Raw genomic sequence first — 139,096 nt, 5'->3', positions numbered from 1 at the left:
CAGAAATGGCTAAGCGCTTTGCTTTTGGCATCTGGCAGACAGGAGTTCTAGTTCCCAGTGCAACCCCTCCTTTCGAGCAGTGGGGCCTGGGCAAGTTACTTAACCTATGCAGACCTCAGTTTTCTTATCTGTAAAATGAGGACAATAATGGCATTAATGTAGCATGTGATGAGGATTCAAGGAGATAATGCTGAGCATTGAGATTCAAGAAGATCCTGCTGAGCCCAGCACACAGGAAACACTTAATAAATGTCAGCGCTTTTTTTAAATAAAGATTTTATTTGTCAGAGAGAGAGAGAGAGAACACAAGCAGGGGGAGCGTCAGGCTCCCTGCTGAGCAAGGAGCCCAATGGGGGGATTGATCCCAAGAGCCTGGGATAATGACCTCAGCTGAAGACAGGTGCTTAACGACTGAGCCACCCAGGTGCCCCAATAAATGTTAGCTTTTTTTTTTTTTTTAAAAGATTGTATTTATTTGTCAGAAGGAGAGAGAGATACAGAGCACAAGCAGGGGTAGTGGCAGGCAGAGGGAGAAGCAGGCTCCCCGCTGAGCAGGGAGCCCGATGTGGGACTCGATTCTAGGACCCTGGAATCATGACCTGAGCTGAAGGCAGACACTCAACTGACTGAACCACCCAGGCATCCCTAAATATAAGCTTTAGCTTTTACCGTCCAAATGATCAGTTAGGAGATCACTACAGGGCTTGAAGGAAGGCAAGAGCACAATGGGAATGCTGAGGAGAACAGGAGAGGGGCTTGAGAAAGATTTGGGACACGTTATTTCCAAGACCTTATTTGTTGGCTGATTGTATTTTCATGTGAATGATTTTTAGTTGGCATGATTTCTCCAGAGAATCTGCATTTTCACTCTAACTGTAGAATGAAAGGCTTTGTCTCTTGAAGGGAAGCTGGAGGGAAGATGGAAAGGGCCAGGAGGACACTGCTGGAAAACAAAGTGTGCCTTTGAGATCCCTAAGGTTAAGGCAGAGAAATGGTGGCAGTTTCAAAAGTTGATCTTGATTTAAGGGTTGGGAGTGTAGGTTTGTTTGTTTGTTTGTTTTACTTTTTTAAAAACAGTCCCTATGTCCAATGTGAGGTTCGAAGTCACAACCTCGAGATCAAGTCACATGCTCTACTGACTGAGCCAGCCAGCCAGGAGATCCTTTTTAAATGTTATTCTGTTTTTTTTAAGAGACTTTTTTTTAAAATTCATTTATTTGGGAGAGAACAGAAATGAAAGAGATCACAGAGGCAGAGGGAGAAGCCGACTTGCCGCTGAGCAGGGAGCCCGACAAGGGACTCAATCACAAGACCCTAAGATCATGACCTGAGCCGAAAGCATATGCTTAAGGACCGAGTCACCCAGGTGCCCCTTAATTGTTTATTCTATTCTATTTTATTTTATTTATTTTTAAAGATTTTATTTATTTATTTGACAGAGAGACACAGCGAGAGAGGGAACACAAGCAGGGGGAGTGGGAGAGGGAGGAGCAGGCTTCCTGCTGAGCAGGGAGCCCAATGTGGGTTCGATCCCAGGACCCCAAGATCATGACCTGAGCCGAAGACAGACACTTAAGGACTGAGCCGCCCAGGTGCCCCTATTCTATTTTATTTTATTCAGGTAGGGGTTCTGAATAACTGTTTCTTGCCGTCTTCCCTGCACTCTTCAAAGTACCTTGCTTCCTGCTGATGGACAATTTCTGAACCCTGCTCTAGGCGGAGATCCCTGAAAAAAACTCCCTCTCCCTCCAGACTGCCCTTCCCTGTCTGAGCACAGGACAGCCTCTTCCTCAGCCTTCACCATTTCCCTTTCTAACCTTAGGGATCCCCCAATGCACATTTCATTTCCTAGCAGGTTAACATTTAGAGCTACCTTTATATCAAACTAAGGTCCTCCCACCCACCCCTGTATCCTGAAACACTTCCTAAGGCAAAACAGAAGGGTTACTTTGTTACAGAGGAGACAGAACAGATTCTGGATCAGAATAGACCCCTTTTCATTCTTGTTTTGCAGTTTTCACTTGCACAACCTTTAGACTTACCCTCTCTGAGGCTCCATTTCATATGTACAAGGAGAGAGGTACCACAGTAGCTGTCTTGCTGTTACTGAAATTATGTATGCTTAATGTAGTTCCAAATCTGGTCCTCCCTAGGTGCTCCATAAACACAGCCTTTTGAACTGCTTACATTCTTTTTTTAAAAGATTTTATTTATTTATTTGACAGAGAGAGAGAAAGAGAGCATGAGCAGGGGGAGGGAGCAGGGGAGGGAGAAGCAGGCTTCCCGCTGAGCAGGGAGCCCAATGTGGAGGCTCCATCCCAGGAGCCTGGGATCATGACCTGAGCTGAAGGCAGACGCTTAACCGACTGAGCCACCCAGGTGCCCCAATCTGCTTGCTTGCTTTCCCTTCCTCCCCTCCCTCCTTCCTTTCTTCCTTCCAAGTAGGCAACATGCCCAGTGTGGGGCTTGAATTCATGACCCCGAGATCAAGAATCACATGCTCTACCAGCTGAGCCAGCCAGGTGCCCCTACTTACATTACTTCTAAGTCTGGTAATAAAGTTTAAAGTGTCAGACTATGAATGAGACACATCCTTTTCATCGAAGCGACATTAAGAATTGAGACACTCCCCTCACAGCCACCCTCCCACATATATGTAAATATGGTCATGTGTAGTGTGACATATGTATGAAAACATATAGATTTCCTTACTGAAGCACATGCACATGGCTATTGACAACTAGCCAGTCAAGAAAGTATGTTCTTGCTTTCTTTGAGTAAATAACCTGTAGCGGAATTACTGGATCATATGGTAATTCTGTTTTTATTTTTTTAGGAACCTCCATAGTGTTTTTCACAGTGGCTGTACCAATTGATATTACCACCAACAGTGCATGAAGGTTCCCTTTTCTCCACATCCTCCCCCAAGACGTGTTATTTCTTGTGTTTTTGATTTTGCCCATATATTTTCCTGAGGATCAGTGATGTTGAACATCTTTTCACGTGTCTGTTGGCCATCTGTATGTCTTCTTTGGAAAGATGTCCATTTCGGTCCCCTGCCCATTTTTACCCAGATTATTTGGAGTTTTCCTGGTTTGAGGTTTTATAAGTTCTTTATATATTTTAGATATTAAGCCCTTATTGGATATATCATTTCCAAAAGATATATGCACTCCTATGCTTATTACAGCATTATTTATAATAGTCAAGATATAGAAGCAATCCAAATGTCCACCAAAAGATGAATGGATAAAGACGTCACACACACACACACACACACACACACACACACACAAGAATATTACTCAACCATAAAGAAAACCCTGAGATCTTGCATTTGTGACAGCACAGACAGACCTAGAAGGTATAATGTGAAATTATATGTCAGTCAGAGAAAGATGAATACCTTACGATTTCACTTGCATGTTGAATTTAAGAAAGAAAACAAATAAACAAAGACAAAGGAAACAAGCATAAAAATAGACTCAAATATAGAGAAGAAACTGGTGGTTGCCAGAAGAGAGGTGTGTGGGAGGGTGGCAGATGTAGAAACAGATAAAGGGGATTAAGAGTACATTATCTTTAAAAAAAAAAAAAGATTTATTTATTTATTTATTTATTTGAGAAAGAGTACATGCATGAGGAGGGGAAGAGGGAGAAGCAGGCTTCCCACTGAGCAAGGAGCCCAATATGGGACTCGACCCCAGGATCCTGAGATCATGACCTGAGCCGAAGGCAGACGCTTAACCTGACTGAGCTCCCCACGTGTCCCAAATAAACACACGTGCGCGCACACACACACACACCCCAGTGGGGGGAAATAATAAAGTTGAATGTAAAAGTAAAAAAAAATGAAGCATGTTACTTTGGTGAGACAGAGTTTAGCTCAGTATCTGAGAGTGTGAGTGAATACACTTGACCCTTGAACAGCACAGGTCTGAGCTGCATGCATGGGTCTACTTATATGTGGATTTTAAAAAATAAATACAGCATAGTACTATAATGTATTTTCTCTTCCTCATGATTTTCTTAACAACATTCTCTTTTCTCTAGCTTACTTTATTGTAAGAATGCAGTATATAGGGACACCTGGGTGGCTCAGTGGATTAAGTGTCTGCCTTTGGCTCAGATCATGATCCCAGGGTCCTGGGATCGAGCCCCGCATCGGGCTCTCTGCTCAGCAGGGAGCCTGCTTCCCTCCCACTGCCTACCTCTCTGCCTACTTGTGATCTCTCTGTCAAATAAGTAAAATCTTAAAAAAAAGATCTGTCAAATTTGAACAATTGAATGTATGTAATGAAAACTTCAAATGAAAAATAGAAAGAATAAATATAGCTTAAAAAATAATGCAGTATATAATATAATATGTGTTAATCCACTATGTTATGGTAAGGTCTCCAGTTCACAGTAGGCTATTAGTAGTTAAGTTTTGGGGGAGTCAAAAGTTATACATGGATGTTCGACTGTGCAGGAGATCAGTGTCTCTACTCGCGTCCTTCAGGAGTCAACTGTATAGTTGAAGGATGGCACAGGTAGTGAGAGGAAATAACAATGTTACACACTTGTATAGAACTTACAGTTGGGCACCTGGGTGGCTCAGTTGGTTAAGTGTCCGACTCTTGGTTTCACCTCAGGTCATGATCTCAGGGTTGTGGGATCGAGCCCCATGTAGTGTTGTGCATTCAGCGTGGAGCCTGCTTGTCCCTCTCCCTCCTTTCTTCCCCTACTCATACTCACCTCTGTCTCTCTTTCTCTCTTACTCAAATAAATACATTCTTTTTTTTTCAAAAAAGAACTTACTATCAACTAGGCGCTGTTCTAAGTGCTTCACATACAATTATTACATCTAATTCCCACTCCAGCCCTTTGATACAGGTACTATTACTATTACTGTTTTATCAGTGAGGAAACCTAGCTACAGAGAGGCCAAGTAACTTGGTTAAAGTTACACATGTAAGGAGTGGAGCATGCTTTTAAGTCACTGTGCTATACTCACTTTATACTGTACTACACTGATGGTTGAGATGGTGGGCCATGCTGGAGCATCTGGCTGGTTCAGTTGGAGGAGCACGTGACTCTTATTCTTGGGGTGGTGGGTTCAATCCCCATGTTGGGTGCAGAGACTACTTAAAATAAACTTAAAAAAAAAAAAAAGTGGAGAACCATCCTGTGTAAATTACCCTTTCTCCATGAGGTCCATAGTCTGATCATTCTGCTCTTTCTTCCATAGGTCATCATTGCCCTTAAGGCGTCTATTTGTGCCAAGGGCTGCCCTGACCTGGATCTCCTCGATATCCTCATAGTCTGTCTACATGAGTACCAAATTGCCAGTCAGTCGAAGTTAAGGAACCTAAGTTAAGGTTCCAACATGTGATAGCACAGAGTCTAAACACCTGTGCACACTTCTAGGCGTGAACATGCTAGCCCTCATGGGCTGGCCCCAACCTACTTTGCCAGTCTCACCTCCTGCTACGACCCCCCCCACCCCATCCCATGTATTCTCTGCTCTAGTCACACTGAACACACCCTACTTTTTCTAGACTCCAAACATTTGCTCATGCCTGTCTCCACTTCCCTACTGCCCTTAATTCAACAGGCTAAGCAACTACTACGTGTTAAGGTTACATAAGCAATTTTCATACAATCCGAGAAATACTCTTATCAATATGCAATGCAACATACGCCAGGAATTCAGAATGAGGGGAGGTCTTACTCCCTCTAGGGGATTCGGTGGGGGACACTGGAAGGGGAGAAGAGAGATGAAGCCTTCATACAGGAGATGACACTGGAGCTGAGTCTTGAATGATTAGGAGTCTGGCAGTCAAGGAAGGAGAAGGAAACCTCCAAGTCATCTCTGTTCCTCCATCTTCCCACGCTCAGACATTAAGTCATATGTAGATTCTGCGCCCAAAGTGTGTCTCACGTCTGTCTCCTCTCATTCCTTCTGCCACTGTCCTAGTCGCACAGGCCCCATTTGGGCCATTGCAACAGCTCCGTAACTGGCCATTCTGCCTCTCGTCTTTCCCATCCCCAGTCGGCTCTCCGTCTGGCTGCCAGAGTCAGCTCCCAAGCCACAAATCTGAAGCCAGCACTCTTCTACTCAAAACCCTTAGTGCTTTCCACCTCTGGTAGGAGTCTCAGCCTTTTACAGGGAGACCCAAAGCCCGTCACAAGCTGCTCATAGTTTCTCTTTCCCATCTCCCCTCTAGCCGTTCCACTCCTCCAGCCCTCCACAGTAAATTATCCGTCTCACTGTCTCACTCAAGACAGCATCTCACCCTTTCAGCTATCCTACCTGTGTGTCCTGTGCCCACCTTATTCCCCCCTGCCTAGAAAGCCACGATCCTTTCCCCCACCTGACGGGTTCGGCCTGGCTTCGTCCAGGAAACAAAGGGGGTCCACAGTGGTGGGCCTTTATGGCCCCTTGTGTACCATAGGTCATGTCTGACGTTTGCATATTGTGAACTCAGGAAAGGGAGCAAGCACTCCCTTCTAGACACAACCGCGTGCACCCAGGCAATCTGATTGGGCATCTGAATCAGTTCGCGGTTGCCATGCCAATTCTCTGTGGAGGCTGCTGCCTGCACTGAAATCCCAATCCGGTTTCGGTTTCGGGGCCTTGACTATTCAAGGGAGCCACTCCCCTCACCCAAGAGCTGCCTCTTCTCCTTGCCCCCAGCTCCTAGTATCTCTACACACAGATGCCTCTAAAAGACCACAAATGTCCCTAAAAGCACCAGGACCCAGAGATAGAGTGCATAAGAAGCTCCTGTTACTCAGCCTTTCCGGGCCCCCATCAAATCCCTTGAATATGCAACATCTCTCTGACCTTGCTCTTTGGGCTGCTGTCTGCTCCCCGGGGCAACCAACCCTATTATCCCCAAGTTCAGCCCCACGTGCCTCTGTCTCAAGGCACCAGCCTCACTCCTTTCTGGCTCACTGCGAGTTCTAGCAGGCCTTCAGGCTGTGGCCTCTGTGCTTCTGAGGGTGTCTTACCTTACTTTGCAGTTTCTAACCAGCTTTGGAATGCATCTGAGTTGCTTCTCACAAAAGCTCTGGGAAAGGAGAGGTAGAGAGAGGGCATTAACCACCTTATACTGCAGATGAAGAAACCGAGACTCGGGGTAGGTAGGTTATCATGTGTCCCAGGGGGATAGAGGTCATCAAGGGCAACCCCGGTCTTTGTATCGCAAAGCCTTCTTGGCCACCACCACCAAGGTCATTCCATAGTTGGACTGTCTGGGTGGCAAGCCCTATGTGCGTTTGCCTCCTGCTTCTCCCTTATAAACTACACTCTTGTGACAAGCCTCAGATCAAAGAACCAGTCCTGGGTTAGCCAGACAGACCCTCCTCCCTCCCTGCAACACTGTGCACTCCAGCTCCCCCAGGGTCCTTTGGCTTGCTCCCATCTGGTTCCCAGGACACAAGGGTAAGTGTCCTCTCTTTGGCTGTAGAGCCGGCTGGTGGCTTTATTGTCCCACCACTGCCCCCTTGAGAGGAAAGCCTTGATCTGGAGTTGGAGCCTCTTTCCAAAGGGAGGTTCTCACAGAATCATTTGAAGAGAAACTAGGTAGTTGAGGTGGTGATGGATTGCCTGGTTCTCCACGTGGGGAGGGCAGGAGGCTCTTGTGTGGAATCAGCAGGACATTTTTAAAGAGAAAATCTTTTTCCTGGTGGCCTTCTGGACAGAGAAGAGATGCTCTGTGTTCCTTGTGCTCTGGTGTGAGTGGGGCGGGGTGTAGGATTTTGATAAGAAAAGGAATCTCTCCCACCATGGGAGACCTGGGGGTGGGGAACCTCTCTTCTCACAGGATATGGTGTCGCTTTCTAAAGAGAAAGGATTTTTTTTTCTTTTTCAGAAAAGCAATCTCTCTTAAGAAAAGGGGAAGCTGTCTCTCAGGAATTGCCGAGGGTGGGGGGAAAGGCTTACTCTCTCCTTTCTTTACTAAAGGAGAAACCTCCTCAAATCAGGAAACATTCCCTGCTTTCTGTCTGAAGGGGAAAGACTGTTTCTAGAGGAGAACGATTCTGATAAGAGAAAATGCCCGATTCTCTCTTCCTTTCTGCTGTACTTGTCGCATAGAGTCATGGTACTCTGACAGGGAGTGGCAAACCATTTTTTTTCTGTTAAAAGGCAGGGGAACTGAGGCAAGAAACTTGCTGGAGGTGGGGGTGGGGAATCTTTTACTCTGATGGCTCCCTGGTGAGGGCAATGACTCTGAGATGGGGAAACCCCTGTGAGTCTGGGGAAGCCTCTTAGGAATCCCAGAAGCCCAGAGTGCTAAAGGGAACTCAACGGAGTAATGGGCCTGCCTTTTTTTGCTCACAGGGAAACTGAGGCTTGGGAAAGCGAATGTCTTACTCCTAAGTGATGGAACTAGGACTTGAACCCAGCTTGGTCAAGTCCCAGCTTGGGGCTTTTCCCATTATAGCTGCCAGAGGGTGGGGAGGCTACCTGCTACTTGGGAGTGAGGAGAGATGCCCCCCCATCATGAAAGGTCTGACCTGCGTTTGGAGACATCTCTGGGATGGGAGGCATTGATACCTGAGGGAAGGCAACTGGGGACGAGAGTAGAATTGGGGGCCGTGTCCAATCCAGGTAGAGGGGTCAGAGTCCCAGTGCAGTCCAGCAGGTGGTTTATGGCGGCAGTGAGCACCTGAGTTTCAAGGGAGGAAGAGGGCTATTTCTCCCAAGAGCTCCGGAGAGGGGCCCTCACCCAGGGAACACATGCTACCTTCTCCGACTTCCAAAATCTCTCTATCATTTCCTGTCTGTCCAGATGGAGTTGCCATTTTAATGTTTTTCAAATCATAGGAAGGGGCCCAAGGAAACCTCTTGAGGTGATGTAAATGTTTTATAATATATTGCGGCCGTGTTTACAAAACTGCACGCACTTATGAACACTCCATAAACTATACTTAGAATGAATGAAAAAAAATAAGAGAAAAGGAAGGGGGTCAGGGCACCTGGTCCCCATAAAGCTGTGAGTAAAAAAAATTTAAGCCCCCCACAAACCAAAAGCCAAACCCAAACCAAACCAAACCCCCAACCCCCAGCAAAAAAAAAAAAAAGAGGCAAGAACAGCTCAGGGTCTCACTACTTCTGTTGCCCATTGCTTTCTAGATCAGCAAAAATCCAAGGCCAGCTCATCCAGGGAGAGGTCAGAGGTTGCAGGAGAAAGAACTTGACAAACACACAAGCCACCTCTTCGTTTACTGTAAAATCCTGTTTAATGTGTAACATTTCAGGCACAGAGAGGCCTTGGGAACGAGAGGCAAAGGCGGTCCTAACCAACCCCCACTCCAATTTATCTGCCTGCTCCTCCCTCCCTAATTCCTCCATCCAAGACATGTCCTCCTCCTCCTTGTGGCCAGCAAAGTGCTGTTCCTCCTTTTCTCGCCTTGACTACCCTCCCTTCTCCACCCACATGTCCAGAGAACCCTCCTTCCATTCTACTTGCCCACGTCCCTCCCTGCTGATGTGACTCCAGAAATAGGGTATCTGACAACACGGGGTTAAGATTAGTTTCATAATTGGAGATGCTGTCAGAGCATCATATCTCTTGTCCCCCAGTGGCCCCAGGAAGAGGGAGAGGGAAGCAGAAAGGGAGTACAGACAAGAAGAGCCGCCCCCTGCCCCCTCACCCCACCCTTGAGCACTGGCCTGGCCAGCCTTGGGCTCCCCACCCCTCTGGCCCCCCAAGACAGAAGGCAGGGGTGGGGGTGGGGGGGGGAGGAAGGGAAACCAGGGAAAAAAGGGAGATTTCCATTGATCTTGGTCTGCAGTCCCTAGCAGGCAGAGGCCTGCACCCTGCAGGGGAGAAGGAGGGCAGGGCCAGGGGCAGGGGGATGGGGGACAGGGGGAGGGGTGCAGGAGGGGAGGTTGCCTTGTGTGCGGCATCAGCAGGCAGAGCAGCGGTCGCTCTTCTCAGCCAGCCCAGCCCCACTGCCCGGGCTGCGGCGCAGTATGTCTTTCAGGGAGCCATCCTGCTCGCTCAGCAGCTTGTTGATCTCATTCTGCTTGTACTCAGGTGAGAGGCGGTGGCCGAAGCCCGAGCCCTTGCGAGAGGGCGGATTGGAGCGGCGCTGGGCTCGGCGGGCACAGGCCCGGATGATGAGGTACACCACCTCGGCCACGTTGAGGATGATGCAGATGCCCGAGGCGGCCAGCATGAAGACCGTGAAGACGGTTTTCTCGGTGGGCCGGGACACGAAGCAGTCCACCGTGTTGGGGCAGGGGTAGGCCTCACACTTGACCAGCCGCACCATGGCATAGCCGGGGTAGAGCAGGTAGAAGACATACATGAAGGCGGCCTCAAACAGCAGCCGGAAGACCACGCTGATGACATAGGTCCACCACAGCGTCCCTGAGATGTGGACCTTGTGCCTCTTGACCTCCTCCAGGTGCAGGGGGTCCGCGTGACCCTCAAGTCGCAGCATCTTCTTTTCTATGTGCTGCTGGTGAGCTACGTGCATCGCCACGAGGAGAGCTGGGGTGGACACCAAGATCAGCTGCAGGGACCACAGGCGCACGTGGGAAATGGGGAAGAAGTGGTCGTAGCAGACGCTGTTGCAGCCGGGCTGCAGGGTGTTGCAGATGAAGGAGGACTTCTCGTCACCCCACACGCTCTCGGCGGCCACCACCAGCACCATGATCCTGAAGATGAAGATGACCGACAGCCATACGCGACCAATGGCAGTAGAATGCCGGTTCACGCCACTGAGCAATGTGTACAAACCGGTCCAGTTCATCCTGCCTCATTCACACCTGCAAAAGATGAGCCACAAAGCGAGCTGGCAGAAATCTGGGGAATAAAGCTGGGCAGCGTGACATGGCTTGACACACAGACCCACCCCCGCCACCCCTGTCACCCCTTCCAAGAGCCAGTGACAGGAAGGGAAGAAGGATGGTCAGTGCTTTCCTCATCACCCCACATCCCTTGCCAGCCTCTCCTCTTCCTCTTCCTCCTCTTCCTCTTCTTCCTCCTCCTCCTCACTTGACTTGACCTCCCTGAAGCCCATCTCCCTTCTTTGCTTTCGTCCAACATTCTTTCCTCTCCAGAGCCCCTTTCTTTACCAGGTCCATTTTGTTCGCCCTTGGCCAGTTTCTTCAGCTCCCTATCCCCCAGCTCCTTAGCTCCGGACCTGGGGCGAGCCCAACAAAGCCCATTACCTTGGGGAGCGCCTATCCCTGAGGCCACCCAGACAGGTCCCCTATGGTCTCATGTCTGTGCAGCGGGAGTGGTCCCTGCATCCGCGCCTGCGTTCCAATTCATCGCCGCCCGGTGCTGGGGAGTCATATGCTGCTTTATACCCAGTGTCTGCACAATGGGACCTTTGTGGGGCTCTGAACAACGCCCTTTAGAATTCAGATCAAACGCCCTGACTTCCGCCCACCCTACACACAGAGCACTTGTGTCCCAGCGCCGGACACCCAGCCTGCACCCACCTGTTCTGTGCCCGCCCGGTCCATCGCCGCACCCGCCCCACAGCCCCACCAGAAGAATGGCCACGGTGGGGGGTGGGGGCGAGATGGAACAAAGACAGGTGCGTGTAAGAGGGGACACAAGGGGACCAGGAGGCTCTGGGCCGAGGCCGTCGCCCATGACTCTACTAGAAACATAGGGTCAGCGGGATTTTTCCTTGGTTGAAATCCCTTGCACAGTGTGTATGGGTGAGCTCACTCATATGTCTCAAGCCAGAAACTGTGTTAAGCTTTTTCCCATACATTCTTCCTTTGGACCCACTCAGCAAGCCTCCAAGGACTTTACCCCAGTCTTTCCAGCTGAGGAGGCCGAAGCTCAGATACATTAAGTAACTTACTCAAGGTCACAAAGCTAAGAAGTGTTAGAGGAGGATGAAACAGACAAGCATCTGAAGCCGAGGTTTAGGCTCTTTCCCTGGCTAGCCCTTCATCCTTTTCGCAGCCAGTGTCACCCAAGCCAGCCGTTAGGAGCAAAGACAACTGGATATTATACGAGAACAACGAATCATGGAACACTACATCACTACATGATGTACGGTGACTAACATAACATAAAAAAAAAAAAAAAAAGAACGACAACAACAAGAGCAAGGGTTAATGCTCCCCACGAGAGCACAAGAAACATGGCAGCTGCAGACCCCTGAGTACTTTCCAGCTCCAGTGTCACGGAGCAAACCCTCACCATCTCTCCTTGAGCTTCAGGTGGCAGGTGGGCACACGATGAGGACAAACCAGAGTGAGAAAGCAAAAGTTAACAAGCAAACAGAAGGTTGGGAGATGGGACAGGGGAGAGTCATATGCTTTTGGGTTTGAATCTGGGTTGTTCGCCTAACACGACCGCGGGCTAGCTCCTGCCCTCCTCTGAGCCTGCTCCCTCATCTATAAATGGGTTGTTAATACCCAGGGTTAGGGGCGCCTGGGTGGCTCAGTGGTTAAGCGTCTGCCTTCGGCTCAGGCCATGATCCCGGAGTCCTGGGATTGAGCCCTGCATTGGGCTTCCTGCTCAACAGGGAGACTGCTTCTCCCTCTCCCATTCACCCTGTTTGTGTTCCTTCTCTTGCTGTCTTTCTCTCTGTCTGTCTCTCTGTCAAATAAATAAATAAATAATCTTTAATACCCAGGGTCATTATGAGCTTAGTGAAGCCCCCTGCAACAAGTTCCCAACTCAGCTCCAGTTTCATAGATGATGATCAAGGGAGATAAGCACCTAATCAGGAAGAGAAAACATGTTGTTTCGGGGGACTGGGTGGTCTGCCAAACCCAATGTCCCACTTTTTGTTTCCCAGTGCTGCCCTTGACGTAGGCATCTGTCCAGAGGTAGAACAGGCTGTTCCGCCCTGCCCCGCCCCCCCATCAAATGTACATTGTAACCTCCTGGTTTCCTGAGCCTGCCAGTAGCTCTAGGGAAGAAACTCCCCTCCAAGCAGCACAGGTAAAGAAGGCCTCCTCCTGTCCCCCACCTTCTACTGCTTCTGCCACTAAGTTGAGCCGAGTAGATGATGCTGGAAGCAGGGAACTGGGTGTGAGGAGAGCACACAGGCCTGGACCTAAGGGAAATGTGGGGCATTTCCTGGCCCCGTACAGGGGCAGTGGGGTGGCAGAAGCCCTGCATCAAGACTGGGGTGCTTCTCTCTGTTGTAGGGGGTGATATTAGCCATGGAAAAGTTGGGGAATGGGATGAAAGAACCTGCCTTCAGAACCCGGGGGATGAAGCGATGGTCCACGGGACACAGAGTACTTTTCTGAACAAGGTCTTCTTTTCTCATTTAACTTAAAATAATAATTTTTTTTTTTAAAAACCTCACTGACTTCATGCTGGGGCCTAAACCAGCATGGAGAGGTAGGAACATGGGTGCCCTTTCTGCTCAGCCCCGGGTTCTGAAGGCAGGGCTGCTGCAGGAGGCCCAGTGGTTGACGGTAAAGAAATGCCTCATCTGGTGACACACGTTGGATTCACAAACCAGTGTTCAAGGAACATTATGAAGAGTAACCATTTACTGAGCACCTGTGAGGCCAGGCCTTGCACGTGCATGACCTCCTGTGAAGCTCAGAACAACCCCATGAGGTGGGTGTTGCTTTTAATCCTTGCGTCACCCAAGAGGAAACTGAGGTAAAGAAAGGTGAAGGGACTCGTCCAAGGGTCACACGGATCAATGCAGTTAGTGTGTGATGGAGGTGGGACTGGAGTCGGGCCGAACTGACTCCAGAGCCCATGCTTTTGCCCATAAGCTTGACCACCTTGGCTAGAATTATAATCTTTCTTTCTATGAGTGTTTGTATTTTTTTATTCGTTTTTTGAGAGAGAGAGAGTGGGCCAGAGGGTGGCATGCTAGACAGAGGGAGAGGGAGAGAGAGAGAATCTGAAGCAGGCTCCACCCCCAGCACAAAGCCTGACGTGGGACTTGATCTCACAACCCCGAGATCATGACCTGAGCCGAAACCGAGTTCGGCGCTTCACCAGCTGAGCTACCCAGTCGCCCATCTGTGAGTATTTTTTAGAAACAAAGAGATTCAAAACTGGTCTGGCTTGTATTCTCTTCTAGCCCCTTCTCCTCTTTCCTGTGGACTGGTAACTCTTCCTCTTCTTCCCTCCCAGGGCTTTCCACTGCCTCCTGATCTGTTCCGATTTCCCTGCCTTACCTTTCTGCAGCAGCTTCCTCAGACTCCAGAGCACACTCGAGCTGTTCTCTCTGCAGCGCAGGGGTGCTCCTCGTTTGGCCTGGCCACTGCTAAATTTCTAAGATCTTGGAGCTCTTCACTCCCATTTTGCGCCCTCTGGGACGTAACCAGTAAGCTCCCTTTGGGGTCCCTAAGCACCCTCGTGTGGGCACTGGGATCTCGGTTTTTGCTCTCTCCTTGGGATGGAGAGTTTATCCCTATGTCAACATCAGCACCTCAAGGGTTTCATTCTAAAAACATCCAGGGGGAGGGACCTGATTTTGAAATCCAAACCGCCTTTGTGACTTTGGGTTAAAGTCCAAGTATTGGTATGCTCTGCATTGCTCCAGACCTGTTTTTGCTCTCATGCTCTCATGTTTAATTAGACAAGACTCCCCTGGCTCTGTCAGGCACTGACCTCGTCCTTGGATTCTGAATTGCCCAGGCACCCAAGGATAGCTCAAGATCTGGAGATCGCACCTAGTCCACACAACCATCCTGTAATGGTATCCCCATTTTTCAGACAAGGAAGTTGAGGCTCAGAGGCGTTAAATAACTTGATTCAATGGCAACTCTGCGAAATGGTAGAGTCAGGTTTCCGATTTCTTTTCTTCTCACCTCAAAGCCTTTGTACCTCGCACCACCTTGGACAGCCTCCTTTAGTCTGCATTCTCACCGAGACCTGGCCTAGAGCTTAGACCTTCGACCCCTTTCCATGTATGCTCACATGCGTGGGCATGTGCACACACACGCACACACAAGAAGATGTGTGCCCATACCCATTCATCAGCTCGCTCGCTCTCTCTCTTTCTGCCCCCACCTCTTCCCTGTCCCTCCTTCCAACTACAGGAAATCCTGGTGTTTTTTTGGGTTTGGGAGGAAGGCCCTAGTTGGACTGGATGAGGTTCTGTTCAGCCTCGCATTCTACGCTTCCTCCCCCTGGCTTCACAAGCAGGCTCTGGCCAGGAAAGGACAAAGGGCTTTCTTTGGGATTCCTTCTGGAATTTCAGGCTGCCTTCCTCATCAGTTTGGTGTGGCCAAGGCCAAACTTCTCCAGCCCTCCCCCTCTTCCCCCACCTTGCCTCCACCCTGTGGGCCCAGGACACCTCAGGCACTTTGTTCGTCCTCTCTGCCCTGCCACATATACTGTAACCAGGCTAGGGTCAGGGTCACTCTAGCTCTTTTTCCACTTTTTCCACTTTTCTCTTTCCCTCCCTTGGGCATGGTCTTTTCCTAGGAACTGGTAACTGACAAGCTCTCTTACTGCAGACTACACCCTCTTGTTCCTCCTCAACTATCTGACTTCCTGTTGCTCCCTACTTGGGCTTTATTATAACCTAACAGCCACCATTTGTGGAATGCCCATAGTGTTCCAGGACTGGATGTTCATTAACTCCCATCCTCACAACAAGCCTGTGAGCTATGCCTTGTTGTCTCCAGTTCCCAGATGGGGCCATGGAGGCTCAGAGTAACTTATGACACAGCTGGCCAGCAAGTCCTGGAGCCCAACTTAGGGGCTCCCTGCCAATGCGTGGGTCCCTTGCCCATTGCTCTGCTGTGTCTTCAAATGGAAGTCTCTCCATCTGAACCCTTCTTGTCTAAAGCCTCCTCTTCCCACCACCTTTTCTAAGTCTGTGTGCACTGCCATGCTGTCCCCAACAGCTGGAACAACTTCCAAACAGCTGTGAGGCCTCCCTTCCTTTAGATCTCCAGATCACTCGTTACTCATGGCTTAGCTTGAGTCTGCCTACCTCCCTCAAGAAAATGGAAAGCCACGCTCCCAAATCCCAGCCCCATCAGCCTTCCCTCTGCCCCTGCTGAGTGCGTTGTGTTCACGGTCCACAATCCCAGGCTGGTTGCGTGCCTGGTTTACCTTCCAGTCAGGGAAGGAGCACAGCACCTGGCAGTGCCCAACGGTCCACCGAGAACCCTAACCATCTCTGGCAGGAAGCGTCTTAAAGAGATGATCTTGGCCACCCTGGGTCTGGGGGGAGGGGGGCTCAAGTCTTCCTGGGAATTCAGCCCTGTGAGGATGAAGGAAATCCACAGCTGGGGGAAAAAGGGCGGGGAGAAGAGAAGCCACTCTGAGCTCAGAAAGAGAGTAACAGTTGAAGGCTCCAGAGAGAGGCTGAGTAAGTCTGGCACTCGGGAGGAGGGGTCTCACTCTACCCAGAGGGAAGTGCAGAAGGGACCTAAGTGGCTTAATGCTGAGGCCAAGGGAAGGCAAAACCCAGGCTCTCCCAGCCCTCATTTCTGCCCCCTGCGCACCCCCCATGCCACACCAGCTCCCCCTCCCCAGCCTCCCTCCCCCTGTCCCCAGCTTCCTCACCTGGCTGCCGCTGCCCTTTCCCGGGGAATGTCTGCAGGCGTGTCTGCACTGTGCCACTAGGTACTGTCAGTCCAGTCCAGGGGAGGGACAAAGAGCCCAGGGCCCGAGCCAGATATGGCCCACAGCCCAAGAGGAACCAGACAAACATTAACCAGCCCCGCCTTCCTCCCACACACAATCATTAAATAGGATTGATCCCCTGAACTCCCAATGCATTTCTCGAGGCAGATCACAGAGACTGGAATTACTGCCCCATCCCAGAGGCATCACTGTCACCCACGTGGCCACGTTCAGGCCATCTGGGATGCTAACCTGGACCTGGGCTCCTTAACAGCCCTCAGGCTTCCCCCATTCCCTGGCTACAGGTAGATCCAGTGTGTGGGCAAGTTGCAGAGAGGGCTGCTGCCCTGGGTGCCATCCCTTCCAGGTTCCAGCCTCTAGAACGATAACGACTATGGAGAGAGAAGAAGACGTGGACGGTGCCTCCTGGCACCTTGGAGTCAAGGCGAAGGGGAAGGGACTGCTTCCCCCAGACGGCAGGACCACGATGCTCTGTGTCCCGAGTAGCTGGGGATGGAACAATGCATTTCCAACCCTATGCCACCACCCATTGCCTTCTACCCTTAGGGCCAAGGCAGTTGAGCCACAAAGCATATGAGGTGTGGCAATAGTTCTTGGCAATCATTAAGGTAAACAGAGAGTGTCAACCATTAACTGAAGGGTCAGTCCAGTTTGAAGGAGGGTTTACCTGAAGACCCTGCGAATTCTGTGGCCTGAGTGGCCATGGAAAAAGAAGTGAAGTCAATAGAAACTGGTCCCCTGGCTTCTGCCCTTCACCGCAGCCCAAGTTCACTGCTGGGAAGAGCGCTGGGGCCTTGGCTTCCCTTGGCCAGCCCAGGGTACACGGAGGCATTGGCCAATAAGTCTTACTGGACACCCACTGGATACCCAGGACGAGAAAGGTAAGGTTGGTGGCAGAAGAGGGGGAAAACCTCCCACCTGGTTTTAAATAAGTCATCAACTTCCCGAGGAGACAAAACCAAGACACAAGAAGTCACCCTGAAAACTCTCCATGTATGTTCGGTTATGTGGTTCTGACGTTTGCTGCCAAGGAATTTTGGAAGCAGGGGGACGAGGAACGTCAACTGATGTTACTGGGGAAGCTTTCTCGAAGAGGTGAGGCTTGAGTGGAGCGAGAAAGGCCGGGTGGGAGTCTGAAAGGGGAAGGGCAGGCCCAGCACTGCAGGGAGGAGGAAGATTGTGAGCAAAGGCACAGTGGTAGGAATGGGCAAGGGTGTGTCTGGGAACAGAACGGGGGCAGGGCCGTGGAAGATGCCATGGGTCAGCTGAGGGATTGGAGTAGGAAGTAGGAAGGACAGTTAAAGCCAGGTAGGGAATTCCTTTTGGGAGCGCCTGGTAAACTTGGAATAAGGCGAAACTGAGCTTGACACCAGGGTGGGTGGTTTGAGGCTGCCTGCCATCCTTGGCACCCGAAGATTCCTGCTGAGTATACAGTTGTGCCGAGTGGATAAAGAGTAGCACTTCCTGAGTACGCCATGCGTGAAAGGCAACATGCAAAGTGCTTTGCAAGTATTACTTTGATTCTCAAAGTAACCCCATGGGCCAGGCATTATTAATATTCCCACGTTTCAGGGGCTTGAGGTACACAGATGTTAGGTGACATAACTGAGGTCATATGAGCTATCAACAAGGCTGGATTTAAACCCAGGTAGTCTGTCTCTGGAACGTGTTCGTTTAGCCACTACATTGCAGTTCGAGGAGCTAGCTCTACCGGTCCCACTGTGAATCAGAGTGAGGACTGGTTCCTGATTCTAGAAGGTTTTTGGCTAGCAGGAGAGAGGTACCTATGACAATGGAGTATGTCCTAAATGCCATATGTAGATATGAGGTGCCAGAAGGCATTTCAAGGTAGGAGAAGAGGGTAAGGTTTAGTGGAAGAGGCAGAGTTGAACTTGGGTCATAAAGGAGATGGAGAGTCCAAGCATTCCAGGGGACAGCAAGCAGTGAGATGTGTTTAGGGAATGGTGGGCAGACCTGTTTGACCAGAAGAGAGAGCACCTTTAGCAGAGCTCCTAGGAAGGGAAACTGTGGGTCAATATCAGTGTGTACTCACTGTTCCTTGGAGTTCTGGCAGGATTTCTCTAGGGTGAGTCTTGTTCTGTGTGTAGTTCTAGGCTACAGGAAGTCTATTTGAATAGTCTATAGCTGTATTGTAAAAATGCTTGCTAGGGCCGACTTGTCCTCTTCCTATTTACTGTGACTTACGCACGTCTTCTGGATGGGGTCCTGCCGCTGCCAGAGAGAAAAAGAGAGAGGAAAAGCGAGGGGCAAGAAGGGAGAGCATGGGTGGGAGGTGGGCAGGAGGAAAACTGTACTACAGTGAGCAATGTAAATCCATTTGCTCCTGGGAAGCAGCTAAAATCAGCTTCTGCCTTGAATCCTAAGCACACTTTCTTCCTACAATGGGTGTTTGGGGGAGAATGTTTTAAAATTTTACAGCTGCCTGCTTATTTCCTCAGATTCACTCAGGGAGAGCTTCTTTAGGTCTCAAAACATGCTGTCTCTGGGATGGCTCAAACATCAGCCCAAAAGAGGGCTTTCCCCATTCCTGTTCCCGCCAGGGCCAGGACAGACAACAGAGGGAACCAATCCCCATTATCTAGGAGTACTTCTCACCAGCCACATCGTCTAAGTTCAGAGCTTCAGACCCCATCGACAGAATTGCGGGCTTGGGGAGGCTCTGATCATTCCATCATGGAGTGGGGCTTCTTGCCTCGGAGTGGGAATCCTGAGACTTCCTCCATTGCCTCACATGTGGAGTCCATCAGCCAGCCCATCCTTGGGCCTCATTACCGAACAAAATGTGGCATTTTGTATGGCTTTGATCAATGAGACAGCATTGCTGTATGGCTCGGAAATCAAAGGGACCAGCTTCCAACACAAATGTTGCTTAAGACACACCGGTCAAAACCCTTCCCAAATGGGTCCATAGGATTGAGGAAACAGCTAACCCTGAAAATCTGAAGACCATTTCCAAAGTCCCCACCCCACGGCTCAATCTGGGGAAGGCTTATGCAAACTCTTTCCAGTAAGGGCTGCTAGGGAAAGATGCAAGTGGTCCTGTATTCCTAATTGGTGTTGGTTTTCACAAATCCTTTTTTAAAAAGACACATAATTATCTGTATGAGTCTGTATTCCCCCCAGGATTCATATTCTAAAAGAGGTCAACCTGGAGCTCCCAGATGACTTGGCCAGTTGGTTAAGTGTCTGCCTTTGGCTCAGGTCCTAGTCTCGGGGTCCTGGGATCGAGCCCCGCATTGGGCTCCCTGCTCAGTGGGGAGTCTGCTTCTTCCACTGCTCATGCTCTCTCTCTTTCTCAAATAAATAAATAAATAAATAAATAAAAATTTTAAAGAAATAAAAAAAGAGGTCAACTCGGCGGAGTTATCCATATTTTCTCGAGGGGGTTTCTGAAGAACTATACCCACATAGGGCATCAATTCACTTGACAGGTGTATACGTTCAGCTCTAAAGACAGTTTAGAGTGTGGAGAAAAGCAAAATTGTTTCACACCCCCCCCACCAAAAAAAGACCTAATTGTATGAAATCTCCTACAACCAGCTCCACATAGGATGGCACACTCATTCTACCAAGAGTAAGGCCTGAAGGTGAGAGGGTTCTTCTTGGAGCTCATAGATTTCCTGGGAACGGAGCCTGAACCAACACCATATCTACTCCCTGCAATTTGGAATTCATCTTTTTGTGTTTTATGAAGACCCTAATTCCTGGGGTTTGAGGGATGGTACTTGGCTCATTGATGTCTGATCAGTGCACCAACAGAAGGTATGCTTGCAAAAGATTCCAGAAAGTTCCATGTCCTTTCACCAGACCAGGTAGCCAAGTGAAGAAACTGAAACAGAAAGTTGGAACTTTGGGCCTCCTGTGCTTATGTTGCTTGTTTCAGACACTACAACTTGATGTCTATTTCTTTCTTTCTTTTTTTTTGTTAATATTTTATTTATTTATTTAGCAGACAGAGATCACAAGTAGGCAGAGAGGCAGACAGAGAGAGAGGGGCAAGCAGGATCCCACTGAGCAGAGAGCCTGATGCGGGACTCGATCCCAGGACCCTGAGATCATGACCTGAGCCGAAGGCAGAGGCTTTAACCCGCTGAGCCACCCAGGTGCCCCTTGATATCCGTTTCTTTATCCTTCTGCTCTTGGGGGGAGAGTGTGAACTTCAGGACTCAGGGAGTTCTGGAGGAGTAGAAAGTTCCCAGGTTGAATCCTGTCTTGGATTTTGACCCAAGGAGACTAGAGGTAATGTGGTATGGGTGAAGAATCAGAGAGAAGTCCAGGTCCCAGCCAGAAACATAGGGCCAAGTGTCAACTTTGAAGGGAGAAGTGGAAAGGTCGCAGAAGAATTTAGCTCCCTCTGCTAATTATCCAAGTTTGGGCAGTCAACCTCATGAGCCGATGGCCCTGCCCATTAAGTGGTTAGTGGCTTAGTCCTTTCCTTCCAGTTTTCTTTCTTTATATACACACATGCCCATCATTGAAATCATATTGTATATACAGGAGATCTTGCATTTTTATAGGAACCATTCCCAGGTCTTCTGAACAGGAATCTACTGATCTCTCACCCATAGCCTCAAAATGATGATCTAATAAAACATGTAAACCTAGCCCCCAATAGAAGCCCTGGTGTTCACCATTTATGCTTACTCTTTGGACTCCTCTGCCCGTCCCTCCTTGGACCTCAGCCAAGTTTTCCAACAGTAACACCACGAATGCCTACCTCATCCAGAATCCCCCTGCCTCAGCCATCACAACCACGATCCCTGCTACTTCCCTGAACCACCCAGCACCTCGCAGTCAATACCTAGGGAAGTGCCAGGCTGCGGACGACACCCTAGACGCCCAGGCTTCTGCTGAGAAGCGCTGCTCATAGAAGGGGTGGTGTGCTGGCCAGGTGGGAAAATCCAAGTGGTCTTGTTCCTACTCCACCCGCCCACACTGACCCTGCTACAAATTAGAGGACTGACTCCTAGATACATCCAGATCTCTGAAATCCCTTGCCTTTGGCCTGAAGTCCCCCACCTCCTTGGCCACAGACATCCAACATTCCTGTGGGGGATAGGGAGCCATAGTATGTGTTAGAGGGATTCTTGGACCGCTCTCCACCAGTGTGGATTCTAGCACCTGGTTCAGGGAGAAAACTGTGAGCCCGAGGGGCATCCATAAGAGCTTGAGTCCAAGGCTGACTCCCATAATGCTTTGTGTCTCACAAGGAGCCAACTCAGCTCCAGCCTCAGCCAATTCAGGGCAGGGTGGGGGTGGGGGGACATCTCAAGGGGGAAGATAGGATCTAGTCCTGTACACTTGCTTTAAGAGAACCATATAAAACAGTAAGCTCTAATACATTTTCATCTTGAACATGCTCTGTTCTAACTCACCTACTATCCTTTATCTGTTCGTTGCACCTGAACAGAACCATCCCACTCCCAAGGCTCCCAAGCCAAGATTTTTGTCCTACTTCGATTTCCAATCCCTCCTTGCCTTTCGTTCAGGGCTTATGGTTCTTCTCCAAGACATCGCTGCCAGCGCCTCCTTGAGCGAAACCCTCTTCTAGTTGGATGTCCCTAGGATTCTCCTCCCTTGGCTTCAGAAGCAGAACAATCCAGAGTCGAGATTCTATAATCTGTGGGGTATCCGCTTCAGATGTAGAGCCAGAGGTTCGGATCCTCTGCCTAGGCCTCTATTTTGGCTGTTTTCTTCCTACAGAAGAGAAGGATGATTGAGCGACTTCGTTGTCTCCTAGGAAATCAGTGCTCAGTGGCACTGGATTTGCTAGTATAAGGGTGCTTTTCAGAATGTCAAGCAGTTATTGATTTCTGAATCTGAGCTAGTGCTTTACAATAAACACCAACTGCTCTTTCTCACTGCTGACATCTCATCTCACAGATCCGGGGCTAGATCGAGCCCTAGAATGCGCTGAGGTCTGACATTATTCCTACAGAACCGAGCTCCACACCTTGCTGAAGAAGCCCTGACACTTTTTTTTTTTTTTGAAGAAGAATTTTATTCATTTTTTCGACAGAGAGAGAGAGAGAGAGAGAGAGAGAGAGATCACAAGTAGGCAGAGAGGCAGGTGGAGTTGGGGGGGCAGCAGGCTCCCTGCCAAACAGAAAGCCCGACGCAGGACTTGATTACAGGACTCTGGGATCATGACCTGAGCCAAAGGCAGAGGCTTAACCCACTGAGCCACCCAGGTACCCCATCCCTTGAAGCCCTGGCTCTTAACACATGGGTCACGAGAACTTCCCACGATTATTTCATACTCATCCCAAGGTTTTTTTTGTGGAGGCGGAAATCAACTCACATTCTCAATTACCTAGCCACATAAGTCTCCCTGGAGAGTTCTGCTCAGTTGAAGTGACAAAAAGTTTGCCTCTCAGCCATTAAGAGCAATTTCTGATGTTGATTCCCTGAGGGGCTGCTGCTTCCAATTCCACTCTCAGTTATCCACCCTCCCGCCCCACTGGAAATCTGAATGTCAGAAGACCTTCGCAACCTACCTCTCTTCAGGGCGCTTAAAGCCACCAAACGGTGTGGGATTCTCAAACTGGATGGTACCTTCAACTGGGCTCTTGCCCTATCTCTTTCCTTCTTTACCAAGTCTTTTGAAAGACGCTTCTGTACTTGCTGTCTACACTTCACTTACCATTTGTGGTTCGGTTCCACTCCCATTTGGCTTCTGTCCCCACTCCCTACTCCACTGAAACAGTCTTCACCACGGGCACTTTGTGGCTAAATCCAATGGCCCGCCCTCAGAACAAGTCTTACTGCCTCTGATGTGTTTGATTCAGTTGACCACTCCCACCTTGACATTTTCTTCTCCTTTGAGTTTTTTCCCTTTTTATATTTTTATCTTTGCCAATTACACATGGAACACATGTCCTGTATGGAAAAACTGGAAAAAAAATCGCAAGGATGAAAATTACAATAGTCCGTAACAATCACCAGAGATAACAACCTTCACCAACAGGTGTGAAACCTTAGAGTCATTTTCTTTCTTTTTTCTTTTTTTAAAGGATTTAATTTAATTTTATTTTTTTCAGAGAGAGAGAGAAAGCAAGAGAGAGCACAAGCTGGCAAAGGGGCAGAGGGAGAGGAAGGAGCAGACTCCCTGCTGAGCAGAGAGCCTATGTGGGACTCAATCTCAGGACCCTGGGATCATGACCTGAGCCGAAGGCAGATGCTTAACCCACTGAGCCACCAGGTGCCCCCTTACATGTACTCTCTCTTTTTTTTTTAAGATTTTATTTATTTATTTGACAGAGAGAGATCACAAGTAGGCAGAGAGGCAGGCAGAGAGGGAGAGAGAGAGGGAAGCAGGCTCCCTGCTGAGCAGAGAGCCTGATGCGGGGCTCGATCCCAGGACCCTGAGATCACGACCTGAGCCGAAGGCGGCAGCTTAACCCACTGAGCCATCCAGGCGCCCCCCCCTTACATGTACTCTTAAAATGCAATTGTCATCAGATGATACATATTTTTATTGAGATATAATTGACATATAACATTATATTAGTTTCAGGTGTATGAGATAATGATTTGATATTTGTGTATACTGAGAAGTGATCACCATGATAAGTCTAGTTAACATCTGTCACCATAGATAGTTAGAAAAACATTTTTCTTGTGATGAGAAATTTTAATATCTACTCTATTATTTTTTAAAGATTTTATTTATTTGACAGAGAGAGGGGGAGAGAGAGAGAGAGAGCACAAGTAGGCAGAGCAGCAGGCAGAGGAAGAGGGAGAAGCAGGCTCCCCACTGAGCAGAGAGCCTGATGCAGGGCACGATCCCCCAACCCTGAGATCATGACCAGAGCCAAAGGCAGATGCTTAACTGACTGAGCCACCCTTAAAATCTGCTCTTGTAGCAACTTTCAGATATGTAATTGGCTACAGTTACTATGTTGTACATTACATCTCCATGACTTATTTTATTTTATTTTACAATCCCCTCCACCCATTTCATCCACCCTCCATCTCTTCACCTCTGGCAACCACCAGTCTCTTTTTTGCAACACATATTATTTATATTCTCTCTCATTTGCCATTACAACATGACCATTTAAAAATGTCATTAAAGGGGCGCCTGGGTGGCTCAGTGGGTTAAAGCCTCTGCCTTTGGCTCAGGTCATGATCTCAGGGTCCTGGGATCGAACCCCGCATTGGGCTTTCTGCTTGGTGGGGAGCCTGCTTCCTCCTCTCTCTGGGCCTGCCTCTCTGACTACTTGTAATCTCTGTCTATCAAATAAATAAATAAAATCTTTAAAAGAATAAAAAATAAAAATGTCATTAAAGGTAGCTCTTTCTGCCCATGTGTCCTGTCCCCATGTCTTAATAAAAACACCTTAGGGGGCCCTGGGTGGCTCAGTGGGTTAAGCCTCTGCCTTCAGCTCAGGTCATGATCTCAAGGTCCTGGGATCGAGTCCCGCTTTGGGCTCTGCTCGACAGGGAGCCTGCTTCCTCCTCTCTCTCTCTCTGCTTGCCTCTCTGCCTACTTGTGATCTCCTTCTGTCAAATAAATAAATAAATAAAATCTTTAAAAAAACACACACACACCTTAGGATGCCTGGGTGGCTCAGGTGGTTGGACGACCACCTTCGGCTCAGGTCATGATCCCGGAGTCCCAGGATCGAGTCCCGCATCAGGCTCCCAGCTCCATGGGGAGTCTGCTTCTCCCTCTGACCTTCCCCTCGCTCATGCTCTCTCTCACTCTCTCTCTCTCAAATAAATAAATAAAATCTTAAAAAAAAACCCTTAAAAGACAAAATAAATAAAATAAAAATGTCATTAAAGGGATGCCTTGCTGGCTCAGTCAGTGGAGCGTGCTACTCTTGACCTCAGGGTTGTGAGTTCAAGTACCACGTAGGTGTAGATATAACCTAAAAATACATTCTTTTAAAAAATAAAAATAAAAATGCCATTAAATATTTCTCTAAAACCTGGTTTATGGCCACATAATGCCCTTTGACTTTTGTCACACTTTATTGATCTCTCTCCTACCTCTGACTGCTTCATGCTTTGTTCTTACTCCACTCCATAAAAAATTTTTTTAAAGATTTATTTACTTGAGAGAGAGAGAGAATAAGGCAGGGAGCGGCAGAGGGAGAAGAAGAAGCAGACTGCCCGCTGAACAAGGAGCCTGACACAGGGCTCGAACCCAGGACCCCATGATCATGACCTGAGCTGAAGGCAGATGCTAAACCAACTGAGCCATCCAGGCACCCTCCACCAAAATGTTTTTTAAGTCAACCCAAAGTAGAGCTTGAACTTACAACCCCAAGATCAAGAGCCACATTCTCTACCAACTGAGCCAGCAAGTGCCCATTATTCCCCTCCTTAAATGTTGGGCTAGTCCTCAGGGTTCTTGTCTCTGTTCTCATCACTCTTGAACCTTTCCCTGAGCAGTCTCATCCACTCCCATGGCTTCAGTTACTAACAATTGCAAATCTGTATCTTCAGGCCACACCTCATTTCTGGTCTCCAAATACATGTATACTGAATGTAAATCTCACCTCTCCTGCTTTCAAACCTGCTGCTCCTCTAGTGTTTCCTTATCCCATTGAATCCTGTTGTATCCACTCCCTGCCCAAGCCAAGCATCTGGGGAGAAGGTGAGTGTCCCCTTCCTGTTCACTCTCCTATACTCCATATTCAATAAATAACTAAACCTTGTAGGTTTTACCTCCTCATATCTTTTGACTTCTTATCTTCCTTTTTATTTCACTTCCATTACCCTAGTACAGACTCTGGGATAATGTTACAATCTGATTGGCAAACCAATTTTCTGTCTCCCGACCTCCATTCGTGGCCTCTTCCAATCCATTCTCCAAACATTCTTCAGAGTGAGTGGTCTTTCTGAAATAGATACCTAATCATGTCACTTCCCTGTTTAAAACCCTCCATTGGTTTTGGGTGCAATTGTAAATGGGATTGACTCCTTAATTTCCCTTTCTTCTGTCTTGCTGTTGGTGTAGAGAAATGCAACTGATTTCTGTGCATTGATTTTATATCCTGACACTTTACTGAATTCCTGTATAAGTTCTAGCAGTTTTGGAGTGGAGTCTTTTGGGTTTTCCACATATAGTATCATATCATCTGCGAAGAGTGATAATTTGACTTCTTCTTTGCCGATTTGGATGCCTTTAATTTCCTTTTGTTGTCTGATTGCTGAGGCTAGGACCTCTAGTACTATGTTGAATAGCAGTGGTGATAATGGACATCCCTGCCGTGTTCCTGACCTTAGCGGAAAAGCTTTCAGTTTTTCTCCATTGAGAATGATATTTGCGGTGGGTTTTTCATAGATGGCTTTGATGATATTGAGGTATGTGCCCTCTATCCCTACACTTTGAAGAGTTTTGATCAGGAAGGGATGCTGTACTTTGTCAAATGCTTTTTCAGCATCTATTGAGAGTATCATATGGTTCTTGTTCTTTCTTTTATTGATGTGTTGTATCACATTGACTGATTTGCGGATGTTGAACCAACCTTGCAGCCCTGGAATAAATCCCACTTGGTCGTGGTGAATAATCTTTTTAATGTACTGTTGAATCCTATTGGCTAGTATTTTGTTGAGTATTTTCGCATCTGTGTTCATCAAGGATATTGGTTTATAGCTCTCTTTTTTGGTGGGATCCTTGTCTGGTTTGGGGATCAAGGTGATGCTGGCCTCATAAAATGAGTTTGGAAGTTTTCCTTCCATTTCTATTTTTTGGAACAGTTTTAGGAGAATAGGAATTAGTTCTTCTTTAAATGTTTGGTAGAATTCCCCTGGGAAGCCGTCTGGCCCTGGGCTTTTGTTTGTTTGGAGATTTTTAATGACTGTTTCAATCTCCTTACTGGTTATGGGTCTGTTCAGGCTTTCTATTTCTTCCTGGTTCAGTTGTGGTAGTTTATATGTTTCTAGGAATGCATCCATTTCTTCCAGATTAACCAAAGAGACACAGAATCTATACTCAGAAAACTATAAAGTACTCATGAAAGAAATTGAGGAAGACACAAAGAAATGGAAAAATGTTCCATGCTCCTGGATTGGAAGAATAAATATTGTGAAAATGTCTATGCTACCTAAAGCAATCTACACATTTAATGCAATTCCTATCAAAGTACCATCCATCTTTTTCAAAGAAATGGAACAAATAATTCTAAAATTTATATGGAACCAGAAAAGACCTCGAATAGCTAAAGGGATATTGAAAAAGAAAGCCAACGTTGGTGGCATCACAATCCCGGACTTCAAGCTCTATTACAAAGCTGTCATCATCAAGACAGCATGGTATTGGCACAAAAACAGACCCATAGATCAATGGAACAGAATAGAGAGCCCAGAAATAGACTCTCAACTCTATGGTCAACTAATCTTCGACAAAGCAGGAAAGAATGTCCAATGGAAAAAAGACAGCCTCTTCAATAAATGGTGCTGGGAAAATTGGACAGCCACATGCAGAAAAATGAAATTGGACCATTTCCTTACACCACACACAAAAATAGACTCAAAATGGATGAAGGACCTCAATGTGCGAAAGGAATCCATCAAAATCCTTGAGGAGAACACAGGCAGCAACCTCTTCGACCTCAGCCGCAGCAACATCTTCCTAGGAACAACTCCAAAGGCAAGGGAAGCAAGGGCAAAAATGAACTATTGGGATTTCATCAAGATCAAAAGCTTTTGCACAGCAAAGGAAACAGTTCACAAAATCAAAAGACAACTGACAGAATGGGAGAAGATATTTGCAAATGACATATCAGATAAAGGACTAGTGTCCAGAATCTATAAAGAACTTAGCAAACTCAACACCCAAAGAACAAATAATCCAATCAAGAAATGGGCAGAGGACATGAGCAGACATTTCTGCAAAGAAGACATCCAGATGGCCAACAGACATATGAAAAAGTGCTCCATATCACTCGGCATCAGGGAAATACAAATCAAAACCACAATGCGATATCACCTCACACCAGTCAGAATGGCTAAAATCAACAAGTCAGGAAATGACAGATGCTGGCGAGGATGCGGAGAAAGGGGAGCCCTCCTACACTGTTGGTGGGAATGCAAGCTGGTGCAACCTCTCTGGAAAACAGCATGGAGGTTCCTCAAAATGTTGAAAATAGAACTGCCCTATGACCCAGCAATTGCACTATTGGGCATTTACCCTAAAGATACAAACGTAGTGATCCAAAGGGGCACGTGTACTCGAATGTTTATAGCAGCAATGTCCACAATAGCCAAACTATGGAAAGAACCTAGATGTCCATCAACAGATGAATGGATCAAGAAGATGTGGTATATATACACAATGGAATACTATGCAGCCATCAAAAGAAATGAAATCTTGCCATTTGCGACAACATGGATGGAACTAGAGCGTATCATGCTTAGCCAAATAAGTCAAGCGGAGAAAGACAACTATCATATGATCTCCCTGATATGAGGAAGTGGTGATGCAACATGGGGGCTTAAGTGGGTACGAGAAGAATAAATGAAAGAAGATGGGATTGGGAGGGAGACAAACCATAAGTGACTCTTAATCTCACAAAACAAACTGAGGGTTGCTGGGGGGAGGGGGGTTGGGAGAAGGGGGTGGTATTATGGACATTGGGGAGGGTATGTGTTTTGGTGAGTGCTGTGAAGTGTGTAAACCTGGTGATTCATAGACCTGTACCCCTGGGGATAAAAATATATGTTTATAAAAAATAAAAAATTATATTAAAAAAAATAAAATAAAATTCTTAAAGTTTTATTTTGGACATCAAAAAAAAAAAAAAAAAACCCTCCATTGGCTCCTTACTGCCTTGGGAAGAAAATCTGCCCATAACACCTTTTTTTTTCTTTCTTTCTTTCTTTCTTTCTTTTTTTTTTTTAAAGATTTTATTTATTTATTTGACAGAGAGAAATCACAAGTAGATGGAGAGGCAGAGGCAGGCAGAGAGAGAGAGAGAAGCAGGCTCCCTGCTGAGCAGAGAGCCCGATGCGGGACTCGATCCCAGGACCCTGAGATCATGACCTGAGCCGAAGGCAGCGGCTTAACCCACTGAGCCACCCAGGCGCCCAGCTTTTCCCTGTTTCTTTACAAACTCTTCCTCATTCTCTGAAACTTAGCTCAGATAGCTAATACAATGTGTATGTGTATCTCTGCACATACAAAGACTGAGGAGTGGTGAGAGGTAGCTAGCAGGTTTTTGTGCTACATTCAGGAGTTTAGGTTTTATTCCCTCCACTTTCTCTATCCCCCTGTTTCTCCTCTGCACTGTATTTCTCTGAGATGGCACTTATAAGAGTCCCCCATATTGTCCATTTCCCTGTCTGTCTTCTCCATTAGAATAATACTTGTTTAAGGGCAGGGGCCATTCATCTCTGTATCAAAACCTATGTTCCTGGCACACAGTAGGTGTCTGATAAATGACAACTGAATGAATGAATGGAGGTGGCCAACAAGGGAGTGAACTTGAGGCCTGTCTTGAAGCTCCTCTCATGTAATGCAGCCATCTTTCATCTTGGCCATTCCCCAGGCATCACTTCCAGAAATGGAATGAGCTGCACAGCAGCCTTAGCTAAAAGCTGTGTCCAGAATGGCCTGGAGAAGATCCCACCACTGAGAGACAATAAAGGCCTGTCACACATGCCAGGCTACTTGGCCTGCATCATCCATCATGGTTACCCATTCTTCCGAGGGGAATGATGTGACGACCTCAGTCAAGATTCCCTTTCCAGGGAATGGATGATGGTAGCCCCCTTTTATAAATGGCTCCAAAGAGCTCCTGCTTTCACCTCTTCAGCACTGGTCAAGGCTTTTCACTTAATGGTAATCCACTCACTGCCTCGGGCTGGGGGGTGGGAGGGTGAGGGTCCTGCACAAACTTCAGCTCACCTTAAAGAATGTAGGGATAAGAAACTTACCTGTCAAGTTGAAAGTTACTGAGACTGTTTCAAAGCACACTGTTGGAGACTTACCAACAAGCTCTCCCAGAATTCTCTTCTCTCAATGTGTCTCTCCATGTTGAGCAACAGGAATTGGTCTTGCTGAATTATTCATGAGGGGGCAGTTCAAGACTTGGCTCCAAGGTTTTTGCTTCATTTCATTAAATATTTGTTGTGTCCCAGGAGCTCTGTTAGGGGCTATTCCCAAAGGCGAATGAGAGGAGTCTCACTATTGTTTAAATAACCAGGTCTAATATAAGGTAAGCAGAGGTATAAGCAGTATGTTGTGAGAACACAAGTGAAAAAAAGGAAGAGGGAGATGGGAACTCACGTTTTCTACAAGCCGAATCTATGATGGCAACCCCTGTCACATATATTACCATAGATGTTCATTCGGACTAGGGACCTGAAAAGTCTTCATGCCCTAGGATATTTGAGTTGGCTCTTGAGTAAGAATTTGACAGGAGAAAAATCAAAGTGAGGACACTCAAAGTTCAGAGAACAGTATGTAAAAAGGCAACAGGGCATGAAGGTACATGAGCTGCTCAAGGAACACAGAGTTTGGGCATGGCTGGGCCTTGGGGTATAAAAGATAGTGTGGGTAATGAAGCATGAACAGGTGGGCTGACACCAGATTTTGGAAGAGTTATGATGCCTCGCTTGGACATTTGGATTTTATCTAGTAGGCAACGAGGAACCCCTAAAAGCTCTACAGCGAGGAGAATGACCAGATGGAAATGATGCCAATTAACTTGGCAGGATGAATGGGGGATGGGGTAGATGAGAGGTTGCAAGAGTAGGTAGAGGGGACTGTGTCAATAATCCAAGCACAAGGTGATAAATATCTTATTCGGGAGGTGGCAGTGGTGACAGATCCAATAGAGTAGCGAGAGGCAATACTGGTGTAGAACATTGCAGTCCTGACCCCTTTTTGCAGGCTATAGGGATTTACTTTTCAGGGATGCACATTTCTTTTCTGAAAAAGGTGAAATTTGAAGAAATGTATATATATATATTTTTTTTCTTTAAAGATTTTATTTATTTATTTGACAGACAGAGCTCACAAGTAGGCAGAGAAGCAGGCAGAGAGAGAGGTGGAAGCAGGCTCCCTGCTGAGCAGACAGCCCAACGTGGGGCTCAACCCCAGGACCCCGGGGTCATGCCCGAGCCGAAGGCAGAGGCTTTAACCCACTGAGCCACCCAGGTGCCCCAAGTATGTATATTTTTGAAAAAGATTTTATTTATTGGGGCACCTAGGTGGCTCAGTCAGTTAAGCATCTGCCTTTGGCTCAGGTCATGATCCCAGGGACTTGGGATCGAGTCCCGAATCAGGCTTCTTGCTCAGCGGGGAGCCTGCTTCTCCCTCTCCCTCTGCTGTGCCCCCAGCTTGTGCTCTCTCTCTCTCCATCTCCATTTAAAAAGATTATTTTTAAAATCTTTAAAAAATAAATAAAATCTTTTATTGATTATCTTTTAGAAAAAGATTTTATTGATTTATTTATTTGAGAGAGAGGGCGGGGGGGGGGGAGAGAGTAGGGGGAGGGGCAAAGGCAGAGGGAGAAACAGAATCCCGAGCAGACTTTACGTTGAGCACAGAGCCTGACTTGGGGCTCAATCTCGTGAGCCTGGGATCATGACCTGAGTCAAAATCGAGTCGATGCCTAAACAACAGAGCCACCCAGGCATTCCCAGAAATATATATCTTTAAGGTCTCTCCTGGTTCTAATGGCCTCTGATTCAGACTAAGTCACTTACCCAAGGCCACAGAGCCAGGATTTGGTCCCAGGCAGTTCTGTCCCTTAATGGCAGTGTGCTTAACCCCTGCACTACGTGGACATTTATATAGGACTAACCTGTCATATCTGGTAAGGGATTAGCTGGCTAGGAGAATGGAGGTGCCATTAATAGGATGGTGGAGTCAAAGAAGGAAGCTAGCTTCCTTATCTGGAATGATTATGTTTCATATAGCCGAGTGCAAGGTGTTCAGGGAACATCTAGCTAGCTCTTGGAAGGGTGGGAGAGCAGCTCTGGAGAGAGGCAAGGTAGGAGAGTTCAGTTTGGCAACCTAAGACCTGAAAGCTATGGAAACAGATGAGAGGAAAGAGGAAGTGAGTACAGGAGAGCAGAGTGCAAAGGACTGTGGGAAGTGAGAAAAAGGGGGAAAAAACAGACAAGGAAGGAACAATTGAGGAAGGAACAACCTCGAATAAGCTACTTCCATTTTCTGGCTCTTTAGTCTCTTCCTTTGTACAATGAAGGGGTTGGAACCAGTAAGCTACACGGCTTGCGGCGGAGAATTTCTAACCGTTATCAGAGAAGGTAGAAGAGAACAGAATGCCATGGAAACTGAACAAGAGAGTTTCCAAAAGAAGGGTTTAAGAGGTCACTTGCGTCCAATGCTGCAGAGGTGTCAGGGACTGAGGACTTGGGTGAAGCTGCTGGGTCTGGCAATTTGCAGATCCTTTCTACGGTAAGGACCTCTCCCTCCCTCTTGTGCCTCTAATTTTCTGACCCCTTTCTTTTATCACTTCTCAATGCAAAAGTTCTGCAAAATTCCATTCTCTGCCCTTCACAGAGGCTCAGTCACTCTCTGAGATCCACTATTATCTCCACAAGGTGAATCAGAAACCTCTGGTTTAATTTTCCTTTTGCACTTTGGTTCACATTTCCAACTGCCTCTTGGATATTTCTATCAGTTACTGAGACTTAGCGTGCTGTATAAACAGTAATACTAAAAATGATAGCTGACATTTTGTGAGTGCTTACTCCGCTTAGTCCTTCCTATATGGTAGGTATTTTCTGAGCCCACTTTGTGGATGAAGAAGCTGAGGCTCGGAGGTGTTAAATAATGTGTCACACAGCTGGGATGTTGCAGAACCAAGATTCTTCCTGGTTTCAGAGCTCAAGAGCTTAATAATTTCACCATGATCAGGCTAAAATCAAGACATCATCCTTATTTCCTAAATTAGCTCAGCTGCCTTACTTCCCTATTTCCGCCTCACTATCCTCCAACATCTTGCTTCTCCCTTAGCATGGGTTCTTATCCCCTTATGCTCAATTATGGAACTTTCTTAGCTGGTCTCCGCACTTGCAGTTTTCCTCCTTCCAATTCTGGACACATGACTAGCTTTAAGAAATTCAGAAGACTTCCCCTTATCTACAAAGTCCAAACTTGTTAGTATGGCCCAAAGATCCCCTTCACAGTCCAGCCCTGCACTTTATCTGCACCAAACCCCTTGGCATCAACAAACATGACAGAAACATTTAAATCTGTAAGCCTACCTTCACCAGCATTTCCACTAGTCTTTTAAATTCTGGCTCTAATGTCATTTCCTGTCAAGACTTCTCAGATTCCCAAACCTTTCTTGTGATAGAAATTATGTTCCCTCCTCTGTGTTCCTAGACAGTGACCATTTGTGGATATAACAGTGCCCATCATTAACATATTAAGCGGAGGTGAATACATCCAACTAAAGGTTTATAGAGACAAGAAAAAAAGTATTTAAACAGTCCAGATCCCCCCTTTGCTCCCCACTCAACAATTCCCCATTAATAAACATGTACCCTCTGGGCACCAGGTTGGATCAGTCCATAGAGCTTGATCTCGGGGCTGTGAGTTCAAGTCCCACGTTAGGTGTAGAGATTACTTAAAAAAAAAAAAAAGTGCCCTGTAGTGAGGTACATAGGAAATGTGGATCTAATGTTTTCTCCTAATTGATCCCCACCCCCATGGGACTCTCATGACTCTTACTGGAGCTCGAATTTATGGATTTTTCAACATCATTCTTTTTTTTTTTTTAAAGATTTTATTTATTTATTTGACAGAGAAAGAGAGACCAAAACTAGGCAGAGGCAGGCAGAGAGAGAGGGGGAAGCAAGTTCCCGGCTGAGCAGAGAGCCTGATGCAGGGCTCGATCCCAGGACCCTGAGATTATGACCTGAGCCGAAGGCAGAGGCTGAGCCACTGCCACTGAGCCACCCAGGCACCCTTTTCAACATCATTCTTAACTGCATTTCCATGACTCATCAAGAACTCAACTCATGAGATAGCTATCTGTCACAACGTGATTATGTAGAATTTCTTGACAGAAAATATGTTGGTCTCCAGCATGACATCTTCTTCATAGGTTTTGGGGGTGGGGCGTGGGATGAGCTAAACTATTGTTTCTTTTTTTTTTTTTAAGATTTTATTTATTTGACAAAGAGTGCAAGAGACAGAGAGAGAGAGAGAGAGAGAGAGAGAGAATGAGCACACGCATGAGCGGGAGAAGGAGCAGAGGCAGAGGGAGAAGCAGACTCCTTGCTGAGCAGAGAGTCTGACACAGGGTTCGATCCCAGGACTCTGCCCTACTCCATTCTCGATATCGCCCACTGGAGTGGAACATTTGTTATAATTGATGAACATACATTGACACACCATAACCACCCAAAATCCATAGTTTACCTCAGGATTCACTCTTGGCGTAGTACAGTCTATGGGTTTAGACAAATGTATAATGACACATATTCACCATTGTAGTGTCATACTGAGTATTTTCGTTGTCCTCCAAATCCTCTATATTCTACCTATTCATCCCTCTCTCAAGCCCCAACTCCTGTTGGCAATCACTGTTACTCTCTCCATAGTTTTGCCTTTCCCAGAATGTTATATAGTCAGAATCATAAAATAGATATCCTTTTTCAGATCGGCTTCTTTCACTGAATAATAACCATTTAAGCTTCCTCCTTGTCTTGATGGCTCATTTATTTTTATATTTTAATTTTCAAAAAGGATTTTATTTATGTATTTGACAGAGAGAGAGTGAGCGAGAGCACACAAGCAGAGGGAACAGCAAAGGGAGAGGGAGAAGCGGACTCCCCACTGAGCAGGGAGCCTGATGCAGGGCTCCATCCAGGATCCTGGGATCTTGACCTGAGCCAAAGGCAGACGCTTCATCATCTGAGCCACCCAGGCACTTCTCATTTCTTTTTAGCAACAAATATTATCCCATCATTTGGATGTACCACAGCTTATCCATTCACCTACTGAAGGACATCTTGGTTGCTTCCAAGTTCTGGCAATTCTGAATAAGTCACTGCAAACATATTTGTGCAGTTTTTTTGGACATAGTTTTCAATTCCTTTGGGTTGAAAGGAGTGCAATTTCTGGAGAGTATGGCAAGAATATGTTTAGTTTTATAAATAATCACCAGACTGTCTTCCAAAGTGTCTTCCATTTTGTGTGCCCGTCAGCAATGAATGACAGTTCCTGTTGCCCCATATTTTCCCTGCCATTTGGTGTTGTCAGTGCTCTGACTTGGGACAGCTAACAAGTGTGTGGGAGTATCTCATTGCTGTTTTAATTCGCATTTCCCTGATAGCATATAATGTGGAGTGTATTTTCATGTGCTTCTTTGCCATTTGTATATCTTCTTTGATGAGGTATCCGTTAAGGTCTTTGGCCCACTTTTAAATCAGGTTGTTTGTTTTCTTTTCTTTCTTTCTTTTTTTAAAAGATTTTATCCATTTATTTGTCAGAGAGAGAGAGAGGCAGGCAGAGGGAGAAGCAGGCTCCCCGCTGAGCAAGGAGCCTGATGTGGGACTCGATCCCAGGACCCTGACATCATGATCTGAGCTGAAGGCAGACACTTAACCGACTGAGCTACCCAGGCGTTCCAGGTTGTTTGTTTTATAATTATTGAGCTTTATGGGTTTTTGTATACTTTGGATAATAGTTTTTGATCAGATGTGTCTCTTGCAAATATTTTCTCCCAGTCTGTGGTTTGTGTTCTCATTTTCTTGGCACTGTCAACAAGTTTTTCATTTTAATTTTTAGCTTTTCAACTCTTTCTTTCATGGATTGTGCTTTTGCTGTTGAATCTAAAAAGTCATTGACTTACCCAAGGTCATCCAGGTTTTCTTCTACGCTATCTCCTAGGAGTTTGATAGTTTGGTATTGTACATTTGGCTCTATGATCCATTATGAGTTAATTTTTGTGAAGGGTGTAATATCTCTTTCTAGATTCTTTTTTTTTTTAAAGATCTTATTTATCTGACAGAGATCACAAGTAGGCAGAGAGAGAGGGAGGAGGAGACAGGCTCCCCGCTGAGCAGAGAGCCCAATGTGGGGCTCGATCCCAGGACCCCAGGATCATGACCCGAGCCGAAGGCAGAGGCTCTAACTCACTGAGCCACCCAGGTGCCCCTCTTTCTAGATTCTTTAAAAAATTTTTTTTTTGCATATAGATGTTCACCTGTTCCAGCATCTTTTGTTGAAAACACTATCTCTGCTCCATTGTATTGCCTTTGTTCCTGTGTCAAAGGTCAGTTGACTATATTTATGTGGGTCTATTTCTGGGTTTCCTTTTCTGTTCTACTGATCTCTTTGTCTGTTCTTTTGTCAATGCCACTGGTCTTGATTACTGTAGCTTCATAATAAGTCTTGACATTTGGTGGACTGACAGTCCTCCAAATTAGTTCTTCTCCTTCAGTATTGTGTTAGCTATTCTGGGTCTTTTGCATCTCCATTTAAATTCCATAAAATCAGTCTGCTGATATCTACAAAATAACTTGCAAGGTTTTTGAGTAGGGTTGCTTTGAATCTCGAGGTCAAGTGGGGAAGAACTGACACCTTGACAATATTGAGTCTTCCAGTCCATGAACATGGAGTATCTATCTATCTAATTCTTCTATGGTTTTGTTATCCTCATATAGATCTTGCACATATTTTGGTAGATTCATACCCAAATATTTCATTTTGGGGGAGTGCTAACGTAAATTAGTATTGTGTTTTTGTTTCAAATTTCACTTGTTCATTATTGGCATTGAGGAAAGTAATTGACTTTTATATATTAACCTTATTTTCTGCAACCTTGTTATAATTGCTTATTATTTCCAGGAGACTTATGGTCAGTTCTTTCAGATTTTATAGACAATCATGTCGTTTGCAAACAAAGGCAGTTTTATTTATTCCTCCTCAATCTGTATAACCTTTTTTCCCTTTCTTATCTCATTTGTATTAGTTAGATCTTCCCCTACAATGTTGAAAGGAGTGGTGTGAAGGGGACATCTTTTTTTTTTTTTAAGATTTTAAAAATTTATTTGACAGACAGAGATCACAAGTAGGCAGAGAGGCAGGCAGAGAGAGAGGAGGAAGCAGGCTCCCTGCTGAGCAGAAAGCCTGATGTGGGGCTCCATCACAGGACCCTGGGATCATGACCTCAGCGGAAGGCAGAGGCTTAACCCACTGAGCCACCCAGGAGCCCTTGAAGAGGGCATCTTTGCCTTGCTCCTGATCTTAATGGGAAAGCTTTGAGTTTGTCACCATTAAACACGATGTCAGCTGTAGTTGGTTTGTTTGTTTTAGAGATTATTTGTCAAGTAGAGGAAATTTCCCTCTATTCCTAGATTACTGAGAGTTTTTTTTTTTTTTCATGAATGGGTGTTAGATTTTTATCAAATGCTTTTTCTATATCCATTGATATGATCGTGTGATTTTTCTTTGTTAGCCTATTGATGTGATCGATTACATTAATTTATTTTTGAATGTTGTACCAGCCATGCATATCTGGAATAAACCCCACTTGGTCAAAGCATATAATTCTTTTTATACATTGTTGGAGTTGATTTGCTAATATTTTATTGAGGATTTTTGGATCTATGTTCATGAGAAATATTGGCCTTGGTTTTCTTGTAATGTCTTTGTCTGGTTTGGGTATTTTAGGGTAATGCTGGCCTCACAGAATGGGTTAGAAAGTATTCCTTTCGCTTCTATGAAAATCATAGAGAACTGATGTAATTCCTTCCTTAAATTTTTGGTAGAGTTCACCAGTGCATCCCTCTAGGTCCAGCGGTTTCTGTTTTGGAAAGGTTATTGATTCAACTTCATTAATAGATATAGGCCTATTTGGATTTTCTATTTCTTCTTTCAGCTACTTGAATGTTTCAAAGAGTTGGTCCATTTCATCTAGGTTATCAAATTTGTGAGCATAGAGTTGTCTGTAGTATTCCATTATTATCCTCTTAATGTTCATGGATCTATAGTGATTACCCCTCTTTTAATTTATGATATTAGTAATTTGTGTCTTCTTTTTTTTTCTGTAAGCCTGGGTAGATGCTTATCAATTTTATTGATCTTTTCAAAGACTCAGCTTCTGTTTCATTGATTTTTCTCCATTGATTTCCTGTTTGCAATTTCTTTGATTTCTGCTCTAATTCTTCCTCTTTTTTTTTTTCTTCTGTTAACTTTGGATTTGATTTGCTCTTTTTTTCCTAGTTTCCTAAGGTGGAAACTTAAGATGTCTGATTTTATACCTTTTATTCTTTTCTAATACAGGCATTTAATGCTATACATTTTTCTCTAAGCACTGTTTTTGTTGCATCCCACACATTTTGATAAATTTTTATATTTAGTTTTTCTTTCAGTTCTAAATATTTTTTTAAAAGATTTTATTTATTTATTTGACAGGCAGAGATCACAAGTACGCGGAGAGGCAGGCAGAGAGAGAGGAGGAAGCAGGCTCCCTGCTGAGCAGAGAGCCGGATGCGGGGCTCGATCCCAGGACCCTGGGATCATGACCCAAGCCGAAGGCAGAGGCCTTAACTCACTGAGCCACCCAGGTGCCCCTCAGTTCTAAATATTTAAAAATTTCTCTTGAGGTTTCTTCTTTGACCTCTGTGTTATTCAGAACTGTGCTTAATCTCCATGTATTTTGTGATTTTTCAGTTATTCTTCTGTTATTGATTCCTATTTTAATTCTGTGGTCTGAGAACAGACACTGTATGATTTCTGTTTTTGAATTTGTCAAAATGTGGGGGGGTGGGGTTGGTCCAAAACATAATCTCTCCTGGTGAATGTTCCATATGAGCTTGAGAAGAATATGTGTTCCACTGTTGTTGAACAAAGTAGTCTATAGATGTTGACTGTATCCAGTTAATTGATGGTGCTGGGGAGTTCAACGATGTTCTTAACTGATTTTCTGCCTACTGGATCTGTTCATTTCTGACAGAGGGGTGTTGAAGTCTCCAGTTGTAATAGTGGCTTTATCTATTTCTCCTTGAAGTATTATCAAATTTTGCCTCACATAATGATAAGGAAGATGTTTTCAAGATGGGGAAGAGAGATCAGGCTTAACTCTGAATACAAAAAAAGGCAAGTAGGGATTTATAGCCAGTGAGAAGAAGGAGGGCATCAGTGGGTGAAAAATTACCAAGAGGAGATGTCAAGGATGGAGGATTCTTGTTAAACTGACCTAACAGTCCTGCTAGAGGCAGGCCAAAGACATAGACATCAAATGTGGGGACTGGAGAACTTGATCAGATACCAACAGTGGGAGGATAATTTAGCAGGAGTCTTTGCTAAGACTGGGATGGCAGGCCAAAGACAGAGTGAGGGCCACAGTTGAGGCCTACTGAAAAGAGGACTCACAGAAGACTAAAATGTGGTCAAGGGGAGAGTCTTTGTCAATCTCCCCTCCTGTTCAAAGAAAGAAGAGACTTCCTTCTTTCTTCTAAACTATTAAAGTCCATTTATTGTCTCATCACTCTTTTGCTCATTAAGAACCAGTTGTTGAGGGACGCCTGGGTGGCTCAGTTGGTTAAGCAGTTGCCTTCGGCTCAGGTCATGATCGAGTCCTGGGATCGAGTCCCGCATTGAGCTCCTTGCTCTGCGGGGAGCCTGCTTCTCCCTCTGACTCTGCCTTCCACTCTGTCTGCCTGTGCTCACTCTCTCTCTCTCCCTCTCTCTGACAAATAAATAAATAAAATCTTAAAAAAAAAAAAAGAACCAGTTGTTGAGATTTGGTAGTAGAAGATATTTGTTGGGTGGTGTGAGCCATCAGGCATTCAGTAAAGGGAATGTCTATGAAAACAAAAGAAAAAACAAAGATTAATGGTTAGAGAAAGTTATAAATACAGCTCCTGAGCCCGAAGGGCAGCTAGTCAGGAAGTGTCCGTACACTGGGCTCAGAGCATCTTTCAGTGGTGGAATGAGAACAATAGCGGCAACCCTACAGACTTCCTGATTGGCAGTTTGCATGGTTATTTCCTGGGGGGGGGGCATGGAAGGTGCAAGTCTCCCAGTGAAAATCTTACGTCGTCCACACAACAGCAGGCATGGGTTGCCCATATGTGTTCTGCCATGGGGATGACTCCTCTCACGTTCACATTAAGTTGCCCAGCTTCAGCTTATAGGGCTTCTTTCGATTCTGGGGGAAATGTCAGCTACAAGACAACCTGGAGTCCCAATAAGGTTCTCGGCAGTCAGGTTTTAGTTCTCAGTGGTACCAAGTCAGGAGAGTGGGGGGAAAGTTGGAAATGCCAAGTTAGAGAGTTGTAGCCAGATATCAGAGGAGATGAAAGGAATTAAGAATTAGTAAGGACTGACATAATGTGTAGGATGACAAGATCCAGTCTAATTTACAGAGAGATAGCAAGGTAGTGAGTAAAATGAGTTTACCAAGGGTTGAAAAACAGCTCAAAGACAATGAATGGGAGGAGAATCTAATAAGCCACAAAGGCATGCTATGGTTTTTGATTGAGACATAAAATTTCTCTCTATAGTCACCCTCACCTTTTTGATTCTTGCTTAAAAAATAAGTCTGATCTCATTAGATTTGGCCTGATTATTAACATAAATATGGCAAGAATGGTTAAGTGACCATATAAGCCTTTTAAAGTCTGTTTTGCTGGAACTTTTTTTGGTGGGTGAGGGGCTGAGGGAGCAGGCTCCATACTCAGCATACAGCCAGAAGCAGAGCCCAACTTGGGGCTTGATCTCATACCCCTGAGATCATGAACTGAGCGGAGATCCAGAGACGGATGCTTAACCGACTGAGCCACCCAGCTGTCCCAGCTGGAACTTCTCATAGGAATCTCACATTAGACCTTTAAAAGCGTTCTGGAGTCCAGCCAAGAACTTGCCACAAGATTTCATCTGCAATACCTATAGATTTGGGTGAAGTCCTCTCTTCTCAAGATTCCCCCTCCTCCCTGAACAGCCTAAGATTCCTGGTCCTGCCTGGAAGTGACCCTCCTTATTCACCTGTAAGGCTAGGAACCCTGGAATCTAGGTATCAGACAGTTTTCTCAAGAGGGCTTTGCAAGCATTGGTTCCATAAAGTCAACCTTAGTTCCTTAAAACTGGTCATATCTGATTCTGTGCACATCATTCTCAAATATGACATTCTGACTGAAGTTTTGGTTATATAGGCAATGCTTCCAATTATGTCCTATTAGGAAGAGGACAGATTCTTATTGAACTTATGCAAACAGTTATATTGCCACGGAAATAAAAATACTCAGAGTTTTCAAATTCTGGAGAGATGAGTTAGGGAGAAAAGATTAATGTTTCCTTTCTGTTTACAAAAGGATGATCTACCAGTTGTTGCAAGTATAGATAATTTAGAAGAAAAGTGTTCCTTAAATCCAGCAGCAATATTCCGAACAAAAGTCGTAATTATCCTTCAGTTCACTCAGTCCCATGGAATTCATTCTTGATCTGCTTGATCTCTGACTGGCAGTTCTATGAACCCATTTGCTTCTTCACCGGAGTTCTGAAAATCTTTTTTCGTTTTTAAAGTAATCTCTATACCCAAACTTACAACCCTGTGATCAAGAGTCACATGCTTCATCTACTGACCCAGGCTGATGCCCCAAGTTCTGAAAATCTTGACTCAATCCAGTGGTGTGTTCCCAAAATCATTTAAGCAATGCTATCAGAAGCCTGTATCCCAGACTACCTGGGACAGTACTTTCCACAGGTCTTTGAGAAATTTTGCAAGTGGGTGGCTATCACATGGCTGGGGGGCAGAGGGGCATATCTACACCACAGGAATTAGCAAGTAAAGTCTCCCTTCACCACCCAGACCTGGTAGATAAACAGTTACCAGAACACCACCAGGCACTTCCAACTCAGTTTATCCCAGACTGAGCTCCCTATCTCCTCCCATAAAATCTGCTTCTCATTCTAAATTCTCATTCTCTATGCGAATAATGTCACCATAGACCCAGTTGTCAAATAAGAAATCTCTAGAGTTGTCCATGGCTCCTTTCTCCCCAGTCACTGAGTCTTGTCAACTCTCCCTCAGGAACGTTTTCCTGTGCTAATCCTCTCTGTCAGTATCTCAGCTCACACTCCCGTCATCTCTTGCCTCCACAACTGCAATAACCTCTTGAGGGATCTGCTTACCCCCAGTGCATCTGGACACTAATTCCCATATAATCTCCCTAAAACCCCAGTGCAATCCAGTCACTTGCCATCATAGAGACTACAGGTGGCTCCCCCTTACCTGTGGGAGAATGTCTGGGATCTTCAGCATTGCCCACAGAAGCCTGCATAATGTGGCCACGAGTCATCTTCAGACTCACAATCGATATACCCCATGATATACCGCTATGATATACCCCACGGTCCAGTATGAACTGCTTCTTGTTCCCCTAGTGTGGCCTACTCCTTCAACACTTTATGTTTTGGCCTATGTTATTCCTTCTGTCTGAAATCCTCTGCACCATTCAGAGCCTGGGAAATTTCTCCTCTTTTTTAAAGATCCAGCTCAGAAGGACACCTGGGTGGCTCAGTGGTTTAAGCTTCTGCATTCAGCTCAGGTCATGATCCCAGGGTCCTGGGATGGAGCCCCACGTTGGGCTCCCTGCTGAGTGGAGAGACTGCTTCACCTTCTCCCTCTGCCTGTCCTTCCCCTGCTTGTATGCTCGCACTCTCTCTCTTTGTCAAATAAATAATAAATTTTTAAAAATTTTAAAAAGATCTGGCTCAGAGTTAATATGTTTGGTGAATTCTCCCAAGAAAAGCCAGTCTTCTGCCCCCACACACAGTCTCTTTGTGCCTCTAATAGAGAACTAATCGCACAGTGTTGTCGATACCCCTCACTATATTGTGTCTTCGCCCCCGGGACTCGCACAGCACTTGCAATACAGTGAGAACATCAAAATTGTTGAAGAATAGATGGGAAGGTGAATGAATGGAGTTGATTCCTAGCCCTAAGAACTGGGCTGTTTCCTGATTTGTTATATAAAAGCCCCAACCTGGGGCACCTGGGGGGCTCAGTGTCTGCCTTCAGCTCAGGTCATGATCCCAGGGTTCTGGGATGGAGTCCCATATCCGGCTCCCTGCTCATCGGGGAACCTGCTTCTCCCTCTCCCACGCCCCCAACTTGTGTTCCCTCTCAAATAAGTCAAATAAGTAAACCTTAAAAAACAAAAACAAAAACAAAAAAGGCCCCAACCTTAAGGCCCTACTCTGGTGCTCCCAGCTTCTTGTTCTTACCTTGGTGCCTTTTGTGACACCCTGGTCTTCACAAGTGTCCTGCTTTATCCAGCTCCTGCCAAAACTTTTGATGTATGGCATCCCGCTCTGGAAGCCCAGGCACCACAAAGCCTCCATCACTGGCTGCCAACCACCTGGCTGCCTGGGGCTTCCTCCTAACATCTGCTGCATTCCAGGTGCTTGCTCCACCCACCCGTTGAAACAGCTGGCTGGGGCCTCTGCTGCTGCTGCTCCTGAGATCTTCTGCTTTTCCCTGATCTGCCTTCAATTCTTTGACCATCTCTGTTCTCGCTTCCCCTGCCTAAAAATGGAGCCCCCCCTTTTTTTCCACTGTCCAACCAGAAGATTAGGTAAAGCAGGCTGATTAAATTCATGGGCTCCAGACTCTAACTGCCTAGATTCAAATCTCACCTCTTCCACTTACAGCCAACTGCGTCATCTCAGGGCAAGTCACTTCATCTCCTTGAACCACAGTGGGCTCACCTGCAAAGTGGGCATGATAATGATAGCTATATTACAAGGTCACTGTGAGATTGTTTTTGAAAATATTTTATTTGAGAGAGAGAGCGAGGGAGAGAGAGAATCTGAAGCAGACTCTGTGCTGAGTGTGTGCCACACGGGGCTCAATCCCAGGACCAATTGTGAGATCACAACCCAAGCCAAAACCAAGACTCAGACCCTTCAACCGATTGCACCCCCCCAGGCACCCCAGGTCCATATGAGATTTAAATAGAATGATGTCCTTAACGTGGCACCTGGCACATAGTAAATACTCAATGACTATTTGCTATCATTATTATTTGTATGTTTCCAGTATCTGGGACAGAGCTGGCACTCAATCAACGTGTGTGGAGAGGGAAGGAAGAGATAGAATAACAATCACTGGCTCTTCAAGGTTTCCTGATCAAAGTCTGCCATTCCACCCCCACCTCACGATGTAAATACATTACAGCCATTGGGTTCTGTCACTCAGCTAGTTCTGAAGTCCCCCCTTCTCCAGGAACCTTTGCAGTGGTGAGCCAACAACAAAGTGCGTCCCCACCCGCCTTGCTCTAAAACTCTCACAAATGCCAACTCCCACTTTTCACTGCATTTACCTGTGTTTATCCTGATGCCTGACCCCAAGGTGGATCATGGGCATGAACATCTCTGAACTACACATTATACTACATCTTAGCCCACGTCGCCTGCCTCTCCCATGTGAATGTGCTTTCTGCACTCCCCCATGTCAGTCAGCCCTCGTTGCCTCTGATTGTCAGGACGAAGACTGCGTGTAAACGGAAGAGAACAGCCAGAACCTTGCACAGAGAAATGCTTCAGAATCGTTTCGTGATGAGAAAGAGAAGGTGGGAGCACAAGCTGGGGAGGGGATGGGATTTGTGTTATTCACTTACTTTTCACCCCAGCAGGGGCAGAAAGCGTGTCACCTCTTTCCTGCTGGTTGGCCGCATTCCTCTCAGAGGCCAGAGAGGCAAGCCTGGACAATGCAAAGGAGCTGTGGATGGGACTTAGCCAAGGGGCCTCCAAAGGGAGAGCAGGGGGGCTGGCTAGGAGGGACTAGAAAAGGAAGGTGCTTACGTATTTCTCAGCACCTTCTTTGTTTCCTCAAGCGGCAAGCCCCTCTTTTCTCCTGGAGACACAATACCAAAGTGCAAAAGCTCCCTCCGGAATAGATGGGAATAGATGCCCGAGTCTCAGAGCACTTTGCAGACTTGGTGGTCCCTGAGTGTCTAGCCTTTGGTATGAAACTTGGGCCCCGGCGAATTTGCTGGGCACCCACTATGCACAAAGCCCTGCACAAGGCGGTGTAAAATCTAAGCGGAACTGGAAGCTTTCAATCACAGGCTCTGGCTGTGGCATAAGAGACACAGCAGAGAAGTGGTGATGATTGTGTGAGCATGAAAGAGCAATTGAGCCTACAAGCGCCCAAAGGCAACAAATTCAGCCAGTTCCTTGCCAACTTCCTGCTAGAGATCAACTGGCTTGACTTGACCTTATCCAGGAAAGCATGCTGTGAAGACGGGCACGGGCACAGCATGGCTAGGGGCCCTTGCCCAGGTGAAAGTCCATTCATTCACCTATTTAAGTGGATTGGGTCCAGGACAGCTCCTTAGCTCAGTCTCAGCTCCCCCCCTTCCCTCTCCCCACTCATTAAAGGCTCCTAGTCTATTTCCTCTTTAGGGCTTCGGTCCCCAGCAAAGCTGCCACAGGTGCCCAGACCAGATGCTCAAGACCTCACAGAAATACCTGAAAACTCCCCATCCTAATTTTGCCTCCCCGGACTGCTCCCTCGGTGAGGCCGCCTCTTGGGAGACATGCAGCCTACTCAGAGCTGCCTGACGTTTGGAAATTGAATGGAAACAGAGGCAGAACCCCTGCTGGCGTCTCTCCTTCACCCACCCCCATCATCTGAAAGGAAGAGCTGGAAGAACAGTGACGGGTTAAGCTCCTTATAAGCAAGTGAACCTCCTCTCTCCTCCTATACAGCAGTCGTTTGGGGCTCCTCTATGTTTTAAAGTACACTGCAGAAAACGGTCCCTGCCAGGATTCGCCAAAATCTGTCCCCCACGGGTGGGAGCCAGCTAGGAGCCAAGAGAAAAAGTATGGGCGGGGCGGGGATCAGGAAGGGAACTGAACGAAGAATTTGAGGGATGAGTCATCAAAAATAAACTGGGCAAGAGAGCGGAAGTAGTCATGCTAGCTGGGAAGGAGCCGGACATTCATTAGCCGCACTCGCTGTCAATCACACCCGCCCCGCAAATGCCATGAAAGCCTTGGGGGGGCCCTCCCCTCCCAGACCGGAATTCGGGTCTCGTTGGGGGCTCTAACGGCTTTGAAATCGGAAAAGACCGAGCGCCGGCGGCCGTCAGAGGAGTCTGATCCGGCACAGGCCGGCTTCTTGGAAACATGGCGTTTGCTGTCAAGGTCACATGGCCACCTTAGGGGACTAAAGGAAATACCAATCTGAGAATAATAGGCAACGGCCCCTGAAGGACCCAGATTTTTCCCCTAGTGGACTCCGAAGCACGCTCCTGTTTGTCAGAACACGTGTCCTAAAATACAACATCAAAACAAGATGGGTGGGGGGGCTTCCCGGACGCTCTCCTGTCTCTAGGAGAATGAAGCGGTTGGGGAGCCCGAGGCGGGGGTAGACTGCAGAACCAGAAGGCATTACCTACGCTCTCCCCAGGGACGGCCAATCTCACCAGTTATCTTTTAGGCTAAAGGCTGAGCTGCTTGGGCTAACCTCTGACTTCTCACCTGTTTTTTTTTTGAAAGGTTGCCTTGAACATTACACCAAAGAAGTTCACCTGCAGTTTGGCTTTAGCTGATCCAGGATAGGATAAGAAATGCAAGTTAACCCATAAATTCATCTGTTTGTGTGGTGTTTTGTTAGTATCCTTCTCCCTTAGTCTCCTAGCAGCTGTTACTTTGCAAACATTTGCAACCCTGTTGCAGCTACAGGACAGGATAAAAAGGGATTTGTTAACTTCTGGGCCTGTCCGAATAGGGGGCACCCATCCTGTCCCCCTGTATTGTAGAGACCCGGGAAGAACTGGGGCATATAAAAGGAGTGACCCAAGCGTGGGATCATTCCAGTCTAACAGATTCTTTCCCTTTGCGCTTAGGCCCACAATCCTTCACGCTCCCACCCACAATCCAAACTCCAAACTGAGAGCTGGCCCAGGATTCATCAGCACTCAGAAGGGCCTGAAAAGTCAATGCCCAGAGAGGGTAGCACACAACAGAAAATCAGACCTCGGGGGGATCTGAGAATGGGCTGGCCTTTTCACTGGCTCGGTCTTGTCCTTGCCCAGTTCTGGCCATCCCAGTTCAAGCCACCCCCTCGGTTTACCCTCTGCTGTTGTCCCATCGATGAGGCATCATCAAACCAATCCGGTTTCAGTTTTATTGATAGCTTTGAGTCTATTCAAGAATGGGGTTTGAGGGGAAAAGGAGCCACCATCTCTCCTGTTGTCTGAGGCCCTGGTTCTCCCTTCCTTCCTCTTTCAGAAGGGCTGTAGGAAGCCTAAGTGTAGCCTCAGAGAGTGGAATTCTTTTGGAGGAGCTTGGACTCAGTCATTCTAGAACGGTAGAGCCTACTCGGGGGGAACGGACAGGCAAACCTGAGCGCGTGGAGGAACCTGACCCTTTTACTAGGACTTCCTTGACCACCCTAGGGACACATAACAGTTTCTCGCGGTCAGGTCTGAAAGAGAGCTTCTAGCATCTGTTGCGGATATGGAAGCCATCCTGAGAGCGTGTGTGAGTGGGCTGTGGGTGGAGGGAGTGGGGACATGGCAAAATATACATTCCCAGGAGTACTCTGAGGACAAGAGCAACTTTGGTGGTAGAGGAAAGGATGGCCATGAGGCCCAGAGTAGCGGTTTCCCTTCCTCCCTCTTTTCCCTTACCCAGACCCCCAAGTGCCCCTGAATGGTTGGGTCTACCCTAAGGGAAGGAAGCTAACCCCATCCCTAGAATGCCAAGGTGCTGCACAGTGCCCTCAACTTTGGAAGGAAGCTGCTACACTGTGTGCTATATTCTGTCTCTGACACCAGGTGGCACCAAATTATAACTCCGAAGAAACCGTCGGGAAATGGACCTTGAGAGCCCTTGAACTATTTTCCTCTCCCTCTCTGCTTCCCACATGGAATTGAAGAAGGCTTTTGGATACCGTAGCTAGCTCTGCTTTAGTGAAAACACTTGCTTCCCTAAGCAAGAGCCACTGCCAGGTAAAGATTCCTAGAATTTAGATGTGGCCTTGGTCTCTGCCCTTCCTGGAAACCTATGTCTCAACTGCAGATAAGGCAAAAGGTGATTTTCCTGGAATCTTTCCAGACGCCTCCACCCTTCTGCCCAAGAGCTGTTTTTTTCCCCAAGGAAGTTAGCTGAAGAATAACAGACGTGAGACCTAGAAGGCTCTGCTCAAATGCTGATGCCCCCCCCGCCCCCCGCGCCTGAGGGCTACATGTTCTGTCGTGGGAATGACCATGTCTGTTGAAGTTACCATGTTGCTGACCAGACCAGCCTCATTGCCTCTCAGCGGGCAAACAGGACTGCTTTTGGCGCCTCAGACACACTCCATAAATTCCCACTCCTAGGCTCCTCCACCTAAAATGCTGTCCTCCCGAAGCCATTCCTGTTGGTGGGCTCTGTCCCACTTGTGGAGGTGCAGAGAGACCTCCATGAAGCCTTCCTAGATTTCCTCCAGTCTGAAGAGACCTCCCGCTCTGCTAAGCTGCTGTAATGACTTGGGCCATTTGCCCTATTCTTCTCTTTTATATTATAGATATCTGTGAACATATCTCCCGTACAAAATCATGAGCTCCCCAAGAACAAGGGCTATATCTTGTCTTTTTTTTAAAATCCTGTACTGATGAACATGGTAGGCACTCAGTAAATAATAATAATAATAGTTTCGTACATCCGTATGGTGCTTACAGTTTACGAAGCACATTTACATCCGTTTTCCCATTAATCTTCACAAGGGCCCTGTGAGGTAGGTGCTACCATTCCTATATTACAGATGAGCAAGCAGACTCAGGGAAGTTAAACAACTTTCCCAAAGTCACACAGCTAGGCAGAGGCAGAGATGGGTCTGAATGCACGTTTTCTTTTCTTTTTTTCAGATTTTATTGATTTATTTGTCAGAGAGAGATAGTGAGCACCAGCAGGGGGAGCGGCAGGCTGAGGGAGAAGCAGGCTCCCCGCTGAGCAGAGAGCCCAGTGAGGATGCGGGGCTTGATCCCAGGACCCTGAGATCATGACCTGAGCCAAAGGCAGCCGTTTGACAGACAGACCATCCAAGCATCTCCGAATGCACGTTTTCTGACCCTAAATTCAGTCTTCAACTTTCTATATATAGCTGAGCTGAGGGCTGGAAATTGTTTCCAATTCAATTGAGATTGAAGCCACAGGGCTCATCGTGGGGACCGGGGAAATAGGAGATCTAAAGGTCAGACTCCTCTTGTTTCCTTTCTGCTCCCTTCTCTCCTCACTCCATTGTTTCCAAAGAAGATTTTAGAATTCAGTCTTATTTTGTTTGAGGATGTCCTGGCGTGAGATGTCCTTGTGGAAAATGTGGGGTGAAGACAGGACAGTGAGGTGTATTTGCAGCCGGTGACTAATGCATCTTTGTCAGCCTGGAGGGAGGTCCCTGGTCTGTCCGATAATTTAATTAACAACTTGGATCAGGACATCAATGGCCTGCTGATCAAATTTGTAAATGACAGGAAGCAGGATTCTGGAAGATCCCAGGAGGTCATAATGAGTCAGGAAAATGGAATGTGAAGTTTCACAGTCTAGTTTGTCACAACTGAATACTTGAGGATAAGGTAGGAGAGCCACGCCTTAAGAATAATCTGTGTGAAAAGGTTTCAGGAGTCGGCGGTGCCTGTTAAGCTCATGATGTTTGACGCTAGCTGCCCCACGTGCTTATAGGCCTCAGTGGCTGGGATGCCAGAGCTCACAGCTGGGCTTTCTCCGCCACTCATCAGACCACAGTAGAAGACTGTCTTCCGCCCCAGACGCTACACATGACCAGGGGCATTAGCAGCCTGGAGCATGCACGAGAAACAGACAGACGGACACCAGGAGGGTGGGAGGATGGAAAATCATCACACGGGAACTACCGGAGCCATTTAGCCTGGAGAAGGGATCCCCAGGATGATGGCGGTGGTTCAGGAACCAGTTTTCAAATATTGGAAAGTTTGTGACACAGAAGAGGGATTTGCCCTGTTTTGTTTTGTAAGAAGGATGCTGTTAAGAAGGAAGGGCGAGTGTTATGGAAAAACATATTTGAACTCACCCCAAGGAAGAACTTTATAAAGGTTTAAGATGCCCAAATATTGTGCAATGGTCTGCTTTGAAAGAACAAGGTTTTCACATCACTGGAGGTATTTAAGCAGAGGCAAGATAACTATTTGTCAAGGAGACTGCAGCAGGGAATCAAGCACTAGATCATAAGGGAGGGGAATTAGGCAACCATTAAGGCTGCCTTTGACACTGTAATTTTGAGGTTGGGGGGTGGGTGCTGGAAGTGAAAATAGTCTCAGCCTTCAGAGTAGATACCTCTTAACCTGTTCTTATCTCTGTTTCTAGTCTCTCCTCCTCCAGCCTGCCCTGCACCTGGGCTCCAGAAATATTTTCCTAAATACCTTTCCATGAGACCCACCCGCTCAAGCATCATAAAATCTCAGTAACGCTGGTCATCTGGTTTGAACCTTTATCAGATGCTTTCATTGCCTTTGCACCATCCATATGGAGTGGTTGTCCAGGGGCTGCTTGATTATCTCTGGAGCTGCCTACCTTTTGGGATAGCCCATTCCAATTCCAGGGAGTACTACTAATCATTAAAAAATTCTTACTAAAAACAGCAATGTGCTTATATTGGGATGCTGAGCTTAGGATCTCTTTTCTCCTCTGTTTTTAAAACTGTTGGTAATAAATTCTACAAGGGGCAGGGGGTGCCTGTGTGGCTCAGTTGGTTAAGTGTCTGCCTTAGGTGCCTAAGGGCTCAGGTCCTGATCTCAGGGTCCCGGGATGGAGCTCCACCTCGGGGCTGGGCTCCTTCCTCAGCAGGGAGCCTTCTTCTCCATCTGCCTGTCACTCCCCCTGCTTGTACTCTCTCTCTCCGTCAAATAAATAATAAATAATAAATAATAAAAAAATTCCACAAGGACTTCAAGAGGCTGGAATCATAAGCTGAAAGTTTTATTGTCATTTTTTCATTATAAAAAAAAAGAAAAAAAAAAGCATCTTCTTTATGTTGAACCCAAATCTGCTTTCCTCTCACTTTTGCCCATTAGATCTCGGAGCCCTTGGAGTCATGCACAGAACATATCTACAGCTTCCTCTTCCCCATGAGCCCGGTCATGATTTGCTGACAGTGAACACATCTCTCGGGATTTGCCAGTTGCCTTGCTGTTCTCACCACTTTTTCTCTGCGTGTACTTTCATTGACATCTCCCTTGGAGTTCGATGCCTGCGCTGAACAGAGAGGTCTTCAAGTGTGGTCTGACCGGTGCAGAGTAGCACCCGATGATTACCTCCTTCATTCTGGACACTATACCTTTATTAATACAGCCCAAGGTCACAATACTTTCTGTAGCAACCAAACCATGCTTTTCACTAGTGGTTCATTATGAGCTTTCATTTACTTTAAAACCTTTCAAGCCACATCTTTCACATCCTACATTTGCAATGTTAAATGCAGGACTTCAAATAAGTGACCTTGTCTTTGTCCCTATGAACTTCTGTTTTCTTATAATGAGTCCATCACACCAGCCTCTATTTTTTTTTTTTTTTTTTTTCATCACACCAGCCTCTTGACGTCTCTCTGGATCCTGTCATCTCACCTTTTGGCTCTCTCTCCCAGCTGTATGTAATTTTCGAGTTTGATCTGGTGACATGAAAACAGAATCCTGTCATGTGTCATCGGGCAATGGGTTAATAACCCGCCTAGGTTTATCTTTACCCACCCCACATTTTTCCGTGTTGTCCCAAGAGTATCATGAGAGGATGTTTCGATGAACTCCAGGAACGTCTTCTGTATAGCATTCTCCACCTCTGCCCATACAGGTAGGCACCTTAGCAAAGGAAATGAGCTGAGCCGGGGAGCTACTTGTTTATCCTGACACCATGCAGGGGCTGAGAGGTCTTTGCTTCCTTTTCTAAGGGCTCACCAGCTATCCTTTTAATCATCTGTCCTAGAATCTTGCCCTCAATCAATATCAAACGTATTGATCTGTAACATCGCTTCCCATTTCTAAGAGTGTGAGTCACGTTTGTCTGTCTCTAAGCTGCAGTGTGCAGCTTCTTCACTCTCCATGGGGTTTTCAGACTTGAGCCACAAGTCCTTGCAATTCCCCTGGGCTTGTTATTGACCCAGACTCTGAGATGGAGTTACCCAGAGCCCCTGAAGGCTCTCTTGGTCTGGACTGTCTTTAGGAGTCTCTCCCTGGTGCTCGTTTTGTCCTTTCTACTCTGAATATCCTTCTGCTTGCAGAAGAGAAGGAACAAAAGAGGATCTGGGTGGAGATGTTCTTATTTTCTCACTCTCAAGGCATTTAGCAAAAGGAAAGGGCAGGGTGGTCCTATCACACGTGCGGTGACACTCCAAGTCTGTCATGAAGAACTCCACAACCTGCCCTTTAATCTTGATCTTGATCTCCGGCCCTTTAACTTGAACCCTCTTCTTCGGTCAAGTCAGTCCCCTTGCTGCTCCTCGAGCATGCCAAGACCTCCTCGCCACAGTCATCCCGAAGCTTGTCTCCCATTTTGAAATGCCCATTCTTCCAGCCAACCCCTCAAATCCCACTGTGGCCTTTCTTGGGACGTCTCCAGCTCCTTTAACCTTTACCATATGCTTGAAGTCACATGCTGGATTCTGCACTTTGTTCATTTTATTATAGTTCAGTTTTGTATTCCTGACAGTGTGCACCCCAAAGAGGCTGTATTCTATCCCTCATGGTATATAAACTAGCATAGGGCCAGGCTGACAGTCCTGATCATCATACTTCCAGTGGAGAATTCTGCAATGTCCAACCTCTGGCCCTTCACACACACCAAAAGATCCCAAGATAGCTGTGTCCAGCTTCCCAAAGAACTACTATAGAAACCAGATAAATCTAGGGATACCGACTGGACCCAGTATAGGCATGAATGATTTTTGCAATGTGAAATAAAATCCAAGGGTCTCTCTCCTCCACTCCTCTTCGAACAAGGAGCTGGACTTTCCAGCTGGGGCTCAGAGCTTCGAGCCAGTAATGGGGTGGAGACCCCTCAAGCTAGCTGGTCACAGGACCGACTGTCCATTAGATGGGAAGGTTGCCTGTCTTGCAAGCTACCTTTCTACCTAGGCCTTTCAAATGTGTGAAAGACTGACTGTAGTCTCCCGTTGATGGGTCCCAAATAAGATTGGATCTGGGTTGGCTACAGCACCTTGAGTTCTTAGAGGAGAGGCGATGTCTAAATCCTCTGCAAACAGAGAGCCTCCTAATTCAGAGGAGTATAGACACACACACACACACCCAGAAGATGAGGCCGTTTGGGAATATCTGAGATGAAACAATCACAGGTCATAACAACGAAGACCTTGAATTGACCTGAAAAGCTCATGCAATCCAGCGGTCTGTTTGCAGGAAGATGAATAGCAGGGCTTTCCTTACTAGCCAGTTATTCAATTTAGCAACTGTCACTGAGGACTTCCTGAGTATGTAGCGAAATCTTTCCCTGTGTCTGATTTAGTCTTTCCCCTTCTGTCATTTTCAGAAGAAATGGACAATAGATCATCATCTCTGCCCTTACTTAGGAGGTAAATTTTTGAGGATGATAGAGCACACTTGGCACACAGTAGGTCTCCACAGCTATTGAATGTTACCTCATCAGCTTCCTCTTTCCTAAATAATAATAATAATAATAGTAGTAATTTTAAAAGACCTAGTCCCTTTGGGACATTGCTTTTGCTCGGCTCCAGAACCTCTCCAGCTTTTCCACATATGCTGAAAATGTGTTGACCAAAGGTAGACCCATGAGTGTTTGAAAAGGCCTAAAAGGAAAAGAACCAGGGCGCTTGGGTGGCTCAGTTGGTTAAGTGTCTGCCTTCGGCTCAACTCACGAACCTAGGGTCCTGGGATTGATCCCTGTATCAGGCTTCCTGCTCAGCAGGGAGCCTGCTTCTCCCTCTCCCTCTGCTCCTCCCCTCCACTGTGCTCTCCCATTCTCTCTCTCAAATAAATAAATAAAATCTTTTAAAAAAATAAAAAGAAAAGGACCACGGAAAATGTCATATACGATGGGACAGCATCCTGGGTCTGCTTCTAACAGTAACTGAGGGTTAGAAAATGCTGGGCTTTTCTGGGCCCATTTCCCCAGATATAAAAATAAGTGCATCAGACTACATGCCCCTGAGGTTACTTCTCGTTCTAAAACTCGGACTCAAGATTACTTCCCAGCAGTTCCATCCTATATTTTTGTTATTATATGCTAGTATTCACATTAGTTTTGAAAAGAAGAAAGGGAGGGAGGGAAGAAGGAGAGAGAGAAGGAGGAGGGAGGAAGGGAAGAGAGGAGGGTGAATGCCATCTCTACACTATGGACTCATTCAACTTGTGACCCACCCCGTCTCCCTCCCCCTACTTCTTTTTTTCTTTTTTGACCAAACTGTGTCCAACCAGTCATCGCCAACTCTCTTGACCCCACGTACCGTATTAGTATATTAGTTCTCAATTTTGGTCTTTGCACTATCTTGCGTTCATCCCATCTGAACATCATTCTGTTGTGTTGGTTTATCTCCCTCACTTTGTCAGGGTCACTTTGAAGAATTCTATTCCTGGTTTCCGAGGTGTCAGCAACCCTGCCCAACTGTCACACTTGAGGAGCAGACTCCCAGGTTCGGTCCCTCGAGTCGCTGAGAAGAAAGTGAACCACCATAATGCTAAACCTGTGGAGAGCCCACTGAATGCCCCCTCCCCCTTTCCCCCCCAAGGAGTTGAGGGGGCAGGGTAAACCCCTAGGAGCCCCTGATTGCAATCCTGGAGAGAAATCACTGCCAGGGCTTCAGTAAGTTCTCTAGTTATAATTCACAGAACCAGAAAAAAGTATCCCTGGGGAGGAGAGGGCTTTTGCTCTGTCAGGCCCCCAAGACCAGGGGGTCCACCTATCTGATGCCCAACTGGATTTCAATGTGAGAAAGAATTTCAGCCTGTGAGAGGTCATACCTCCTCCCAGCCCCCAGTCCAGGATGGGGGCTGGATGGTGGTGATGGTGGCAGTGGCAGCAGCAGGTGGTGGTGGCCCGGTGGCAGTGGCTGGCTGCGGTGGGGTGGGGGTGGGGGCGGAGGAGGAAGAAGAGGAGGAGGGGGAAGTATTATTTTTTGCCCTTTCATTAGGAGGCCCATGGTGCTGAGAGAAGGCTTCAGCAGCAGGAACCCAGAGCGTTGGGGGGCAGTGCAGGGGGGTAAGGGTAGGGCAACCTGCTTAAGACTGGACAGGCCTGCATGGGGGGGGGCGCGGGGGAGTGTAGCCCAGACTTGTCTCAGTTTAAAGGCACAGGACACAGAGACAGGCTTGATTCCTAGCCCACAGGGGCACCCTGCTGGGAGGTCTGTTGGGGCAAGGCCTGTGCAAGGGAGGCAGGTTGGGAGTGCTAACTGGATTTTTTTATTTTTATATCAAGACACTGTGTTTAAAATTTTTACAAAGGACAAACTCCATGGGTTTCCGTTAGTGTTTTAAGAACTTTTCTTTAAAAAAAAAAAAAAAAGCCAACAACAACAAAAAAACACCGCCTTTTTGAAAGAGAAATGACAGACACAAAAGAGACTTGGTAAAGAAAATGGGGTGAGTTTCTGATACCATTACCCCAAAGGCAGAGGCAGAACCCAGATTACACCCAGGGGCCCCATAGCAATGACCTCCACCAGAACCTCATTCACCAAATCTAGGGTCCCCTGGTCTAGCCAGGCCAGTGTTCCTGGCCTTTGGGGGAAAGCAGGTCACCCTGCAGTCTCTAGAGCCCTCCACAGGGACACAGAGATAGATGGCTGGAGAGTTCTCCCTTGTGGCCCTCCAACCCCATCCAGCGGTAGCCCCTTTCTCCTTCCACTCCATGGTCTTGCTCAAATCTGTTTCTTTCTTGGGGTGGTCATGTTCCTCGGCCGGATTGTGTGAGCCCTGGGGGTGCCAGAGCCACACAGACATGGGCCTGGAGCCTCCCTTCCAGAGCCTCTTTGCACTCATGGGTTGGAGAAGCATGTGTTCCAAAATTATTTTAAAAATCAACAAAAACAAGACCCAGAAAAAAGACCAAGTCTGGGGGGAGAAAGAGCTACTCTGCTCTTTAAAGCTCCCAAGTCTGGAGTTGGTGGGTGGTGCAGTTCCAAAAGAGGTGGAAGGCGAGCACCAAGGGGGTGTCCAGCTGGTGCTTTCGGGCCCCCAGGAGTGTCTGTGATCAGGCTCAGGGAGCTGGCTTCAGCTGCTGTTCCACAGGTCCTCAGTTTCCCAAGGACTCACTTGCGTCCCCATTTGAAGGGTTTGTTCAGGTTTACTTCCTTATTTGTGTTTTTGTGCATGCGAGTGCATGTCCACATCTGTCTATGTTTGTGCAGGTGGGTCTGCTGTCAGGTGTAGGTGGGTGTGTATACATATCTGCGTGTACGTGTCTGTGTGTGTGTGTGTGTGCATGCGTGCGTACATGTGTGTCTTTGCGTGTCTGTGGGTGCATGTGTGTCCATGGATTTGGGCAGGAGGGAGCCAGGAGTTAGGCTGTGCTCTGGGCTGGAGCTATACCCGGGTAGTGGAGTGTGAGTGGGGCAGCCCAGTACTGTTGAACCCTGCGGCAAAGGTGTTGTAGGGGTGCAATGTCTGCAGCCCTACCAGGGAGTTGGGAATCATAGTGATGGTGTTGGGTGTCATGAGTGGGATGTCGTCAGGAGAGCGGCGCAGGGTCAGTGTGTAGTCAGGCAGTGCAGTGAGGCGCAGTGTGTCGTGGGGGGGACCAGCCTCACATTCGTGGTGGGTAGGGCCCAGCTGTAAAGCTGCCAGCTCCTCCTCAGGAGCAGCTCCCAATTCAGGGGCCCCGGCACCCCTCTGAGGGCTGGGCTGCCGCAGGGGCTCCTGACGCCGTTTGTCCTTGCGGTAGTAGAGGGCAGCGAAGGCCAGAACGTTAAGGAACAGGAGGGAGGCCCCCACAGCGATGGTGACACTTAACTCAGTGGAGTAGTCACGAGGGTTCTCCACCAGGAGCGGCCCTGCATCCTGGTCCCCATTCCAGGAGCCTTGGGCATTCTCATTGCTGTAGGCAGGGGAGATGGCTGGCCGCTTGGTGCTCCAGGTCTTGCCGTTGGGCCTGCGGGTGATGTGGGAGCTGTGGGTGGTATCCGGGGGCGGCACTTTGGTGGTTGTGGACGTATAGTGGAACATGTCATGCAGGTTGTATAGGTGGGGCACCAGGTGTTTCCAGAAGGCCACCTTGGTGGCCCGGTAATGATCGCGGACCCTTGGTTTCAGCCCGATGTGAAGGTAGAGCTGGTCTCGGGGATTGTATTTGGACCAGGCCACTTCCTCAAAGCGGTTGGCCTTGGTGTGAATGAACTTGGTGTCCTGGGGGACCGGCTTGTTGGGATCCCTGAAATACCACATGGAAATCTGGGGTCACCACTCTACCTAGGTGAGAAAGGGCCCAGAATTCTTTCTCTCACACCCACATTTCCATTTTTTTCAGGGTCCCTCCCTCTGTCCACACCCCTCCTCCTCCCTGGGGCCTTGAATTCCTATTGCCCACTGTATCATGGAAACTGGTTCATCCTTCCCTGTGCCCATCCTGTAAGGTCATGCTATAGATGCCTTTTCTTCTCACATGCTTCCAAACATCAGCCAATCTTTTCAGCTGCCCAGTTATTCCAAGAACCCTTAAAAGGCTCTTCATAAAGGCACTTTTTTCCCCTCTTCACTCAGCCTCTGACCATCTAACCTTGAATCCTGTGGTTCTCATTAACTCTCCCTGTGGCTCAGTCCTAATGCTAGCTGAGTTCCAAGCCTCGACAACATGTTGGAAGGAAGAAATGGCACGAAAGACTCAAAAGGAGGAAGGGAATGAAGAGGGGGCCAAGCAAGATTCGGGGGAAGGTCTTTTAAAAAGGAGACAAAGGAAGAGGTCTAACCATAGAGGAGTGGAGGGGTAGGCATGCTGGGGTCCCAAAGAGCAACCCCCACTTTCTCCTTACCCGGTCTTGGCAAAGTTGGTCCAGTAGGTCATGACGACAGCACTGAGCATGACGTCATTCTTGGAGAAATTGCAGGGGAAGAGGTCGGTGGGGCCTACCATAGGGACACCAAAAACGTAGGGTACTTCATCCCCATGAGCTGCATCTGACCAAGCAGGCTTCATGAGGCTCTGGCAGTGATGGTAGAAGGCGTAGAAGTATGTAGGTGACCCGTAGCGGGCGTGCAGATCAGCGGTCACCACCGAGGGCTCCACCCACTGGTGGTCAGTAAAGAGCGCCACCAGTGTTTTGCGGCGGGTCTCCGGATTGTCACGGTCTGCCCAGTCTGTGTACATGAACTTGATGGTCTCCCTCAGGGTGTCCTTACCCTCAGGATAGCCATACAGATTGTCCACAAAGTTAGAGACTGAGTAGTCAAAATCAGTGCCTGAGACGCCATCCTCAGGGTCCACCACCCCTTCCACGAACTTGAGCCCTTCGCCCTGGTTGACACCTAGCATGATGTCATAGTTGAGGAACTCGCCCTGCTCCATGAGAATCTCAGGGTCATCAGGAATGACGTCGCCATCGATCACAGGGCCAAAGGCCACATGGTAGCGGGCTGGCTGGATGTCCTGCTCTACCAGCTCCTTGGCACTCTTTTGACGAAGACAGTCCACCATGTCCACCGTGTCTAGCACATTACAGCCTACCTTGTCCGCCAGCAGGCTGGTGTACTTCACCGGCTGGTAGTTCACAGCCCAGCTGGACAGGGCAGAACCACTTTGGATGATGGCCCTCTGGAAAAGCCCTGCAGAAGACACGCAGCACCAGCTCAGATAATCATGGCCCCCAGCGCCTAGGCCTCCCTTGCCTTTCCCTAAGGGACAAATTAAACCTCTCCTCACTCCTCTGTCACTGAGGCTGCCCTCTGGGTGCAATGAACTACAAAGGAAGAAGAGACCTTTCAAGAAGAAGAGACCTTTCAGTGGGGATGATGGATTAGGACCAGAGGAGATGTTGCTGGGCCCCTGCATGACCTGGACTGACCCCCTGCCTGCTCCTTGCTTCCTTGTTCTGGAATGAGGGTTGGTAACTTGGGGGTTAAGGAAATGGCAGCGGGAATTAACCCCTTGGGTCCCAGACATCAGCTTCCTTATGCTCCCTCTCTTTATCTCTCCTTGTCTTCCCTCCTTGCTTCCTGCCCAGCTGGGCCCAATTCTGTGCCAGCACACCACCAGGGAGCTGGCGCTTCCACCACAAAGGGGTCTTTTTCATGAGAGATGAGAAATGCAGGCAGGAGAGAGCCTCACATTCTGGGAGTTTGGGGAAAGATTCCTGAGGGCAAAGGCCTGGGGATCTCAAAGTCTCCAGGGAGCATGCCCTCACAGCGTGGAGTCTCCACAGAGACTTTCCTTTTCCTGAAGCTACTGATGCCTCAGATCTAGTTTTTCCCCTGGCCAAGAGGGAGCCAGTCCTCCGAACTCAAAAAGTGGATGATTCTTCTCCCCGCCCAAGAAAAAAAAGAGGGGGTATCATGCTGTCCCTGGTCGCAACATTCCCAAGTGAGGAATAATCTGGCCCTCAGACACCCTGTTCCTTTCCACTAAGAGAAAGGCAGTTGGCATGGGTAGAAAGAGAGGGACAGAAATATAGATTACTACATAAGAGAGAGCCTCACTTTTCCAAAGTGAGGATTACTTTTCCACTGATTCTCTGTGAATCAGTCACAGAAAGACTGAGAGAACAACTCTTTAGGGGAGCCAGGCCCCTCAGGGGACAGAATGTAGTACTACCCCCAAGAAAGGCCTTGTCCTCCCAGGGAAGTTCCCGATCTGAGGAGGCACCAGTCCTCTTTACAGACAGGGGCATCCTCACAATCAGTCATCTCACCCTCCTTTGTGGAGAAAGGGGTCCCTGTTCCCCCTACTATGGTGTGATTCTGATCCCACCCTGGTCTTCCCTCACTGGCGAAGTCCCTGGAGGGACAGAGGCAGGATGTCGAGGTCAGAGAAGGTGATTTTTCTCTCTGAGAGGGATAGGCCTTTTTCAAAGAGGGACTGAAAGTCTTCCTGTGAGAATATCACACACTCACAGGGTGGACTCCAACAAAAAAAAAACCTTGTCCTCTCTCCCAGATTTCCTTTCCTCAGAGGAAGGAAAGGAACCTATTTCAGGAAGGTCTCTTCTACATGAGAAGCTCATCTTTGCCTCTCAGAGACAGAATGTGCTCTATAGCCCGGAGTTGAAGGGAACTTGCCCTGCTGAGCCACAAAGGGCCTGTTTGGCTTCCTTAATGAGTCACTAGCCAAGCAAGGAGAAATGCTCTCCTCTGGGCTAAGAATGAATCTCCCTTATGGTTGCCCAGCTCAGGAGGAGCTCTGGTGTGAGCTACCAGATTGCCAGCCTCTCAGAAAAAGCCCACCCCACAGGTTAGTGATCCTCACTATTCAAACCCATCTCCCCGCTTAAGGACAGATCCCCTCCTGTACAGACTTGTTCTTCAGAGAGAAAGGCAGAAAATGAGTGTTTCTTACACCTAAAAATGAATTCCCACTCTAGATCTCTATCCTGAAGTCACATGTCCTTCCCAAACTGAAAGATTTCCCTTGCCCCCCAATTAAAAAAAAAAAAACCCACTGTCCCTTCAGATAGACATTCTACTCCCACTCACCCAAACTCGACTCCCACACGAAGGAGGATCTTACTCTCTCAAGATATAAACAGGATTCTCTCTTTCCCTTTCCTGCACTGGGAGAAGGACTTCTTCCCTGAGAGGAACATTTCCATTCCACTTCTCCCTAAGGGATGCCAAGCTGGTAGAGGAGGGCCAGCTGATTCCCCTGGGTGCTCTGGACCCCAGAAGGCCTAAGGCTCAGGGTGGGCAGCTGGCCCATTGCTAGCTGAGGTTCTGCCCCGAGCACTACTCACCCTCAGAGTGATGTGACAGCGTGAGGAGGCTGACACAGGACGCGCCAATGCCTGAGCCGAAGACGGTAATACGGCGGGGATCGCCACCAAAGAAGGCAATGTTCTCGCTCACCCAGCGGAGGGCCTGGATTTGGTCAAGAAGCCCATAGTTGCCCTTGGCAGCCTGATCGCCAGTACTCAGGAAACCTGGATTCAACATAGGGCATGAGGACGGTGAAGGCAGAGGGATGGGGGATTGGGGTTAGAATGGCAGGCAGGAGATGGGGACGGGGAGGGTGGGAGGGCATGAGGACAGAGGAAGGGGCATGCGGTGGTGTTCTGTCCACCCAGCTACCATGTACCATGGCTCCTGTATGCAAGTTCCAGCTCCATCCATATAGGAAGGATTGATCTGCTCCTTGCCTCACACTCCCATTCTCCAGTGTGGAGGGGGGGGGGTCCCCAGACTATTCGAGGGGACGCCTTCAGCTGGGAGACTTAAACTGCAAGAATTGCAAATGGCCAGGTCCCTGAGGTACTCTTTAAGACATTACCCTAGCTTCCCGGCGAGATAGTTTGGAAAGAACAGACACCCTGGAGTCAGATGGTCCTCAGTTCGCGTTCTAGCTCTACTGCCTACTGGCCATATAGCCTTGGGAAAGTTATTTAAAATATCTGGGCTATAGTTTCCTCTTCTGTAAAATGGAGATAAAAATACTTCAAAGGGTTGTTGCCAGGATAAATCGAACACAGGCCTCTCTAACACACTCCACACTCTTTAAGTCTGTAATTACTTCTTGTTCCCCTTCCTCCTCTCTCTGAAGGAAGTGAGGCTCCCAAGAGGTAATGGTCCCCAAGCCCTGCTTGCTGCCCATCCTGTCTGGATTCGTCCACCTGCACACCTCGTTCCAGGGCCTCGGGTGGCTCCTTCCCCTCATCTCGGGGCTGATTCTCATTTCCCCTCTGCCCAAGACCTAATGATTCAGAAACTAGGGGGAGGAGGCCCCGCAATCTGTATTTTTCACCAGCTCTCCAGGTGATCTGGGGCCGCTAAAGTTAGAAAACCACTGGGTGAGGCCATCTTTTTCATCTGGTGGAGAAATGGGCAAGTCAGCGCTGTGTGTTACCACAGAAACAGGTCTTCCCGCCCGCCCACCCACTGGGATTTGCTGCTGAGGAGACATGTCACCATGGAGACTACCTTCCCACCCACCTGCTGGGATTTGCTGCTTTGGAGACTTGTTGCCATGGAGACTACCTTCCCGCCCACCTGCTGGCTATCCCACAGAGATGTCCTATATCCCCCCCCCCCCTGCATCCATTTCAGAATGATCACACCGCCTCATTTCCTCTCTTCCTTGATCCCTGCGCTCCTTGGAAAGCTCCCATCTTCTCCTGCCCTAGGCTTCTGGAAGGGTTCTTTCCAGGCGGGTAGTCGTGGCGCTCCTACGCGTCGGACACCCCATACCTGGATTGGTTCGTTTTGGACTCCCTATTTGAAAGTACCTTCACAGCACCTGGGATCAGCTTTGTGGGAGGTCATGTTTGAAAAGGCCCTCTCAGCTCGCAGGGAGTTCTCTGGCTATCCTGGCTGGCCATGGGTGGAAGCTGAATTGAAATAGACTCAAGCAGGTGCAAGACCTCATCCCTGTCTTTCTCAGGTCCTCCTGTTTCTAGCTTCTGTGAAAGAGCTCATTTCACCCTCTTCAAGGGTGCTATTAATTTACATTTGGTACCATTAAGGCCATAAAGTACTTAGTTATTCCTCTCAGACCCAGTCACAAGCCCTCTTTAGCCCCCAGGTTCCCGGAGAGGAACTGTGAAGGAATCAAAGAAAGCCTGAATGAGGATGAATGGAGGGGCCCTTGTTCCTCCAGAGAAGGGAGCCTGCTTCTCCTCTGCCTGTCCCATTCATACACCGAAGCTGCTGCTGCAAGTCTTAAAAAAGTCTGCTGACCAAGATCCACCCCAGCTGTCCAAGCCCTAGACCCTCCTGCAAGAACCACTCTTTGCTTCTCTTAGCCCTGCCATCCTGTCTCCCTGCCTTTCTCCTTCCTCTGTATTTCCTTTCCCTTTCCTCTTACTGAAGCCACGGCACACCAGGCTTCAGCCCCGGCTGAGGGAGTGTGCCGTGAAATGTGTCAATGCATCTGTCCCAGCAGCTGGAGGAGCCCCGGTGCTTCAAGGTAGTCAAGTAGATTTCGCCAACGTGTCTCGATTCCCTGGGTTGGGAATAAAGGCCTGATGGGGCTGGGTGGAGGAGCCAACCACCCCTTTCTACTCCCTTGGCTTCCACCAAGCCCCGGGATGAGTGGCGCTGAAGCATGCAGATGAGGCCATGTCAACCATCTCTACTACAAGAGTCCTGCGTGAAGTGTTCTATCCACTGGGCCGAGACAGGTGATCCCACAAATGTGACCAACCAAGAGTGCACAAAGTCTGGCAGTGCAGGAGAGCAAGTCGCTCACTGCTAGGGCCCCAGTAACTCAGCCGTCCACGGAAACCATGGGAGGAGAAGTGCTGAAATACTCCTCCACAGAAACTGTCACAATAAACCTGAGACCGGCTCCCTTGGCCCTGGATTTGCACTGTGTCGTCCATGGTGGGCCCCCCATCAACAGAGGATGAGGGAATCAGGCACACTGCACCCAAACCACAGAGCTCCATCCCTCGAGGCTTGACTTTCACTAGGTTGTCTGTTTGCCCCAAAAGCTGCCTGAGCAGAGATGTATCATCAAATTCTGGAACCCAGATGAAAACCTGGCAAGCCCCTACCTCCCTGGCCCTGGGGGTGTCCACGTCTGCTATCCCGCTGGTGTCTCTTGTGTTGGTCTCAAGCCCCATGGCGGGGAGTCCTCAAATAATAAAATGGGATCCATGGACTGGTCTGTGACAGTCTCCATATAAATGAATCACCCAAGATGGCCCAAGAAGCACCTCAGAGTAAACCATATGTCTGAGCTCAGTGCTTCCAGAGAAGCTGAAGGGAGGGTGAATGTGTGCATGCCGCTGGGGGGGTCCCAATCCAGCCTACCCAATCTGGGATGCTTAAAGACCCAAAACAACCAAGTCACAGCTACACAGCAAAGTCTCCAAGTGCCAGGGACAGATCTATGTTCTACGTCTGGCACCGAGAGACAAAAACATCTTGTAGGTACCCAGAATCCAATCAGTGGCTTATAGACTACATTTGGGTTGCTGAGCAGGCTTTAAAGGAGACACAGGAAGTGGTGGGGGGAACTTTGGACCAAATCTCAGTTTGTGACTCCTTCCAAGGTTTGGATAATATTATGTTGATCATTAACAGCTGAAGCCCAAAGAATACGACTCTTGCCCCTAGATGTGCTGTTTTGGTTACCCAAATGAGAAGGGGTTGTAAAGCGGGTGGGGTGGGTGTAGGTGCTTAACCTGAGTTTCTAGGATGAGTTTCAGTGATGTCCATGGAAACATTTCTATAGGTTTGTGTACGTGTGTGCACATTTACCCGGTGCGGGGGCGGGTAGGGTCCATAGCTTTCATTAGAATCTCAGAGGGGTCTAAGGCTCCCCCAAAAGTTAGGAACTTCTGATGTATAAGCTTCAAGATTGGGGAAGTGGGAGGGTTGTCCAGGAACCAGCACACTGGGTACCATAGAGAACACTCACCGACAACAGGCCCTGTACAGCCCACAGCTGCGAAGAGACACTTCAGATCCTGAATCTCTCTTTCCTGTCTCTTTGCTCGGTGTGATCTTGTCCTCTTTTCTCTCCCCTCTGTCTTTTCCTTCTCTTCCTCAATTCCCAGCCCCCCACATTCCTCCCCGTTCCTCCACTCTTTCTTTTTCTGCCTCCCTAAGCTGTTCCGATCATACGGAACCGAGGCACATTCTTCGTACTCTCTGTGCTTTCCAATAAAACCAACAGAATGGAGCTCTGTGTTTCTGATTTTTAAAAGCAGCCGAGTTGAACATTTTCTATCAGTCTCACTAAGAAAATAAGGTGGCAGGGCTCCTTCTGGCCTTCAGCTACCGTAGGCGCATGGCTGGATATCTGTGTGACCTTGCTTCTGGAAATTCCTGACTCTTCGGGAACCATGCAGCCCTTGCATGTAGCTTTATGGCCACCTTCTCTTCCCCTTTGCTGTCAGAGACTCAGATCCCCTTCCTCAACAGGACAGATCACTTAAGAGAGCCTCACCAGGATGTCTGGGGCAACTCGGGGAGACAGAGGAGCAGCAGCCAAACCATGAAATCCAAGCCCACCAGATCACCTAGAGACCAGGGAGATGCCTTGCATGCTTCATCCCCCAGGATCCAGAGGCCACTCGAAGGGACATAGGCTCACTGTTTTCGGGGAACATCCTTTCTCCAGTCTGGACCCCAAAAAGGCGTCTTGCTAGCCCACCGAGTGTCAATGGTAAGTCAAGAAAAGGTTGTCTTTCTGGGCTTGTGAACTGTACCAGAAGTGGCATGGAACACCAGGCCCTCTGGGGTTAGAACTAGCAAGAACAATACACTCAGAGGCAAATTAAGATAAGGTCCTGTCAGCCAAGGGGCCAGGGAAGAAGTCATGCCACAGCTGGTCCAGCACGCAGGCCTCTGGATCTGATGCACAGCCTAGACCCCCACTGCAACCTGGAAGACACCAGCCCTTCAGGTCAGTTGTCTTTCTCATGATATTACAGGGTTACATGGCTGCACGTGCCCTCGGAGGCCTGGGTGAGCGTCTGAGAGGGAGCAAGACCCTGTACACTGTGTCACCCTCTCTAAGGTACTTGTGTACCTCAGGAACCTGGCCGCAGATAGGCAGTAACAGTCAGCAAGGAAGACACAGCCCAGAGGGGCAGCCTACATCACCAAGCCCAGCCAGTGGCTGGCAGAGGATGTGGGGGGAAAGACTCAGGGGTGCATAAGAGGAGGCATTTGGGAAGGAAGCCTGTACGTGTGAGAGTGTGTTTGTGTGATGGGGTGGGAGTATATGGGGATGTAGACACAGAGAGAGTAGTAGAAATGCGTACGTGTGTCTATATGTGCTACGCAAGTGTGGGGTACTCACACGCATGGGGGTGAGGCGAGGTGTGTGGATCTGGAGGCCAAGCAGGTGTACACGAGTGTGTATGTGTTTGTCGGGCAGGGTAGGGGCGGGGAAAATGTATGTGTGTGTACTGCACATATATACGCAGGGTACGTAGGGGAGGAGTGTCTATGTGCGTGTATGTGTATACGTGTGTGTATGTATCTACGTGGGGATGTGGGTATTCATGTAGGAGGTCTATGGGTGTGTGTACACAGCAGAGAGCTATGTAAGTATAGTGCCTGGGATGGGCATGGAGACATGGAAGGGTTTGTGTGTAGGATTTGTGAGGGGGTGTGTGTGTAGGATTTGTGGATGTGCAGCGTGAGGAGGTGTGGATGGGCGGGTGTGGGTGTATGTGCGTAGGGAGGGGGAAAATTGGTTTGCGTTTAGGTAGGGAAGCTGAGGGACATATGCGCGCGTGTGGGTGTCCGAGTGGAGGTGGAACTGGGAAGCACGGTGGGGTGTGAGTGTGTGTGTGTAAATGTGGAGGGAATATTTATGTACATTCAAGGTATAGGCATGTGGGGTTTATGTGTAGCGTGGATGTGTACGGTGTGAGTCTTTGTGTAGAGTGTCTGCGTGGGGGTAGAAGGAAGTGTGAGTGTGGGTACGTGTAGTGTGTTATAGGTATAAAAGTGGATACAGAGATGTATAGGGAGAGATAGACGGGAATGCTGGTGGGGGTTTCTGAGAGATCTGTGTACATATGGAGTATGGATGTGGAGTGGAAAGAGGTATATGGCATGTGGATATGTGTGGGAAAAACCATATGTGTGGAGTGTTTATGGAGTGGTGGAGGAGCATGCATGTGTGTGTGAGAAAGGCGGCCTATAGATGTGGATGTGGGGGTCTCTATGTGTACAGGTATATGTGTGTATTTGTGGGGTGTGTGAGAAATAATAGTATGCAAGGGGGTGTGTGGTGGGCAGTGTGGATGTGCAGTCAGGTGAGGGTACATGAGCAAGTGGATATGTGATGGGCTAGAAGGACTATCTGTATATGTGTGGGGCTTTGAGGAAGTGGGTCTGGGTGGGTAGGGACAGGGGACGGACACTAGAAAGTTCCAGACCCTGTGAAACTCAGCCAAGCAATGGTCTGAAAGCAGCGACCTGGCTTGTGACCTTTAAGAGAAGGTGTGGAGGTTGAATTGAAATTCCAGTGGCAGCTAAACACTCCAGGAAAGAGCCTGGGAACATGGGCAAGCACCCAGCACTTGGTTAGGGACCATGTGATATCACTTGACTTAGGTCACTGGTACCCATTAGAGAACGGAGGCCAGCATTAAATCCCCAGCATTCTTTCCTCCTTCCTTGAGAACCTGGGCCTCCTTCAAGGAAGCTAGCAGAGAACCATACCTAGCACCCCAACCCGATAGTTGAGGGTGATTACGATGACATTGCCATAGCTGGCGAGGACGCTGCCGTCAATCATGTTGCCTGTCCCTTCCATGTACGAACCTCCATGGATGTAGACCATGACAGGCTTAGCGCCACTGTCCCGGATGTCTGCAAGGAGAAGGGGTGAGACACAGGCTGGGTAGGATGCCCTTCCTCCCTCACCCCCGCCAGCCCTGGTGGGGGTGTGGGCAGCAAAGCTATCCCAGGTGCCAGGACACCACCGCCAGCTCTGGGGGCAGGACTCACGGGACTGCTGGGCCCGGAGCTTGAGCATTGGCCAGAGACTTAGCCGGAGGTGGACTTCAGCATTGGTTTTAAAGACTCAGGTTTCAGCCTCCCAGCTGAAGGCAGTCAGCCAGGCCTAGATAGGCGACAGGCTAGGCCCTGGGGACAGGGGAGCAGGAAGAAGAGGCAGGGCTGGTCTCTTAGCTGGCTCAAGCGAGTCCCTGCCCCCGGGGCACCCGGAGTCCTGGGACCTGACACGCTTAGGAGAGCAGGGGCTGGGGAGCCTTGAAACCCCCAAGACTAGACCAAGTTACATGGAAGTAAGGCCATTGGCAGCAGCCGGCCCCCCCAGTGCAGACAGAGACAAGAGGAGTGGGAAGAAGGGGGTGGCACAGGGAGAGAACAAGGAAGGATGTGGGTAAAAGGGAGTGAAGGGCAGTGATGGGGTAGAGGGAACCTTAGTGACATGGTCTCTCAGCCATGTGCTCATTTACCCCATTGTCCCCCGGGGGCGTCAGGCAGACTTAACTGGAAGCACTGGGGATGGGGAGAGGAGAGGGGCAGAACTAAGAATGAGAGAGACCCCTCCACCCCACTCTGCAGTCCCTCCCCTCCCATCAGCATTAGGATGAAGATGGAGCCTCCCCAAAGGCCATTCAGTGAGAAACCTTCAAGCGGCCACTCCCAAGCCCAGTGAACACAGCGGTGGCCTTGGGTCTGGGTAGTCAAGAGAAGGCTCCTGACCTGATCACCTTGACTTGCAGCCTCTCAGTGTGTGAGCTGGACCAACACTCCGCCACACCAGTGCGGCCCTACCAACCACCAGCGGAACACCCCCCCGCCCCCACAGCTGTTTGGCTCCTCCAGGGCTGGAGGGGCAGGGCCAGGGCAAGGAAGGTAGAAGGAAATGCTCTGTGCTGCTTAGCAAACACAACCTGTTTTCCCAAGGAGAAAGGCAGACTGGTTCCACCATCACCTAAGTATCTTATGCCATCTACTGACTGGGCTGGGCGTCCTGGCCTCAGCCTGGCACTTTAGCCCACAGCCTTCCTGGTCCTGTCCCGAGCCAACCACTGCAGTCCGTGGCCCTGAGGCCATATCTCTTTTCCTGGGAGGAGGCCAGGGGGTGGGGGGGTGGACAGTAGTGATTTAGGTGTTGCTAATCTCCAGCCCTTTTGGTTGTCAAGGCCTCACTCCTCAGCTCAACGGCCTGCCAGGCCCCTCTCCCAAGAGCCTGCATTCCCACGAAACACATGTGTCTCCGCAGTGAAACCCAGGTACGTCCTCACCATCCGGTCTCCTTTGTACCTCTCTCCCCGCCCTCCCTCTGCCCTGCTTTCTCTCCACTCTCCCTGCTGATCGGTGGGGGCAGGTGCCCGCTGAACCACGGAGGATGCGGGAGGAAGCTGTTTCTGGCAGTGCCCACTTCTCTACTGTAGGACTCAGGACGAGGGTAGGGGACCGGGGCGAGGAGGCTGCCACCCCCTCCCCCCCAGCTTTACTGGTGGTCCCCTGCTCCCTCCAGCCAGCCGGGTCCATCACCAAGGAACTCCCAGCGGCCCACCAGGCCAAAGATGGATGAACAGCCCAACAGCCTTGTATAGGAACAGAAACACACCAACGGACGGACAGACAGACAGACGGGGCTTCTCCCCATTGAGAAGAGGAGGGGCTCTGTGCCATGCACCAGCCGCCGCGCCCTGCAGCCCCCAAATACCTTCATCTTCATCCCCGTCATTATCCGCTAAGTCCTCGCCCTGTTTCTTAGCGCCGGATCCTGGGGACCAGACACAGGGAGACACAACAGCACAGAACAGAGAACAAAACAGAGAGAGAATTCAAAAACAGCATGACTGCAGTGTGGCCCAGCAAGCCAGCTCTGGGCTTGGGCCCAGGACAGGCAGGAGGGATGGCAAGAACCAAGGGAATGGGTGGGCTGAGGCCCAGACCTTCATTAGCCGATGATGGTGTTGCAGGCCCCTGCTGGACTGGCTTCCTTGCGCCTCCCTGCCCCGCCCCCCCATCTCAGCCAACTCCCTTTCCAGTTGGGAAGGCGGGAGCAGCATATGGGCCAGGGCAGAGAGCCAGAGACCCACTCAGGGAAAGGATTTCTCCCGGGTGGCAGGGGCTGCACGTGTGTACACAGGCAGGCTGAGCTGGAGAGCCAGGGCAGGCGCTGAGGGTAACAGGTGGCCTTGCCAGAATGTTGGATATAGATGCGAGCTATTAGGGCAGAGCCGGGAACTGGGCCCCCCCCTGGCCCTGAGCTACCTGGGCCCAGTGGGAAGGCTCAAGCTGGGCCTCAGCTGACCCTGATTCCCAGAGGAGGAAATGGGAGATGAAGCTTTCCCTCCGGTCTTCCTCGTTGGGGCCTCCTGCTCTGGCTGATGGCAAATGGGGTTCCTGTGAGCAGGAACCCAGCCTAAGAGCAGCAAGCACTGCTCTGAGATCGAGAGAGAGCCAGAGGGGGAGGGAGGGAAAGGAGGAACAGGAGAAGGAGAAAGGGATATGAGAGAGATGGAGAGAGACAGAGAGAGAGGGGGAAACAGAGGAATAATGATAACAGCTCCTACCATAGACCGAGTGTTTACCGTGTGCCACTCTATGTCTGCCATACTGTTTGATCCTCACACCCCAGTGAGGTGGGTACTCTCTACTCCTGTTTCACTGATGGGGAAACTGAGGTTCAGATAGGTAAAGTGACTTGCTCAAGATCACACAGCTAGGAAGCGCTAGAGGTAAGATTCAAACCCAGGTCTGCTCCAAAGCCCATGGTCTTTCCACTGCACCATGCCACCTTTCTGGGAACTGGGGAGAGGGAAGGAAAAAAATCAGCAAGAAAAGAGGTGGAGCATGGGGGGCAGGGTGGAGAGAGGGGAGGGAAGGGAAGGAGAGAAAAGAAGGGAACAGAGGAGAGAAGAGAGACTTTTAAGGACCTGTGGGTAAGCTGGCACCAGCTCTCTTTCCTGTTCTAAGGAGGTGAGAAGTGCATCTTGAGCATGGCTGTGGAGACAGAGGGCCTACTGCCTGGATGCTGGGCAGAGTTCGGAGACCAAGGTCATTCTGCCAGCACCCCAGGGCCTACCCTCTGGTCTATGACACCAGATACTCTCAGCCTGCAGGCAGCAAATAGCCCTCTTTTGCAGCTGGTCTGGGCTCTGGTGAATGAAATCCCTCACAGCTATTAATCAAAACAGGAACCACCCTCATATTACAAAATGGCTTTTCAACTAGGGCAAGAGCCTCCCACCCCTCCCCACCCCCGCCCCCAAGGGGCAGAAATGACCTCCAGCTTCCCGAACTTCCAGTGGCACCTACCGTCTTAACACCTGCCAGGACTGAGCTCAGAAACCCTATGGGGCACGGGACAGCATCACCCACATGATGGACAGCCCCCCAAGTGGAAGAAGGGACTTACTCATCCGGAAACATGCATTCCCTCCAACCTGATGGAGGTGGAAGTGGGGGGAGGGGGCAGGTCTTCCTCCCCCACACCCCCCCAGGAAATCCCTCACTTGCATGGGCATGGACTTAGAAGGTGGGACCCTATTGCTCCCCACTCCCCCCACCCACCAAGATAGATGCCTTTTCTCCTTCAGCTGAGCGCTTAAGGAACAACTCCTTGTTGTCATGCCCATCACACAGGCCAGCTCCACCAACCATCCCCTGTCCCAGCACTGGGCTGCTGCAGGGTCCCAGCCGGGGCTGGTTCTGCCTACCCTATACACACCACAAGCCTAATGACCTCGGTGTCTGTCTCTGCTCCAAGAAGCGGGGGTCTGTAAATTCCGTTCCAAATGGCCAGCTGGCCCTGGATAGGGAACTAATTTGAACAGTGAAATGACCGAATGCCCTCCCCCACACTGTCAGGGGCTCACTTCACACCTTGGCCCGAGGGGCTTAGCTGAACCCACCAGGTTTCAGTCCTAGGATGGGAGCTTTGTCAGAGTGGTGATGAAGCCATGGTTTAGGTCTAAATCTTGCCTCTGCCTCCTAGCCTTCCATGGCCCCACAGTGCCTAGTTCATGGCCTTAACCACAGTCAACAATCCTGAGAGCTAAATGTTTGCATTTGACCCGAGCTTCCAATCGGCTCTCTAGCCAAACTCTGGGGACTGGAATGCCCTGGGCTCTCACTGGCACTCTGGGGAGATCATTCCTCCTGGAAACGGTTAAAGTTCACTGTCAACCTCTCTCCCTGCCCCCCAGCCCCCACCCAAGCAAGTAACCCACGGGAGGAGGTTTAAGAGACCCTTCTCCTGAATTCATTCACAGACTAGTAGAATGTGGGTAAGCTGGCACCAGCTCTCTTTCCTGTTCTAGTAGAATGTTAAGGCCTGAATGGTCTCCTTATCACTAGTAGAATGTTAAGGCCTGAATGGTCTCCTTATCACCTTCAGAGGTGGGAACAAAGGCCCCTCCAGGAAAAGACTTGCCTAAAGTCTCACTGCAAGCTAGCAGGAGAGCTGGGGTTCAGTTAGGCTTTGGGTTCCCAGCCCTGCTCTCTTTCTGCAACACCACAGTGCTTCTTCACTTGTGTGGGGAAGTGTGTGCTGATCACCTACTGCCTGTGAGGTCCTGGGCTGGCTGTGGAGATGTGGCAGAACGCTGTGTCCAGAGCCTCAGGCCCCACTCCGTGCTCCAGGGTTACTCAGCACACATAAACTGAACATGTGGATTCCGCCAGAATCTGCCCCCTAGAGATTCCTGCTCAGCAGGGAACATCCTGGCCCAGGAATCCTGACAACACCACTCACTGTGAGGGGGGCAACCCTGCCCTAGGATTTCAAAGGAAAACAAACTCCAAGCTTGCCAAAAGGTTGTAGGGATCAGGCTGTGATTTTTCCACCTGTTCCTTAAGCTGTTACTGTTTTCCAATTAGACCCAGTCCATCCACTGTTTCACCATTGTTTTCAGAGCCATGAAGGTAGGAATGACCAGATGGGAGCTGCCTCTCGTGCTACAGTGGAAAGAACATGGCCCTGAGGGTCAAGAGACCCGGGTTTGGGTCCCAGCTCTGCCACAGACCAGCGACAGGGCCTCGAGCAGCTGCAAGTCACTCCCTTTGGCCTGTTTCCTCATCCGTAAAATTGGGAAACTGATTCCTGCCTTACAAGCCCCCAGAGATGTGGGGAGGATTTTATGAGCTAAGTATGAAAGTGCTTTACAGGACCACAACAGGAGGAATTATTTCTACAAGGGAAGTACATTTCTGGGTAAATGCAAAATTCAGGATGTTGTGTCTCCTTTTCGAGTCCATGGTTCCTAGAGTCCCCCAATGTCTGTCATGGGACTAGCCCAGGGAAGGGGGGGGCGGTCTGGTCACACAGCTATGCTCTGGCTGGGGTATGGTGGGCCAGGGGTGATTGGCAGGATGACTTGGGTCTAAACTTCAGGGTTGGAGAGTTGAGTCTAGACTTCAACCCCAGGAAAGAGTACGGAGGGGTGAGCTCAGGGCTGCCGCGCCAGGAAGAGGGCAGAGCCTCTGGCTTCATCCTGGGTGCCTGGAGATCCGCCCACCCCCAGCGCGAGGTGACTCAAGAGAGAGCCATGGGCTCTGTCTTTGGCACACGCCTTACGGTGGAATCCCGGGCTGGGAAGATCGGAAGAAACGGGGTTGCTGCAGCTTCTGCCCTGAACCTGCCTTAGGCCACCAAATCGTCCCTGAAGAGCAGCCAGGGCCCTTGGCTAAGGTGGAGCTTAGGCCTGCTCACCGACCGCCCCCTGAGCCTAGGCTACTTGAAGGAAGGCTGGGTCCTCAAGGGCAAGGGTAGGTGGGCAGGCAGCCCTCCCTCTCTCTCTCTCTCCCTCCCCGCCGGCTCGCTACCTACCTCCTTTCCTACAAATTTTCTTGTTGGGCTTTCGGGCGCATTCCTTGGAAATCCGCTTTACTGTAAAATGAATAAAAAACTAAAAAATAACAGGAGGCCTCTGCCCAGGGGCATGCACCCCCCAACCCCCTCCCCAGGCCCCAAGAGCTGCTCTGCAGGTGGCACATGGCAGAGAGCCTGTCCCACCATCTCTTTGTTTCTGTCACTTACCTTAGTGTGAGCCCCACGGGAGGAGGCAGCGGCTAGCCCAAGAGGAGGCACCTAAGCAATGCCCACCAGGCTGGCCCCCACCCCACACACACCCAGCTCCCTTGGCCACACACACCTACTACCTTTCAAAGCAGGCGGAATGGCAACAGGGGGGCCTGGTGGAGCCAGCATCCTCCCACAGGCAGTTGCCCAGCAGGGACCCATACTTCCCCAGGGAACCCCCATCCAGCACTCTGGCCCTAGACCTGTCAAAGCTCTCAGGCCTGGCCAGGCCCCCTCCTGGGAACAGTGTCACTCACACATGGGAGCTCAGACAATGCTGGGTGAAGGGAGAACAGGGAGGAGGAAGATGGGGAGGAGGCCAAGCAGAGTGATGGTTAGAAGCATCTTCACAGACAGACAGAGGCATGCTGCAGGGCACACAATGACATGCAAGCCATGAACACCATGGGAGGGGGGAGGGGGCAGGGAGGGCACAGCGCCTGGCCATAGCACTCACCATCCTCTGTGGGCACATAGACATTCAGGTAGAGGCAGTCTTCGTTGGGCTCCTGGATGTAAGTAGCGACAATATCCAAGTTGGCAGTGAACCAGACGGGCAGCATGACTTCGGGCACAGCCGTGTGGATGTTCTGGGGGCACACTGGGGGAAAGTGTGTGGCGTTCCGGATGCCCGACCAGGATGGGGGTGGCTCAGGGGGCAGGAAACGTTTTTCGCCGATGGGGGGAGCTGCATAGGGCACCCCCAGGTACTGGTCCACAGGCCCCAGGATCTCACTGGGTAGTGGCACCCGGGCACCCCTTAGCTTCCCAAAGTGAGTATTGACTGTGGGCGCTGGGGCCTGGGTACTGGCCCTCAGCACCAAGCTGAGGAACCACAGGGTGAGGCACAGGCTCCAGCCAATCGTGGACGTGGGGCTCAGGGACAGCGAGGGCGGGCCAAGCCGCAGCCACATGTTCCGGGCAGGGGGACTGGCAGGAAAGGCAGACTCCAGGGTCACAGCATCAGCCCGACAGGCAGCCCCTTCATGGCCACACTGACTTGAACCTCAAGACTGAGCTCTCGAGGGACACCTACAGGTGCCCGGCAACGTAGAGAGGTCGTCCAAGCACCACAGCTTCAGAAAGGGGACTCCCTCAGGGCCAGACAGGCCTGTGGAAAGAGGGAAGTAGGCGTCATCTAAGATGGTTAGGGGAGGGCTCCCGAGTCAGGGAAGGGGGTGTCTTTGGGGGCCCCAGTTGGGGGCTGGCTGATTCTCCTACAGGTAGGAGAGGTCTCCAGTGCCTGGGGTTCTGGGGACCAGCTTCTCAGACCCTGGCTGTGTGCCTGGCCAAGGCTGGGAAATCCTAGGGGACTGACCCAGGGACAGTTGCTGCCACTCCAAGTTTCCAGTCCCCAACTCCAACTCCTCTGCCAGTGGAGCTCATGGGGGCTCAGCCAGGGGCCCGAGCAGCATGTGGTCACAGGGGGTGGGGAACACTGGAACCTATGGACCTCAGGTCCCTGAGCACACTGGGCTGGACACGAATAGTGGACTCTCTAGACCCCGGGACCTGCTAACCCCACAGGAAGACTTCCCACACCAGGAGAGGGTAGGGTTGTTAACCTCACTCTGGGGTTCCAAGGCATCAGCAGGAAAAGCAGCAGATAGGCACAAAGGCCCACATGGAGACCCCCCTGATCAATCAACCAGGGTTGGGGGGCAGGGAGGGCAGAATGGCCACTCACCAGAGTCCCCAGAGCCTCCCGTGCCCCTCCTGTACATTTCTCCTCAGCCCTCACCACTCCCGAATTCGGAAGCCTTGGTCCTTTCTGTGGGCTCTCTGTAATTCACACCAAGTACCAAAACTGAGACAGAGACCACTTTGCCTAGAACCCCAGGCATTGGGGTTCAGTCAGTGTAAAATACACAACGGAGTGTGAGGGACACCGCACTCAGAGACCCTTGGAGAGGGAAAGTCGCAAAGACTCAAAAAAGGGAGCAAGAGAGACCAAGCCTGGCTCACAACAGACACTGCGATCACAGAGACGGATATTCCAGACCCATGGAGATCCCTCATATAGTCCCACATTCTGAGACCGAGAGCCTCACGGAGCCAGAGAATCACAGAGAAAGACATTCAGAGACGCATGCAGAGACTTACTGGAATATAATCCCACACACACCACATAGGTAAATATCCAGAGACACATGCTGCATAATGGTGACACATAGGTGGAGACAGAAACAGAAATAGCAGCACACTCAAGACACACAGGCTTTCTGACACACAGACAGCCAACACATACAGGCGCACACAGACCCTGCTGCATGGACAGACACACACGCTCGCAAGCACACGCGTACACACACACACACACACACACACACGCACGCACAATTTAGTTTTCCCTATTTCTCCCGCCTTCCAAGATTGCCGGCCTGCTCCTTTAAGAACTGGCTGAAGGGGTGGGGGAGGGAGATTGGGAACGCCCGGCAATGGGCCACCACGAGAGGGGAATGAGAATGTGTGTGAGAGTGAGAGAGAGAGAGAGAGAGAGAGAGAGGAAGAGAGAGGGAGGGAGAGGGAAGGAAAAGGATGCAGAGGGAGGGTGAGAGAGATAGAGAGCTGGAGAGAGAAAAGGAGAAAGAGAGGGAGGGAAGAAGGAAGAGGGAGAGCGTGCAAAGCGACTAAAGGGGTGGGGGCTCAGAGGAAATGGGGAGCAAAGTACGGGGTTGGGGGTTGGATCCCAGACACTGCCCAGAATGCACCCGGGGTTGGGAGGGGGAGGGTAAAGGGAAGGAAGGGGTAGGAGTAGGGAGGTGGGGCAGGAGGGAGTGGGTGTGTGTGTGTATGGGGGGGGGATAGTCCGCAGCTGAGTTCACACAATCCCCCCATTCACCGTCTCCATGGCAACTCTGGGGCACAGACCGCTCATTCACACGGCTTCCCCGCCAGCAACCCCCCCACACCATTAACCCCCTCAGTGCCTCCCCTCCCCACAAATTCCATTAACCCCTTCGGGTTGCCTCCTTTCCCAGTAACCCTTCAGTGCCAAATGCCAGTCCCCTTTGAGTCCATTCCCTGCAGCCCCTCCCCCCTGAACACCTAGACAAATCGGCCGACCCCCAAACGCCCTCTGTACCCTAGGACCCACTATGAGCCCCTAAGGCCAAGATCTCCATCCTGGTCCAACTTGCAATTTGGGAGAAGACAAGGGGAAGTGCCAATGTCGGGGATTAGAGTGGCATCTGAGGTACTTTGGGGGCTGGAGCAGTATTGGGCAAGGGGCATTGTGCAGGAATGGACTGGTATCGAGAACTGCAGTACTGGGGGCCATGCAGGTCTGAATGGTATTGGGGGACAGAGCTGCATTGGAATGGGGGAGGATAGAATAAAAGCCTGGGGGGAGGGGGGCTGCAGAGAGTGGGGGAGGGAGCCTGGCTGGGAGATGCTATGATGGAAGAGGGATGGGGCTGCACTGCGGGGGAGGGGGGACTGGCAATGTGCAACACAGGAATAGGGCCAGGGCCCCTTAGTAGGGGCATTTTGATGAGCATGCAGCCAGGCTGTGGAAATAGAGGGACCATGGGTGGGAGGATGATAGGGATGCGGGATTCAGGGAGGAGGTGGAGAGGAGAAGCTAAGCGGCGGGGGCGGGGGCGGGGGGATATTGAGGGTCAGGGGTGTCTAAGGAGAACATGGGGTTGAGAAGGATGGGGAGCATTGGTTGGGGAGCGGAGGAGCCAGGGATTGGGAGGGGATAGGATCGGGGCAAGGTATGGGCAGCTAGAGGATGAGAGACCGGGGCAAGCGGCCTCACCTGTTCCCCAGGCTGTTGCGAGCGACTGAACCGGTCCGCGGACCACCCATATCGCCTCCAGGCCAAGGGCTCCGCACCTGAATTCCCGAGATCTGTTCTCCGGCAGCCTGGCTGCTGTGCCCGCGCACCGAGGGGGCGCGCTGCGCGTGCCCGGACACGGGGGGGCGCGGTCCCTGCCATTAACTCCTTTTGTGCCAGAAATGGCTCAAGTCCTGGGGCATGGCCCAGTTCCTCCCCTGCTCAAGCACGCTTGGCTCACCGGCTCTCCCTCACATACGCATCCCTCAAATCAGGACAGGTGATCTTCCAGGGCAGCTAGCTCTAACTTTACCTGCAAAGCTTGAAACAATGAAACAAAGGGAGAAACTGAGGCACCGCCTGCAGGAGCCCCCAGTCATATTCTACAAAAGACAAGCCTCCACCTTGCTCAGCATCCCTCGCCTCTCCCCTCCTCAGCACCTGGAGGCAGCAAGAGCAGCCAGCAGTGGAGGGTGGGGGCACTTGGCTCTCCTCCTGTCACTCTCCCTAAAGGTCAACGTTGTTCCTTTCTGCTGCTGCTAGGGCATGTCAGACTGAGACTGTCAGCAGGCCAGTTGCTCCACCATTTCAGGCTCTCCCCTCCAGATCCCACTGTCTTTGTGTCTCAGGTTTCCGTGTGTAGTGCACCTGTCCCTTTTGTTTACTCCCTGCTCCCCCACCCGAGTCCCTCAGAGTGTCCCTTATCCCAGCTGTGACCCCAAGCCTGCAGCTCCTCAGAGTGTTTATGTCAGGACAGAACAGATCAGAAGTGAGCTTCGGTCACAGTCACGGCTGCCTGGACCCTGTCTGGGGTTTTGTTCCTTGTGCACACAGCTCCGAAACTTGCTGAGTCCCGTGTGAGCGAGGGTGCCATGGACTTTGAAGTGGGATTTTGCTTTATTTATTCTTTTTTTTTTATTTTTTAGAACTTGGGTATTGATCAATGTTTCTGGTTTTACCAGCACACTTGACACTTGCCAGTGACCCAGTGCAGCTATGGCTTGGATGTTCCCCTGAAGTTGTCAGATTGTTACCTTCTTCCACCCAGCCACCAGGCTGAGGCTGGTCCTCTTCCAGCCCCAGCTGCGCATACCAGAAGACTCCTTTGTAGTCAACCAGTTGCCCTCCTGAACAGGCCTTAGATCTAACGCCCCAAACCTGAAGGCAAAGGGGCTGAGAATGACCCTACCGCAATTCCCAATGCAACTCTGGGGCAACGGCTTCACTGCAAGATGGGAGGGAGCAACAGTCATCCTGGGTCACTGCCAAGGTGGGTTTTGTGAAAACAAACAGTTCCAGCAACAGGGTGGAGAGAGAAGAAAGGGGTCCTCCCTCTTACTGAGTGTCTCTTCTCCCTAGAACCATACTGGCTTTCCACCACCACCAGTTTGATGGGGACACTTGCCAATGGCAGGCCTGTTTTTCATCCCAAAAATGTGACTCTCAGGGAAAGTTCTCTAAGATGCCATTTGGTACATGACACGGAGCACGCGAGGTGGCAAAAAAGGTAGGCAGTGTCTGTCACAACCTCCATCCTGAAGCCTGTTCAAAACCCAGTGAGTGTGTGGGATGGGTGGCAGAAGAATCAGGTTCTATGGATTTTTTTTTCCCCTCAAATCCTCCTGCCTAGGGGCGCCTGGGTGGCTCAGTGGGTTAAAGCCTCTGCCTTCCGCTCAGGGCTCAGGTCGTGATCCCAGAGTCCTGGGATCGAGCCCCGCATCGGGCTCTCTGCTCAGCAGGGAGCCTGCTTCCTCCTCTCTCTCTCTGCCTACTTGTGATCTCCTTCTGTCAAATAAATAAATAAAATCTTTAAAAAAAAATCCTCCTGCCTCACAGACCCTCCCCAACCCCAGCGGTCTAGCCCTCATGGAGAGAAGCTACAAAGAACCTGCAATGTCTAGCTAAAAAGGTAAGCCACCCTTAAGAAACTCATGGCCCAAACCTATACAAGATGTTACCAGGTTGGAGAAGAGAGGAGAGTAGCAATCCAACTGTAACTCAGAAACTGAGGGGATGGAAGGTAAATAGAGGGTTGAATCGGAACGGGATGGGACTGGGATGGGACCTGGGATAAAAGGCTCTGACCGGTTGGTTGCTCCAACCCCCGACACTCTCCCCAGAGCCCACCCTTGCCAGCCATGCAGAAGTCACACACTTCCTTTGCAAAGAAGCTCTGTGTATTGGGTGCAACAGCTCTGGGGTCTCTATATAAATAATATACAAAACCCAACAGCTCAACGCCTCACATTAACAAAAATACTAAAAACTTATTAAAAATGGAGCCTGAGGGAAGAGCCCCAACCACTACTGATGCTAGCCTGAAAAGGAGACCAGGAATTAAGATGAAGGGGTGGGGCCACATCCAGGGCACAAGCCGTTCTTCCAGGTGGCTCAGTAGCGTCCAAATATGTTGGTACTGGGCTGTGGCTGGGTATCTGCGGAAAACCAGAGATGATCCAGGCTGGGAGACCAAGCAAGGAGGTAGGTATGCAGGGAAAGGCTATTCAGGTACCAAGGGAAGGGATGGGAAGACCTGGGCCTGAGGCAATCACAGGAGCTCCTCCCTGCCCCCACTCCCCACCCCACTATGCAGTCCCTGGGGCTCTCCCCCAACAGGGGAGGTGGGGGGGGTTGAGGAGGAAGGCAGGCTTACTGGAGAGCTGTTGTTGGAGCTGCCGGACCAAAGCTGCTGTCTGTTGCTGTTGCTGCGTCTGCTGAAGCCCCTGGCGCTGGAACTGAGGCAGAAACCAGAAGTGGAAGACTGACCTTGAACTTTCTGCCTTGTTCTCCATCCTCATCTCCTGACCCCATTTTCGGGGGCCATGCCTTGCCTCCCATCTTGACCCCCTGCCCCCAAAAAAACTGCCCAACCCGGTTCACTGGCTGTGTGCCCAACCTGGGCAACCATCCCTGAGCCAGGCTCTGTGCTCCAGTGGCTACCTGGGGCTGGGACTGGGGCTGGGGTTGGGGAGGAGCTGCCTGCTGCTGCTGCTGCTGCTGGTGTGCCTGCTGCTGCTGCTGCTGCTGCTGTTGCTGCTGCTGCTGCTGTTGCTGCTGCTGCTGCTGTTGTTGCTGCTGCTGCTGCGATCAAGAGTGCTGGGCCTCAGAGGGAGGGGACCCCCTCCACCACCCACCCCCCCACCTCCATCCCACTGGCGTGGACTCCCTGGGGCACTCCCACAGGGGACCTGTGGAAACCAGCAGGGGGAAGAGGAGGACAGGAACTTTTAGGGCCCTTACTGAGTGCCAGGGGATGCTCCCCGGTGCCGGTGCCACCTCACCCCATCACCTGCATCAGACCCCCAAAGAATGACCACCCCGCCCCTCCCGGGTCCCCAGACCCCAGAAGGCCTAGGGCTTCACCCGCAGGATCTGCTGCTGCTGCTGCTGCCGGATGTGGTACTGCTGTTGCTGCTGCTGCTGTTGCTGCTGCTGCTGCTGTTGCTGCTGCTGCTGCTGTTGCTGCTGCTGCTGCTGCTGCTGCTGCTGCTGCTCAGGCAGGATGGACGCCGATCGCACGCCGGCCTGGACGCCCTGCGCGCCCAGCGGAGTCATGGCACCTATCATGGGGGCCTGCTGCAGGGTCTGATGGGAAAACCTGCCAAGACCAGTGGGACAAAGGTCAAGGCCCGGCCCCCAGGATGGGGGTGTGTAGGAAAGTGGGGGTGGGGGGTGGGAGGGGAGGAGGAGGAGAAGTCCCCATCCCTGACCTGAAGGAAACCTTGACAAGTCGCTTCACTCACTCCCCCTGGCGCTAACCAGAAGGGCCCGTCTAGGTTCTGACAGATTGCTATGTTGAGGAATAAGGGGCAAAGGCATCACCCCATTTCAAGGGCTCATCACCTTCATGGCAAGACATCTCCCAATTCTGTTTTCACTGCTTTTCTCTTACAAGAATGAAAATCAGTCTTAGTACAGAACAGGTGTTCTAGAGTGCACTCACTGAGCTGCTTTCTGCTATTGGTGGAGTGGTCCCGGGGAACATTTCAGAATTGGAAAGACCACGGAGTTCTCCTGCTCTCATGCCTTCCCACATACAGCACAGCAACAGGCTACCTCCCGGCCGGACCCTCCCTCTCAAGTCTTCCGTCTCCTTCCCCATGTGTCCTATCCCTGCATCCCATATTCATCTGTCAACACATCGACTCACAACACGGCCTTTCTGATCAAAAGAGCCCTTTGTGGGACTCTGTCTCAATTCTGCACGGAGCGCTCAAAGCCCTGTATCACCTGCCCATCCCCGCCTGTCTCCTGCTACTGCGCGCCGGTGTGAATTTTACATGCTACCCATGCTCTTCTTCCCATCCCCTGCCCCCGTGGCCCCAAGTCACCCTCCTCACTCTGGTCCCGTCTTCGTTCACACTCTGTCATCTACCTGGACTCCCTTTTCTCATTCTCCACACCACCAATCTAAATTACAGCTATCCTTCAAAGGCCAATTCAAATCTCACCTCCTTCATGAAACTTCCTCTAAAGACTCAGGCCCACAACAACATCATACCATACCTTTTCTGAATTCCCATTTACTTCACAGCACACCACTGCCTACCTGATCATACCTCTCTCCTCACCGTGACCCTTAAATGCTCTTCTGTGTGAGTCTCCTCTCCCCGACTGGATGAAAAATTCTCTGTGGTGAGGGGCTCTGTATTTTCTAAAACCTTTTCTCTCCCTACCCTGTCCTAGCGGAGTGCTGGCCACACAGTGGGTGGCTGACTGATGCTTCTAAGGAGAGGGCTTTCCTCTGCTCCACTCCCTGGTGTCCTAGAGCCCAAGCCACAGAGCCTCAAGACGTGGCTCCCGAGTCCTAAAAGGCCCAATTAGCATTTGGCATGGTAGGACGGCTCTGTGGCTGGTCCGTTCCAGCATGTAACTAACTGCTCTGCTGCCGGCGGGATGACTCCTTACCACACAGTATATCTAAGAGCTCCAGACCTTTCCTTATCATAGTGGGAGGAGTGACCTTCCCCTCTCAGGGCCTCCAAGAAATGTCAGGCAAGGGGACGGAAGCCTACTGGTCACCAGGGTCCCTTCTGGCTCCAGCATTTTGGGGCCAGCTAAGCATTCGTCACATCTCTGAAAGTTCAGACTAGTCCCATCACCTCCTGGCATGGGCTTCCCCCGCACCTACTGGGCATCCTTGCAGCCCAGTGTGTCTTCACAGCCCCCCCGACCCCCTCCCACACACAGATGCCTTGGGTAGTACCTTTGAGTGGAGGTCAGCCCATGTCCGTAGGTTGGGGCCTGCTGGTGCACATAGCCACTGGGCCGCTGTTGCAGGTGGCGAGTGGGATCTATAAGAGTAGGATTGGTAGAAGGGTGGGTGCTCTGATAAGGCTGGCTGGAGTAGCTGGGGGGCACCATGGTACCTGCGGGGCCTGCGTGTTGCTGCAATCCCACATGAGAAACATAAGGAGTATAGCCCTGGAGAGAAGGAAGAGGAGAGAAGGGGTCAGGGCCAAGGCAGCATAGGGTGGCTGGCCTCAAGCCCCTTCCACCCCACCCCCTTCTTATCCTCTCATGCCCTCACCTGGGAGGTCTGCAAACCGTAGGAAGAGCTGGGAGTCATCTGATGGACAGATGACTGTCCCAATATCCCCTGACTCTGCTAGAGGGAAAAAAGGATACAAACTCAAACTCAGGAAAATACTTCCTGCTGTCTTGGTTCTCATAGCTCCCGCTCTGCCAAGTCCTTGTGAAAATCCTAAGCATCTCCTCAGTCTCATGACCCCCCAAAGCCCCTCTCCCTGACGGCCCTCCCTACTGCCCCTCTCACTATCTTTGCCTGGAGCTGTTGGCGAAGGCGCTGTCCTTGGGGCACCGCAGGCTGCTGCTGTCGGTACACAGAGGTCTTGTATGAGGGTTCAAGTCCCATGACTCCTGTCATGGTTGTGGGCAGCACTCCAGGGTAAGGTGGTCGGGTGGGCAGCTTCTGCATCGGTAACCTCACAGGGCGGTACGGGTCCACACGAGGGCCGCCTGGAAAGGGGAGAAGGCTGACCTCTCCAGGATCCCCATTCCCTGAGTTCCTGCTCAGTGTCCCAGTCATGGGCACATCCTCAGGGATGCGACATTGTCCCTCAGGCAGGAGGGATGCTCAGGTAACTCCCCTTCCTAGGGGCTGGCTCTCACCTGCAGGGAGTGGCTGGTTCTGGGTGTACAGGCCTATGGAGCCCTGCCTGTAGCTCAGATGTGATATGGAACCAGGGTTAGTGTGGTGCAAGAGGTCTGGGGGCACCGTCACACCATAGGGGCCACTCCTTCCCGGGCCCATTCCATAGTCCTGCATGAAGAGCAGAGGAGGAAGGTGAGTGGACTGTAACTTGGGTAGGGGGTAGGGGGAGAGGTGGGACAAGGTAGGGGACCAGGGCTGCAAAGGAGCTAGACCTATGTGACTCATTTTTGTCATTCTTATGGCAACTCTTCCCCACCTCCCCTTCACTTCCCTCAGAAACCAGAAGCTGCACAGAATTATGAGGTGGGGGGCAGAGAGAGAGAGGCTGTGGCAGCATAATGGGGTGGGGGTTTGGGGGGGGGGGGGCAGCGCTAACCTCTGTCTTGGTGGGTGGCTGGCTGCGTTTCTTGCCCTTGGTGGATTTCTTCTTGCGTTCCTCAGTACTGGGTGGAGCGGCCCCAGGTTTGTCAGTTTTGGGGGGCTCTGGAGCCTTCTTCTCAGGCTCTAACAGGGTGGGAGCAGGGGGCTCCTCATCTTCCGGGGGCAGCGGGAGTGGCTCCAGATAATAGGCACGGGGCCGGGGCCGCAGGTGGGTGTGATACAGCAGCAAGCGCTGCTGCTCCTCTCCTCGGGCCACACGCCGGTCCACCCGGACTGTTCCAAACCAGCCCCAGGACAGTGGCGCGGATGGCTTCAAGCCCTCAAAAAGATCCCAGGGAGATATCTTTTGTTTGGTAGAAACCTGTAGACCCTGCTCCAGAAAATGACACACAGTGAGCTGCTGAGATTTGGCAAACAGGAGACAGACCTTGAGGGCTTGTAGGAGAGGGGTAAGGATCTGTTGGCAATCAAACGGAGAAAAAAAAAAAAAACCCAAAAAAACAAAAACCAAAAACAAACCCAGGCCCAGGTCAGTTCCTGGGAGACGGTGAGAGGGATGGACATGAACACACATGCACACCAACAGCGTGTACTCTGAGGTACATGCTCAGAGCAGACAGAGTTCAGAGGGGAGAGGGTGATGGGCAGGGACACACAGATGCTGACATTCAAAGGAAGACACAGCAACAGGAAGGCAGGAAGAGACTGAAAGGCAAAAACAGAGAAAGAGACAGAAACAGGAAGAGAGACAAAGAGGTACACAAAGAGACACAGAGAAGGGCCAAGGGAGACAGTCAGGTAGAGACAGAGAGAGAGAGAGAAAGACTCAGAAAGACAGACAAATGGGCCAGGAAAAGGAGTGAAGACAGAGTACATGTGACTGGGCTGGACTCTAGATTTTAGACTCTGCCTCCTCTTTTTTCCCTCCCCCTCTCGGCTCTCCACAGCCAATCGGGTTACTCAACAAACACTGCAGCTGACAGAGACGAGGGGCAGGGAAAGTTTTGCAGAGATGGGGGAGCTGGCACGGGTGAATGCAGGGTAACAGAGATCCAGCAACTGGCCAGACAGATGGGTGGGGTGCTGGCCAGGGTGGAGGAGGACAGGGTGCTGAGAAATGGGTTGTCTGTTCAAAGGTGGGTGCAGATGGGGGGAGATGGGTAGAGGTGAAGAGACAGATGAATGAGGATGAGATTCTCAAGATGGGGTGCAGAAATGATAATTAAAAAAAAAAAAAGTTCAGTGATCAGCTCCACACCCCAGAGACAGCTGTTGCCAGCAGAGCCCCATGGACTCCCCCGCCTGGTAAGCCAGTCGCAGCAGCAAGGTTCATGCAGGGAGAGCTCTTGCCCAGAGGAGGGAAAAGCTGGGTGTGAGGGGATCGGTGCTGCAATAGGAAAAGGGATGGGAGGAAAAGGGGACGTGCCTCCTTCTTGAAGATGGAATCGAAGCCTGCAATCTTGTTGCCCTTGGTGTCGATGAGGGAGCCCTGCGGCTCACAGGTGATGACATCTCTGGTCGGCTTGGGCAGTGGCAGCAGCTGGAGAACTTTTTCCAGACTGTCTGACTGGCGCTCCCCCAATTCTTTCTGCAGGCACAGGAAGACAGGCAAGGGTTCAAGGACACAGCAAAGGAGTGATGGGAAGTCTCAAGGGACAGCAGAGAAAAAGGCACGACAACGACACTCAGTAAACCCTTGCTGTACAGATAACAAGAAGTGGACAGGGAGGTGGAGGGGAGGCGGCTCTGGCCTGAACGAAGTCGAACGGCGTGCATAAGGTCAGGGGAGAGGGAGCCGAGGGGCCGGTCCCCATCCCCCGCCACCAGAGCCGTGCCCTCGCTTCCTCTGCTCACCCGTAGCTTCTTCACCAGGTTCATGTAGGCACGTTTATTCTCCTCCATGCTGCCCTGAGAGATGCTAGACATGTCTGCGGCCAGGGTCCCATTGATGAGCACACTCAGCATGTCCAGCACAGTGGTGAAGAGCTCGCTGTGATGAGAAGACCGGGAGAGAACCAGAGAGGAAAGAGGCTAGGCCAGACAGTGGCTCCAGGGTGGGAGCCAAGTAGGGAGAGCTGCGCCAGCCGCAGGGCATCCTGCACCTGGCACTGGGGAAGGGACTACCTCCCAGGTGCAAGACTGAGGACAGAGGGTGGGGGTACTTTACTTGTTGGACTGCATGTCCACGGTGCCGCTGATGATGATCTCCAAGAGGAGCATGGCCCACTCGGTGGTCTGCTGGGTGCTGCGCTGCACCGTGTCAAACATGCCCCCCACCTGCCAGGGCCACAACGAGCCTGTCAGATGGCTCAGGGGCCAAGGCTGGCATTTCGGGAAAGCTCACAGCAGAACCCAGCCTGGCTGCCACTTCGCCCAGCTCCCACCACGTGCCAGTCGGACCCAGGATCTGTTATGTGAGTCTAGGCCAATGACTACATTCTTGGCCCCTCTGGGCCTCGGGTTCCTGACTTAGGAACCCATGGGAGCTGGACTAAGGGATGTCCAGGATTCCACTCAACATTCCACGGTGGGTTTCCAGGGTCCCAGCCAGAATCTAGGGTACTGAGGCAGGGTCTCTGCAAGGATCCAGACTTTCAACCACTTTCGGTCCCATGTCTTGAGGAGGGCCAGATCAGTACTCAAAGACCCGGTGGAAATTGGGCCCTCCATCTCAGCACCCTCCGCCCCCACCCCTGGCCAGCGCTGGAGTGGGGAGGCATCTCTATGGAGCAGTTCTAGTCCCACCCACATCTTTTTTCTCCCCGGACCCCCACTCACCAGGTTGAGCCGCAGCTTGAGAGCCTCGTGCATGAGCTGCTTTGGTTTGCAATCATCTAAGTACTGGTTGTCCCGCCAGTTATTCACAATCTGAGACAGAAACAAGCATAACGACCAGCTTTCGGCATCTTCTCATTTCCATCCCCAAACACTCAAGGCGTTGACCGTTAAGTACTGGAGGTTCTGGGGACATGGTGGCCTCGGGGGCACCCATTTCTGCCCTCTGGCGCAGCTCAGTGGCTCCGGGGCCTGTACCTGGTGCACCTGGCTGTAGAGGGAGGTGAGAAGGCCCTCACGCTGCTCATCCTGCCCTTTCAGACACGTCAGCACCAGGGATAAGAATGGCTGCTGGCTCAACAGGGACATGCTAAAGAAGGGAGGAAGAGGAAAAGAACAAGGACAGGACCATGAGATGTGAATTAGGCAGCTGCCCATCTCATCATTCCAAGCCCCAGACTCTACTCTCTCAAGATCTAGCCTCTTGGGTTGCCTGGGGGGGCACAGTCAGGTTAAGCATCTGCCCTCAGCTGAGGTCATGATTCCTGGGGTCCTGGGATCGAGTCCCGCATGGAGCTCCCTGCTCAGCGGGGAGCCTGCTTCTCCCTCTCCTCCCCCACCTTGTGCTCTCTCTCGCTATCTCTGTCTCTCTTTCTCAAATAAATAAAATTAACCAAAAAAGATCTAGCCTTTTGCTCAACTGTGTCCACTCTTACCCTTCAATTTTCCACTTTCCTGTGATTTCTCATCCCCACCCGTGTCCCAGATTTTTTTCTTCCCTGGCCCTGCATCCTCTCCTTTCTACCCCTTCATCTTGGTCCCCTCCACAGCCACTCTACCTCTTCTGCTTTTGTCGGTCACGTTCTTTGCGGGAAGAGGAACCCAGGTGCTGACCCTTCTCCAGTTCTTCCCCGGCCGCCTTTAACACATGCCCCTGGACTGAGGTGGGCAGTTTAGCAATGAGGGGGGCCACCAGCCACACACCAGAGCGCTCTAGAGAGCTGGAGGACAGACAGAGCACACAGTGTCCCAAAGGAGCCAGGCCAGGGTGGAAGCACCCCTCCTCCCCTCACCTGACGGACAGACCTAGAACCTCTGTGAGACTGAAATCATTTACGCTAGCAGAACAACTCATAAGGGATCTGAACACATTTCTTCCCAACCTGAGCACTGGCTTGGTCTTGCTGCTGCTGGGCATGTTGCTGGCAGTGCTTCCAGAAGAAGACCCCGTCTCTGCTGACTGCTGGAAAACCTCAATTGTGGCCTTGGCGATGTTCTCCAAGAGGGAGTTCATCTCCTGGGGCAGGGGGATGAAAGGCACATGGGGTACTAACTAGGTAACTGGGGATGAAGGAAAACAGATGGTAGGAGATGTAGGAAATGAGGGCGGAGAAAGGCATCTGGAGGGTAATGAGAGTGGGGAGAGACAACTCTGCTGGGAGCTGTGCCCTCCAGCACCTCCCCATTTCTCCAATTCCCCACTATCTTCTCCTCGAACACCTCCTCACTGTCATGACCATAGAAACAGCCTCTGCCACCACCACCGCCAACCTTCCCCCACGGTGCAGAGCCCCAGCTCTCCCAGCCCACCTCCCTATTCCTCAGCCCTACGTGTCTGGCATCTTCCCGTCCTCTCTTCTCTCTCAGCCCAAGAACCCAAGGGCAGGACATGGGTTTTTCTGTGGTGACCCACCCTTGTGAGGCATGTGGAGCTGGAAGCGGGCACGGGAAAGAGAGGGCCGGGCACCACTCACATTGTTAGGGGTCTGCTTGATCATGAGCTGCAGCTCCAAAGATGACTGGCGCATGGTCCACTGGTCCAAGTTCTGTGACAGAGACACCGCTCCCAGGCTCATCATCAACGTGTCCCCCGGCCCCAGCCACTTACCACCCCAAGACCAGTTCCTGACCTCTTGCAACCTTGAAACACATAAGCCTACAGGTCTGAAAGGAACCTCCATGTCCCTCTCCTTAGGAAAGCCTCCACAGACACGACCCAAAATGGCTGAAAATCCACCCCATTTTAAAAGCGGTTCAGGGAACACCTGGGTGGCCCAGTTGGTTAAGCGGCTGCCTTCAGCTCAGGTCATGATCCCAACATCCTGGGATTGAGTCCCACCTCAGGCTCCTTGCTTGGCAGGGAGCCTGCTTCACCCTCTGCCTCCGCCTGCCACTCTGTCTGCCTGTGCTCACTCTCTCGCTCTCACTCTCTTTCTCTGACAAATAAATAAATAAAATCTTTTTTATTTTATTTTATTTTAAAAGATTTTATTTATTTGACAGAAAGATCACAAGTAGGCAGAGAGGCAGGCAGAGAGAGAGAGAGAGAGAGGAGGAAGCAGGCTCCCTGCCAAGCAGAGAGCCCGATGTGGGGCTCAATCCCAGGACCCTGAGATCATAACCTGAGCCGAAGACAGAGGCTTAACCCACTGAGCCACCCAGGTGCCCCATAAAATCTTTTTTAAAAAAATAAATAAAAGCGGTTCAGGAAAACTTCACCTTCCCCTGGTCTCCTGTTCCACGGCCTCACATTCCTTTGCAGAGGTGAGTTCTCCCTAATGCTTACCCTAAATCCTTGATGTTCAAGTTGAAGCCTGCTTCTCCTATTTTAAACCAGCTCCTCAAAGTCCGTTCCAAATCTGAAGGCTACTACTGCGAGTTAATCTCTCTGTGACATTATCTCCTCTAGGCTGAGAAGACCTCATTCCTGTAGCTCTTCCAGATGGCTCTCTTTCTCCACCCTCCCTCCAGTTACCCTAATGTCTAAAGCAGCTTGGCCAAGTGGGGATGGAGTAGGGGATGCGGCGGCGGGGCATAGCACAGGCCCACCTGGGTTCACATGCTGACTCTTAAGCTTACTAGCTGTGTAACCTTGGGAAGGTCACTTATGCTCTTCAAGCCTGGGAGTCCTCGTTGGTCAAACACAGACACCCCTACTTCCTTTACAGGGCTGGACAGTCTAAATAGGTGGACAAACACAGAGTGCTGTGCACAACACTCAGCACAAAGCAGATGCTCTATAACTGGGAGCTATTGGGTACTCCCACCATTGGGGACTGAGCAGGGAACAAATGCCCAACAAGCAAGGCCCAGAACTAGGCTTCCCAGATGTTGGGCCTTGCGCTGCTGAGCTGCAGTTCCACTCCTAACAGCCGCACCCTCAGCCACTGGCTGACTCTAGGGTCTAGACCATGTTGACATGACTTCTAAACCCACGTCCAAGCTGTTTTCCTCACCACCTTTTGCCCACATCCTTATCTGTCTTCCTCCTTGACCATCCTCCTCTCCTTCTCTCAGGGTTCCTATGGTTTCACCCAGGGCCTTGGGGCCCCCCTGGCCCCTGGTTCGTCCAAGACCCCCATCACCTTGGCCTACCTGGAGAATGCGCTTAATGCGCTGCCGCTGGGGGTTCTCCCCATCCTCATTGTCCAGCAGGCGGTACGGGTAGCAGATGAGCTGCATGAGGCGCTGGGCCTGGGCACTGCTCAGCACAGGGTCTTGCAGGTCGTTGCTGTCCTCACACAGCGATTTAAGGCAACGCTCTCCTACCCATTCCTGAGGAAGCTGGTCATTAGTGCACTGGGGCAACTGGTGAGCGGGGTGAGGGATAAGGGGGACGGGCTGGGGGTTGACGAAGGCCATGATGTATAGGGGAAAGGTGGCATGATCACAGGACTATGCTCTAGAAAGGCACCGAGGCGGCCTGAGGGGGGAAGGTGAGACTGACCTGTTGGCAGATGCTGCGCAGCACGTACTTGGCATAGACGTCCAGACTGGCTGTCTCCACAGAGATGTTGCGGCCACCCTGCCTCCGACCGCCACTGCCACCTCCTCCCTCCTCCTCTGGAAGTTCTTCTGTTCCTCCTGTCACAGTGAAGCCTGAGCCCTTCAGTTCCGCATCCCCTGTGGTTCAAGGGTGGCAGATAGGGAAGGGCAGAGTGAGATCTGAACACAGTGGAGAGACCCAGCCCGGACCCACAGAGGCAGCAACTCCCCAAATCCGGCCCTAGGGGACAGAAATACACTTCCCTCCCGCCTCTCCTCCCCAGAGGTCCAAGAGACCACCTTCAGGAGGGAGAAAGACTGTCCTCTGTAGCTCGGCTGGTACTCCATCCCACACACACTTTTGGCACTGCTCCCTTCCTATCCCATACCAAGTACAAACACAGCCTTGAGAACAGCAAACACAGCTCCATCCACTATGCGGTTCTGGGAGGCAGCCAGCAGGTGGCGGTCACAGGAGGAACGGATTCCTACTGTAGGCTTGTCTGGGGAGGGAGCTGAAGTCAGGGGAAGCAAAAGTAGAAACGGGGCGGGGGCGGGGGGCGGTGGCAGTGGTAGCCACATTTTCTACTGCTGGCTGGCCCAGATCAGGGTCACTTACTTCCGTCCGACTGGCAAGGATTGAGTTGTGGCGTCTTGAAAAGGTGGAGGAGGATGCGGCAGGTAAGCCGGGCCCCTGGCTCAGAGTCCTGTTCACTGCAAGCTTAAAAAAAATATATTGGACAGGGCGAAGGGACACGGTGTTGGCAAAGGGCTGCAAGGGAAGGCAAAGTCAGGCAAAAGGAAATATGACAAGATAATGCCCAAGGAGAGGTGGGGCAACCAACTGTCTTACAGTGCAAGGGGAGTCCCTCGGAGGGTCAAAACATGGAAAGATGGAAAGATAGGGGCCACCAATGGCCGGTTAGAATGAGGCCACTCCCAGAACAAGGCACACCACTGGACCAGCCTCTGGTGGTACTGGGGAGCCTCACACTGAACAGTGAGTGTGTGGCCATCGGGTATCTAGTCAAACTTAGGGTACAGAAATTCTAGGGATTATGGATTGGCAGTTCACCGGCATTAAGGAGCGAAGGGATGGCAGCACAGCGAATCAGATCCTCAAGGAGCAGACACTGCCGAGCGATGAGGATGGCAACAAAAGTAGCCAGGGAGTCATGAAAAGACAGGTCACTGACCTGGAGGAAAAAGCAGCCAAGATATCCCACCTCTGCGCAGAGAGGCTGCCAACTCAAAGCGGTCGGCCTCCGCTCTATGGGCCTCTGTCCCTCTGTAACCTCGACGACTGGGACCAACCCCCTCCCCACCAAGCCCTGGGAACTGTCCCATGCCCCAGCGGGACCAGCCTGAAGTCTCACATCTACGTTGCAAAGAAGGTCGTTGAAACCACAAGTGCCATTGTTAGAGGAGCAGCACAAGGCCTTCAGGACCCCTAGCCATTCCGCACTCAGTGACTTGCAATAGCCTGTCAGCTCTGCACACAGGATTGCGATGTCATTCACCCTGGGGAGAAGTACAAACGCCCTCAGGAAAAACCTTGTTCCACAAAACCTCAGATTCATTAACTTTTCATCTCCACCCCAGCAGTAACCAAGTTTGCCATACCTCCCGGGCATCTCATCCCTCCCAAACTCAGGCAGGAGCGCCGTTCCCCACTCAGTACACCCCATACCTATCGGGATCATGGTGCCCCACACAGACGTGCATAAGGGCATTGCAGACAAAGCTGTAGCGGTTAGCAGGGTTCTCACTAAGACTCTTGCCTAGCCCCGTGTAGGTGAAGGTGTGAGCTGCGGGGTTCTCCAGAGTGTCAATCATGAACTCAGGTGCCCAGCGCATGTTGGATTCTGAGGGCTCCACATTGCAGTAGATGGTGTTTTTCACCTTGGAACAGAAGTCGCTGCAGGGGTGGGAGAAGGGACACGGCAATGTCGGGGATGATCTGGCGAGGCAGAGGGATGGTTGGGAAGGGGGAGAGGAGGGGAAAAAAGGGAGGCACCGGGGACCCTGAGACAAGCAAAAGGGAGATGGGACCAAGCCGAGTGGGCGGGACAGGGACCCAGTGAGAACAAGGCACGGGAGGCCTCTGGAGGCTGGGAGGAGGAGTGTGGGCCCTTTGGAGATGGGCTGGAGGCCAGGCTGATAAGGAGGCAGGCCTACTCTCCAGAACCAAGAGCACATGAAGGACAGAGTTCCCAGATGGCCAGAGACAGCGGGGTCCTAGGCTGTGCCCTGCTCCTGAGTTGAGCGGTAATGGGAAGGAGATGGGCCAAGGTCCCACTCTCTACCCTCACCTCCCACCTCTCTTACCTGAAGAGCTCCCCAAATTTGCTCTTTAAATGGCTACAGGAGGTGTACAGATCATAGAGATAAGCAAGGATACAGCGTTCCGCCGAGGAGCCATCTGACCGGTTCATCCCATGCTTCACTACGCCACACAGCCTGTCACGAGGGTGCAAGGTTGAGATGGTCCGTAAGCCATGTGCACAGCCAGGGCATGAAGGTCCCCGGACACAGGCTCATGGCTCTTGGTACTAGTCTTCCCTGCCTGCCCAAATGGCAGGGGCTTGGCCATGGTGAGAGCCCCATGTCCTTCAGGGGCCCTCTTCCACTGGCACTAGCCAGAGCCCCGAGCCACCCAGTTATTTCGCGGCCCCCACTTACCCCTCGAAGACCTGGGCCATCTGGTCCTGGTTGAGGATGAGGCAGGCATGGTAGTGCCGCAGGACGGCCACGATGCACAGGCACAGGCTGGTAGTGTAGCTGCCCACCAGATCTGAGGACTTGAGAAGCAACTCGGCCTCGACTACGCTTAGTTCATTCAGGAGCTGGCAGAGCAAGTATGTGTGTGTTGGGAAGTGGTGAGAGATGAGAAGAGGCCCCTGTGTGCCATATAACCTCCCTTTCCGTGAGGCAACTGCCCAGACAGGCCCGAGCCCCTTTCCACTGCAGCTGCCTCAGTCTAGAAGGACCCTGTTGCCATACGCCACTGTCCTTTATTCTATTAACGCCACAAGCCACATTGACAATCTAACCCATCTCTAGGATACAGTTTTATGAACTCCACCGCAGGAGGACAGTCCATACCCAATGCTCTCATCTATCTCTTGGGCCTCCCTGTGGAGCACGTGAGCCGCTAGTCTGGGCCTTCTTAGCTCGTGTTCCACCTGACCCTCCAGCCCCCACCGGGCTGGCTTTCCTGCCCATCCCAAGTAGCCCAGGACACAGGCTTGAGGCCCGAATCTTGACCTCGGGACCCCATACAGCACAAACACCTTCTTCCACCCTCCTCTCCCCAACTTCCCCACCTGAATGGCAAAGTCGATGAGGCCACTGATGCTGAGTGAATATTCCATGAGGTCGAAGATGAACTGCACATGCTGCACCAGAGGCAAATGGTATGACATGCCAAGGGCAAAGCTTGTGATCTGTTCCAGAACATTCCGGGAGACCTAATAAGGGCAGTGGGAGTGAGACGGGAGTGGAGAGACGCAGAAAGAACCAGGGAAGCAAGAAAAGGAAGATGGCAGACTGGGATGAGACCAGGAGGCTTAGCCTGCCTAGCGGGGAGAGGAGGAGGAAAGGAAAACAGGGCAGGCTGGCAGAATGTTGGGAAAAGGGCAGGACCTAGGCCCACACCTGAGCCGTGACCTGGTGCTGGTCATAATGTGAAAGATGCTGGAACTTAGCAAAGATATCTTCAGCAGTGGGGAAGGCTTCAGGCCGGTTGCGTCGTCGCTTCTGCCCATCCTCCCCACCTGAGGGGACAGTGGAAAGGGAGCAGTCAGATGGGGAAGAGAACTAGTTGACTGGGGGGTTGGGAGGGGGGTATGGAGAGAAGGCTATGGGTGGGGGGGAGGGACCAGGGTAGGAAGGCAGGGAGGAAGGGTGGGAGGGAGAAGGGGAGAAGGGAAGGGAGGGTTGAGGAAGGGGTGGGGGAGGGATGAAGGGAAGGGGTCAGTGAAGCAAAGGTTTGGAGGACCACAGACTACATGGACCTCGGAGGAATACGTACAGGGAGGTGCTAGGTCAGGGGAGAGGAGGGGGAAGGGCGGGCAGTATGGGGCTTACTGTGAGGTACCTAAGAATGTCAGGTCTCCAGGATTCAGAGGCACAATAGGAGCAAGCTGGTCTGCAGAGGGGGGGAATGAGGGGGGAAGTTTCAAAAGGACTAGAGCTCTCAGGAGACTCCAAGAGACAGGACATGGGGACATGACTGGGGGTTCCCTGTGCTGGGGAAGGGGACACTGACTAGGGCACTCCTAGGGGGAGATCTGTTTCAGGAGCCTCAAACCCACCAGTTTCTGCTGTCCCCTTGCGGTTCAGAACCTTCAGGATATCCTTGGTAATTTTCTTGATGGCATGGCGGGCATCATCTCGCTGCTTTCCCACCCCAAACAGTACGACCAACCGCTGATTGCACTCATGGCTGCATGATTCCTCCTGCATGCCAGCAGCACCATCAGACGCTGGCATGGGTCTCGCTCCCTCCTCCTCTCAAAAGCATGCTCCATGACCCTCAGCATCCCAGTGCTCAGGCCCTTCCCAGCATACCACACCCACAAGCACAGCTCCAACCCCACAGCACAATCCTTGGACAGAAACCTCGGCTCAAAACCGAGGTCTCAAGGAGCTGGGGGACAGTACCTGGGGGATGGGAAAGTGTGTGGCATACTGCACGTGCCGCGGCTGATCATAAAGAACACCAAGGGTCCCTTCTATCTTCTCCTTGGGAGGGGGCTTCACATCCTTCTCAACATCTGGTTTCTCAGGGGATGGACTGCCCTTCCCCTCACAGGGCATGGTAGGGGAGAACAACTAAGAAAAGGCGAAAGGGCAGAACATTTAGAGGGTGAAAAGGGGGTCAGGAGCATAAAGAAATTCCCCAGAGAGGCAAAACAGGAGGACCTCAGGAGCTGGATTCTTTCTTCCACACTGGAATCAAACTTACTGAGAAATCAGGCTTCTCCATGTCCTCGAAGAGCACGCTGGAACTAGGGTCAATGTCCATAGACTCCGAGAGCCCTGGGTCCTAAGGGCACAGAATATAAACCAAGTCACTTTAGCCCCAGGGAGCTGCTCCCCACCACCTAGAAAGGGGGATGGCGAAGTCAGAGGGAGGAGACCATGTTGGGAAAAGCACCGGATCTGGAGTCAAGCTTTAAACAGTCACATACCCACCTTGCGCCTCATTCCCTTCAGCTTCAAGAAGGGGGATCAGAGCCCCTCATCCCATTGTGAGGAGCAAATGCCAACAAGGGATGTGAGAGGGCTGGGCCAGCCCCGAAGCGCCAAGCCCATACCAGCCCCTTATTGGGGAAGGGATACCTGGAGGTCTCTGAGAACCAGGAGTCTGGGAATGTCTGAAGGAGGTAGCGAGGGCAAGACGAGGCCTGCTCACCTCAAGCTTGCTACTGCTGCTGCCCTCAGCCTCCTTGCGCTCGGAGTCATCAGCAGGGTCGTCAAAGGGAGATGGGGGCCGGGGGCCAGGGGCTCCAAAGGCGAGGTCCCCTCGGGAGATGAGGGTGCAAGTGTACATGTTGTGGGAGAAAACGTCATGTCGGATCAGTTCACAGAACAACAGGACCAAGTTAAAGAACTCCACTCGCTCACTCTCACTTCGGGGGTCTGCTGCATGGAGGGAATGAGAAAAGGTTTAAGAGAGCACGGGACATAGGCAGCAAAGGAGAGAAGCACACCTGAGGCACAGTGCTCCTAGAGTACCTGAGGTGGGCAAGACGAGGAACAACCCCCAACCCCAAACCCGAGGGACAGAGTACAGTCAGTTCACCCCCCTCCTGCCCCACACCCTATCTCGTAAAGGAAGAGAGCATCCTTGCTGCTATTTATGTGTGAGAACGCTTCTGGCATGGGTTCTTCTCCTTATTCCTTTATTCTATTCAACCATAAGATGATCAGAGGCTGGAATTATACCCCAAACTCAGTCTGCATAGAGCCCAAGACAGAAATAGACACCAGAAAGCCCTTCACTACACTTCCCAGGGACAGTGGCACGTAACCGAGTCTCTGCGGAGAGAGGCGGGGTGGGGCAGGGGTCCATACTCAGCATAGGAGCCTGGGTATCCAGAAACTGCAGGAGGACATCCTGGAAAATGGGAGCACTAGGAGCAGAAAGGGAGCCAGAGGCAATGGAACCCTTCTCATCTGCGGCTTCTGATTCTCCACAGCGCTACAAGATGAGAGAAGAAACCCCAGCATCGGTCTGGGCCGGCTTCTTCACCTCTCCACGCATGATGCTTCAAATGCTGCCTGCTTCGCCTCTCCCGCCAAGCCCTTCACTTCCATCCCCACTCTGACCTCCATTTTCTTTACTGCCTCCCAACTGAAGCCCTGCCTGCCTCCCTAACTCCAACACTGACATACTCCTTCCTACTGTTGCCTTAAGTCCTCAACTTTCCCTTTAGGGTCCGTACCCCTTCTGTATTCTCATAACTTGAACTTGGGGTCCGCTACTCAGCTCCATCCTTCTCCAACCCCAGCCGTCACTGCCCCACTGGCCAACCACATTCTCTTATCTCTGCCCCCTGACCTCGGCCTCAATCTCAGCCTGTCTCTTCTCCAGCAGCTTGGCCACCACCATAGCGCGATGCCGACCGGAACGCTTGCAGCTCACCGCCCATTCACACAGTAGTGACACCACAGCGTCATCATCCGAGGAGATCTGGAGACCCAAGGAATATGGGGGTGAGCAGGATAGGGTTGGAGATAAAGTACTACGCTCTGCTTTCTTCAAGACTGGGTCCCATCTTAAAACAGCCCAAGCCCAGGAAGATCATCTCTTCACACAACTGCAGTGTCCATGCCTTGCCATGCCTTCCCCTCAGGTGTACTGTTGCTCTTGCCATGTTTTTGGCTCCTTCTGTTCCCCTTCTTGCTTACCTCGTGCCCGTCCTTGCTAGGGCCCAATCCAAAGATCCGGTTACAAAGGGAGTCAAGAGAGTTGCTGAAGTCAGAGCGCTCAAAACTGTGGCTGTCCAACACTTCCAAAGTATGGAGCACCCGTCCAATGGTGAAGCCTCAGGAGGAAAAGCGGGAAAGGGGACTTAACAGGAAGCCCAGTGCGTTCCGACTCACAGATCACTAGGTCCTTACCATCCCTTCTTCAAACACCCTTCTTACTCTCTGTCCTCTGGCACCCACCTGCAGTAGCTTCCTGGCACTTATCAAAAGACCAGCGAACCTCAACTGCCTGTCCTCGTTCCTTGATCTGCTGCTCAATCTCGCGCAACTTTGCACGGACCTGCGGTACGGGAAAAGGGGGAGTGCTTTAATTAAGGATAACCAAGGCGTACAGAAGTCCAGGGCTTAGGCACAAAGGACTGTACCAGACTCCAAGTCACTATTTCCTTTTTTTCTTTCTTGACAGAGAGAGGGAGAGAATGTGAGCCTACAGGAGAGGCAGAGGAAGAGGGAGAAGCAGACTCCTTGCTGAGCAGAAGCTCAGGCACGGGGCTCCATCCAGGAACCCTGGGGTCACGACCTGAGCTTAAGGCAGACATGTAACTGACTGAGCCACCCAGGTGCCCCTCTAAGTCGCTATTTCTGAAAAAGCAGTCCAGCTTCCCATCTCAATCCAGGGGCACCAGGCTGGCTCCTCATGGTACTTACCTGCTGAGTAAAGGCACTGTTGCCCTCTGGCATGGGCAGGTTGGAGGGGGCAATAGGCAGGTGATCGAGTGGTGAGCCGGTCTTAATGCGGCTATCGGTCAGTGAGTAGTGCCAAACCAGGGCGCTGGGACAGCACAGGAGGATGGTCTGCCACACAGGAACAGCTGGGTCAGGCTCTGTTCCCATGGCTCCCTCTCTAGAACCCCACTGTAAGACCCCAGCCTGAGCTTTCTGGTCTAACGTCATTCTGAGTCCCTGGCGTAGCACCACTCCGTCTCTGAGCTCTGAGCCTCTCCCCTCATCCCCTCCTTTTGCTCTGGGCCTACTCAAGTCCTGGAAAGGAACTAATGCCCCAGGAGTGAGAAGCAACAATCTCAAAGCAAGTACTCAGTGCCTGCTCCCACCTCCCACTGAGAATCACCCCCATTCTCCAGGACGGGCATCCAAGCCTTCTCTGGATGCTTCTTAATGCTTCCCTGGGTCCAGCCAGTACCCACCTGAAGGATACAGCTGAGGCCAAAAACCAGGGGCCGGTGCTGAGGGCACATCAGCAGGTCACTAAAGGGTGTAGAGGTTGTGCTGCTGGTTGGGGGCTGAGGAGCTGGGGTGGTGGGGAGTGTGCTTGTCGACTGAGTGGACATAACGTGAGATGAGTGACTGCTCACGCCATCCAGTTGCAAAGCCAGTCTCCGGGTACAGAAGTAGGCAAGGCGGCGGGAGAGGTATGCAGACTGAACGAATTCCCCCGAGTACTGTGAAGACATGCCCATCAAGACACCCAGTTCTCCCCACTTCTTTCTCCTCTGATCCTCCCTAGGACCCCTCCACCCTTCGTCCCCCCACAAACCCCAGGCCTTACTCGCAGCAGCAGGGGCAGCAGCAGTTTAAGCAACTCGTCCTCTCCAGGGCGGATTTTCTCAAAACACTCAAGGACCCAGGTCAGGAACTCATGTCTATCCAGCATTCCATCCTATGAGTCCAAGGAGGTGGGAAGAATATTAGTTTCCTTGGGGACTATAAGCAATAAGGTAAATCAAAGGAGGAAGAGAAACACAGCTGGGGCAAGCTGGCAGGTGGATTCTGCCCTGTACTGGCGGAATGTGAGACCAGGAGCCACCTGGGTGTCACATCCCATGGCCCTTCTTCCTACCTGAAACATGAACATGGCCAGCTTTTCGTTGTAGTCCCACTGCCGGATTGCCACCTCTACGTCATGGGGCAAGGGCCCTATGGTGGAACCACAGCCCCCGCTGCCTGCGGGCCCTGGCCGGTAGTATTCAGCCATCTTTTGCAGCTGCTCCCATAAGTATTTGGTGATAATCTGAGTCCACTCTAGGGGAAAGGTGAGGAAAGGTCTATTTTACACCATCCCTCAGCTTAAAACATCTTCTGTCCCCACCCCACGCCTACACCCCCCATCACCATCCTTCTAAATCCTATTCATCCTCTCAAGCTCTGGTCCAATGCCACCTGCCCATGGCCTTCCCAGGTGTCCCCAAATAATTCTGTCCGCTCAAGTCTTTCACCATCTCTTTTGAGACACACACACACATGCATACACATACTTTCTCTAATTACATGATTTGTACATATGCCTTAGCATCCCTATTGGATTATAAGCATCCTAAGGGTGGGAATAAGGGACCAGTCACCTTGACAGCCCCGTACATGCACACAGTAGATACTCAAGACACACAATGTTTGCCAACGGAGTGAATGCAAGATATAAGCAGAAACAAGGAACATAGACAAGGAAGGAGAATAAGTCCAAGGGTCTCTGTATCACTCCTTGATGCAATCAGTGCTGGGACCCCTGGTATCAGGAGCTACTCACCCATGAAGGGGTCAATGACATGTCTCTTCTTCACCTTGGTCTCATTGATTGATGCATAGTAGGCACAGGTCATCTTAATGAGCCAGGCAGCCCGCATCACAGGCACTGTGTATTTGGCTAAGTACCCAAATACTTCTTCCTTTTTACTGAAAATGGGGACCTGTAGAGACATCACAAATAGTGAGACTTCTACCACTGCCACGAGCTGGCACCCATGTAGCCTCATCCAGGGATAGCAGGGTACTTCATACCCATGTTCCCCACCTTGGCCTGGAGACCAGGAAGCATCACCTCACCTTTTTGGCGAGTTGCGTGAGTGGCTTGGTGCCAGCCAGGTCAGTGAACCAGGTGTTAATGGCACTCTGGGATCGTGCAGTCACCAGCCAGAAGTTGTCCTTCTGGTTCACTTGGGGCTTCCTGCGACCGGTGTCAGGAAGGGTGTTACAACGTAACTTCTCCGCGATAATGCTGCTGAAGTTGGAACTGATCTGAGGGAAGAGAACTATACACCTCAGGATGGGAAGAAGAGGCAGAGAGGTGGTCGTGCCTCTGAAGGGCTAATACCAGTGTGGCAGCACTAGGTTATGAAGGAAAACTCAAGCCATTCAGGTCATCACTTTAGGTCTTCCCAACCCAGGGCCTTTGCTCCCTCTCAGTCTTCCAGCCTTTTCCTTCAGCCTGGCAGGGTTGTCTCACCTTGGCAGGATTGAAGTTGACGTTCTTGGCACTGCCATGTTCATCCCCAGAGACAGCAGGCTGGTTATTGAAACCTTGTTTTACATTCAAGGCCGTCAGTTCATCCTGAGGCAAGAAAACGACATTTTAGCTCCCCCCCCCCAATCCTGGGGTGGTGGTGGTGGGAGAGGAGGGCAGAAGAGAAGAGAACAACGCAGGGGTGGGGGGAAAAGGGGGGCAAAGGGGGAGAGGTAGGAGGAGGATTCTGAGTAGAACAGATTGTTATTTAAAAGCTAGGCCCTTATATTCATTTGGACCCCACCCTCACCCCACAGTCACTAAGATATCCAGCCACCCACAGCTCATTCAACATCACTCTTCCTTACAAGCTCATAAGCAACCGCAGCTCACCAAGCTGCCTCAGACAACTTTCTGAGGTGTGTGTGTGCGTGTGTGTGGAGAGGGGCGCCTCCAGCGTGGCCCCTACATCATTCCCTATTCACACCCGGGAAGCCCCCTCCCCCCAGGTCCCACTCTCCCACACCAGCCCACTTTATTCTTACCCCTTTTGGGACTTTGGCTCCTACCAAACCGCCCCGCCCCCCCCCAAACCATCACTGCTTCCTCGTCTGCGGATCGCTTGCCTCAGGCCCCTTGAGAACCCCGATATTTTGAACGCACCTCTTTCTGTTTGGGATCTTGAGGGTACACATCAGGAGGGCCCAGCCGCGGCCGCTTCAGGGGCCGGTGTTCGTAGCTCAAGATCCCGAAGGCCGCCATCTTGCCCAGCCCGTAGCGCCAGAGGCGCCAGCCGGGGCCGGCTGAGGGGGAGGGGGAGAGGGAACCGACAAGGGGGGTGGCGGTTGAGAGGACGGCAGCCGAGAGACAACAGGGGGCTCGTTAGAAACTCTCGATCGTTGCCGGAAACTACCGAGGGGAACCGAGGGACGACGGGAACCGTCGGACAATACCGACCGCAGCGGGGGCGGGGCCGAGCCCGGCGTGGGGCGGAGCTTCGCGGTCGCTGAGCGTTAGGGCCCGCGCGGCTTCTGAAGATCGATTTCGTTTGCCAAGTGTCTACGAAACGTCCTCAAGCGGTCCGTGTGGCCAGGGGATGGGTGCTGGGTGCGACCCCGCGAGGCGGGAAGTAGCCGCGGCGCCGAGCGCTAAGCTGAAACTGGGCCCCTGGTGGCTGGCTCGATTCTTGGGCTGGAATCGGGGCTCAAGGGTATTTGTCTCGGTTAGGTACTCTGCCTTTTACCCTAAACTGCTTCTTCCTTTCTGAGTTTCTGCATCTGAAAAATGGGTGTACTGTCACCTCCTTCAAAGGGCTATTGTGAAGATTAGAAATGGTCTGCATAAGAAAGCACCCATTAACCCCTGAAAGGCCAGCCCTAGTAATCCCTCAAGGTCTTTACGGTCTGGAGCGAAGGTTTGTAACCTTTATTCCATTCACAGCCCCTTTAAGATGCTGATAGGCGTTATGGGCCTTCCCGGGAAAGTTACAGAGGCAAACAAAATGTTACATACTTTCCAGGGAAATTCTTAGACCCCTAAAGGTCAACAGTATATCCCCTAAGTGTCCATGAACTCCCACTTGGAAAGAGGCACGTAAGTGTCAGATGCTTTCCAGACATCACCTCCTTTAACCTGCAAACAGCCCCATGAGTTAGAGATTATAATCATCTCCATTTTGTGGATGAGGAAGCTGATTTTCAGAGTGGAAGTTCACTTGCCCCATGTCATTCAGGTACTAAGAAACAGACCTGAGGCTAAGATTTTTTTTCTGGACTCAAGGGCCAGTACACTTTCTGTGATGCCATTGCTCTTCAGAGAAATTTCTCTAATTTCTCTTTAGAGAAAAGATGGAGTGCTGTAATAAAAGTTAACAGATAATGATAAATTAAAAACTAATCAAATTAGCAAATGGCAAAAATAACACTGACAAAATGCTATTGAATCACAGTGGGAAGACAGATTAATTCTGATTGGGGAGAGGAAAACATATTGGAGAAGGTAACATTTGAGCCAACCCTAAGTAACTGTATCCCACAGAACATTAGGGCGGGTTAAAACATAAGCACAGTGCCTGACACATATTTAAAACTCAGTAAATGTTTGCCGAATAAATAGTTTTTACAAAGTGTCTCCAATTGGCTCTGTGTTTGGGGAAAGATAAATCTGGCAATAAGACAAAGAATGAGTTAGAGACCAGGGGCCTTTAGAAAGGAAGGCTGGGGGCTCCTGGGTGGCTCAGTAGGTTAAGCGTCTGCCTTCGGCTCAGGTCATGATCCCAGGTCCCGGGATTGATCCCTGAGTCGTGCTCACTGCTCAGCAGGCAAGTCTTCTCCTTCTCCCTCTGTCCCTTCCTCCTCTCCCTGCCCACACTCTTGCTCTCCCTCTCTCTCAAATAAATAAATAAAATATAAGAAAGAAAGACTGGCCTGGGGACGCCTGGATGGCTCAGTCGGTTAAGCATCTTACTCTTGGTTTTGGCTCAGGTAAGGATCTCAGGATCGTGAAAAAATTCTCTCTCTGCTCCCCGTCTCTCAAGGAAAGGCAGAAAAAAAGAAAGGCCAGTTAGTGGGTTCAAGGAATAATCATGACTAGAGGGAATGAAAGGCTGATTTAGCACAGTGGCTGTACTGATGGAAAGGAGGACACTGCTGAGAGAAACACCACAGACTAGAACTGATTGGATTCTCAGGAATGAGAGAGAGGGAGAAATTGATGAGGACTTTGAGGTTTCAAGTCTGGGTGACCAAAAGGGTGATGACACGTTAACTGAGATAGGGAACACAGGAAGAGAAGCAGATTTAGGGGAAGATGAGGAGTTTGAAGCCAGTGTGTTTGTTCCTCCATTTCCAGAATCTACTTCTAAGTCAGACCTCCTCACCAGTCTCAACAGGGACCCAGCTCAGGCAGCAGCTAAGAGTGGATATTTGGATTTGGATTAGGTCAGAAGAAAGACAGCTATATGTGTGCCCACAGGAGTCAAGACTGTACTTTCCACCCGAGACAGTAGGGCTTTCACAGAGGTTTCAGGGTGACTGAGCACAGGAAGGGGAGGGAGGTCCAGACCCTCCACTCTACGGGATAAAATGGCTTAGATGAGAGGGTGGTTGGTAGGGAGTGGTGATGGTTGTGGTGGCAATGGGGAACAGATCCTTCCTGGGATCCGGGTGGTCTGAGGATTCTCGAGTCCATGACAGTCTCGTGTGCTCAGCCTCTGTTCCTGCCTAACAGCACTTTACAGTGGTGGTGTTACACCTACGGATTAGATTAACACTTAATCTCCCAGAAGATTTGGCCTGTGTCACAGCACACATTTGCCACACCCTCTGTAAAGCCCTGGTTTCTAAGGTTCTTTCCACCGGAAGCTATGACAGAAGGAAATGTGTGGGTGGGGAGGGGTAATGGGTGAGGGGCCCAGGTTCCTGACAGTCTACACCCAGGGAACGAAGAGCAAGCGCCATGTTGAAGCCACCATTGCCACTCAGATCCTTCTTATTCCTGCAGCTGCCTCTGCTGGGGGTGGGGCTGAACCCAACAGTCCCCATGCCCAATGGGAATGAAGACGTCACAGCTGGTGGGAAACGTGGGACTGGAGGGGGTTGGGGAGAGGGGAGACTGTGGGAAGGGGCCGTACAGAAATGTCCAACCTGCCATGGGAGATTAGAAGGATGCGGGCAGAATTTAAGAGTACTGTGGAGAAGGAAAGGGGAAGGGTTCTCTGCCTCATGCTGCTGCTTCTTCTGACCATCATTTCTGGTCTTCCCCTCCCCCTCTTTGTCTTCTCTCCAACCTAGGTTTCTTCCCAACTGCTACACCTCCTAGGACCCTCAGTGTTTCCACCCTGCCCCTCCCAGAGGTCCAGTGTTTTGTGTTCAATGTTGAGTACATGAATTGCACTTGGGACAGCAGCTCTGAGCCCCAGCCCAGCAACCTGACTCTGCACTACTGGTATGAGAAGGGAAGAGGGAACAGCACAAGGGAGTCAGAGCGGGGTGGGCTGGATGTGAGGGACTTCATGGGGACCAAGAAAGTGGGTAGCCATTGTCTGACCCTCCCCACTATTTTCTCACGGTAGTAAGTCAGTTCAAAGGAGACGAGGCTGGGCTGTGGTATCTGTAGTACCCAAGTTTATGCCACCGTTCCTCTTTCTCCCAACCCTTCTCTAGGTACAAGAACTCCAATGATGATAAAGTCCAGGAGTGTGGCCACTATCTGTTCTCTGGAGGGACCACTGCTGGCTGTTGGCTGCAAAAGGAGGAGATCCATCTCTACGAAACATTTGTGGTCCAGCTCCAGGACCCACGGGAACCCAGGAGACAGTCCATTCGGACACTAAAACTACAGAATCTGGGTAATTTGGAAAGGGCACCAAGAGTCCAGGGATGTATTATGGGGGCACTGGGATATATGGAGTGGTGTTCTTTCACCTTAAGGGTACTTAGGCAAGAAGGAGGAGGTGAGGGGTCTGGATAGGGAGGGGTGGAGGGATCAGGGACACTGCCTTCAGGATCCTAACTCGTCTAGGCCAGGGGAATGACCACACACACACCCCACCCCACCCCCACACATACACATTTCTCCAGTGATCCCCTGGGCCCCGGAGAACCTGACCCTTCGCAACCTGAGTGAATCCCAGCTAGAACTGAGCTGGAGCAACAGACACCTGGACCACTGTCTGGAGCACCTGGTGCAGTACCGGAGTGACTGGGACCGCAGCTGGACTGTGAGTGATGGGGGCAGGACTGCAGCAGCTCAGGCTGAGCAGATGAGGATAAAGGAGTCAAACAGCCAAGTAGGAGGGCGCAATCTCGAGCACCTGTTCTCTGCCATCACCACCTGCGCCCCCACCTCCCCGCCTTACCACCCAGTTCCTTTGCTTTGTCTCTCCTCTCATCCAGCTCCTTTCCCTATCATCACCAGTGACTTTCCATGGACTTTTCCTTACCTATACCTGATAGGCAAGTAAACAAAAGGGAGCCTTCAAGGGCATCTGGCGAGGAGGCCTTGAATTCTAGTCTGTGAAGGGAGCAGTGCGGCTAGAGTCAAGAGAGGAGAAAAGAGCCAGGAAGAACACGATGACCAGGGGGAAGGGCAGAAGTTTTCATTCTCCCTTCTCTTTTAGACACCCATCTCTCCCTCACCCTCTTTCTCCCCAAGGAACAATCGGTGGACCACCGAAATAGCTTCTCTCTGCCTAGCGTGGATGGGCAGAAATTCTACACGTTCCGTGTCCGGAGCCGCTATAATCCGCTCTGCGGAAGCGCTCAGCGTTGGAGTGAATGGAGCCGCCCAGTCCACTGGGGCAGCAACACTTCCAAGGGTAAAATGGGCCTAAGGCCTCACTGTGACCCATGAGCCCGGCACCCCAACCCTGTCTAGCATCGCTCTCTTTTGCTGTACCTCTTGACCCCTAAGCCCCCCAGATTTGGTGGCCTGTCTCCCCTCACTGTTCAACCTTAACCCCCAGGTCACAGGTTTTTTCTGTGTAGGGTTGGGTCACTATGTTGTTAGAGTTGGGGGGGGGCATTGTCAAGAAGGAGGCAGAAAAGATATAGAATGTTTAAGATTCCCCTACAGCATTCCTGGAAAGCCTACGTGGTAAAGATGGCTTTGGAGCCAGACCGATATAGGGTTTTAAACCTGGCTCTGCTTGTTACTCCCTCTTTGACCTCGGGCACATCACTAACCTCTTTGATTCTGTTTTCTCATCTGTAAAATGGAGATAATGATTGTTCCCCCCACCCCCAACCCCACTCTCAAGAGCTGTGAGGATTAAGAATATGGAAAGTGTCTAGCACTGTGCCTGGCACCAAAGTTGGGACACTACAGACATCAGGGCTCTTTCTCTTTCTCCTCCTCCTCCTCCTTCTTCTTCTTCTTCTTTTTTTTTTTTTTGTAGAGAATCCTTTGTTGTTTGCGTTGGAAGCTGTGCTTATCCCCCTTGGCTCCATGGGATTGATTATTAGCCTTATCTGTGTGTACTGCTGGCTGGAACGGTGAGATTTCAGATATCCCAGGAAAATGAGGTGGGGTAGCTGGGAAGAAATAGTACTGGAGGGTTGTCGCAGGGTCTCCAGGAGTAGAGAGCGGGACAGTAAGGAACAAGGGATCACTCAAGGGGGCATGGCGATGGAAGGAAGCTGCAGGCCTAGGGAACACAGAACCCCTTCGTTCTGTCTGGGAGAGCTGGGAGACTGGTCATAAAACAGCATAACCAACATGCTCCTGCTCCCTCTTTCTTCTCCACCAGGACGATTCCCCGAATTCCTACCCTCAAGAACCTCGAGGATCTGGTTACCGAATACCATGGAAATTTTTCGGTGAGAACATTGTCACAGGCAGACTGCAGTTTGCCAGCTACCGGCTGCCTCTGTCTGCAAGTCAGACAGAGCATGGGGGTGGGCAGAGGAGAGGGGAGGGGGCCTGCACTAACGGTCAGGATGTGGCCAGTCAGTGGGGGGAGGGGCTAGATGGGGAGAGATGCACAGAAGAACGGATTATATAGATTGGGTGGGGCAGAGGGAAACCGTGGTATGGGCACCCCCTCCCCGGGAGTCTGTGTGTGCCTTCTGTAATCCCAGGAGTTGCAGACCTTGCAAGAGCTCCCTTGGTCCAGAGCCTGGGTCTTTGAGTCCCTGCCCCTAATTGACCCTTGACCTGGAGATATCTGTCTTTAGGCCTGGAGTGGAGTGTCCAAGGGCCTGGCGGAGAGCTTGCAGCCAGACTACAGTGAATGGCTTTGCCACGTCAGTGAGATTCCCCCAAAAGGAGGGGCTCCAGGGGAGGGGCCTGGGGGCTCCCCCTGCAGCCAGCACAGCCCCTACTGGGCTCCCCCATGTTACACCCTGAAACCTGAAACCAGAGCCCTGATACCCTGACTGAATCCCCAGAGTCCTGGAGTCCTAAGTTGTACTAACTTCCCCTCCTCTAACCAGCCTGGGTCCAATGCTCACCTCGCCCCCCTGTGGCTGATTCTGAATTTTATGCCCCCTATAATTTCCCTCTGCCTCCACCCCCACCCCATTCAACATTTCCTATGGTCTAATTGCCCCTTTTGCCCTGTACATGCGTCTGGTCTTCCCTGCTCCAGCCACTCCTCCTCCTCCTTGCAGGATTCTTTCTCCCGCAGGCCCTCCGTCCTTCCCTCCCTCTTTCCATCTAACCTTCAATTATGTTCCAAGCAATGAGAAATAAAGCTTCTGTTGATAATCGTCAAGAATGTCTGTTGTTGGGGCGGGGAGCAAGGGAAATGTGGGGTGCAAGGAGGGTGTGAGGCATGGGGCTGACAGTAGGAAAAAGGAGTAGTAGATGAAATAATGTGGAAGCAGTAGTACCACAAATTAACTAGAGAAGAGTGGTGTTCGAGAAACTTGACTTTTCTCTAGGTCTCCTGCAGTTCTATTAGCATACATTTTATTTCATTTCATCTTATTTATTTATTTGTTTGTTTGTTTATTTATTTATTCTTAAAAGATTTTGTGTATTTATTTGACAGAGAGATAGGGCCAGAGGGCACAAGCAGGGGGAATGGCAGAGGGAGAGGGAGAAGAAGCAGGCTCCCCGCCAAGCAGGGAGCCTGATACGGGGCTTGATCCCAGGCTCCCAGGATCATGACTTGAGCCAAAGGCAGACCACCTTCCCCAACTGACTGAGCCACCCACACACCCCTTATTTTATTTTTTATTTTTATTTTTATGATTTTATTTATTTATTTGACAGACAGAGATCACAAGTAGGCAGAGAGGCAGGCAGAGAGAGAGAGAGAGGGAAGCAGGCTTCCTGCAGAGCAGAGAGCCCGATACGGGGCTCGATCCCAGGACCCTGAGATCATGACCCGAGTCGAAGGCAGCAGCCCAAATACTGAGCCACCCAGGCGCCCCTTATTTTATTTTTTAAACGATTTTATTTATTTATTGGGGATGGGGAGGAGCAGAGGGAGAGGACAAGCTTACTCTGCACTGAGCGTGGAGGAGCGCACCGTGCAGGGCTTGATCCCAGGACCCTGAGCTCTCCATCTGAGCCGAAACCTAGAGTCAGATGCTTACCCCACTGATGGCGCCCCGCAGGATGCATTTTCAAATGAGATTTACCTTGTTGCCCCCAACCCCAGCAAATCTGTCACAGACCCCACCCAGGTTCTTCTCTCCCTATCCTTACTCCACCTTCTGCCACTTATACCACTTCTGACCTCATAATCCCTCAACTGCGGCCTCAGGCCCCACCCCCTAGGGATGCTGGTTATCCACAACTGCCAATAGCTCTCTCCTGCCTGCCCAGTCTGGGGCCTCTTCAGCCTATGTGATCTACCGACCTCTCCAGACCCCCAGCCCTATGGGCCCACTTGCCCCCACTCCCAGGACCTCTAGAACACTCTTGCTCCAAATGACTCATCAGGCCTCTGTCTGAAGAGTAAGAAGATCCTGAGAGCATGTTTATTTTCATCAAACATGGAGGTGAGGGGTATCACAGAGCTGAAGTCTGTATGTGGGGCTTGTGGGGGGTTGAGGGCAGTGGGGGATGGTCACAGGGATGGTATAACTAGAGAAGGGCCGTGTGCCCTATCCCATGTCTTCTCAGATAATCAGCAGTTTCTGGTCAATACCAATTGCTCTGTCCTTCTGTTGCTGCATTACACCCGCAGTAAAGTAGGGTTGCCTAAAACAGGTGAGGAGTTGGGGGGAGGGGACTAAAGGCCAAGGGTTAGAAAGTCCGCAGGGTCTTTTCCAGCCCCCAAGCTCTCCGACTGGCAAGAAAAGAGCTCTTGGAACCCAACAGCTTCTTCCAACCCATTCAGGATAGGATCAGTGCCCTTTCTGCTCCCACTCTCCTTCCTCAGGGCCTCATTTACCCTGTGGTCTCCCTCCAGACACCATCGATTTGTGTGATGAAACAGGGACAATGAAGTTGCTTTTCCTGACGAAGACCCCTGGAGACTATGCCAGCAAATTCCTTACTGCTCGCAACACCTACTACATTTGTAAGGTGGAGCGTGGAGCACCAGGTAGAGGTTTGGGAGCATTCCTGCTTTTTTTGAGGGTGGGGCCCTCAAAATGAATTGTGAACCTTGTCCAAAATGGGTTGTGAACCTTGACCCTCACCCAGATCCTAACTGACCATCTCCAGTCAGCCCAAGAAAGAGCATTGCCTCTATGACACTAGGGTAGGTTGACGCATATTAGCCCCTCCCCAGCACCTGATCCTAGGCTTGGACCTGAGGGGGGGGAAATCGGGTACATCAGGTCACAGTGACCTCGAGTGTTAGGTTCTGGAAGTCTCTGTCTTTGGAAGGGTGGAGATGGGGTGACAGGGGCTGGGAATAGCACACTGCTGTGTCCACAGGAACCCGACTGGAGAACGCCTACAGAGCTTTTGTGCCTCTCCTCAAGAATCCAGAACCTGAGCTAATTGGTAAGGAGCAGGATGGAGGAAGGACGGTACATAGCCAGGTGACAGAGTACATTCTCTTTGTGGAGTGGGAGTGGCGTAATAAAGCAGGATCCTAGGAAAAGGGGAACAAGGCCTAAGTCCACTTAAGGATGGATATTTCACTCAAACCGGCCAGAGTGGCGTGTGTCACTCACCCTTACTCTTCTCCCCATTTCTTGGGCACTGTCTTGATATATTCTCCCTATCCCCACCCTGTCCTTTCCATCTTCACCTTCATCCTTTTTTCTTGGAGTCTTGGTGTCCCAGTTCCCACTGAAAAGAGCAAAACTTAGGCATCTTCAGACCACTCTTCCACCTAGCCTTGGGCCCAGTCACTCACAGTGATGGCTGGAATGATGGGAGGGATGGAATGGGTAGGTAAGGCCACTAGTCCTCAGAGGTGGGGGCGCCTTTTTCTCATTTTCAGATGCCTTGCGCACACAATGCGACATCCTGGAGAGAAGCCGAGTGAAATTGCTTAGAAGCCAAGAAGCCAAGAAAGTTGTTCCTATTGAATCTTCCATGAACCTCCCAGTAAGACTCCCCAAATGTGGTCTGTCCTTGCACTCCCCTTTCCCTACCAGCCAACCCAAGGCTCCCACACCCATTCCCCCCTCCATGAATTTCCTTTCCAAATCCAACATCCACGCCCAAGACCTGCCTCCAACCTCTCTCCACCTGGCCTGCCACTGGCCCCAGTTTGTAGAAAGCTTCCCTGAGGGTCCTCCTTATCTACTCATGGACCCTTTCCTTTTCTAGTCCAAATCAACCGGAAGATCAGATGAAGAGGGGCCGACTCGCAGGGGTCCAACCTTTAGGACCAGAGCGGACTTTTTCAGTAGGAGGGATAAACATCGCTAACTAAATAAAGTGACCAAGTGAGAGCAGTAATACGAGGTATGAAATTACTGGAATTCAACCTGAGGTCCCTTCTTCAAGAAAAACTCCTTCCCCCGCATCAGCACCAAGGTTTAAGTGTGGCCCTGGCACCATGAAAGCTCTGAGGGTGGGTGGAAGTGGCAGGAGAGGGCTGGGGTGAGTACATGGGTGGGGGTGAGGCAAGACTGTGAAGTCTGGTACAATGAGCCTTTGAGGGACAGAGTAGGGGGAGGGGTCATCTCCAACCAGACTACCTCCCCTTGAGAGGCCTATCACAGCCCGCCCACTACTGCTGGGGTTCAGTGACGGCTGGGCATCTTCCCTCCCCCCACCCAAATCCACCAACTCCCCCTGCTGAAATCTCCCCACCCCACACCTCTCCACCTCTGAGTAGTCCCTCCTGCCAGTCCTCTGTCTTCCCCCTTCCCCCACCCTCCCCCTTATCCAAGGGGAGCACCAAGGCAGCAGAAACCAGAGCTGGTTATAGGCATTTATTGAATTTATTCATTTATTGATTTGACACACTTCCCCACTCCAATCTAGCACATGATACAATCTGGGTAGGCCAGGCGCTGACACAGGAAATGATGGGAACCCACAGCAGGGGTGGGGGAGGGGACAATGCAAAGGGGACTGGGGGAGGGGCTGCTTTGGGGGCTGGGGTGGAGAAGGAGTCCCAGATGGCCACCCTGGCAGGTGCTAGTAAACCTGATCCACATTCCCCTCCATCCCTGCTCATTTCCCAGACCCTCAGCCAAGCTCCCCAGCTCCCCATTCCCTGTTACACACACACACACACACACACACACACACACACCCGCCTGCCACCGCATACACTACCATGTAACCCCAGTAGTCAGGCAAGGGGAAGAAGGGCAGGGACAGCTGTCAGGGGCCTGGAACAGGGAGGTCTCTGTGCCTAACTTTACCACCCTAAATCCTTCCCTCCTCTTCTTCCGCACCCCTCCCACCCCTTTCCAGGCCACAGACTAATTCCAGGCCTTCCATGCACTCTCCCACCATAGTGCTAATCAGCAGTGGGTCATGCTGGAGTGTGACTGCGCCCCCAACACCACACACTCCCAGACACAAGTTGAACAAGGGGGCCTGGCTTAGCCTTTTCCACAGGGAATCTCTAAGCCAGGTGCACGCAGACCTTGTTCTGGGCATCTCCCAGAGCTTTCCCCTCGCTGGGTACTGCTGTCCACTGCTGCACCCCTGCCCCTCTGCTCTGTGGCAGCCTGGAGCTCTCCCCCCCACCACCACTTCCTGTGTTTCCCCAAGTAATGTCTGTAGTGTTTGCATCGTGTCACTATGACAAAGCCTTCAGAAAGAAAAAAAAGCATTCTCCCCATCACTAGCACCTTGCCACTGTTAAAAATCTCTATATTTGTGTTTATATGTCTTTAAAAGTTTACAAAAAGCCTTTCTGTTATCTGCAGCCTTCCAAGGGTGATTTGGCCCAGTGAGCCCCTCCGGTGCTCAGACCTTGGCCCTTCCAGGTCCCTACTAACCCACCCTACCCACCCCACCCCACTGGCCTAGGGGGCCACTGAATAAAAATCCCAGGCTTAAGCCAGCCTGGACCAGCTCAGATAAGACTACAAAAGATCCTGCTCCCAAAGGCAGGGGTAAGGCCACTGGTGACTTCACATTTCCAACAGCATTGCCCACCCCTGATGTAAAACCTAGGGGGGTGGGAATGGAGGGAGCCAAGGATGGCTCCCAAGAGGGGGCCTCACCCCCTAATTGGCACAGTGAGAAGAAACCCTTTCCCTTTCCCCCACCCGCTTCCCTCCCTCCCTCCATAGTTCCTATATGGGGCAGCTTTATCTTTGTAATTTCCTCAACACCCATGGGAGCAGACCCCACCCTAGCTCTAAAGCAGGGTCCCGAATTCCCAGGGAGGGGTCAAGGGTAAAGAGTGGCTAAAAGGCACTCCTGGCCCCACCACCGAAGCAGGGGAGGACAAAGCTTCCAGCCATGGCTCAGGGATCTGTGGGAAGGAGAGATGGGAGACAAGGTAAGAAGCTCATCTGGGGCATGACAACTCTCCACCATTAAGGTCCACCCCCCGCCAAAAAAAAAACACAAAAAAAATACCAACAAAGAGAGAGCCCTTCCCTCATCTATCCTACGCTGCTACTAGGGGAGGGCACTGCTGAGGGGTGCCCCCTCTCATAGGACACCCTCCCTCCCATTCCCCAGGGGCTCCCGCCACCCCCCCCACCAACCTATCTTAAAGCCCCCTCTGGCTCAGATCATGGCACCAGCTGGCCACCTAGGAGTGGCTGTAGCCCATGAGATGCTACTGTGGACGAAGAGGTCTCCTACCTGGCTCGAAGTTGAAGTCCAGTCCCTCGCCCCCATCCATGAGGTCGCTGATGATGTTATCCATGTCGCACTCCAGGTTCTCCATATACATGTCAAGATCTAGATCCTGAGGCATTCGGTCTTGGCCTGCAGCTTCAGTACTGGGTGTGAGCACAGGAGCCCCCAGCGGTTTGGGGATGGGAGCCCCTGCCATGACTGAAGGTGGTGCTATCATAGACAGGGTGGGAACCAGACCACTGGGGCCTGGGGCCTCTAGTGGCTTGGGACAGAGGCCGACTCCCGTGGCTACCTTGCTGGAGGAAGGCAGCCCCCCCAGCAGCAGAAGTGTTGGAGCCTGGGACAGAATGGGGTCTACCTGGGTCATGAGCACATCAGACGGGGGTGGTGGTGTATCGGAGGTGAGCAGGGCCTCCAGAGACTGGGAGCTTGCGAAGCACCCTTCTCCAGCTGCCAGGGGCCCCTCTGCTGGGCTGAAGAGGGAGGTGCTGTAGGTGTGCAAGGGCCCCGTCCCCCCAGGATGCTGCAAAGAGAAGCCGGAGAGACTACTCCGAGAGAGCAGGGAATGGGACGATGTGAGATTGAGCCCATCTAACAGCTCGAGATCTTCATTTAGGGTGGGAGGGACACCTCCAGCATAGCTGCTAACTGAGGCTGGCATCTCCCCCTCCGCAAGCACCTCCGACTCTGGCCTCATGGGGGAGTGCCGAGTGCTGACGGTGCTGGCGTTGGAACTGCTTCGTGGACGGAAGGTGGTCCACACATCGGCTTCTTCACGGTTTCGCGAGCAAGGGCTCCCTGACCACTTGGCGAAGTGGCCGACTGGGCTCGTTGGAGTGGCACCTTCGGGTGGAGCTGGCAGCACGGCAGGTTTCTTCTTGGGGGCCTTGCTGCGGCCCCGAAGCAGCTTGCTGCTGCTATCCATGGAGGCTGCCCGGCGGCGGGGAGCCTTGCCGCTCTTGCCTCCTTCAGGATTCAGCATCCACCAGGAGCTCTTGCCAGTAGCCTCGTTGTGAACCTTGATGAACTTGCTGTGCAGGGACAGGTTGTGGCGGATGGAGTTCTGGAGGGGGCAGAGGCAGTGGGAAAGGGGGCATGAGGTACGTGCAGGGAGGCCAGTGGCCAGCGGCTCCACCTCAAAGCACGCTGGGACAGAGCAGGGGCATTCCTGGAAACCCAGAGCTATCAACCCCGAGGCAAGGGTGGGGGGTGGAAGCAAGCAAAGGTAGGGATGGGGGTGGGGGAGTGAGGGGGGGTGGGGAGACCATACACAGTTCCCACCCAAAGACAAGATGTTTGGCCTCTGCTGCTCCAGACTTTGCTGCACAAGGGCCCAGGAGACAAGCTGAGTTAACAACCTACTGCTGAGGGCACTGGGCCCGCTCTGGAAAAGCTCACAACAATGCATTCCTCCCAGGTCTCTGGGGGAGCTGTCTGGCGCTGGTGGGCATTTACTGGGGAGACATGCTCCTGATTCCGCAAGAACTGGGATTAGATGGAAAAGAATTCCACGGCTACAACCTCCTTCCTTGAGTGTAGGCTCATTTGGAGTTCCGGGACAGTGGCCTAACACTAGCCCAAGACTGACCCACCCTGTCTCCAGCAGTCTTGAGCCAGTTCTCTGAATAGGCTGATGGGCTGGAACCCCAGGTGAGCGGGCACTCTACTTCCCATGGGGCATTTGAGCCCCAGCTCTCCATAGGATTTGAAGATCCACCCCCCCCCCTCCGCCCTTTTTTTTTTTTCTCATTCCTCCCAGTCCTTGGGCAGATGGGCTCAACTACATTCAGGCCAGGCTCCTCTCTGTGCCTCAGACACACAAGGCACAGTCCCTTTTCCCTCCCTCCTCCTCCCAGGAAGGGTCTCCCTTCTGTAAATTCTGCTCCTTCCTCCAGACCAAGCATAAGTCCCCTCTCTTCTGTTAAGTGGTTGCTTGGCTTCTGCAGCCAAATCTCTCGCATGGTATTTCTAATCTGTTCCCCACAATCTTACCCAACCTATATTGTATTATTTTCAATTTCACATAATTGGTCTCATGGAGTATATGCGCCCGCCGCACAGATGATGTTGTCTAGTCCGGCAGCCCTCAACAGCGTGTGCTTGGAGTGCCAGGTTCCCAGCACATAATCAGCACCTTGTTGCCTTATTGGAGGGTGGCCCTTGGGTGACAATAGTGAGTGAGCCTCCCCTTGAGGCTCTATCAGCTTTGGAGAGCCTTGGGTATTGGAAGCACCTTCTCCCTCCCTCCTTCCCTCCCCTCTGTTCTCCCTTCCTCCCTCACTGCTGATATTCTGCTAGAGATAAAGTTTTTTTTCCCAGGGGCCCAGGGAGCTGCGATTGGCAGCTTCTTGAGCCCCCAGAGCAGCTTCTTTCTACTGGTTGCCCCAGGCTAGTTACACCATCCTTTTGTGCCCCCCCCAACCTTCCTTCTCTGTCCCACCTCCTTTCCCCTACTTCTCCTCAGGAATTTGTGCCTAAGATCTCCAACCTTAGGGGCATTTGACCTCCCATATGGAGCTCTTTGGTGTTTAGAAACTTGGGAGGAGCCCAGAAGGGCTTGGAGCTACTAGAAGCTGAGGCTCTGACTGGTGCTCCAGATAAGGAGACCCTCTGCCTGGGGAGAGATGCTGAAGTAGCTTCATGTTCCAGAGTTCTGTAGCCAAAGAACTCCTTGTCTCTCTGAGACACTTCAGGAACAGCTACTACCCCGGCTGCAATGGTACTCCTCGTTCCTTGAAGTAACAGACACTTGTCCATCTAGACATTAACCGTCCAGCCTCAGTAACCGAGCACCCCCATGACTTCTGGCACTGGGACCTCCCCCCTTTTTGTCCTTCAGCTGTGGCTCTACTGAGAAGATCCATTCCTCTGTCTACACTCGGTACCCATGAGGCCCATTTGTTTAACCCCTCTTCTTTAGACCTCAGAACTAGTCCATAGTACATCCTCCTACCTGGAGAGGTCAGCTCCCTAGAAGCCTAGAATTCTTACCTGTTGGAAGCGGGGTTGGGGAGGCGACTCCTAATTGTTCCCCCAAGCCACCTAAACAAAGCTTTCTTGTTCCAAGTGAGGGCCACCCCCTGGTGGGCTTGTAGTAATCTTGGCACATCACCAGAGGAGCCAGTTCAGGCCCCATTACCCCTTGGGGTGGGGAGTCGATGAGGGGGGGTCAGAGGCTGGGAGGCCCCAACCTCAGCCTGATTTGGCTTTGCCATTATTCCAATGAAGAGAATTTGGGCCTCACGGACTAGCAGAAAGACGATATGATTTCTAGTTAGACCTGAGTTCAGGTCCTTGCTCTACTGATATCAGGCAAGTTTCCTGACCTTTCTATACCTTAGTTTCCCCATATGTAAAATGTGGAATCTCAGAACCGCTGTGAAGATTAATAAAAAACAAAAACAAATAAACGTAAAAACTACTTTGTAAACTAAAAATCCGCCAATCAGTGAACATTATAAGGAAGGACTACACTCCCACAGCATAACTAACATCTCATGATTATTTCTTCTACCCGGGAAAATGAACCTAAGGGAAGAGAAAAAACAGCTGTGTAGGCTGGGTCCAAGGAGGGGAGCTCTTTAGGAGCTGAGACTGTGGCATGGCAGTCTACCCAGAAATAGTGCCAAGGTCTCAGTCAGCTGTCCTGTTTTGTGTCCAGCCCATCTCCTAGGGATAGTGCAGATCCGATCCCTCGATCTCCTATACCTAGGGGAGGACCCTCGGCTCATTCAACCTTCTCTACTTCCTTGTACGCTGATCTCACCAGCTATGGGGGTGCAAGATGCCAAGGGGCCGAAGCTCCCCATTTCGTGATTAAGAGTCCCATATTCCTCCAGACAAATTTTCCGAGCATCTAGCAAGATCTATCCTCACAGTTTCTTTGTGGAAAGTCAAGTGAACGCCCAACCTTGTGCTTTCAGGTCAGGACCCTATCTCTTTTTTTCATAACTATTATTCCTCAACGGTAAATGAAAAATCTCCCTCCCGCCCCCGCCACCCCAGACTTAGACAACCCCTTACTAGGGAGAGTTTCCTAGCACTATGGGGTAAACCAAGGCAGGTAGCAGCTCATGGCCCTTTTTTCCCCCTCCTGGTCCATAAGAGCAGCCACTTTACCTCATGAGTATCACCTTTTTCACCCAGGCCACTCAACCCCCTCTTCTTGGGTAGAGGCATTCTACAACAGTACCTCTACCCTGAGGTATTGAGAGGCAATCGGCGGAATCCAGGTAATCCCACAGGAATGGGAGAAAAGGTGTTGGGGTAGGAGGTGGGGGAGGAGGGAAGGCTAGGTTCATGTGGGGAATCCACACAGTTCCTGCTGTACATAGGATAAAGACTTCTCTGTGGGAATAAGTGTCTGGGGCAGCTCAAGCCAAAGTACTGGGAGTGTTGAGCAGCAAGCTGAGAATTCAATTTTCTCCAAGGCAAGGACAGTGTCTTATTCATCTGCGATCCTCCAGCATCAAGCCCTGAGCAGCGGCATATACTATGTCCTAAGTAAATGTTTGTGTAATTGAGGATTTGAAGGTGGCTCCCTGGGGTGGGGGCATAAAAGGGGCCCCAGAATGGCAGTAAGGAGGCTAGGGGGCCCAGGGGCAGATGGTATTGGGACCAAGGTAAGGGGGTCATAGTTACCTTCCATCCTGCGGAGCTGTTGCTGTCACCCTTGTCCTTGAAGTAGGGCACAGTGCGGACCATCCACTCATAGATCTGGGCGAGTGTCAGTCGCTTCTCGGGGGCGCTTTCAATGGCCTGGCTGATGAGTTCTGCATATGACTGATTTCCCCAGGCATTCCGGCGGGAGCCTCCCTTCCGAGGACCTGTTACAGCCCCCAGGATCCCGGGCTGGGGGCCCCCTGCCGGCTCTGGGAGCTGGGAGGGCAACAGGGTCGGCTCTGAGTGCCCCTCCGTGAGTACCTTGTCTCCCAGACCTGCCTCCACCTCGGGCGGCTCAGGCGGCTCAGCTGTCTCAGTAGAGATCTCTGGCCGGGGAAGGGGCCAGGTGCAGGAGCGAGGACGGCTCTGGGGTTCGAAGTCGGGATCGAGGTCTATGATCGAGGCAGCCTCTGTGGCTGAATTCTCATTCCTTGGATCCATACGTGGAGTTGGACCTCCGCCGCTCAGCGTTCAGAGGAGTCTGCCACCGTCCCTCGCGATGCCTCCCCCCAGGGGGGAAGCATCGAGGGCCAGGAGGCACATTCCTGCCAGTCCTCAGAAAGTCGCGAACTTCCCCCCTCGCCCCAGGACGCTAGCCCCCAAGCTGTCCCTTCCACACAGTTTTCCGATCGTCTTCTCGACTACAAGCGGACAGCCTCGGAGCTCTTTCCGAGACACCACCTGTAACCTCCGCCTAGCGAAGACACTTTTTCTCCAACCTCTCAGCTTCCTGCTCTTTTAAACCTGAGGCACCGTATCCCCTCATACATTGCGCTCCCATCACCGAACGTCTTCTTAGCCGCAGTTCCCTCCCCCTTTTAAGTTGCTGCCCCCCGGACACTCCTCCCAAATTTCCTCCACCCGGATCACTGCCCTCCCCAACGCCCCGCTCCCCCGCGTCACTCGCCCCTCCCCTAGCTGCCCCTCCCCCCGCCTCTTCCCTGCCCTCCACTCTTAATAGGGCCCGCGGCCCCGCGGCCCCAGCCTCTCTGCCGCACCAATTCCCCAATCAGCCCCCCCCTCCCCCCGGGTTCCCTTTTTGTTTTGCTCGGAGCAGCAGCCCCCGCCTGACGTCTCTGTTTACCACTCGCCCGGGCAGCCATCTGCGCACGCGCCTCCAGAGCCGGTTGGGAAACCGAGTTCTTCAGTCGTGCCACCCTGGTCAGCCTTAGGGGACTACATTTCCCGTCTTACTTCGCGGCCAGGAGCCCGATAAGGGCGGCTGGAGAGCGGCGTGGCAGGATATAGGGAGGTGGAACCTTAATTATTAGAGGTCGTCGCGGACTTTTTCTTTTCTTTAAAAGTCATTTTCCTCCTTCCCCCCCTTCCCACCTCCTCCCGTGTGACTTCGGGTCGCCTAGGTGACCGTGTTGCGAGGCGCTAGACCTTTCCCTCTTTCCGTGAACAGAGGGCAGGAGGAGAAAAAAAAAATGCGTTCTCTACGAGAATCAGAAAACCCAGAGGCAAGAAGCCGAGAACAGACCAGAAAATGGGCTGTATGCTTGTTCGGTAGTTGGGTGAAGGACTAGTGCAACTTAAATGCTGGCGATAGTGTCTCCTCTACCCCCCCCCCCCATGCAATTCACGGTGACTGTGATCGCTGACCAATCCTTTTTCTCCACTGGTTCTTCTGGCCTCTCCTGAAATAAGTGATATTCTGCAGGTTCCCGTCTTGGGCGGCTTTACTTCTCATTCAACAGGTCCCAAACGGAACGCTTTATCTGCTCTTGCACCCACACCCTTATACTCTGGCTACTCTTATCTCTGAAGTTGGTTAACAGTTGTCCTGATCTGCCCAGTGTTCCAAGCTAGACTTCCGTCTCACCTTTTCATCTCTTTAACTTATCCCGTCCAGATCCCAGTTCCAGACCTTAATTGTCGTTGGATTAAATTGCAATATCATCTTTTTTTTTTCAGCATAACAGTATTCCTTGTTTTTTGCACCACACCCAGTGCTCCATGCAATCCGTGCCCTCTCTAATACCCACCACCTGGTTCCCCCAACCTCCCACCCCCAGCAATATCATCTTAATCGGACCTCCTGCCATCAGTCTTTTCCCCCACTGTGGTTTATGTTCCATGCTGCCAACAAAAGTTATCCTTCTAAGAAACACTCCCGGTAATAATAGCTAAAATGTATGGAGCACTTACTATGTGCGCGGCGCAGCTCTGATTGCTTTACATATATTAGCTCATGTGCTCCTCAAATCAACCGCGTAAGCTAGGTACTGCTATCAACCCCATTCTGCACATGAAAACACGAATGCTCGGAAATTCAGTGCCATTCCCAGAGTCACAGCCAGGAGGCAGGAGAACTGAGATCATGGCACTTAAAAGTGACCAGAGAATTTCCCTGCTTGACACGTCCTTTGATTTTCCCTATTGCCTCTGTGATAAAGTTCAAACTCTCTAGCAAGGTACACGCCTTTCTTCAGGTTCAGGCCGCTTCCCACCTTCCCTGCTTCATCCTTCACTAGGCACACTAAGTTCTTTTGTATACTATTACCTGGAAATGCGTGTCCTTTTCTACCTTTCCCTCCACCTCCTAGAATGTCCTCCCTCTCATCATACCCTCCCCGAGTCTCTTATTTTGGAAAATCCCTATTCAACCTTTCTTGTTCCCCTTAGGTGGACTTCTACCTTTTCTGCATTTCCAAGTACTTTGTGCAGGCTTGTGTTTTACAGCATAATCCATATGGTACAGTAATGATTTCTTTACATGTATATCTCCTTCACTCAACGGAACTCCTTTAGGATGGAGGCAAGGTTTATGTATCTCAGTGACCCCAGTCCAAGGTCCCATTTGAGAAATGCTGGTAGAATGAATGAGACCAGGAACTGAAGGGCATTACATTTGTACATCTGAACAACTTTTTAATGTATCGTGGGGACTCTCTGTCCAGCTGTGTCTCAGTTTTCTTGTTAAGACAGCAAACTCCTAGGGGCAGGGACTATAATTTAACTCATCTGTGTAGTGCCTAGCAGTGTGGCTTGATATGTGCTGATCCTGCAGAGCTGCTAAGACAGGGAAATGACAGGGTGGGGCGGGCACCTGTCCTCGCTTGAGTGATATCTTACATTGTCTCCCTTGTGCGTTTCTTTCAAAAGGTCCACCTCTCCACCATCTCATGTCCATCACCTCCTTGAATTTCCGATTCAAAGCTCAAAACTGAGGTGCTCTTGGAAGCTCTCCCTGCCTAGCCCAACCTGACAGATCACTCATCTGCTTTCCGTCTCTTGAACCTCTGTGAACTCAGTTTATATTCTTTAATTTTAGGTTTGCGGTTACATAGCTTTTCATTTCGTGAGGGTGTATTACTTCCCCAGCTAGATTATAAACTCTGAAATCAATCAACAAATACTTACTGAGTCTTTAGTGTTGGAAAGATGAAAATGACCATAATCTATAGGAGGTGACTTACGAGGGTGAGTTAAAGGATCTGTGGAATAGTAAAAACACTGCTACTTGAAGACACGTATCTGGAGAGGTCAAGGTTATTCACCTTATTACTGTGGATGTCTTAGAATATACATTAGTCAAGGGACAGAGTTAGCCAGGTAGCCTCAGAAAATAGAAAAGGCATTGGTCAGAGAAGAGGACTAACTGGAGGACCCCTCAAAACCACCACAGTAATAACTTATGAACAGATATGGCAGGATATGGGTGGGGTGGGGGCGTCAGGCCTTTTCCCCAGTTGCAACCTCAGAGTTCATGGTCTCAACTGGCTTCCCATTCACGATTTTTTTTCCTTCCTCAAGATCGTAGAGGGGGTCTGATTCTCTTGCCTCCTTCACTGCTACCACCCACTTTTCTACCTGGGTGCCACCCCCCCAACCCTGTTTCCAAATTGGATTTATTAATTTGAATCGGGATAGATATTTCACCACTTTTTTCTTATCCTGCCCAGCTCTGAAAAATCACCCACCCCCACCTCAGGTTTGTATAGAAGTTTTTGCTAGTAACTATGGGGAAAGACGAAAGGGTTAATAAAAGTGACAACGAGAATGTTCCAGGAATCTCAGAGAGTACCACCTCTACTTGTCTCTGGTCTTCGCAGACATGCATGGAATGTACATAGTTTTGGTAGCCCTTTTCCCTAAGTCCTTCTTTATGTGACTCTGTGAAAGATTTCTAGTCCTCTTAGAAGCCTTAGAAGCCTCTCTTAGAAGCCAGCACCACCCTCCCAACCCTGTCGTTTTTTTAAGAGACTTCTCAGTTAACAAACCTTTCTTAAGAGTCTACTGTCATAGGGGTGCCTGGGTGGCTCAGTCGGTAAAGCGTCTGCCTTCGGCTCAGGTCATGATCCCGTGGTCCTGGGATTGAGCTGGGGTCCTGGGATCCAGCCAGGGTCCTGGGGCAGAGCCCTGAGTCCCATGGAGTGGCAGGCTCCCTGCTCAGCAGGGAATCTGCTTCTCTCTCTTCCTCTGCAGCTCCCCCTGCTTGTGCTCTCTCTCTCTTTTTCTCTCTGTCAAATAAATAAAATCTTTTTTAAAAAGTGTACTGTTTTCCAGACACTGGGCTAGGTGCTTTGACATAAAGTGGACCCCAGACTTAAGTCGTCAGGTTTAGCCCCCAGTTGCTACCCCAACTAAGTGGTCCTAGGTCCAACTAAGTTCAAGGCAACTTTCAACCTTTTCTGGACCCTGAAAGTTAGTTCAATACCGTGAGAAGAGCACTAGCTTGCATCAGGAGATCTGGGACCTTGTCATAGCTCTGTCACTAGCTAGTTCAATCATGCTAATACTTACAGTACTATCAAAAAGTAACATTTATTGAGTTTTCATCATATGTTAGGCACTGTGCTAAGTGCTTTTTGTAGATTATCTGATTTGATCCACACAAGAAGCATGTAAGTTAAATGCTGGATTTTCCTTTCATAGAGGAAAATGAGACGCAGAGAGGGTAAAGGCATCTATTTACGGTCTGGTGTTACTAAGTAGCAGAGAAGAGGGACAAATCCAGGCCTTCTGACTCCACAGCCTACACAAGTCAATTTGTCTCCTCTGGCTTTAGTTTCTGCAGTTGTAAATGAGCCTATTATATTAGATGATAGCTAATGTCTGTCCTAGTTTTAAAATCCTATTTCCTGTGATCTCCAATCTGGGTACAAGACCCCAGATTGCCCTTCTCGCCTTAGGCTTCCTTGAGGTTGCACTTCAAACCCACGCAATTCGGTTCTGCAGCACCCCCCCCCCACCATGCCCCATCTTAGGAATAAGGTCCACAGAGCTTTATCTCTTAGGTTTTGGGCTCACCGGAACTGATTTTCCAGCTTTGTCCTTTTTTTTTTTTTTTAAGATTTTATTTATTTACTTGACAGAAAGAGAGACAGCTAGAAAGGGAACATAAGCAGGGGGAGTGGGAGAGGGAGAAGCAGGCTCCCCCACTGAGCAAGGAACCCTACATGGGGCTGGATTCCAGGACCTTGGGATCATGACCTAGCTGAACCAAAGACAGATGCCTAATGACTGAGCCACCCAGGCGCCCCATACAACTTCATCTTTAACCCTTCCTGCAGGCCTCAATGGTTCCAAACTTTGTAAGAGGGAGAAAGAAAGAGAGGGAGGGATGGATGGAGGGAAGGAGGAAGGAAGGAAGGGAGGGAGGAAAAAAGGAAGGGAAAAACAGAGAGAGAAGAAACGTGGGAGGGAGGGAAGAAGGGAGGGAGGGAGGAAAAAAGAAAGTTCCACGGGCATGATATTTACTGGGGTTTTCAACAAGAAGTGTTTCCAGTATAAGAAAACATGCTTTTATTTTATTTTATTTTATCTTATCTTTTACATGCTTATAATTTAGAATTACATGAAAAGAGCAGGATGTGATACTTCATATGCTATATGCTCATAATTTTGTTTTAAATACATTGAGAGGGGTGCCTGGGTAGTTCAGTTCATTAGGCATCTCCCTTCAACTCAAATCATGATCCCAGGGTCCTGGGATTGAGCCCTGTGTCAGGCTACTTGATCAGCAGGGATCCTGCTTCTCCCTCTCCTACTGTTCCCCCTGCTTGTGCTCTCTGCCAAAAAAATAAATACAGTCTTAAGAAAATAAAATACTTTGAGGAAAAAAGGGAAGAAATGCCAAAAACTGTTAAGAGTAGTTATCTTTTTTGTTTTTACTTTCTTACATATTTCCAGTTTACTATGACTGTGTATAACTTTTATATTTTTTTGTGGAGCCCAATGTGGGGCTCGATCCCAGGACCCTGGGATCATGACCTGAGCCGAAGGCAGATGCCCAACGACTGAGCCACCCAGGCATGCCCTATGACTGTGTATAACTTTTAAAGTAAGAAAAATGTTTTATATTTTACAGTTTTCTCCAAGGGATTTGGGGGCACTTTGCCCCCTCCAAAAAAGTACAAATGTCATAAAATTATAAAAACAGAACATCAGAGGCATGGCAAGGAAGGAGGAGCTAATGTGCAAGTCCACCTTTTGGGGCAGCCAGGAGAAAGGGGGAACATGACAATTTTCGTTATCAGAAAGAAAGACACATAGCAAGTCCTCAAGAGGGACAGAGATTTCCCTGTCACTAAATTCTTTTTTTCTCCCAGTTGAAAACACAGGGCTACAGCAAACAAACATTTTTGAAAAAGCAAAACATCTATAATCCCATTGCCCTCATATAATCTCCATCTCTATCTATCAGCTTTCAGTCCTCACCCACAGACACAAATATTTTACATGGCTGCAATGAGAATCTATATAGCCTTTAGTGTTCTTGTTTTTTTCAATGAACATATCATAAACACACTTTCGTATTTAGTCTTCCAGAATCATAATTCTTAACAGCTACATAATGGTTCATTGCTGACACTAAATTCCATAAGAAATCTCTCAGTCGGGATTAACATAAAAGACAATGTCCTCAGTAACAGTTTCACAACACACACAGAAGAGATTTTCATATTCCTTGCTTGTAACTACCCTGGCTAAAAGCCAAGGGTGTAACATTAAAGCATTTCTGCAGGGGCTCAGCTAATATGGTTCAGGCATGTAACCTTCTGGCGCTTTAACTTGATCTGGGGACACAACTTAAAATGCCACCTAAAGGAGTGGATGGATAGAATGTCCCCTACAATATATTCCATAAATAACTCTGCTTGTAGCCAGCCTTTTGACAGGACCTCAGAGGCTGGCTGTAATTCTCTGGTGAAGGCCAGAAGTGTTGGTATGTTCCGTTGTAGATGGAGGCAGATCCATATGTTTTGGAAGCCAGATGAACAGGTGGTTGGGTTTACATTCTGGCTTGAGAGTCGGGAAGGCTGACCAGCACTGTTGCTTGCGTGAAAGTTCACCTCGTGTGTCTTCCTGGAGGTAGGGCGCAGGTGAAGCCGGCTGTTTGTAGGAAGTGGCTTTTCAAGCTGCACTGCACACCACAGAGGAGGGATTTTTGTGATTGGAACAGTTTTCAAAGCCCATAACCAACCAGTCAGGCGGCCTGGGCATATGAAGGGAAGTCTCATAAATAATCCGATGGAACCCCTGGTTTTAGGAACTGAAGGGTCCCCGTGTGCCTGCCACTCTGGATTTGCTGCATAATGGGGTTTTATGTTGACCAATTGAGTTTTGGAGACTGCCACCTAGGACCATTAAATTTTGTTACATAAATGATGTTGAGCCATTATTTCTGACTCTAATTATGTACCAGAGCCAGTTGCCTCTTAAGAGCTACACCTGAGGGGTGCCTGGGTGGCTCAGTTGGTTGAGCGCCTGCCTTTGGCTGGGGTCATGATCCCTGCTCTGCGGGGAGTCTGCTTCTCCCTCTCTCTCTGCCCCTCCCCTGCTTGGATTTTGTCTCTCTCAAATAAATATATAAAATTTTTAAAAAAAGAGCTATACCTGATGCATTATAATACTCTGCACCATAAGAATGGACTCATTTTTTATTTAAAAAAAATTTTTGTATTAACATTACAGCCACAAGATAAAAAACTTGTTAAAAATAGAGAAATAGAGGCACCTGGGTGGCTCAGTGGGTTAAGCCTCTGCCTTCAAATCAGGTCATGATCTCAGGGTCCTGGGATAGAGCCCCATATCAGGCTCTCTCCTCAGCGGGGAGCCTGCTTCCTCCTCTCTCTCTGCCTGCCTCTCTGCCTACTTAGGATCTCTCTGTCAAATGAACAAATAAAATCTCTTTAAAAAATAGAGAAATAGAAGAAAATATTACCCACAATCCCAACACAATTAGCATTAGAGTTTTGTGTACTTCCCTTATTATTTTTATGACCATATGTTTACATATTTCTATTCATTTTTTGTACATAAATCCATGTCCTGTTTTAATAAGTGTAATTACAAAAGTAGTACATGAATGTTTTCCTTTAAAAATTTAGAATATCATAGGGGCCCCTGGTTGGCTGTCAATAGAGCATAGAACTCTTGATCTTGGGGTTGTAAGTTTGAGTCCCATGTTGCCTGTAGAGATTACTTAAAATCTCCAAAAAAACATTCAGAATGTTACAGAAACAGTTAAAAGTTCCTTTGATTCCTTAATTCCATTTACCCCTACCCCTCCCTGAAGTTACCACTGTCATGAGTTTGACATATATTCTTCCTGGTCTTAAAAAAAAAATGCTCTTCTATAGGAAAAATGTAGTATTGTTTTGTGTGCAGGAAATGGTTATGTTCAGCAACTGGCTTTTTTCACACGAAAAAAGTTTTTGAGATTCATCCTTATTGACACATGGAGTTTATTCCCTCTATCTGTTGTATGATATTCCATTTAATGACTGTGCCACATTTATTTAGCCATTCCCTAAAGGAGAATTCTCATCTGTGTGTGTGTAAAGAGGGCTAACAACTCTGCTAAACTGCCCCAACTTCCCTAGTTACTCTGAGCATATCAATGCAAAGAGTCAACCTGAAGTAAGAAAACATAAGTCACTTGACCTGCAGACACAGAGATGCTTGGTCCCCAAGTATTCTGTGAGCCTCAACTCACAGTGCTGTCCAGTAGATCTCCCCGGGATGACAGAAATATTCTATCTCTGCACTGTCCAATATGTTAGCCTATTCAACGTTTGAAATGTGGCCAAGAAACTAAGGAGCTGAGTTTTAATTTTATTTAACTTTAATTTAAACATCACATGTGGCTAGTGGGGACTGTATTGGATGGTACAACACTCTTGCCTAGGATAATGGAAGCCACAATCCTTTATACTACAAACTACATGATCAGGAGCTCTAAGACAATTGCATCCACCCTCCAAAGGTCAATGGATGATGCTAAGATCTTGTATTGGTCCTTCTTTTAAGGTTAAGTCTCCATGTTCCTAGTTCCCAGATGGGTTACAAGATGGATTATCAGACGGAAAAAACAAGGTTGCCAGAAAGTCTGCCTTTCTGGGAATGATTATACTCGTGCCAAGCCATGTAGAAATTCATTTCTAATCTTAACACCCTCACTTAACATTTAATAAGCTAAAATACCCCAGCAGTCATTCCACTAGCCCAGTAAAAACTTCAAAAATGACAGAAGTAATACACAGAAATCAACAGACGAGTACAAACATCTTACAAAAACAGTCTTGGCTATGAGCCAGCGTTGTCAGTTAGTTGAGCTGTGTGTCATAAATGGGGTTTAGACCCAGAGAGAACTGATCTACTTTCTTGTTTTCCACAAATGCCTCTGGGATACCATGAATCCCCATCCAGATCTCCTTTATCAACCAGAAGGTTCCTGACTGTCCCATAGAGCTTGCTAAATCTATAAGCTCACATAGATAGGCACGTCATTATGCAATTTGCTCTCAGAGTAGGCTCCAGAATGTCCAGATCTAGCGTCTAGCTGATCTTCCCTGGCAGCATCAGGCAGATATGACAGCACGTTGTGGGGTGAAGAAATACACAGCCTGACCCTGAAAGGAATAGTGAGGCACAAAGCACAAATACACAAACTTTTAACACAGACAACAATAAACATGAAAATTTGCTAGCTATGCCTATCATAAAGATCCACCACGAACTCCTCTTTTTCATATGGATGCCAATGTATGAAGTATACCTACCGTCTTGTCTTTCCCTTCCCCCTTCTGTTTCCTGTTCTTTTATGTTTACTTTCTCTGATCTCTTTGCTTAGTCTCTTTCTCCTGTCTCTGGCAGTTTCCACTGTTGATCCCCTTTCTGCTTTTCCTGGGGCCAGTCTTAGAGCATCCTTCAATAAGGTCATGCACTCAGTTAATCTGTAAGTGGTATCAGGCCATTAAGATAGAAGTTAAAGAGAAGGAAGGCTTAAACCCAGTCCTGTTTTCCTTGTGATTACGGTCTGGTGTACCAGGGGACTTCTCCTCCCTTGAGACTCTCCCACCCACTATGGAAGTAATGCTTGTTTATTCCAGAAAAATGGTAAACTACAGAGAAAAATATCTCAAGTACCCATAGTTCCATCACCCAGTGAAAATTACAGTAATTTTTGCTATATGTCTTTCCAGTGTTATTTATTTCCTTCTGCATAGATTTTTTTTAAAAAGACACCATTTATTCAGCATCATGATCAGACTATTACATTTAGCAATTACAGCATGGGTGCAAAAGAAAAATCCACATTAAAACTCTTTGTTGGAATGCTTTACACTTTCCGCAGAACAGAAACTAAAATAACCTGTTTTACAATTAGTCACAAACCCAGTCCTCGAGTTTTTTTGCCCATATACATGAGTACTGTCTAAAACATATCTTCTCTGTAGCAGCTAGGCCCTGCCACCACTGTGCTTGGCTGAGTTCACAAATCTGTTGTAACCTGTGGCTTCCCTGTCACTTCTCTGGCTCTCTTCTGCTAAGCTTTGTTTCCTGGCAGTAATTAAAACCTTCTGCCACTTCCATAACTACCGCTGCTGCTGGAACCGCCATAACACCTTGGTTTCATGGTTTGGCCAAGTATTGGCGTCTGTCATCACAGGAACCTGAGCTTCTTCCTTCAAAATTTCCTCCTTTCATGGGTCCAAAATTTGAGGATTGATTGTTGTAATTGCCAAAATCATTATAGCTTCCACCACCTCCAAAGTTGCTTCCATCATTACCAAATCTGCTATAGCCATCCCCACTGCCACCATATCCACCACGGCCCCGACTGCCACCAAAGCCACCTCACCCACTGAAGTTCCCTCCACCATCAAATTTGTCATCCACACCAAAATTACCTCCATCGCCGCCACTGAAGTTTCCAGAACCACTTCACCCTCTCTGGCTGGATGAAGCACTAGCCATCTCTTGCTTAGATAGGGCTTTCCTTACTTCATAGTTGTGGCCATTCACAGTATGGTATTTTTGAATGACAATCTTGTCTACAGAGTCATGGTCATCAAATGTTACAAAAGCAAAACCTCTCTTTTTGCCATTGCCTCGGTCAGTCATGATCTCAATCACTTTGATTTTCCCATACTGTTCAAAAGAATCTCTTAGATGATGTTCTTCACTGTCTTCCTTAATGCCACCAACAAAAATCTTGTCCACAATTAAGTGGGCACCAGGTCTGTGAGAATCTTCTCTTGAGAAAGCCCTCTCTGGTTCCACAACTCTTCCATCTACCTTGTGTGGTCTTGCATTCATGGCTGCCTCCACCTCCTACACAGGGGCATATGTGACAAACCCAAAGTCTCTGGAGTGCTTGGTGTTTGGATCTCTCATTACCACACAGTCCGTAAGTGTTCCTTATTGCTCAAAGTGGCTCCTCAAGTTTAATCATGTCCATATTGCCAGCCATTTGTTGAAGTAGTATTAAAACGAGGATTTTCGCAAGCATTCATTGCCAAGGATCTATATTAAATACATATAGATTGTCCTCAAACAGTGACTGCCCATGTAATGATAAGCTAATGATAGTTCAATGAGAGCTGACGTTTTTCAGAGAAAGTATATTTCCCTGTAAAGTTTAAGAAAGTATAGTAAGTGATTCTGATAGTAGTGTCAGGATGTTTCTCTCCATGATAACAGCCTCGTGTGGTAGAAAGGAAAAAATACTTTGGAATCAGACATTTTTTCCCCTTTAGTCAGTAAATACTCATTGAGGGCCTATTCCATACCAGGGACAGAAAAACAAAATGCTTGCCCTCACAAAGCACGTAGTCTAGTGGAGTTCATGGGCACTTAAACAAGTAATTACATACCGCAGGATAAATACTAAGATTGTGGAAATATGAGGGGCTATCAGTGTATAAAAGAGGAGCATCAAAGTTGGATTTGGGGATTAGGATGGATTCTATGAGGCAAGCTGAAGATAGGGAAGGGACTGGAGCAGAAACGGTGTGTGCTAGACATAGAGAACACCAAGAATAAAGGCTTATAAACATGAGACAGACTCTTCTTTTACCTGAAGATGTCTTTATTTTGCCTTTGCTTTTGAAGAATATTTTTACTGAACATAGAATTCTGGCTGACAGTGATGTTCCCCCCAGCAACTTACAGTCCTTTTCTACTGTCTTTTAGCATCCATAGTTTATGGGGAGAAGTCCATTGCTATTGGAATCATAACAGAGATTATGTCCATTGCTCTTGGAATCATTATAATGATTTAAAGTATGCATTTTTTTCCTCTCTCACTGCTCTCAAGATTTTCTCTTGATCTTTGGATATCAGCATCTTGACTATGTTGCACATAGGTGCAGTCTTCTCCATATTTATCCTGCTTGGGCTTTGCTGAGCTTGAATCTGTAAATGTATGTGGGCCTTTTTGTTTTTGTTCTGTTTTGCAAAATTTGGGAATTGTTCAACCATTATTTCTTTTAATAAGGTTTCTGACCCCATTCTCTCTTTCCCCTTCTTCAGGGAATCTAACCTTTTATGTTGTTCCACAACATAATTTGAAATCTCTTATATTGTCCCATAGGTCTTCAAGATTCCATGCACTTTTTAAAAAAAGATTTTATTTATTCATTTGAGAGAGAGAGAGAGAATGAGAGAGAGCAAGCATGAGGGGGGGAAGGTCAGAGGTAGAAGCAGACTCCCTGCTCAGTGACTCAGGACTTGATCCTGGGACTCTAGGATCATGACCTGAGCCAAAGGTAGTCGCTTAACCAGCTGAGCCACCCAGGCACCCTCTGTGCACTTTTTTCAATCCCCTCTCATCTTCAGGTTAGATACTTTCTATTACTATATCTTCAAGTTCACAGACTCCTTCCTCTGCTATCTAACTCTGCTTTTAAGTCCATCTAGTTGATTTTTTATTTCAGATATTGTTTTTCAGTTCTAAAATTTCCATTTAGTTCTTTTTAATATTTTCTATCTTTCTGCTGAACTTTCCTATCTTTTCATTCATCACTGGGATATTTTTCTCTCCTCATCAAGCATCATCATCTCAGGGTAAGCTTACATCAATTGTCCTTGCCCTAATAATGGGTCACATTTTCCTGATTCTTTATATATTGAGTAATTTTACAGGGCTTCCAGGACTTTGTGAATGTTGTGTTGTGGAGACTCTGGATACTGTTACATTCCTCTGAAGAGTGTGGATGTATTTGTTTCAGTAGGCGATTAGATTGGTTAGAGCCTAACTGAAAACTCTGCCTGCCTGTCATGGGTGGCAGCTTAAGTATCAGTTCTGTTTGTTTTAGTCGTGGATGGAAGTTGCTTTGAGCCTGCCCTATCTATGCATGTGTGGTTCAGGTTAAATCTTGGGAAGAATTCATACAGATAATTTAGTGTTCCTTTTCTCAGGATCTCTTTCTGAAATATCCCCTCACTTCCTAGACACTGTGATTGCCCCAGGCCCAGTCCTCTGGTTCTTCAGGGTAGAAAGATGAGGTTCTCCTAATGTAGTTTTAGTGGTGTAGCTGGTGACTGCTGTCTGCCCTTAGGCTAAAGCCATAAAAATGGGAAACTTGTCCTAAGCTATTCCCTTGTTCCAACCTCCTCCAATAACTGCCTGCTTTTATTCACTGTCTGGAATTTTCAGGGGTGTGTGTGTGCGTGCATGCATGCGTGTGCATTCGTGTGTGTGTGTGTGTGTGTGTGTGTGTGTTATTTTATTCAGAGTTTATAGTTGCTATCTGTTGAGAGTTTACTCCATCAGACTGAGAGTGGAATCTGTGAGAGATTCTTAGATGAGCTTACTTCATATTTTGGGGGGAAAATCATAGCCCTCAACTTCTGTCTTTTTCACCATAACATTTCTCTAAATTATCACTCATCTTCTCTTTAGGGAAAAAAAGGGTAACTTGTTTACTTTTTCCCTTTTCCCCATCACCTCCTGTTTTTGGCTGGAACTACAATTCATCCATCTATTCATTTGGTTATTCAACAAGTATGCATTAAGCCTGGCATTGTGCCAGACATTAGAGGCAACAAGAGTTAAGTAAAAATAGAACCTACTTCACTTAGACTGCTCTCTTTAGGGTTATCAAAGGTCTGTCATTGTCTTCTTCTTCTTCTTCTCCTTTTTTAAAGATTTATTTATTTGACAGACAGAGAGGGAGAGACAGCACAAGCAGGGGGAGCAGTAGGCAAAAGGAGAGGGAGTCCCTGCCAAGCAGAGAGCCAGTCGCTGGTCACATGGCTTGCTCCCAGGACCCTGGAATCATGACCTGAGCTGAAGGCAGATGTTTAAAAGACTTAGCCACCCAGGTGCCCCAAAGGTCTGTCTTCTTAATTACCAGATCAAATAAATGTATCAGTCTTATCCTCTCCAACTTCACTGCTCCATCCTCCATTGACTCTGGTGACCAGTCTCTCCTTACAACTCCCTTATTTGTCTTCCAGTTCTTCCACCTCATTGATTTTTTTCCCCTCATTTTCCAGGTAGAAGCATTCTCAGAGACTTTGTCCTTGGTGGCTTTCTTCTCTTGTCCTTGGCAGTCTTACTCAATCTTAGTGTTTCAACTGCAACATACATGCATGCCAAGACTCCTAAATCTCTATCTTCAGCCCTGACCTCTCTCCTGAGATTGAGACTTGAATTTCAGCTATTTGTCTCTACCTGGTTGCCTAACAATCTCATTAAACTGCACGTAGTCAAAAACCCAACTCATTATCTAGCCCCTGAAACTGATCTGTCTTCTGTGTTTCCTATATAGGTTAATTGCTGATACTGGGAGCACATAATTAAATAAAAGCTGGATCAGGGCTGTTGCAAAAGGGATTCTTGTGCTGGATGGGAAGTTTGACAATAGAGAAAGCTCTAATGTCCCTTTCAATTCTATAATTCTGTTATATTCCCAGCACAGTGTTATACATTTCCTTCAAGGAGCTCACAATTGAATTGGGGGAGACATCAAGTGAATGATCGTTAATCCTGATTTCAAATGCAGCAAGAATTCAGAGAAGGAAGACAGTATGCATTGACGTAGTAAGAGAAAACTAATCTAAACTCTTCAAAGGTAGAAGCTGTGTTCATTTATTTCATTTCTATCCTCACGGCACTGTTCTCTAGATACTGTAGAAACTCCGTAAAGACTTCTTGAATGATTTTGTAATCATTGTTAATGTTTACTGAGTACACATTAAGTGCATAGTTCTTCACTAAATGGTGCATAGGTTAACCAAGATTTGATACAGACTCTGACATTTTTCAATCATTCGGTCAACCAACAAATATTTACTCTATTAGTTGCAAGACCCTGTGTTAGGCATTATGGGGGATGCAAGATGCAAGAGAAATAGAAGTTTTAGTCTCTTCCCTTAGGGAGTTTACAGTATGTTTGGTAAGATGAGACATAAATGGACACAAGGCTAATTAAGAATGCGACTCAGAGCCAAATGGACATTACAGACAATGAGTCTATAAAAAAATAAGTCTGTAACAACTTTAAAATTTACTGTAGACTGGATAGATACAGAGACTTTATGGAGGAGGTAGGATATGCACTTGGCTTTGAAGGATGGGCAGGTATTAAATAGGCTTGAAGTTCTCATAGTTATAAGAAAATAGAATTCAACATAAAAAGTTTCAAGCTAAAGACCAAACAGATGAAGAACAACAGGAGTAGGAGCTTACATCAGAATGTTACTGAGCAGTTATTAGTGACATTCTAGCCCTTCCCACCGTATGTACTTTTTCTCTTTCTCTCCTTTTTCCTTTTCTATTTTTTTTTCATATTATTCCCTTTGTGGTGCCATACAGGGCTAGAAGATTCTTTTTCGAGAGGCTGGTTAAAGACCTGGGCTCCAAAACCAGGCTATCTGGGTACAAATCCTTACTCTACCACTTATTAGCTTATTATCTACCACAATATTAGCTGTGTGATTTGGGGGCAAGTTACTTAATCTGTCTCGGCATCATAAATGAAATGCAGATATAAAGATAGTACTTATGTCATAGGCTTGTTTTGAGGATTATAAGAGTTAAAATATCTAAAATACTTTAAAAAGAGTGCCCTGCACTTAAGTGCTCGATAAATGTTAGCTTTTATTAAGGGAAGAAGGCTAACTAACAGCAACATGATTATCTTTCCAGGTCTTATTGTTGCTGGATAATTCATTATATGATTAGCAAACATCTGTACAGAAGCTGGAGGACAGACCCATGCTGGCTAAAGCATTGTTTTTGGCACCCTTGGATAAACCTGTCAGATGCTCACACACTAAGGCCTCATCATTTTCCCCCAAATTGCCCTCACCCCTAGGTGATCCAGAGAGACTTTAGTAAAATAAATATAATCACCAACTTAAGTAGACAAGCTGAGTATTTCAAGAACACTTTGTCAACATAGCGAGGAAACTGACAACTCTCAGAAGGGATTTAAAGTAGAGACTTATGGGGCGCCTGCGTGGCTCAGTGGGTTAAGCTTCTGCCTTCGGCTCAGGTCATGGTCTCAGGATCCTGGTATGGAGCCTCACATCAGGCTCTCTGCTCAGCAGAGCCTGCATCCCCTTCTCCCTCTGCCTGCCTCTCTGCCTACTTGTGATCTCTCTCTCTTTGTCAAATAAATAAATAAATAATCTTAAAAAAAATAAAACTAAAGATAAATAAATAAGGTAGAGACTTAGCCCATAGGGAGGTGCCAGGTGAACTTAGGGCTAAATGAACATCTGGACGGGGAGAAGCCAATAATGTTAGCGGACAGCTAGATAGGTGTGTGTGGAAAGAGAGCAGGGCTCTACAGAAAGGCGGCTAAACTCTGGATCCACATTCCCTGAAGTACAAATTGTGCGTCATGAATGCTGTTCTCTGGTTTTCTTCACTGCATTGCTTCTTTTCCACTCAGGCGTTCCCCCACGCCCTCCTTGCAGTTCCAGACCCGTGTTTCCAAGAACACAAACACCCCGAATTATAAGGGATTTTGATTTGCTGTTTCTTTGGGACAGTCTGAATAAAGACTAGAGAGAACTTCTTGTCAGTATGATTGCATAACACAGACTTGGAGATTGTGCAATCTCCCTTTGGAAAAATTTATGAGCAGAAACATGGATAGGCGTTTGATTAAGGTACAATAATGGGCAGGAGGATGAACAAATAAGATTTCTTTCAATTTAAGGATCCTAAATCTCTGTCCTTTGTGTCCCCCACCCCCACCCCAGTCTGCCCTCCTGGCGAAACCCGAAAGAGAGAAAAATGGATATTGCTCACATTGAGTTTTGATGTCACCTGCTTGCCAAGACATTTGACTGGGCTATTTCTTTTTTTTTTTTTTTTAAAGATTTACTTATTCTTTTTTTTTTTTTTTAAAGATTTTATTTATTTATTTGTAAGAGAGAGAGAGAGTGAGAGCGAGCACAGGCAGACAGAGTGGAAGGCAGAGTCAGAGGGAGAAGCAGGCTCCCTGCGGAGCAAGTAGCCCGATGTGGGACTCGATCCCAGGACGCTGGGATCATGACCTGAGCCGAAGGCAGCTGCTTAACCAACTGAGCCACCCAGGCGTCCCATGGGCTATTTCTTTTTCTTGGTGTGATGATTAAGGTACAGAGGATAACTGTGCCTTGTTCAACATCACTTGGTAACTGTGAAGCTCTGTGCCTCTCACGAAAAGCAAAAAAAATGTGTGTGTTTGTGTGTGCGTGCGCTCGTGCGCCAGCTGGTAACAGCTGTTATCTGTTATTACTGCACAGGATTTAATTAGCCCAGTACCTTCTACTCTCCCCCCGCCATCAAGACTTTCTCTTTAGAGAAAAGACCATGTATTTACACCTTATTATGAATTTAACTTGTACAAGTTTCCTAGGACTGTTTGATTTTAAGCCTTCACTTACCTGTATATTCGACTTCCCACTTTGTATGAAATCCCTCTCCCCCAGCTGTTAAACATATTCAAGTCTCTTCTCCCGTTAAATAAACAAACCGTTTTTTAACAGCGCATTGCCCTCTAGCTACCACATTTCCTTCTTAGCCAGCTTCTCAAAAGAATAGTCTCTACTAAACATTTCCACTTCTCCAGCTCTGATCGGATTCTCAGTCCACAGGCATCTGGGCTCTATCCCTCATGCTCCACTGAAACTGCTCTCATTTAAGCAGTTGTCAAATGTAGTGGACGGTTCCCAGGCCTTATATTACTTGACCGTTGCACTGTATTAAACACTGTAACTACCTCCTTGCTCACTCCTTTTGGAAAATTCCTTATCCTTCCCCTTCAGATCACTATTGTCACCTGGTTCTCGTTCTGCTTCTCAGATTATTTCTTCCTGGTCTCCTTCACAAGTTTCTCTTCCTGTGCCTACACTTTAATATTTTTTGCAAATGGAAATTCTTTTTTCTGATTAAAAAAATATATGTTCATATTTAAAAATCAGACCCTTTAGAAAATTATAAATAAAAACAAATTCCAACTGAAACCTCACCACAAAGAGATAACCACTACTAACCTTTTGATTTATATCCTTCCAGTCTTTAAGAATTATATATATTGGGGCACCTGGGTGGCTCAGTGGGTTAAAGCCTCTGCCTTCAGCTCAGGTCATGATTTCAGGGTCCTGGGATCAAGCCCCGCATGGGGCTGTCTGCTTAGCAGGGAGCCTGCTTCCCCCGCTTCCCCCCCACCCACTCTCTGCTTGCCTCTCTGCCTACTTGTGATCTCTCTGTCAAATAAATAAAATCTTAAAAAAAGAATTATATATATATATCATATCCGGTGGTCTCACATCACAATATATACTACCAGTTTTTTTTCCCTTTTTCGTGGGCATCATTCCATATCAGTGAATAAAAAACATCATTTTAAATGGCTATAAAAGAGAACCCTGAATTTGGCCATTTATACAAAAAACTGTTTTATATAGGAAGTGACTGAGATACAAAGTCTGTAAAATATAGGACCCACTACTCCTATGTGAGACTCACCATATAAACCCATTTGCAAGCTAGAAAAAAAATGGCTACAAAAATATTCCATTACATAAAAATGACAATTATGTACTCTTAAAGACAAGCTCCATATATTGGTATCTTTATGTGACTGATTATTTTCTCAGGATAAATGATTGGAAGTGAAATTTTTGAGTCATCAGTTTCTGTAAATAACATTAAAAATTTTCTTTAAATACAAAAGTACTTAAACACAAATGCAATGAAAATGAAAAACAACTCTCCCACCATCCCTGACTCCTATTCTCCAGAGACAACCAGTATTACAAGTTTCTTGAGGTCAAAGTTTTTTTCAATTCATACTGCCAATTTGCCTCCTAGAAAAACTGCATGGATTTACACTCTCATCAACACTGCCTGCTTTCACCAATTAAAAAAAAAAAAACATTTTATTTATTTATTTGAGAGAAAGAAAGCCCGAGCACAAGTCGGGGAGAAGGGATAGAGGGAGAAACAGACTCCCTGCTGAGTGGGGAGCATGATGTGGGACTTGATTCCAGGACCCTGGGATCATGACCAGAGCCAAAGACAGATGCTTAACTGACTGAGACACCCAGACACTCCTGCTTCACCAATTTTCAAATCTTCTGCTCTTGCCTCTTCACATTTTTCTTTCTGCGCTGTATGCTAACGACTCCCAAATCTCTTTCTCTTACCCTTCCCCCACCCTCAAGCTCCAGGCCAGTATTTCCAGTAGCTTGCTAGACATCTCCAACCTGGGAGTGTACAGACACCCCAGATTTTTCTTTCTTTCTTTTTTTTTTTTTAAGATTTTATTTATTTATTTCACAGATAGAGCTCACAAGTCAGACAGAGATCACAAGTAGGCAGAGAGGCAGGTAGAGAGAGGAGGAAGCAGGATCCCCACTGAGCAGATAGCTTGTTGTGGGGCTCGATCCTAGGACCCTTGGATCATGGCCTGAGCTGAAGGCAGAGGTTTAACCTACTGAGCCACCCAGGCACCCCACCCCAGATTTTTCTTAATGGAACTCATAGTCTTTCCTCCCAAACTTACTCTTCTTTGAGTAACTCCAATTTTGATCGGTGGTACCAGCATCCAACTAGTTACCTAAATCAGAAATCTAGGAGTCATTTTCATTTTCTTTCCTCTCCCCTCAAATAGTAATAACAGCTAATAGTTACTGAACACTTACTATTTGCACATATTTTGTTTCATTTAATTCTCACAAAAGCCCCAAAGGTGGCTTTTAGTCTTATCATTTCTATTTTACAGATGAGGAAAACTGGGTAACTTGCTCAAGGCCATACAGCTAGGAAGCAGGGATTCAAACCCCAGGCAGCTTAAGTCCCTAGCTCACATACATGCTTAAGCAGTATTCTCTACTAGTACCATATTTAATCAGATGAGTTTTACCTGTTTCCTCAGTCTCAGTCCTG

General features: G+C 49.6%; 6 protein-coding genes and 1 pseudogene across 26 annotated transcripts; 2 read left to right on the top strand and 5 right to left on the bottom strand.

The window, feature by feature from the left end:
* Positions 1–9,208: 9,208 nt before the first annotated feature.
* Positions 9,209–16,579, bottom strand: GJB1 (gap junction protein beta 1). Of its 2 annotated transcripts, none has more exons than XM_004777218.3 (2): positions 16,473–16,579; positions 9,209–10,768 (listed from the first exon to the last, which is right to left on the bottom strand). In XM_004777218.3, exon 2 carries the CDS (start codon positions 10,750–10,752, stop codon positions 9,901–9,903), a length of 852 nt encoding a protein of 283 aa, XP_004777275.1. In that variant the 5' UTR covers positions 10,753–10,768; positions 16,473–16,579; the 3' UTR covers positions 9,209–9,900. The 2 variants fall into 2 exon arrangements, with proteins under 2 accessions (XP_004777275.1, XP_004777276.1); XM_004777219.3 differs by lacking the exon at positions 16,473–16,579 and adding an exon at positions 11,174–12,446.
* A 39,394-nt stretch (positions 16,580–55,973) lies between these two features.
* On the bottom strand, positions 55,974–79,613 carry NLGN3 (neuroligin 3). Of its 3 annotated transcripts, XM_004777217.3 has the most exons (8): positions 77,885–79,613; positions 74,579–75,232; positions 73,870–73,929; positions 69,757–69,816; positions 67,773–67,922; positions 61,385–61,570; positions 58,475–59,264; positions 55,974–57,876 (listed from the first exon to the last, which is right to left on the bottom strand). In XM_004777217.3, the coding sequence occupies exons 2-8, from the start codon at positions 75,033–75,035 to the stop codon at positions 57,033–57,035; spliced, it is 2,547 nt and encodes an 848-aa protein (XP_004777274.1). In that variant the 5' UTR covers positions 75,036–75,232; positions 77,885–79,613; the 3' UTR covers positions 55,974–57,032. The 3 variants fall into 3 exon arrangements, with proteins under 3 accessions (XP_004777274.1, XP_012903707.1, XP_012903708.1); XM_013048253.2 differs by lacking the exon at positions 73,870–73,929; XM_013048254.2 differs by lacking the exons at positions 69,757–69,816; positions 73,870–73,929.
* A 448-nt stretch (positions 79,614–80,061) lies between these two features.
* Positions 80,062–102,152, bottom strand: MED12 (mediator complex subunit 12). Of its 15 annotated transcripts, none has more exons than XM_013048231.2 (45): positions 101,836–102,152; positions 101,176–101,280; positions 100,776–100,967; positions 100,480–100,639; positions 99,796–99,977; positions 99,505–99,615; positions 99,143–99,397; positions 98,646–98,792; positions 98,178–98,277; positions 97,917–98,053; positions 97,567–97,698; positions 97,080–97,206; positions 96,418–96,647; positions 95,968–96,048; positions 95,664–95,834; positions 95,315–95,459; positions 95,098–95,148; positions 94,656–94,774; positions 94,325–94,468; positions 93,681–93,844; positions 93,327–93,458; positions 92,689–92,916; positions 92,375–92,519; positions 92,074–92,194; positions 91,618–91,719; positions 91,388–91,513; positions 90,961–91,136; positions 90,609–90,788; positions 88,988–89,059; positions 88,397–88,530; positions 88,073–88,234; positions 87,492–87,603; positions 87,237–87,326; positions 86,626–86,735; positions 86,313–86,448; positions 85,885–86,046; positions 84,454–84,828; positions 84,035–84,185; positions 83,679–83,881; positions 83,433–83,510; positions 83,272–83,326; positions 83,109–83,196; positions 80,843–81,500; positions 80,556–80,637; positions 80,062–80,337 (listed from the first exon to the last, which is right to left on the bottom strand). In XM_013048231.2, exons 1-43 carry the CDS (start codon positions 101,932–101,934, stop codon positions 81,254–81,256), a joined length of 6,237 nt encoding a protein of 2,078 aa, XP_012903685.2. In that variant the 5' UTR covers positions 101,935–102,152; the 3' UTR covers positions 80,062–80,337; positions 80,556–80,637; positions 80,843–81,253. The 15 variants fall into 15 exon arrangements, with proteins under 15 accessions (XP_012903685.2, XP_012903686.2, XP_012903687.2 ...); XM_013048232.2 differs by having other exon boundaries at positions 91,388–91,501; XM_013048233.2 differs by having other exon boundaries at positions 83,688–83,881; positions 91,388–91,501.
* A 2,430-nt stretch (positions 102,153–104,582) lies between these two features.
* On the top strand, positions 104,583–108,385 carry IL2RG (interleukin 2 receptor subunit gamma). 2 transcript variants are annotated; one of them, XM_004777214.3, is made up of 8 exons: positions 104,583–104,743; positions 104,964–105,117; positions 105,336–105,520; positions 105,753–105,892; positions 106,327–106,489; positions 107,069–107,165; positions 107,420–107,489; positions 107,847–108,385. In XM_004777214.3, the coding sequence occupies exons 1-8, from the start codon at positions 104,629–104,631 to the stop codon at positions 108,045–108,047; spliced, it is 1,125 nt and encodes a 374-aa protein (XP_004777271.1). In that variant the 5' UTR covers positions 104,583–104,628; the 3' UTR covers positions 108,048–108,385. The 2 variants fall into 2 exon arrangements, with proteins under 2 accessions (XP_004777271.1, XP_044929934.1); XM_045073999.1 differs by lacking the exon at positions 107,069–107,165.
* Positions 108,386–109,117: 732 nt separating this feature from the next.
* On the top strand, positions 109,118–111,486 carry CUNHXorf65 (chromosome unknown CXorf65 homolog). 3 transcript variants are annotated; one of them, XM_045073994.1, is made up of 6 exons: positions 109,118–109,622; positions 109,747–109,833; positions 110,036–110,176; positions 110,509–110,577; positions 111,023–111,129; positions 111,355–111,486. In XM_045073994.1, exons 1-6 carry the CDS (start codon positions 109,598–109,600, stop codon positions 111,454–111,456), a joined length of 531 nt encoding a protein of 176 aa, XP_044929929.1. In that variant the 5' UTR covers positions 109,118–109,597; the 3' UTR covers positions 111,457–111,486. The 3 variants fall into 3 exon arrangements, with proteins under 3 accessions (XP_044929929.1, XP_044929931.1, XP_004777270.2); XM_004777213.3 differs by having other exon boundaries at positions 109,120–109,622; positions 110,036–110,170; XM_045073996.1 differs by lacking the exon at positions 109,747–109,833.
* Positions 111,487–111,950: 464 nt separating this feature from the next.
* FOXO4 (forkhead box O4) lies at positions 111,951–119,604 on the bottom strand. Its single transcript, XM_004777212.3, has 3 exons — positions 118,447–119,604; positions 113,809–114,868; positions 111,951–113,470 (listed from the first exon to the last, which is right to left on the bottom strand). The coding sequence occupies exons 1-3, from the start codon at positions 118,906–118,908 to the stop codon at positions 113,463–113,465; spliced, it is 1,530 nt and encodes a 509-aa protein (XP_004777269.1). The 5' UTR covers positions 118,909–119,604; the 3' UTR covers positions 111,951–113,462.
* A 9,667-nt stretch (positions 119,605–129,271) lies between these two features.
* Positions 129,272–130,098, bottom strand: LOC101692905 (annotated as a pseudogene).
* Between the last annotated feature and the right edge of the window lie 8,998 nt (positions 130,099–139,096).

The sequence above is a fragment of the Mustela putorius genome, unplaced genomic scaffold, assembly GCF_011764305.1.
Source record: "Mustela putorius furo isolate JIRA1106 unplaced genomic scaffold, ASM1176430v1.1 tig00537297_pilon_pilon_pilon, whole genome shotgun sequence".
Taxonomy (NCBI): domain Eukaryota; kingdom Metazoa; phylum Chordata; class Mammalia; order Carnivora; family Mustelidae; genus Mustela; species Mustela putorius.
This window is presented reverse-complemented; position numbering and strand designations above follow the sequence as displayed.

Excerpts from the sequence above, each read along its gene's own strand:
- GJB1 (XM_004777218.3), bottom strand. The coding sequence starts at position 10,752 with ATGAACTGGACCGGTTTGTACACATTGCTCAGTGGCGTGAACCGGCAT.
- NLGN3 (XM_004777217.3), bottom strand. The coding sequence starts at position 75,035 with ATGTGGCTGCGGCTTGGCCCGCCCTCGCTGTCCCTGAGCCCCACGTCC. Across the intron at positions 73,930-74,578 it reads CTATGTGCCCACAGAGGATG|TAAAGCGGATTTCCAAGGAA; the intron begins GTGAGTGCTATG and ends TTCATTTTACAG. Across the intron at positions 59,265-61,384 it reads GCTGTCACATCACTCTGAGG|GGCTTTTCCAGAGGGCCATC; the intron begins GTGAGTAGTGCT and ends TGTCTTCTGCAG.
- MED12 (XM_004777215.3), bottom strand. The coding sequence starts at position 101,934 with ATGGCGGCCTTCGGGATCTTGAGCTACGAACACCGGCCCCTGAAGCGG. Across the intron at positions 97,699-97,916 it reads CTAGCAAGGACGGGCACGAG|ATCTCCTCGGATGATGACGC; the intron begins GTAAGCAAGAAG and ends TTGGGTCTCCAG. Across the intron at positions 83,327-83,432 it reads ACGGTTTGCAGACCTCCCAG|GGCTATACTCCTTATGTTTC; the intron begins GTGAGGGCATGA and ends CCTTCTCTCCAG.
- IL2RG (XM_004777214.3), top strand. The coding sequence starts at position 104,629 with ATGTTGAAGCCACCATTGCCACTCAGATCCTTCTTATTCCTGCAGCTG. Across the intron at positions 104,744-104,963 it reads GAATGAAGACGTCACAGCTG|GTTTCTTCCCAACTGCTACA; the intron begins GTGGGAAACGTG and ends TCTCCAACCTAG. Across the intron at positions 106,490-107,068 it reads GGGCAGCAACACTTCCAAGG|AGAATCCTTTGTTGTTTGCG; the intron begins GTAAAATGGGCC and ends TTTTTTTTGTAG.
- CUNHXorf65 (XM_045073994.1), top strand. The coding sequence starts at position 109,598 with ATGTTTATTTTCATCAAACATGGAG. Across the intron at positions 110,177-110,508 it reads GCGTGGAGCACCAGGTAGAG|GAACCCGACTGGAGAACGCC; the intron begins GTTTGGGAGCAT and ends CTGTGTCCACAG. Across the intron at positions 110,578-111,022 it reads TCCAGAACCTGAGCTAATTG|ATGCCTTGCGCACACAATGC; the intron begins GTAAGGAGCAGG and ends TCTCATTTTCAG.
- FOXO4 (XM_004777212.3), bottom strand. The coding sequence starts at position 118,908 with ATGGATCCAAGGAATGAGAATTCAGCCACAGAGGCTGCCTCGATCATA. Across the intron at positions 114,869-118,446 it reads ACAGCTCCGCAGGATGGAAG|AACTCCATCCGCCACAACCT; the intron begins GTAACTATGACC and ends TGCCCCCTCCAG.